This window comes from Urocitellus parryii, chromosome 3 (assembly GCF_045843805.1).
Source record: "Urocitellus parryii isolate mUroPar1 chromosome 3, mUroPar1.hap1, whole genome shotgun sequence".
NCBI lineage: Eukaryota > Metazoa > Chordata > Mammalia > Rodentia > Sciuridae > Urocitellus > Urocitellus parryii.
In genome coordinates this window covers 110,784,643-110,928,821 of record NC_135533.1, presented here as the reverse complement: position 1 = coordinate 110,928,821, position 144,179 = coordinate 110,784,643, and the positions used below count along the sequence as shown (strand labels likewise).

The 144,179-nt window shown below is 39.1% G+C and overlaps 1 protein-coding gene across 1 annotated transcript; it reads left to right on the top strand.

The window, feature by feature from the left end:
• Nucleotides 1-44,887: 44,887 nt before the first annotated feature.
• On the top strand, nt 44,888-141,876 carry Vopp1 (VOPP1 WW domain binding protein). The gene is made up of 5 exons (XM_026412219.2): nt 44,888-45,084; nt 95,090-95,148; nt 116,279-116,356; nt 122,586-122,722; nt 140,073-141,876. The coding sequence occupies exons 1-5, from the start codon at nt 45,031-45,033 to the stop codon at nt 140,261-140,263; spliced, it is 519 nt and encodes a 172-aa protein (XP_026268004.2). The 5' UTR covers nt 44,888-45,030; the 3' UTR covers nt 140,264-141,876.
• Nucleotides 141,877-144,179: the final 2,303 nt, after the last annotated feature.

Below are 144,179 nucleotides of genomic sequence, written 5' to 3'. Positions count from 1 at the left end.
ATATTTATAATTGTTATATCCTTTTGATGAGTGAATCCCTTTATATTACATAACTATATTCTTAGTCTTTTTTTTATATTTTTTGACTTAAAGTTTATTTTTTTCTGAAATAACTATTGTTACTCCTGCTCTTTTTTGGTTTCAATCTCCTTGGATTATATTTTTCCAATCTCTTACTTTCAGTCTATATGTATCCTTACAGGCAAAGAGAGTCTCCTGTGAGCAGCATTTAATTATGTTTTGTTTTCTATCCATTCAGTCATTCTGTTTAATTGGAAGATCTTATCCACTTACATTCAAGATAATTATTTATTTATAAATGTTTTAGTTATTATTTATTATTTCCTACTTGTTTTGTGGACCCCCTCCCCCTCCCTTCTCTCCTTCCCCTCCCCCTCCCCTCTCTCCTTCCCCTTCCCCCTCCTCCTCACTGACCCCCTCCCTCTCCCTCTCCTTCTGGATTCTTTCTTTAGGATTTAGTGTTTTCCTCTGTTAGTAAGTTGGGTTTCTTGATATTTACATCTTGTCTATTACAGGGTTTTTATTTTGTGGTTACCCTGAATCTTACAAAAATTGTAAAATACTGTAAATGGTTCATTTTAAATTCATAATCATACACACAAAACCACACACTTTAACTTCATATTTCCAATTTTAATTTATGATCATAATTTATATAGTTATTTAATTTTTATTTTTATCTTTTTTTAGTTATATATGACAGTAGAATCTATTTTGACATATTTATACAAACATGAAATATATCTTATTCCAATTAAGATCCCAGTCTTGTGGTGCATTCATTTATGTACATAGGAAAGTTGTGTCATATTCATTCTACTATCTTTCCTATTCCTATTCTCCCTCACTTCCCTTCATTCCCCTTTGTCACATTCAATTAACTTCTATTCTACCTCCTTGTTGTGTCTTAGCATCCACATAACAGAAAGACCCTTCGACCTTTGGTTTTCAGGGACTGGCTTATTCACCACCTAACGTGATCGTCTTCAGATCATCTATTTACCAGAAAATGTTATAAAGTAATTCTTCTTTATGGCTCAGTATTATTCCATTGTGTATGTAAACCACATTTTCTTTATGTATTGATAGGCACCTAAGTTGGTTCTGTAGCTTAGCTATTGTGAATTGAGCTGCTAAAACATTGATATGGATATGTTATTGTAGTACGCTGATTTTAACTCCTTGGGATATATACCGAGAAGCTGGGTCAAATGGTGATTTCATTTCTAGTTTTTCGAGGAATCTCCATACTGCTTTCCAGAGTGGTTGTAACAATTTGCAGTCCCATCAACAATGTATGAGTGTAACTTTTCCCCCACATCTTCACCAATATTTATTGTTATTTGTATTCTTGATAATTGTCATTCTGACTGGAAGGAGATGAAATTGCATTGTAGTTTTAATTTGCATTTATCTAATTGTTAGAGGTGTTAAAGATTTTTACATGTATTTGTTGACTCTTCATATTTCTTCTTTTTGACAAATTTCTGTATAGTTCCTTTGCCCATTTGTTGATTGTATTATTTGGGTGTTTGTTTGTTTGTTTTGTTTTGTTTGATGTTAAGTTTTTTGAGATCTTTGAATATCCTGTAGATTAATGCTCTGAGCTGTGGGTGGTGAAGATTTTCTTCCATTCTATAGGCTCTCTCTTCATGCTCTTGATTGTTTTCTTTGCTGTGAAGAAGCTTATTTGATACCATCTCATTTATTGATTTTGATTTTCCTTCTTGAGCTTTAGGTGTCTTGTTGAGGAAGTAAGTTCCTAAGCTGATATTTTGGAGTGTTGATCCTATATTTTCTTCTACTTCGTGCAGGGTTTCTGGTCTAATACTTAGGTCTTTGATCCACTTTGGTTTTAGTGAGAGGTAGAGTGAGAGGTAGGGTTAAATTTCATTCTACTACATATGGATTTCCAGTTTTCCTAGTACCAATAGTTGAAGAGGCTATCTTTTCTTCCATATATGTTTATTGTGCCTTCGTCTAATATGAGATAACTGTATTTATGTGGGGTTATCTCTGTGTTTTCAATTGTATTCCTCTAGTCTTCTTGTCTATTTTGGTGCCAATACCATTCTGGTCTTGTTACCGTAATTTACATTTTTTAAAATTTCCTACAAATTGTTATTGTTTAAAATAATATTGTCTTTAATCTTTAGACTTAAGGGAGAACACATCACAATTATTATAATTATTCTGAATTTGAATGCATACTTACTTTCACCTCAGATGTTTTGTGTTCCTCATGTGCACCTTTATGATCTACCTTTAGCATTTGTGTACAATAGGTCTGGTGACAATAAATTCCCTCAGATTCTGTTTATCTAGGAAAGTATCTCTTCTTATTTTCTGAAGAATACATTTTCTGAGTACACTATTCTTGGTAGGAAGTTTTTTCTGTTTTGTTTTGTGCTACTGGGGATTGCACCAGGGCCTGGCACATGCTGTGCAAACACTCTATCCCTAAGTTACATCTCCAATTCTTTTAACATTTATTTTATTTAAAGACAGGTTCTCACTAAGTTTCTCAAATCAGCCTCACTCTTGTGGTTCTCCTTCCAGTTCTCCTGAGTAGCTGGAATTACAGAAATATGCCACTACAACTAGATACGTTCAACATTTTTAATGAATCATTCTATTGCCTTCACCTATAAGTTTTTTGTTGAGAAATCTACTTGTGAGTGTACTGAAACTCCCTTATATGTTATTTTCTTCTTTTCTCTTGCTGCTTTTAGAATTCTGTCTTTGTATTGATGTTTTCACAATTTGATTTTCATATCTTCAGTTGGATTTATTGGTGCCCTTTACCGTTCCTGTGCCTGGATATTTATACTTTTCCTTCAGTTTGGAAAGTTTTATACAATTATTTTTTTAAATATGCTTTCTACCCCTATGTGGTTTTTTTTCTCCTTCTTAAACTTGAATGATACAAAGATTTGCTCCTTTTATTTTGTCTCATAAGTCCCACTGGTTTTCTTTATATCTTTTCATTCTTTTTCTTTCTTCTCCTTTGTTTATTTTCAAATAGCCTTTTTTTCCCCCTAATTCACTCTCTTTTCTGCTTGATCAGTTCCACTGATCTCGCTCTGCATTTTTTCATTTCATTCATTGTATGTTTCAGTTCAAAGATTTTTGTTTGATCTTTTTATTTTTTTCAATCTTCCATATAAATTTCTGAATTCTATATATTTTCTTAAAATTCATTGAGCTTCTCTTTAAAAGCTGTTTTAATTCTTTTTCAGGCATATCATATTTAAAAGCTGTTTTAATTCTTTTTCAGGCATATCATACATTTCCATTTCATTAGACATTGATACATTGCCTCATTTGCTTGGTGATGTGATGTTCCTAGATAGTGCTTGATCTCTTGTGGTCATGTTGATCTCTGTGCATTAAAGAAGTCTGTGGCAGTTCTTCTACAGTAGGCCTTCTGTCAGTTCTGAGCAGACTGACTATGTGGTCCCTAAGAATACTCACAGGTGTGCTTTCAGTTCTAAAATTCCTCTTCAGGATTTCCTGTGAGAGGAGGCTGGCAACCTGTCAAATAGACTTACAAGGTTGAGTCTCCCAGCTGCTTCTTGCACAGGTGTGATATTTCCCAGACTTTGTAAGAAAGTGACTATAGAGAAAATGGGCCATTTTGCAAAATGGGGCTGTTTCTATATTTAAACAAAGCACCATGATCAGCACTTCTGCCACGTGAGTGCATTCTCAAAACAACCCTCCTATGTCTTCAACTACACCGGTATTTTACAACCTCCTACCTATATTCCAAAGCTCCCACAAAGTCTTTTGCCTGTAAATGAGTGCAGAATTCTTATTGTTTAGGGGCAGTATGAGTGGGTGATAATATCTGACATCTTGCTGACATCAATATTGATGGTATTTAAGTCACAAGATTGTGAACTAGATTTATTCATCAATATAATCAATAGATAACAAAGATAGTCACTACTAAAAGTTCTTTCTTCTGAACTCCAACTTTCTGTAGGTTAAGAAGTCAACTATCTATTGGCCCAGTTGACTATCCTAGTGATGTGATTTAAATTTAATCTCTACATCAAAGTTTGCCTCTAGCTTTCATGAAGTATCTTGCCTTTCAGAGAGAAATGAGCCAGTCATCAGTACTCACCAGCTTATGCTTTCATGAATTCACTTAAATCCACATTTGGACTACAAAATCTCTACTTTATCTAGCTAATAATCAAAAATATTGGTATAAAATCAATTTTTAAATTTTAAAAAATTTGATAATTTATAATTGTCTGTATTTGTAGGGCAAAAATGTTTTTATAATTTATGAATACAGTATTGAATAATTAAATCAAGCTAATTAATTTGCCAGTCATCTTAAATACTTATTATTTTTGTGATCAGAATATTTGAAATTTACTCTCTTGGGAATTTTGAAGTATACTATAACTATCATTAACTGTATTTACCATGAAATGGATCTAAAAAGAACAAGTTACTCTCCTAACTGGGGGTAGTTAAAAAATAACATCAACTGCCATTTTTTCATTACCCTCACCATCAGCCTCTATAACTAGTAATCAGTATTCAACCCTCTATATTTATGGGTTTAATTGTTTTATATACCACATATATGTGAGAACATACAGGATCTTACCAGACTTGATTTATTTCATATAATGTTCTCCAATTCCATCCTTGTAGCAAATGAAAAAATTTCCTTAAATTTTAAGTTTCATGGTTTCCATTGTGTATACATACCATGTTTTCTTTATTCATTTTATTTTATTCTATTGATGAACATTTAGGTTGTTCCATAACTTAGCTATTGTGAATAGTACTGAAATGAACATAAGAGTGCAGACATTTCTTCTACAGAATTATTTCAAATATTTTGGGTACATATTCTGCAGTAACACTACTTTAGTTTTCCATAATAGTTGTAATAATTTATACTCCCACCAATGCACACCCATTTTTTCTTCTACATCCTCACCATACTTTTTACCTTTCATCTTTTTGATAATAGTCATTCTGATAAGTGTGAAGTAATATCTTATTATAGTTTTAATTTTAATTCCAATTAAAGTTGTTGAACTTTTTGTTATCTGTTAACCATTCATATATCTTATTAAGTTCTAAGACTTCTGTTTGGATCTATGTCTTTACTGAATTTCTCATTCATATCATGAATTCTTGTCCCAATTTTCTCAAAATACCTGTATTCTCTTTTATATCACTGAGTTTCTTTGAAATTATTCTTTTGAAATTATTATCCGGCATTTTGCCAGGATCCTTTTCTTTGGGGTCTGTTGTAAGAGTTATTTTTGTCCTTGGGTGGCATCACATTACCTTATTTTTATACTTCGTGTGTTCATATGCCAGTATTTTGTATCTCTGGCAGACAAGTTATCTCTTCTTCTTTTATAGGATGGTTTTTGTAGTGAAATACTTTCTCCTAACAATGTGTCTGAGAGTGTCAGTATGGTAGACTATGTTGGCTTTGATTTAAACTGAGAGCCATAGTGTAGTCTCCCTATACCTTCTTCATCTATATAAAAGATGACAGCAGCAGTGAGGGCAGGGACATGCAGTTCACACCCTCAGGTCCAATGATAGTACACATGTGAACAGTGACCAGCATCAGGGGAAGGAACGTTGAACATGCAAGATTAAACCTAGCATTGGAGATCAGACAATTATGAGGATCTTGGTGTGGAGCACTCCTCTACTCCCCAAAGACCAGTGGTGTCATGCAGTTCAACCACAGCAGTTGCCAGTAGGGAGATTGAGAGATGGGTATTGGTTCCCAGGTGTATGCACTCTAGCTTCGCAGGTCTTCAGGGAAGCAACTCCCCCCATAAACACAAACACACAAATTGTGCTGCAGCAGTCTCATAGCACAGGGCTTGAGTGCTGGGTTGGTGGTCACTCTGTTTGGTCTAGTTGAGTTTGTGAGTCTGTAACCTTTCAGACTAGTGTGATGGAATGTCTGTCAGTCCCTAAAGATGGAAATATGCAGATGATTCTGTCCCCTTGGACAGTATAAAGTCCTAAGTGGTGGCTCCTTTCTCAACTGTCATGCTGCAGAAATCTCTGCTCTGGAATTTGGAGGAACGATAATGCCAATTCCTTCTCTGAAGCCAAGCTGCTATGTGTGCTCTAAGGGACTCCTCTAACTGGGCTCCAGGCCTGTGATTACTTTGTAACTCCTCTGTATGTAGTATTGCCAGCCTGCATAATGGTGGGGTTTGCTGGGACTCTTTCATTTATTCTTTGTTCTTAATGGAGGATTCCTCTGACTGTGAATATGGTGTCACAGCTGGTGGTATACTTTGTACCTCTCTATGCCACCTCAGGTCTCCACATTTTACAGCGTTCCTGAATTCTCCTTGCCAAGTTTCAGTGAACTTCGTTGGCTACTCACTTTAAAATGCAGCAATTCATTTGTTGATATGGTTCTCCCCCTTGGAATAGGAGGTAAGCACCAGGCACTTCTATTCAGTCATCTTGTGTCCTCTAAACCATTTTTCTTAGATTGCTAGTTATACCCTGTTCTGTGAGAAATGTTATTTCCATAAAAACTGGTTATATTAATATTGAAATGTTTGTATATGCATGTTTAGAGTATGTCTCTAAAATTGTTAAATCTACTATGTATTATTAACATGTTATTAAATTTATAGATTGCTTACTACTCTGAAATGCATTGAGAACTGTATAAAGAAACTTCTTTGAAGAATGTTTACTAGAATACTAGTTTTACAGTGTGTGATAAACAGTATTATTTCAGTAAATAGTTGTTATATGTGTAACGAAAGGTTTGTAGAAACATATTTAAAAGGTATCTCAAACAGTTTTACTTATACATAGCTTTGTTAGCTTCTTAAATCCATAAATGGATGTTCTTATCACACTAAAATGCATGTAAATAAGTATCTAAAGAAACTTTTTAAATATATATCTTATAATGCTATCTTCACCTTGTGAACAGTGCCATTTCAGTGACTGGATGTTGAAAAAGTGTAAAGAGTTTGTAGACACATGTTGTAAGAGTTCTAGCAGTGTTCCTTATTCACTGCCTTGTTAACTCTATCAATTCAATAAATCAAAGTGTTGACCATGGTGAAATGAATTTAAAGAAGTGGTTAAATACAATTTTTTAAAGACAATTCTAGCAGTGGGGCACAATGGTGCAAATCTGTAATCCCAGTGACTCAGGAGGCTAAGGCAGAAGGATAGCAAGTTTGAGGCCACCCTGGACAACTTAGCAATATCCTGCCACAAAAAAAAAGACCTGATGATGTAGTTCAATTGTAGATCATCCCCGGGGATCAATCCCTAGTACCACAAAAAAAGATTATTGGAATGGAAGTGACACACTACGTTGTGAATTGTGTTGTTTCAACAAGTGGAATTATGCATATAGTTAAACATTTATAGACATACATTAAAGGAACTTCTAAATATATTAGTTTTATACTGTCTTGTTAAAAGTTTTAATTCTGTATATTAAAGTGTTTGACACTATAATGTCAGTAAAGAAATATCAAAAGGTATTCGCTTAAAAATGTAATCTTCACTTGTAATTACAAACTACCTTGTAAGTAATTTCATTGAATAGATGTTACATCTGTAGTAAAAAAAAAAATATGTAGAAACAAGCTAAAAGACATTTAATTTTACACTACAGTCAATGCTTATCACACTAAAGGGCATGCAAAAAATACTGAAAAGTACTTGTTTAAAAGGTGTTTCTTTGAGGGATCACAACTTCAAATGCTAGTGAGCAAAGTAATTTTAGTGAAAGGATATCATTTGCTTAAAATGTTTGTACACAAATGTTTCTAATACTGTTACTTGTGCAATATCTTCCTAGCTATTTTCTCTACCTATAAAAATGTTTAACACACTGGAATGGATGGATGAAAATATGTATTTAAAATTATGTTTAAAAACACTTTTTTTTAGAGAATAAAAGACAGCAGGTTAGGTGAAGGCTGAACTTTCCAGTTTCCCTGAGGTTCTGGAGTCAAGCAGTGGGAGTACTATTTCTCAGAAAGGTGCATCACAGAGGGAATTCACTAAAATTCAATGTCAGATAGTCAGAGAAGCATAGAGGCTCAGAAATTTCAACACTTTGAACAAAGAACAAGAAAGTACACTGGAGCCAAGCTAATGGAGGCAGTGGTACCAGTCCACTGCACTGGGAAAGTACAACCCAAACATGGTGGACAAATTTGTCATGCAGAACAGAAAAAATAGTCTGATCTTAGCTAAAATAAAGATTGCACATCAAGTTGGTATTTGAATGATGCTCCTTGTTTCTCTACTGGCAAGCAGAGAGCTGACACAGAGAGCAATCTTGAAGAGGCCATACTCCAGCATCTTACCACAGGAGACAAAAAAATCAGAGAATATTGCAATACTATCTTGGCAAGTGCATACTCTGTGTCCTAGGGTGTGCCTATCAAGGTGCAATTGAATTGGAAAAAGGTGCAGAAAGAATTGTACCAGGGTGATTCAGGTTAGGAATTCAGAAAAGAGCATATGGCTCTCTTTTCCATTGAGTCCAGTGGCTGATGGGATCAAATGAAAAGGGTCCAATACCTGGACATGCAGGGTGATTATACTGGGGAATTGAGCCTGGAAAGGCCATATTCCTGGGTGGTGAAGTATATGAAACCTGTGTATGATTGACTATCAACCCCTATGAGTAGAATTCTTGAGAGAGCCCTGAGATCCTAGTGTCCAGAATAGATCAGCATCTGCCCAGCCCTAGGGGTGTGTTGATCTAATCTCTGGAGCAGATACCACCTGACAAGGTCCCAAAGTTCCAATCAAAGCTAAACTCCAGCTGTGGGAACTTTCTATCTAGAATCCTGCATCAGTGCTTCCCTGGTAGTTCATCAATCTAATTTGTCTGGACAAAAACTCCAATTGCCAATACCTCCAGTTTAATCCTAATTTATACTGGTGAAAAGGAAAGTTAAGAGTTATTTCAGCCTTAGTTCCAGGCCACTCCAGCTGGCAGCATGGAGAACAACACACAAAAAAGAAAAGGTTTAACCAGTCAAAGCTCTTATTCTCTGTAAAAGATACATAGCCAGGAAGAAATGGTACATTGGGCAGCCTGGCATCGGCAATGAACAGCCATCCTTGTTGATACCTTTGACCAGCTTAGTAGAAATTTCTTTCATTTGTCTTATTGAAGCTTCCATTTCTTTCATTTTTGCCTTCTTTTTTAAAATTTTTCCCTTTTGTGTTCTTGCTGTACAAATACATATATTTTTATTTTTATAATATTTTCATTCATTTGTTATTTTGATTTCTTTTGTCTCTTGAGAATTTGGGATTTTTGTCTTTGTTTATTTGTGTTTGTTTTTGTTTCTCTTTCTCTATTCTTTCTTTAATAGACAAATTTTCTTGTTCTCTCTCTCCTTCCTTTATTTATTTTTTTCTCTTTCTTTATAGTTCTACTCTGTTCACATTTTGAAGATTCTGAAGATTCTTTTACCCCATTTTCTTTTCTATAAATGAATTGTAAATTTATCATCTTTTTGAACTACTAAGTTTATATACTTCCCACCATTTATGTTGCTATTATTAGTTCTGTGGATGGTGTAGTTGGCACATATTCTTTATTTTAAGGCTAAATCTAGTTCATGGTAGTGTATTGTTACTGTTGTTGCTAATCCCACCATTCCTCTTTTTGTGTTAATTAGTGTTGGAGATGTAATAGCAGACACCAAATATTTACTTTAATGTTGTATATATATATATATTTTTTTTTTGGTGATGAGGTGGCTGTTGTTTGTTTACCCCTTTTCTAAGAAAATCTGGGAATTTATTGGATATTATAAGTTCACAGTGTGCAGAGTGCTCCTAAGCTACACTCACATCCCAGCCAACAGACAGTGTACCTTGTTCCACACATGAACTAATTTAACTTAAACATTAAACTATAGAATAACAGATGGAAACCCCCAAACTGATGATCAGGCCCAATTAGGAATGTATTGGGGAGAATCCTTGAGTCCCATTTGTTTGGAACAAAAGGGCATTTGTTAAAAACAGCAAAAACAAAGGGGCTTAAAGATAGAGACTCGGAGGAATCCACAATATGTTAGCAGCTTTACAATAATTGTTTAAATTGACAGTTCTGCAGTGGTAAACTAAGAGGCTTTGCATGTGGAAATTAACTCTTAGATTACATTAAGTCTGTGTGTTGAAGCTATGTGAAGGCAGCACAGAGCTTAATACATAAGAGAAAATACTTACCAAAGGTCTCCCTCATAGACAAGGAAGAGGAATCTATCTTAACAGATAGGCAAGAGTATCATGTCTGAAAACATGAGGAAAGAGGGGAACATGTCTATACCCACATACAGATTTATAATCCCCCCAAAATCAGAGCCCACAGGCATCGAAGGGTATAAAATTCCAGATAAATATTACTGAAAAATTAATATAAAAGGTATTAATGAAATACAAGAATAAATGAAGAGTACAAATATAGGTTAAAGAACACTTCAATAAAGAGATAGAGACTCTGAAAAGAAACCAATTAAAAATGCTAGAAATGAGAGTCATAATAAATCAAATAACATTTACATAAAATTATCACCAACAGATAGATTATGTAGAAAACAGAAGTTCAGGCCTCAGAGACAGGATATATAAACTTAAAGTCACAGTAGGCAGTTAAGAAAAAAACATACTAAAAGATCATGATGAAAATATACAAGAACTCTGGGACAACAGTAAGAGACCAAATTTAACAGTCATTGGGATTGGCTAGGGTATGGAGATACAGGCTAATAGCATTAAAAACATTTTAGGTGGAATAATAGCAGAAAAAAATTTCAAAACTTAGTCATGAGATGAACATTTGCATACAGGAGGTATATAAAACCCAAACTAGATAATATTCTTTAAAAATCCTTCAAAAAACATCATAATCAAAATTTTTAACATAGAGAAAAAAGGATAGAATATTAAAAGTCACATAATTGGAGATAAACCAATATGTCTTACTTCTGATGTCTCAACTCAGACTCAAAAATTTAGGAGGGTGTAAAATAAAATATCCAAACTCTGAAAGAAAACAATTGCCTCTGAAGATTGCTATATTCAACAAAATTATCATTCAGAATCAAATGATATAATTTTTCAAGATAAGGATAAAGTAAAATAATTCTTGACTATTAAGCCAGTGCTACAGAACAAACTTAAAGGAATGTTATACAAATAAGCCTTCAACAACAAATCCAAAAGCTCACAATGAAGAGCATGGAACTCACTAAAAGAGCAGTTAAGAAAAGGAAATTAATACCAAATGAACTATATAAAGCAAATCAAAATGGGTAGGAAATAATAAACATCTTTTCATGATGGTTCTAAATGTAAATGTTCTCAATTCTCCAATTAAAAGACAGACAGAATAGATTAAAAGACGAGGTCCAACTCTAGGCTCTTTGCAAAAGACTCATTTTATAGACAAAGACATCCATATAAAAATAAAATGATGGAAAAATATATTCCATCTAAATTGAGTCCAAAAACAAGCAGAAGTAGATATTCTTATATCTGACAAAGCAGATTTCAAGGAAAAATTAATCAAAAGAGGCAGGAAGGTTACAATACACAAGTAAAAAGAAAAATCCAACAAGAAGAAAAAACAATAGTAAATATTAATGCGCCAAATATCAGTGAACCTTATTATATAAAACAAACACTTATTGACATTAAGTCTTAGGTAGAACCCAAACCAATTATATTCAGTGATTTCAACACATCCCTTTCACTAAAAGATCATCCACACATAAAATCAATAAAGGCACTCTGACTTAAATAATATTATAAATTAAATGGACCTAACAGACATCTCTAAAATGTTTTATACAACAGCTGAATTTGCTTTCTTCTCAACAATTCAAGAAGCCTTTTCAAAAATAGACCACGTCATAGTTCATAAAGCAGATCTAAACACATTCAAAACATCAATATAATACCTTGATTTTTATCAGAAAATAATGGAATGATATTAGAAATCAACAGCAAGAAACCACACAAACACACAAATATTGAACAATACCCATTGAAGGAGGAAGGTATCATAGAAGAAAGGAGAGGTCAAATTTAAAAATTCCTAAAATGAATAAGAATAGTGATATGATGTACCAAGATATCTGGGACACTATGAAGGCAGTTATAGGAAAGTTTATTACATTAAGTAACTTAAATATGAGAAAGAGACCAAATAAAAATCTAATTCTACATCTCAAGGCCCTAGAAAAACAGAAACAAATTTCAAAACTAGTGGAAGGCAGGAAAAAATTAAAATCAGAATCAAAATTAATGATATAGAGATTTAAAACCAATACAAAGGATCTTTCATGTTCTTCAATAGGCAGAGAGTTGGGTTTTTTGAAAAGATAGACAAGATTGATAAAACCACAGGGCCAAACTAATCAAAGAGAGACAAGACCCAAATCAATAAAATTAGAGATGAAAAAGGAAATATCACCATAGATGTTTCTGAAATCTAGAGTATTGATTATTAGGGATTACTTGAAATTTACATTTAATTAAATTGGAAAATCTAAAAGATACTAACAAATTTCTAGACACATATTTCCCATTCAAACTGAACCAAAAGAATATAGAAAACCTAAACACACCAGTAGCAAGCAATAAAATTAAAGAAGGCATTAAATATCTTCCAACAAAGAAAATCCCAGAACTAGATGGATCCTTAGCTCAGTTCTATGAGACCTTTAAAGAAGAATTAATGCCAATTCTCCTCAAATTATTTCATAAAATAGAAAGGAAAGGATAACTCCCAAAGTCATTCTGTGAAGTCACTTTGATACCAAAACGAGATAAAGATGTATCAAACAATGAAAATTATATCCTAATATCTCTAATGAACACAGATGTAAAAATCCCTAGTAAAGTACTAGCAATCTGCATTTCAAAATACATTAAGAGGATTATACTTGATGATCAAGTTGGATTTATCCCATGGATGCAACAATAATTCAATATGCACAAATCAACAAATGTAACTCATCACACAAAAAGAATTAAGGACAAAAATCACATGATCATCTCAATAATGGCAGAAAAAGCATTCAACAAAATTCAGCATCCATTCATTTTAAAATAATGAACAATCTAGGGTTATAAAAAACTCACCTCAACATCATAAACCGTACATATGACAAAACTAAAGCCAATGTCATACTAAATGGAAAGCATTTCCTCTAAAATCAGGAACAAGAAAAGGATGTCCATTCTCACCACTCCTATTCAATATAGTTCTTCAAACTCTAGCAAGCACAATTAGGCAAGAGAAGAAATTAAAGGAATACAAACAGACAAAAGGAAGAATTCAAACTATCTCTGTTTGCTAATGACATGATCCTATACTTAGAAGACTCAAAAACTCCACCAGAAGAATTCTAGAGCTGATAAACAATTTCAGCAAAGTATCAAGATACAAGATCAACATACAAAAATTAATAACTTTTCTATATCCCAAATATGAATCTGCTGAGAATGAAATTGGGGAAATAATTCCATTAAGTATAACCTTAAAAAAAACTCTGGACTAATAGAACTAAATCTAACTAAGGAGATCAATGACCTCTATAATGAAAATTATAATATACTAAAGAAATGAATTTTAAAAGGCCTTAGAACATGTTCTTCAATAGGCAGAATTAGTAATGTCAAAATGACCATATTATCAAAAGTGATCTACAGATTCAAAGCAATTCCCATCAAAATACCAAGGACATTTTTCACAGAACTAGAAAAACAGTCTTAAAATTCATATGGAGGAATAAAAGACCTAGAATATCCAAAGCAATACTGAGCAAAAAGACAAGTTGCTGGAAGCCTCACAATACCTAATCACAAATTATAGTACAGACCTATATTAACAAATACAAAATAGTATTGGCATCAAAACAGACATAAATACCAACAGAATAGAATAGAAGACACAGACAAACCCACATAGGTACAGTCATCTAATTTTTAACAAAGGTGCCAAAAATATACCTTGAAGAATGTAGCCCTTTTAACAAGTGGTGGTGGGAAAATTGTGTATTATATGTAGAAGAAAGAAACAGGATCACTGTCTTTTACCCTGCGCCCCCCCAAAAAAAATCAACTCAAGACCAAGAAATTAGCCTATAAATGTGAAACTCTAGAACAAAACATAGTGGCAACATCCAATATTGAGTGCACAGGCACTTACTTCCTTAATAAGACTCTTAAAGCTCAAGAAATAAAACCAAAAACAGTAAGTGGAATGGCATCAAATTTAAAGGCTTCCGCACAGGGAAGGAAACAAAAACTACAATAAATCCTGCTTATACATAGAATGATAATGCACTAATCAATTTAATAATAATAATTATAGAAGGTAGACCAGTAGTGTAGAGCAAATGGATAGGGGGAGGGAGGAGGAGAGGGAAATGAAAGGTGCTGGGGTAAGAGATGGAGCAAACTACATTATGTTTATGTACTAACATGGCATAAGGAATCTCATTATTATGTACATTTATAAAACACCAATAAAAATTAATTTTAAAAATATTTTTCTTAGAATACTAGTTTCACATCTGGTTATGAACAGTGTTTTTCCATGAATGGAGGTTATATATGCAATAGTATATTTGTACACATATTTTAAAGGTGCTTCTAAAAATGTTACTCTATATTACCTTGCTAACAATGTCAATTTCATGAATGATTTTTTCCTACTCAGAAAAACATTGAAAACTACATATAAAGACACTTGCTTAAAATATCATTTCTAGAATGCTGGTTATACTCTGTGTTGTGAAAAGTAGTACCTCTGTGACCTACTCTTGTGTATTTAACAAAGAGTTTGTAGAATGGAGGTTATATAAGATGTGATAATCTATAGACCCATTTACAAGATGTTTCTTTTAATCTGTCTTGTTAATAGTGTTGTTTCAATGTATAAAAGTGATTACAACAAAGGAATGCATGTTGAGAGGGATTAAAGATAGTTATTTAAAATGTTTCTTAAATTTCTACTTACACACTATATTTGAAAAAATGTATTTTATTGATTGGATATTACATACATAATGAGAGTTAGTAGACAGAAATTTAAAAGATGCTCTCAAACTGGGCACCATCCCAGCAGCTCAGGAAGCAGAGGCAGGAGGATCGAAAATTCAAAGCCAGCCTCAGCAATTTAGTGCAGCACTAAGCAACTCAGTGAGACCCTGTCTCTAAATAAAATATAAAAATTGTGCTGGGGATGTGGCTCCATGGTTAAGCACCCCTGGGTTCAATCCCTGGTACCAGAAAAATAAATGCTCTCATGATTGTTACTAGTATATTATATTGTTATTAATGTAAATAATAAATAGATATGATTACCACTCAGGATTTTTTATCAAGAAGCATCTAAAAGTTCTTGTTTAAAATATATTTATTGGTTCACAGCAAAGGAAACAATCAAGAACATATACAGAGGTCCTACAGATTGGGAGAAAATCTTCACCACCAGTACCCCCAGATGAGGCATTAATTCCCAGGATATATAAAGAATTCAAAAAAATAACACCAGAAAAGTAAACGACACCAAAAATAAATAACACAATTAATAGTGTTATTTCAATAAATGTGTTTGTTTATATTTATATAATAATTGCTTATGGACATGTTTATGGTTCCTTAGACTATTGTCTACTGTCTTGATAAGAGTTTTAATTTAGTAAATGGGAATGTTTACAATACTATAATTTTGTTGAGAACTGAGTAAAAAATATTTGTTGAAAGATGTTTGCTTAAATGGCTGTTACCTAATCCATAATGAACAGTGCTATTTCAGTAAACAGGTATTATACATGCAGTAAAAGTGGTTTGTAAGCATGTCATTTGTACACTGTTATTTACCATGTTAATAATGCATGGAAGTGCTTACTACTCTGGAATGCATGTAAGTAAGAAATATGAATATATATACACACATAGATGGTATGTCCTACAGTGCTAGATGTTACGTTGTAAACGGTGTTATCACAATGAGTGAATGTAATGAACCGAAGTATTTATAGACACATGTTTAGCTGAGCTTCTAATAATGTTACTTGAAAAGTGCCTAATTAAGCCTTTTAATTCAGTGAATGGAAGTGCTTACAACCCTAGAATACATGTCAATAAGTGTTGAAAGAGAATTGTTTAGGGAGAAGCCATCAGGAAGTAGGCTGAATATATTTTCCTCAGCTCTAGTTTCCTTCATATATATCCATCTAGCAAGTTAGCAACCATCCAGACAAGAATACCTGCATGAATATCCCCAAACACAAGCATGAAGCTGAAAAAGCCCCTTGAATGACAGCCTGAGAATAGCCAAATCAGAAGGGTCAGAAAAGCAATTCCATTGTAACCCTGTTTCCCCTCCCTTAACCCCTGCAGGGCACACCTCTCCATTCTTCACAAAAGAATCCCCAGAATATATTTTTTCACCAGTGAGAGAAGAGAGCCCAGGTGGAATTCAGGTGTCCCATAACACTGAGACATCTTGTAGGAGGCCCACTTCTGTCTCTATTGTTAACAGTGGGATTAACAGCAAGCCTATACCACCTGCAGCTAGTTGGAAATAAAGAAGCGGTTTATGATTCACAGCTTTGCATTCCAGCCCATGAAGGTTAAGCAGCAGCATCACTCTGCAGGAAACATGGTAAATAGATCTTCCAGGCGCTAATCCCTACTCTGCTTCCCACCAAGCTTCAGGGCTCTTCTTAAGGCTTCCTAGGCTGAGAGACAGGGATATGGCTACAAGTATTTGTGGAGGGAACCATCTGGCTCTTCCTGATCCTGGTAACCAAGCCATGATCCCATCAATCCTCAATGCTCTGATTATGGCTTCCCCTCTTGGGGTTGCATGTGATGCCCATGAATATTTGTAGAGGGAAATATCTAGCCCTGATTGATCCAAGTAGAATAGCAGTGAATTCATCCAGATCTTGTGTTCTGCTTAAAATTTCCCCAGGCTAGGAGGCAAATCTGCACATGTCTGTGGAAGAGAGTATTTGTCTTTTTTCCAATTCCAGAATATTAACGTGACCCCACCCAAGTTTGTGGCTCTGCATAAGACTTTCGCAGATCATGAGGAAATTTCCCATCTGCCTATGTCTGCAAAGTAGAGCACATGGCTTATTTGGCCTCAGAGATAAGCAGTGAATCCACCAAGTTTCATTAATCTGCATATTGCTTCTCCAGGTTGAAAAGAAATTCTGCATCACGGATAGATGAGAGCATAGCCTCAAGCCCTGTCCATCTTGAACTGCTGCTCAGTGATCCCAGAGACCTCAACCAGCATCCAGCATGGGAGCTCAGCCTGTGGCCCCTCCACTGTTAAGGCTTCCGGTTTCATGCAGTGATGTTATGAATTCCCACCAAGGGGCAGGGTTCACATATACCAGGCTCTCAAATACAGAGCAAGGAGACATGAGAGAAGGTTTTCGTGCCCAACACTTTCTAGGACAATACAGAGAAGAAGTCTTCAGATAAGAAGGTGCTTCTTGACCTTGGAGCACCCAGCTTTGCTCTTGTGCTCATGGCAACCACCCGAGGGACACACTGTCAAACTTGGCCAAACCCTCCTGCAGCTCTCCATTTAGGCAGCTAACAACATCATGAGGTAGGAAGGCATGCTGCCTATGCATACAGGATGGGTTTTGAGGCTCTCACAAGTGCTAAGAGCCCAGGGGTCAGCAGGGAGCTAGCACCTCCTGGGCCTCAGAATCCCAACCCCCAATTCAAGTCTTCCACCCCTCACTCAAGTCCTGTGCTTACTCACATGCAAATAGTTCTTCATGACAATATCTAACTTCACCAGGTTATCGAGGAGCATGCCCTTGTAGAGGAAATTCAGCTTGATGACACACTATAGCATTGGGTGGAGGTGATAAGCAAGGCCCAGGACCCATTCCCTGGAGACTTTTCAGGCTAACCCTAGCCCCACCTGGACCTTCCATTCTGAGAAGCCTGGAGATACTTAGCTACCTCTGTCCCAAGTTATCTTCCTGCTATTGTTAGCCCCAAACTGGCTCCTTTCACCTAGGAGGCTGGCATTGGCAGATTCCAAAGTTAACGAAACCCCCTGCCGCCATCTCCCCACCAAAGAGTACTGCCATACCTTGATCTGGTGACTATAGCACATCCCCCCCAAAGTGTTAACTGTCAGGGAGTTGCCCTGACAGAGTCCAGAGAAAGCCACAATTTAATGGGTCATTTCAGGCACAGGAACAATAGGATGCGAGGGCCAAGATAACTCCCACCATTCTGGCTCCAGGTACCCCCCATCTTTCCCTGGGCTCAGACTTGGTCATTCACCATCTCTTTCATTCAACTCTTGGCTCTCTTGGGACTCATATGCATGGTAGCAAATTTGGAAGTTCCCTCCTGCTGGGTTGAGGATGGAGACAGTTATATAATTCCATTCACCCCTTGGTGTGTGAGGCTTTTTTATGGGACATGTAAACTGGATTCTCCAGCCAATGGGTGAGACAGTGGAAAGAAATTCCTAAAATCAGCACATTTTGCTGACCATAAACTTTTCCCAAGCATACTCCCTGCTTCAGTCATCAGATGGGCCTCTATCCAAAATAAATAGACTGCTGGATTTGGTGGCACATGCCTATAATCCCAGTAGCTCGAAAGGCTGAGGCAGGAGGATCACAAGTTCAAAGCCAGCCTCAGAAAAAGCAAGGCACTGAGCAACTCAGTGAAACTCTGTCTCTAAGTTGAAAAAGAAACAAACAAACAAACAAAAATACAAAATAAGACTGGGGATGTGGCTCAGTGGTCGAGTGCCCCTGAATTCAATCCCCATGACCTTCCAAAATAAATAAGTACACTAAATTTATCTGCAATCTTGCTTTTTGAATTCATGCCTTTTTTTCCTCTGGATAATTCACTTCTGTTTTGATTCTGCATGCTTAGATTATATATATCTTTATATAGATAGATAGATAGATAGATAGATAGATAGATAGATAGATAGATAGATACAGATATAGATATATATGTGTATGTGTGTATGTGTGGGTGTGTATGAATAATTTTCTTTGTCTCTGAAAAGGAAACTGTCTATTCAAGTTTTGCTAACCTTAGTTTTTAAAGTGTTAATTTCCTACCTGGCCTCAAATTTGAACATACAAATGTAAGACTTAACAAACTCAGGTAAAAGTCTGGCTTTTGAAACTAGGAAATGATAATCTATGCTTTAATTTTTTCTTGTATGCACCTGTATGTTTATATGCTTATATATTGTCTGCATGGTACTAAATGAACTTATAATTAGCCCAAACACCTTTTTATTCACGTTAGTTAATTTATAATAAGTAATTTAATTGTTCATAATAAGAATACCTTTAAATTTTAGTAACTTATTTTTCTAACCTACTAACTAAATGGACTATTTGTCTTTAGATACTTGAGATACAGTGTTCAAAGTTTTCTATATATAGCAAACTCTTAGGACCTTTTTGAAAATAACAAAATGTTACCTATGTTTGATTTCCATGAACAACCTAAAGGTAGCTATTAAAATAAATAAATCAAATAAATATATAGAACAGGCATTTTGATTCTTAGAAATTTTAAATGACAAATGTAGTTTTTTATGACAAATTAATTCAAAGCTAGAAATCATAGGTTTAGGTTTCTGATTTCTGAATAACATCATTTTATGAAGAGCTAAAAATTGTAAGCTTTTGTTGATTTTGTTGTGGTTGCTAATTGATCATAAATGTATCAATATTAAACCTTATTAGTACTTTCAAAAGTTAACTATTAGTCTGTCTACACCTAAATTAAGATTTAGTAACCTAAATGTTGTTAAGATATTAAGTGGATTTTGCACTACATCTGATATAAAAAAAGTTTAGTAATGCTTAAATTTGCCAATGCTTGAATTCTAGAAAAATTAGAAGTGATTTTTAAAATGCATTATTAAGTAGGTTACAACAGTCTGGCAATGATTGAAACTGCTTTTAGCAAAGTTTACAAGAGAACTACCTTAAAGAACAAAGATTTTATGTTTAGATAATTTATGTTGTCTGAAAATTTTATTACATTTTTAATTGCTTAAAAGAAATGAGTTGAAATTTATCCAAATTCTCATTTGTTCTAAAATCTCTTTGTACCTCTAGTTAAATAAACTACTATTTTTACAATAATGTTACATGATTTATTGATAAAATGCTCTAAAACTTCAATTCTGACAGTCTAAATACAGTGGTGTTAATCATGATTGTTGTCTTATACTTTAGAGACAACAAAATTGCTTTGCTAAGATCCTAAGTTCTCTTAGTAATCATAATGTGTTCTTATATTCTCTGAGGCCAAAATGTAAGCTATGTCTCTGTAATATTGGTTATTTTAAAGGGGGATTTTTCGATTGAACTTTTTACATTATGTTGTGACTTGCTTTGCAAAGTATATTTTATTATATATGTTCTTAATTAATGAAATGACTTTTAAAATTTATTCTTATTAGTAATGCATGACATTAGTATTTTGACATATTATACATATGTGGATTATAACTTCCCATTCTTCCGATTGTACATGATGCAGAATTACATTGGTTGTGTATTCATACATGCATATATGAAAGTAATGTCTGATTCATTCTACTATTTTTCATATTTTCATTCTCCCTTCCCTTCATTCCCCTTTGTCTAATCCAAATTACTTCTGTTCTTCCCTATCCACCGCCATTTTGAGTTAGCATCCACATATCAGAGAGAACATTTGGCCTTTTGTTTTGGGGGATTGGCTTGTTTGACTTAGCATATAATCTCCAGTTCCATCAATTTACCTGCAAATGTCATAATTTCATTTTTCTTTATGACTCAGTAGTAGTCCATTGTGTATATATACAACATTTTCTTTATCCATTCATCTGTTGAAGAGCACCCAGGCTGGTTCCATAGTTTAGCTACTGAAAATTGAGTTGCTATAAACATTAATATGGCTGTGTCACTTTAGTATGCTGTTTTTAAGTCCTTTGGGTATAAACTAAGGAGTGGAATAACTGGGTCAAATGGTGGTTCAGTCCCAAGTTTTCTGAGAAATCTCCATACTGCTTTCCAGAGTGATCGTACAAGTTTACAGTCCCACCAGCAATATGTGAGTGTACCTCTTCCCCCACATCCTTGCCAACATTTATTAAGTGGATTTTGCACTATATCTGATATTAAAGTCTAGTAATGTTTAAATTTGCCAATGCTCAAATTCTAGAAAAATTAGAAGTGACTTTCAAAATGCACTTTTATTATTTGTATTCTTTTTTTAAAAAAATATTTAGTTTTTTAGTTGTAGTTGGACACAATATCTTTATTTTATTTATTTATTTTTATGTGGTGCTGAGAATCGAACCCAGGGTCTCGCATGTGTTAGACAAGCACTGAGCCACAACTCCAGGCCTATTACCTGTAGTCTTGATAATTGCCATTCTGACTGGAGTAAGATTAAATCTCAATGTAGTTTTAATTTTTATGAAATGACATTCTTACAACCTGTATTCACAGTTTTTACAGTTCTGGAGATTATACCTCAATTCTAAAGATGCTTTCTACCCATTTGATGTTTAATCTTGATTTAGATAATAAGGACTCTGTAATGCATATCTGGCAGAAGTATTTTCACAGACAAGTTGCTTTCTTTGGGTGTGTTTATTAATTCAAGTCTCATACACAGACTAAATTGATTTGCCCTTATTACTAGTCTGTATATTTCTGGCCTAGCAGCTAAACTTTCCAAAACCTTCTGTTGTTTAAAATTAGCTAAAAAGGGGTCTTATGATGTGTGGGGACAAGTGTATGAAGTAGTGCATACATGACATACATTAAAGGCGTCTGAGTGGCAGGCCACTCCCCTGTGCTAGACATGTGACCAGCAAACCGCTTACACCCTAGGCACAGCCCTGGGTGTGAGGCCGTATGTTGCAGTCCCTGTGTTTGCTTCATGGCCCACTCCTTAAATTGGTCACTGCAGGGACAGTTGGCTAGAAATTGTATTGGTGACTGCCTGTAATCTGCTTAGCTACTGCCTGAGTTTATATACATGGTAATTGTGCAATACAATCAGACCTGCCTCCTGCTTGCTCTCCAGAGGTCTTGATTAGTGACTCCACAGCCACACTCTCCTCTACCCTGTTCCATGGACCTCCTCTCTGAACGAGAGAGGACCCACACAATGATGCTGACTCAAACTGTCTTGTAACTTCCCCTCCAAGATGGGACAACTGAGATGAACAATAAAGGCAAAGTGCCTCTGATGTGGAGGCCAAGATGCGTTGGCAAATTTTCAGCATTTTCAGAGAAAATCATTCAGAGACAGAGAGGAAAATCATGCAGAGTCACTTGTCAAACTCCACCAAAGAGACAAATAGCTGTGAGGTTATAGAAAGAGAGTTCTAATGTTGAAGTCCTTCCCCTAGGCAGAGCTATTAAATAAATATGTCAGAATTTGCCTCCTTCAGGAGTAAGAATCTGACCTCTCATGTTCACACTCGGCACATCAGTTCAACCGTGGACGATCAGTCAGTTGACATGGAAGCCACAACTCCCTCAATATTGAAGATACACACTAAACAGGGGGATTTTGAAACAGACTGAATTTTGGAGCACTTGCCATCTGAAATTGGGAATTATTTCCTCCTACTGAGAGTGAAAGCTAATGGAGATGGGACCACCACCCTGTCAGGCACCAAAGAAGACGGAACCAGAGACTGCCCACTCAGGCCTGTCTAACACAGGATAAAGTAAATCTGCATGTGTATATTTGCTTCCTTTTTGTCTCACCACACTACCTCTTCTTTAAAACTCCTGCTCAACTTCAGGAACTTCAGAGATAAAACCTTTAAAACAACTAAGTTTCTTCTATCTTCCTTGAAAGCTGACTTAGAATAAAACCCATTTTCCTATCAATTTGACTCCAGATATTTCTGGAGCAGAAAGCATTGTGATCTAGCCTCTTCTTTCCCAAGCAAATATTAGAGCAGCTTGGTAACGATGTCATTTATGTAGTGAAACAGTCATAGAAACATGATAAAAACATGACTCGAAGAGTGTTGTTTATACATATGTTGTTAATACTGTTGATTCATTGAGTATAAGTGGTTATGACACTTTAATACATGAAGTGTTTCAGGAGAATTTTCAAGTGAATTTTCTTAGTATATTATTAATCATGTCATATATTGTGTTATTTCAGTGAATAGACATTGTGGATTTAGTGAAGTGTTATTAAAAGACAATTATAAGAATGTTCCTTGGGGATTGAGGCCATAGCTCCTTCATAGAGTGCTTATCTATAATGTGTGAGGCCCTGGATTCAACAACCAGCACTACCAAAAACAAAAAATAAAAAGCTTATACACTGTCCTGTTAACAGTGTTAATCCAATAAATTGAAGTCTTTACCATGCTAGAATACATGTATCTAAGTATTTAAATATACTTGTTCAGATATGGTTCTTAGAATATCGGTTACACTCTTTGTTGTAAATAGTGTTATATTTGTGAATTAATATCATATATAGGGGCTGGGGATGTGGCTCAAGCGGTAGCGTGCTCAGCTGGCATGCGTGTGGCCTGGGTTCGATCCTCAGCACCACATACCAACAAAGATGTTGTGTCTGCCGAGAACTAAAAAATAAATATTAAAAATTCTCTCTCTCTCTCTCTCTCTCTCTCTCTCTCTCTCTCTCTCCTCTCTCACTCTCTCTAAAAAAAAATCATGTATAAATTTAATTCTTTGTAGACACAGATTTTAAAAATGTTTTTAGAATGCTATTGTATAATGCAGTGTTTTCAAAAGTGTTCATTAAAAAAGTGTTATCTACCTAAGAGTATATTTAATAAATGTTTAAATTTACTTAAGAGATGTTTCTTACATTATTAATCATTGTGTTGTTAACAGTGTTGTTTCAAAGACTAGGTGTTATGTAGGTAGTAAAGTACTTGTAGACACATGTTCAGAAGATGTTTATAAGAAAGTTAGCTTTGTTAATATAGTGAGGGAAATGTTTAATATACTAGAATGCATATAAAGTAGTATGTAAAGATGTTAGTTTAAAACACATTTCTAGGGCCAGGTATGGTGGCATATACCTGTAATCCCAGTGGCTAAGGAGGCTAAGGCAGGAGGATAGCAAATTCAAAGCCAGCCTCAGCAATTTAGTGGGATCCTAAGCAGTTCAGCAAGACCCTGTCTCTAAATAAAATATTTTAAAAAGGGTTGGAGATGTGGCTCAGTGGTTAAGCGTCCCTGGGTTCATTCCCTAGTACCAAAAAATAAATTAATTAAATTAAATATGCTTCTAGGGATGGGGATGCAGATCAGTGGTAAAGTGCTTGCCAAGCATGCATGAATGAGGCCCTGGATTTAATAACTAGCACCATAAAAAGGAAAAAATAAAATTGAATTTGTTTCTTAAAATATCATTTAATCACCATGTTGTGAACATGTCATAAATCTTTATTTCATTGAATTGATGTTACTATATTTCACTGCATAGACATCACAAATTATATGCCAAGCATTTTAGCAAAAAAAGTGGGATCTGACCATTATGTGAGCTCTTTAAAAACTTGTGCCAGTATTACCCCCAAATCATTTATTACTAAACAATCTTTAGTGCAAGATTAGCATGCACAGAATAATAATGAAGACGCATTAAAATTAAATAGTACAAGTCGGGGCTGGGGATGTGGCTCAAGCAGTAGCGCGCTTGCCTAGCATGCGTGCGGCGCGGGTTCGATTCTCAGCACCACATACAAACAACGATGTTGTGTCCGCCAAAAACTGAAAAATAAATAATAAAAAAAAAAAATTCTCTAAAAAAAAAAAAAAAAAAGAAGAAGTAAACAACTCCTAAAAATAAATAAATAAATAAATAAATAGTACAAGTCAATGTAATTATTTTCTTGTGACAGATTAGCAAATGTTTTTCTAGTCTGAAACAAAAATGTAATGCATTAGTTGTTTTTATTTGTAATTATAGATGAATATTATATTTGAGAAAATTTATGATAGCATTATGAAGTATAGACTTATAAAATTTAATCTTCTGTATCCAAAGTTTCTCTGCCACCATCATTGGGTTTTTTTATTTGATCCACTGTCCCCAACACCACTGATATATGCTTATTGTTAGTACTGCACCACCTTACACAAAGCATACAAGTCAACATTTGGAAATATACTGACAATGCATGAGTATTGAGTATTATAGGCTTATGGATGTCAATGTGCAAGAAGACAAATGCTCATCTATATGCCACTGGTGAATTAATTGCTACTTTGTTTACCTTTAAAGCAGCATGATGAATAACATACCATGGGATCGGTACATGATGAAAGGTTATAAACCAATTTTTGGACTGAATAAAACATGGTTCAATGATAATGTAGTGGTGGCGATTATGTGGTGATATATGGTAGATATGTAGTAAAGTAATTTCAGACATGTATTAAAAGATCTGGCATACATGTTACTCGTGCATTATAGAGCCAACAATGTTTATTCAATAAATGGAAATATATACCACATGGAATGCATTCAAAGAAGTGTTTAAAGATATTTTTTTCCACAGGATTTTTAAAAATATATTACCTTGTATTTTATAAATAGTGTCATTTCTGTGACTAGATATTATATATCTAGTAATGGATTCGCGTACACATGTAAAAATATGTTTCACTCTTAGTCTGTGCTGACATAATGAAATGCCACAGATCGACATATTATAAATTACCCAAATATAAGAGACCTACATCAAGACATATCAAGACCCACATCAAGACATTTTAAAATTGACAAAATTTTAAGGAAGGGAAAGAAAATTGCCAAACACAAGCAATTATCCCAACATTATCAGTAGATTTCTTAGAAGAAACCTTGTAATTAAGATGATATATTCAACATCCTGAAAGAAAAAAAAAATGTGCCAACTAAAGATCCTATACCCAGAAAGCCTCTTTCAAAAACATAGGGATAGGGGCTGGGATTGTGCCTCAGTGGTAGAGTGCTCGCCTAGCATGCATGAGCCACTGGGTTCAATCCTCAGAACCACATAAATGTAAAATAAAGATTTCATGTCCACCTAAAACTAAAAAATAAATATTTTTTTAAAAAAACATAGGGATAGCCAGCTCTGGTGGCATGTACCTGTAATTCCAGTGATGTGGGAGGCTGAGTCAAGATTACAGCACGTTCAAGGCCTGTGTCAGCAACAAAGCAAGATTCTGTATCAAAACAAAAAAATTTCAAAGGACAGGGATGTAACTCAATGATAAAGCACTCCTTGGGTTCAATCCAAAAGCAAATAAAAAAGTAAGGATGACAAAGATTTTATCAGACAAACAAAAAACTAGGTACCACTAGCTATATCTTAAGAGAAATAGTAAAAGGATTTATTTAGGTTGAATGAAGAGTATGGTACTTAGCAATATGAAAATATTGAAAATGTAAAACTCATATTGTCACATTGAAAACATTCCAATATTATAATAGTGATGAGTAAATCAATTATTTCTCTAATATAAATGGGTAAAAAGCAAAACTATTAAAAATTGAATTGTAACAATTTGGTAAGGGATATAAAGTATAAAAATATATGAGGTAACATAAAAAACCTGAGGAGAAAAGGAGTAAAATTGTACAGATTTTTACAATAATAATTAAGCCATTATTAACCTAAAGTAGCCTCTTAAAACTATAAAATGTTTTATGTATTTCTTTTTTTTAGTTTTCAATGAACATTTATTTATTTATTTATTTATTTATTTATTTATTTGCAGTGCTGAGATTCAAACCCAGTGCCTAACACATGCTATGCAAGTACTCTACCACTGAGCTACAAACCCAGCCCTTATTAATGTATTTCTTAAGGTAACCACCCAGCCACCAACCCACACCCCCACCACCCACACACACACAATATCTACTCAAATTGATTAAAGTTTTAAATTTAAAACCAAAAAATGAAAGTACTAGAAGAAAAATGTTCCATAAATTTGGTCTTACAATACACTGTGGTAAAGCAGCCTACAGGTTGAACAGAAACATTTGCCAACCACATATCTAATAGGGGGATAATATTCAAAATATATAAATAAATCAAACAATATCAACAAAAGAAAGATCAAATTTAAAGGTGGTCAACAGGTATATGAAAAGACATTCAACATCACTAATTGTCAGGAAAATACAAACTGAGTTATCATCTCATACCTGTTAGGATGACTATAATCAAAAAGACACGAAATAATTGTTGGCAAGAATGTGGTAAAAGGGGAAGCCTTATACACTGCTGTGGAATATAAATTGGTGTTGCCATTATGTAAAACATTACAGAAATTCCTGAAAAAAATTAAAAATAGAACTACCATATGACCCAGTGATCTGGGCGTATATCCAAAGCATACGAAATCAGCATCTCATAGAGATGTCTGCACTCTGATGTTCATTTTTACCATTACTCATAACAGCCCAGGTTAATAAACAATTTAAGCATCTGACAACAGATAAATGAATAAAGAAATCATCATCTGTACATATGGCAGAGTGTTATTCATCCTTAAAGAGATCCTGATATTTGTGACACCATGGATGAAGCTTCAGGACAATATTTTAAGTGAAATAAATCAGACACAGAACAAAGCTTCTACATGATCTCTCTTTTATGTGGAATTGAAAAAAATTAAGTTTGATATATAGATAGTAAGACTGTGATTAGTAGAGGATGGGGTGGAAGAGAAATGGATAGATTCAATAAAAAGGTATAAAACTGCAGGTATATGGAATGAATAAGTCTAGCAATCTAAAGTGCAGCACAAGAGCTGTAGTTAATAACATTTTATTATATCTTGGAAAGTTCCTAACAGAGTAGATTTTAGGTGATCTTGTAGTGGCACCCTCTTTCTCCATAGACAAGTCATAGCTGGGCTCCTCCAGAAATCTTCACTATGGCTGACTTTAGGATTGTCATCAAAAGAGTCTCTGCAAAAGAGTTCAATGTAGATAAACTTCCTATTTTTTGCGTTGCCCTGTTTTACTTGGCCACTGGCCCGGAAGATACCAGCACTTCAGGTTCTGAACACCTCCTTACTAGTGTTTCACAAACCTATCCAGTCTAGCAGTTTGTAGAAATGTGCAAACAAGGCCTCTGGCCTTGAGCTGGGCTTCACAGAGATATCTACATTTTTAAGATAAGTGACCAACTGGGCTCCATGGTAACAGCTGGTGAGGGCGGGGGAAGAAAGGAGAGAAGAAACTCTCCCCTTCTCAGGTGTTGTCCTTAAAGGGTTAACTTGCCCAAAATAGTGAAAGAAAAAAGCTGCTTTTGTGTGAACTTCTGCAGACTATGAACTTCTGAGCCCCTTCCCTTATATGCTGGGTATAAAACTCTGAAACTACCTGAACTCGGGGTTCAGGGGATTGGTTGATTACAGCAAAAGCTGTGCCCTCTGAACCTGGCTGCAGTCAAATAAAACTATTTTTCTACTATCTTCGATGCCTTGCCTCATTTATTGGTACAACAATCTAAACCTCAAAAAATTGTAATTGTACTAAGGGAGGGATATGTTAATTAGATTGACTATAGCAATCATAAAGGATATATGTATATCAAAACATTGTACACCCTAATTATATACTATAAAATATATTTTAAAAATAAAAAGACTACCCATCTTTAAGAAAATCTTAAATAAATAATAATAAGTTAGAAGGCTATCCATGTATCTCAGAGGGTAATTAGATGAAGTTGTGAGTGTTGAACATCTCCATTCATTGACATACAACTGATGCATCATGCACACAACTAGCACTCAGGGATATCTCTTTTACATGTTTCTTTTTATTATATTTACAAAATGGACTTAAAAATGGTAAATGATATTGCTGAGAAATGATACTGGCCAAATTATATTGTCATATTGTGTGTATATACAAATACATAACAACAAATCCCACCATTATGTGCAACTATAAAGCACCAATAAAAATGTGGAAAGAGAAAAAAAGAATGGTGAGCACATCTTTTCACTGAGACAATATTGTTCTGATTCACCTGCACACCTTAAATTCTTAGAGACAACTTTTGTACATGAGTTAGCAGAATGCATTATACAGAGATAAGAGTGCTAAAATTTTCCATTTACCAAAATAACACTGTTATGAATCATCTGCACTATTTGTATTCTCTTAAACATCTTTTCATGTATTTATTAGAATCCAACTTCATAGGAGACTGCAAACCAGAACCACTCAGATAAATCATTCCCCAAATCTTAATCCATAGTGTCTTGAAAGAAATTGAGGACTAGAGAAGTTATAGCTATTAGTTGATTTATACAAAGAGAATCTAATTAGAAGGACAAAGGCAAGAAAAAAGTATTAGTGAAGTGAAATCATTCTCCCATCCCTCCCTCCTACTTTTATTAGGAGTAGGGAGAAAATTTAAACAAATTCTGTATCTCCTCCTAACCAGTTCATGAGAAATAAGATCAGTTTTGTCCTGTGAGAGTCCTTCTCCTGCCCTGGAGTGAATCCCAGAAGTTAGGGTAGGAATTGTCTCCATCATGGAAGCTATTATGAAGCTCATTTTGTAAGTTCTTCTTTACTCAGGAACAGATGGCTTTATTCCCACTGGGCCGAGGGTGCAAAAGAACATCTTTTCCTCTAACTCTCAAGGTTATGGGGCCTTCTACTTACCATGTCAATGCTAGGTGCTATGTGGGAATGGGGTTTAAATCCCAATCTCCTCCACTTTTCTTCTATACTCCTTCCATCTCCATTCTCCCCCATATCCAAGTCCATATTGTACCTCCCTTACCACTGAGACCTTATATTGCCAAAGAAAAGATATGTGGGGAACGAGGACTATGAATCCACCTATATGTTGGAAACATGTTTTTCTCTGTAGAAACAAAATCCAATTTTGACCCCCAGAGTTAAGGGGCAGAGACTAGGAAAACAAAGGCTTTGTTTTCTTTTTATTCAATGAATAGCGGTTATCTGTAGACTTCTAAGAAATACAACTAGAAAAACCTGTTGATTCTGCAAAACTAATTTTACTAAACTTATTGCAGTAAGAGAAAACATCACCTTAATAGTCTTAGGAGAGGAAAGTCAAGGGAAAACATTCATAGTGTTTTAGGACCTGAGCTATATTTTGGCAAGGTAAAGCAAAAGGTCATGAAATGAGTCTTAATGAATAAGCTGTCAGCTGTTATAAATAACCTATTTTAGTTGGTTTTCAATATTATCTTCTGGAAGCAGTATTTCCTAAGGTAAATATGTTCTACTTTCACTTGTTTTCAGTATGGTTTAATCCAAGAAAGTACATCTAATCCCATAGACAGAAAATTATTTTGCTTTCTGTTCCCATAACATTAAAAACAGATTCAAACATATCTCAGCAATTGTCCTGCCAGTGAAGAAAAGCATCATTCCCAGTTCATCTAGCCTTTCTCTGAATGATACTGCTACCACTTTCAGCTTCAAATTTCTACAAATGCATTTCTACAAAATAAATTTGCTATTGATGAAATGTACTGGAGTCAGTAAATGATGCCCTAAAATATTGTACTGAGAAGGAGACAAATAGTTCTGAACCAGAAGCCAGACTGTCACTTCACTTCTCTCAGCTGTGGTTTTCTTACTTATATTAATATGATCGCCACCATAAGCATTAAATAGATTATTTGTGTTTGGCAAAATTTGGGGTTACCTCAGTGTATTTTCCACTTTAAGAATTACTAGCCCCAAATTATTCCCACAACTCATAGATAAAGAGAGTGATGGCAGGAAGTGTCTAGTTATTTTGCCTAATGAAGCAAGATCCCCCTTACATTGTGATGGCTCACCAAGAGGCTTTTTGCTTTATGGAAGAAGGAGGAAATGAAGCGGAAGAAGAAAGGGAATCCTATCCTTTTAGAATAAGGGGTTATAGAGGGAGAGACAGGTCGGAATGAGAGCTAAGACATCGGACACTAGGGTTTTTGTTTAGTTCTTACAATTTTTAAAAAATCTACGTGGAAATGGGAGATTTTCAGAGAGAGAAGGAGAGAAGGAGGGAGATCAAGGACAGAAGAAAAGTAAGTGAAAAAAGAAAAAGGAAATAACTATGTGAGATAATTGATGTGTTCACCTGTTGGTCATGATTATTTCACAATGTATATCAAGTCAACAAGTTGTCCACCTTAAATGTATACAATTTTAATTGTCATAATAACACAGTAAGCTGAGAAAGAAACAATTTGGGAGTGGCTTAGCTGGTCCTGAGTTTGGCTCAGGCTTACTTATGAGAATGTAGTCAAGATGCCAACCAAAACTAGTCATCTGAAGACATGATTGGGCTGGAGAATCCAATTCCAAGATGGCTCACTCACATGGCTAGTAAGTGTATTGGCAGGAGGTCTCTGTTCCCTCACTATATGGATTGTTTCATGGAACAACTTGAATGACCTCATGACTTGGCAAATGCTTCCCCCAGAGGAAGTGACCCAATGAAGAAGACAAGGCAGAAATCACAATGTCTTTTATGACCTACACTTTCAAGTCACACTGTGTGTGGGGACAAGGGCATGGAGTACTGCATACATGGCACATGTTATGAGCGTCTGAATGGTGAACCACTCCCCTCTTGCTAGGTGTGTGAGCAGCAAACCACTTACCCTGTAGGCAAATCCCTGGGCATGAGGCCATATGTTGCAATCCCTGCTCTTGCTCGGTAGCCTGCTCCTCAATTGGTCACCAAAAATACAGTTAGCAAGAAACTGTATTGGAGGCTGCCTAAAATCTGCTTAGCTACTGTCTGAGTATATATACATGGTAACTGCACAATAAAATCAGAACTGCTTCCTGTTTGGTCTCCAGAGGTCTTGATTAGCAACTCCATAGCCACACTCTCCTCTACCCTGTTCAATGGACCTTGTCACTGGACGAGAGAGTGCACACACAAACACAATATATTGACAACAGGTAATGAGAATCACTGGGATCTATCCTGAAGACTGGCTACCCTCCTCCTGTACAGTTTCAAAATATGTCCACAAGTCATTTCCAGACCTCTCTTCCAAATGGAGATTAATTCCCTTTCCTTAAAGTTAGTTTGACTTAAGAATCCATGTCCAAACACTAGAATATGGCAAAAGAGATAGTGTGATTGTATGAAAACATTGTTTCCTCCCAACTCTCTCCTTCTTAGATATTTTATTCTGGAAGAAGTCGGCAGACACATTGGGTGGACACTAACTGTTCTCAGATGACATTCACGTGTCAGGTTACTAATTCCTATTGCCAGAAGCTTCCCTGAAAGTGAAGCCTTCAATCAACACCTGTATGAGTGTGTCATCTTTGAGATTGATTCTCCACTCCAGCTAAATCTTCAAGTGACTGTAACTCTAACCAGCAGTTTGTCGGCAACATTTTGAGGGATCCTGGGCAAGAATCACCCAGATACACCACTTCTGTTGCTTACTCACAGAAACTGTGAGATAATAAACATGTGTTGTTTCAAGCCATTTAATTTTAGTGCCATTTTTAATACAGCAATAGAAAAATGTATTTCTAACATACATCAGGATACCATCATATATAGGAATAACATTGAATGGGCATTTGTATGGAGAGATTAATTTACCTAAGGGGACAGGTAAAATTAATAAATCAAGCTAATATTACAATAGTTTAAATTTAAGCTTGCACTCTTCACTGCAAATTCCATCCGGTAGGAACTTACAAAAAAAAAAAAAAACAGTTATAAAGAAGTTAAAAACATTTATTTTCTTTACACAGAGTGCTATGTGAATTAATTTTCTACCTTTCTGCACATTTGAGACACTGTCAGGTAATGAATACTCAGCACAAATAAATACTTTTAATATCCATAAAGATGCATATTCTACATGACCATGGCCTGTATTGGGTTTTGTGGTGTTGCTTGGATACTAACTTGTCCTTTTCAAATACAAAAGGAAATAATGCTTAGTAGGGTTTACTCTGTGTTCGTCCACAAAAACAATATGTTATATTCCTGGAAGTATTTCAGGCACTGGGGACATAGTGATAAGCAAGACTGACAGGGTCATGGCCTTTATGTTGCCTGATGTTCTTCCAGAGGCAATAGTCGATAAATAAGCAAATACATAAAAAGGGTATAAGAGAATTTCAGACAAAAGGAAGTCCTGTGAAGAAAATAAAACCATAGAGTGATACAGAAATCTGGAATTAATGGTGGGCCACATTGTATTAGGTAGAAAAGCAAGGCCTCTCAGAAATGGTAGGTAAGTTACATTTGAACTGAGACCCCAACTGATAAGAGAAGATAATCATGCTAAGATCAACAGTAAACGTTTTTCAGGAAAAGAAAGTAAAGGTCACTGGGTAAATAACAGCTGGGTTTACTGAGCTGGAGAATGGTGAGCAAGATGATTTAAGAGAAAGGTGATTAATGGTACAGAAGGGCTTTCAGAGAAGATCTGGTCCTGTGGATCTCAACCTAGATCTTAAAGATCATTTAGGAGCATTCTGGAAATTCATAGGGGCATATCCGTCATTGAGTAAGTTGAGGATCAGGATGCTAGATATTCCATAGTATTGGGGGACAATATCTGTATTAGTTATCTACTGCTGCATAATATTATTTTAAAATTTAATGGTTTAAAAGACAATAAAAACTGATTATCTTACATTTCTATGGGACAGGAATGTGGGTGGTTCTGACTCAGGATCTATCAACATGTACTCATGTTGGCTGTGCCTAAAAGAAGACTTGACTGGGAACAGAATATCAGCTTCCAAAGACTCATTCACATGGTTGGAAAGTTGTTACTAGCTGTTGACAGGCGACTTTAGTTCCTCATCTTGCAAGACCTTTCTGTGGAGCTTCCTGAATATCCTCACCATCTGATAGCTGGCTTAGACAGATGATTTAAGAGAAGAAAGAGAGAATGGCAATCTTTTAAGATTGAGCTTAGAAATTATACTCCATAGCTTCCACTAATAAATGTGAAAGGATACTTCATGAGCATGGGAATATGAGGAGGTGAAGATCATTTCGGACTGTCTAAGGGGGTTGGATCCAATTATTCCATATAATAAAGAAGTTTTTACTATTACTTTAGGAAAAATTTCTAGGCTTTCCTGGGTTAAAAAACTGTTTATAATTATCTGCATCTACAACCACATAATGTTTGAATACAAAATATTCTTTGAACCATATGTTTTATATATTGAATTTTCTAGGATTTCAACCAACTATACTATAAGCAAAAGTTAAGCATATTTAGTTGGTAAATGTGTTACAAGTTTTTTATCATTTCATATCACCATCAGCAATATCAATTGCCATATCTGAGCCCAAACAGCATACCTCATTCAATCTTCATTTGTGGTCTTCCTGTTTATGATTCTCTGTACATATATGAACATTAAATAATTTCACTGCATCAACCTATACTAAATATTCTATATAAAATACTTATTATTTCACTATAAATAATTTCTATAGGGTTTCTCCTTTATATTGTAATTAGATTGTCATGTTGTTTTATATAGTTTTAAGTTATATTTTGGAGGTAATAGAATTTATGAATAGAATTTCAGGTTAATAAAAGGGTATTACAGAATACACACACACACACACACACACACACACTTGGGAAACAATTTAATAAAAGAGGTGAAAGATCTACACAATTAAAACTATAGAACCCTAAAGAAAGAAATCAAAGAAGGCCTCAGAAGATGGACCAGATGAATACAGAGCTGTGGGAAGCCAACCTTATGGGTGACTGAGTTACATTCCCCAACTGGGTGCTGAGGCCCTCAGTCACAGAAATGGGTGTATCTTCCTACAGCCCCATGGGTGCAGCTATGCTCACCTGTTGCTTTGTAATATAACCCCTTGCCCTGTTTAGGATAGAATCTTCCATGGAAGTGCCTTGTGTGTCCCCTTCTCTTACTGTGCCCTTGGGTGTGGCCTACCCAGGTGTCAGTCAACCTGCTGACAGTGGACATCATGAAGATAGACTCAGCCCCCTGAAACCTGACCCCTTGCCTCATTTGAATAGCTTCTCCTCAATAAAAGGGGTCAGCGCGTGCTCTCGCTCTCTCTCTTTCTGCAGACCCTTAAGGTCAGAGGAGCCGTCACAGCGACCCCAAAGAAAAAGGTATTTGTGTCTCTTGTGTGGTTATTTTGTGGAGCCCAGTTAGCCCAGTTTAACTAGAGTGACCCCTGAGCCTCTTAGTTGCGAGAACAGAAACCCGGCACAGAGCTGCTCTTAGTAGGCAGAATTAATATTATTAAAATGACCAAACATCCAAAAGCACTATACAGATTTAATGCAATTTCGATCAAAATCTCCCGATGACATTCCTCATAGAAATAAAAAAAAAGGAGTCATGAAATTCATCTGGAATAGTGCAAGACCCATAATAGCTAAAGCAATCCTTAGTGGGAAGAGTGAAGCAGGTGGCATAACTATACCAGACCTTCAACTATACTACAGAGCAATAGTAACAAAAAGAACATGGTATTGGCACCAAAACAGACTTGTAGACCAATGGTACAGAATAGAGGACACAGAGACTAACCCACATAATTACAATTATCTTATATTAGACAAAGGTGCCAAAAGCACGCATTAAAGAAAAGATAACCTTTTCAACAAACGGTGCTGGGAAAACTGGAAATCCATATGCAGCAAAATGAACTTAAACTTCTATCTCTCACCATGCACAAAACTCAACTCAAAATGGATCAAGGACCTAGGAATAAAACCAGAGACCCTCCATCTAATAGAAGAAAAAATAGGCCCTAATCTCCATCATGTGGGATTAGGCTGACTTCCTCAATAAGACTCCTGTGGCACAAGAATTAAAATCAAGAATTAATAAATAAAATGGACTCAAACTAAAAAGTTTACTTTCAGAAAAAGAAACAATCTGTGATGTGAATAGAATGCCTACATCTTGGGAGCAAATCTTTACCCCTCACACATCAGATAGAGCACTAATCTCTAGGGTATATAAAGAACTCAAAAAGCTAAGCACCAAAAAAAAAAAAAAAAAACCACACAAAACCCCCCAAATAACCCAATCAATAAGTGGGCCAAGGACCTGAGCAGACACTCTCAGAAGATGATATACAATCAACAAATATATGAAAAAATGTTCAACATCTCTAGCAATTAGATAAATGTAAATCAAAACTACTCTAAGATTTCATCTCACTCCAGTCAGAATGGCAGCTATTATGAAGATAAACAACTATAAGTGTTGGCGACGATGTGGGAAAAAGATATACTCAAACACTGCAAATTGGGATTGCAAATTGGTGTAGCCAATATGGAAAACATTATGGAGCTATCTTGGAAAATTGGGAAAGAAACCTCCATTTGACCCAGGTATCCCTCTCCTTGGTCTATTTCCAAAGGACTTAAAAATAGCATACTACAGGGACTCAGCCACATCAATGTTTATAGCAGCACAATTCACAATAGATGTGGAGCCAACCTAGATGCCCTTCAGTAGATGAATGGATAAAAAAATGTAGCATATATACACAATGGAATATTAGCAATACAAGAGAATAAATTCATGGCATTTGCAGGTAAATGGATGGAGTTAGAGAAGATAATGGTAAGTGAAGTTAGCCAATCCCTCCCCCCCAAATGCCGAATGTTTGGGGTTATATATATATATATATATATATATATATATATATATATAGGCTGATTCATGGTGGGAGCAGGAGCATGGAAGAAATAGACAAACTCTAGATAGGTCAGAGGGGTAGGAGAGGATGGGAGGGGGCAGGGGGTTAGAAATGATGGTGGAACATGAGGATCATCATTATTCAAAGTACATGTATGAAGACACGAATTGATGTAAATATACTTCGTATACAACCAGAGATATGAAAATTATGCTCTATATGTGTAATAAGAATTGCAATGCATTCCGTTGTCATATAGAAATCAAAAAATTTAATTTAAAAAATCTGCCTTTTAGTCAGAGAATTTAATTTCTTAAATTGATGTAAGCATACGTTTGGCTTCAAGAAATGGAGACCATAATGCCAGTGTGGTTTAAATAAGATTGGTGTTTCTCAATTAAGTTACTAGTCACATGTATGTAACAAAGGACTAGAAAGCAGTTCTTCATCCACAAAATGACCAGGGATCCAGGCTCCACAGTTTGCTGCTTCCATCTTTCCTAGAAGGATAAACCTCATGTTTATGGTCCCAGATGTCAGTGTCTACACTCCAGGCTGCTGCTGAATGAAGAAGACACAAAGAAAAAAATAGCCATCTATCTCTGTTTTGTTGTTGTTGTTGTTGGTGGTGTTGGTGGTGGTGGTGGTAGTTTTTGTTGTTGTTGTTCACTTTATTCTATAACTTTTTTTATGTATCCTAACATTGTGCCACATTTTAAGCAACAAAAACAAACCTATGTGTGCATGCCCTCAAAGTGATCACAACTTAGTTTGGAGCTTGTTTGTAATTTTTTATTAAAAAAGACAAATGTGATTATAGTGTGTTAGATCTAAGTTATGAAAGAGAGGAACCCACTAAAAAGCCATGTATTTTGTCCTTTGAAACATCTTAGAGGACCTCATCTGACTAGACTCTACTGTAGCTGGCTATAGAAGCAAGAGTCTGTGACAATGGCACCTCAGTAAAAATGCAATCAGGGAGCACTCATTAGGAACTGAGATGATCTTTACTGGTGCAGAGATACCAGCTTCTATCATTATTAGAAAACACATCTGAGGCCCTTAGAGTCAAACATGAACCCAAGGATATTTATTCAGGAAGCACAACAAAAGTCCTAATGAGCACCTTGGGTCTAGTTTTTACTCAAGAAGAGCTTTGGAGAAAAGTTCCTAGAAGCAAACAAAGCCAGTGAAAAGTATGGCCTTAATTATTCTGTCTAGTTAGTTTTCTGGAGCATACACCTCATAACCTACTTCCTTCATCTAGATTTAAAATCATGACCAACTAAAGAATCACACTGTTATCAACCAGTGTAGTTACTTAGTTTTGCTCAATGAAAACCCATCAGTATTTCAGTGAACTCTGAGAACCTCATTAGTATGGAAACACTTTCCTAGTTACTGCTCATAAGGGAATTTTTTCATTGGCATAAAGAGGATGAATAGGCTTTGGAGACAGATCAAGCCCAGTCTAGTCCCACCTCCCACTAGTTGACAGGTTTTTAAAGATTATTTTTTTCCCCAAGGGGTAATGCCTAATCTGTGAAAAAATGCACCATGATATTTATTTCCAGTTTCTGAATGATTAAGTTCTGTATCATCTTCTAAAGGTACTGGTAGCATAGCGTGTGACCTAATACTGAAAATTTTCTTGCTTGCTACTAGAATTTATTAAATTATGTTGTTTTAATAAAAAAATATAATGGAGAAAGGCACACGTTAGTCAGCTTTCTATCACCATATCGAATACCCGAGAGAAATTAAAGAGAGGAAACTGTTATTTGGCCTCATTGTTTCTGAGGTTTCAGTTCATGGTCAGTTGTCTCTGTCACTTTGGGACATGTGGTAAGAATAAAGAGCATCATGATGGGATGACAGTGGTGGAGAAAACTACTCACATCACGGTGGCCAGGAAGCAGAGAGAGAGGAAGATAGAGGGGTCCCAATATCCCTTGCAAGCGAACGCTCCCAACAATCTAACTTCCTCCAACTAGGCCTCATCTCTTAAAAACTGCTGCCACTTTCCACTAGTTCAGCAGGTTGGTGACCAACCCTTTAACATATAGCTCTTTGAATTATTCAAGCAGTGAGGCTGAATTGAGGATGTGGCTCAGTGGTTAAGTGGCCCTGGATTCAATCCCTGGTACCAAAAGAAAAAGAAAGAAAAAAATTGTAATGTATTTATACCTAGTGAAAGAAAAAAATTAAAAGATCTTACTTAGTAGGGCTACCCTTACAAAGCCAATCTATGCAGTATCCAAACTATCACATTGTTCTAATTATTAAAAGCTTGAAAGCATCATTGACTAAATCAATATCTCCAAACTTCCCCATGCCTTATCCAATCTTGTCATTTTTCATTTTTTTATTCACCATTCACCAATTCCCTTTATCACCCTTGTCAGGAAATAAAATGTTTCCATTGGTGTGACAAAATACATGAGAAAATCAACTTAAAGGAGGAAAGATTTATTGTGGCTCACAGTTTCAGAGGTTTCAGTGTAAGGTCAGCTGGCTCCATTCCTTTGGGCCTGAGGCGAATCAGAACATGGCAGCAAAAGTGGGAGCTTGGGGTGGAAGATGATGCTCACCTCACAGCCAGCCAGGAAGCAAAGAGGAAAGTGAGTTACGAGGGGCTGGGGGACATAATATACTTTTCTGAAGCATCCATCTAGTAACCTGCTTCCTCCAACTAGGCCCTACCTCCCACAGTTTCCACTATCAACCAAAAGTCCATTAAATTATGCATCTATCAATGGATTGGTCCATCAGTGAGATCAGAGTTCTCAGGATCCAATCAGTTTCCCAAAACCCCACCTCTGAACATTGCTGCACTGGGGACCAAACCTTGGGAGACATTTCAGATCCAAACTGTAACATCTCGTATGTTTAACACCTGGGGCTTACAAATTAAACTAATAAATGACAGATTAAAAGGAAAAAGGGTTTATTTATATGAAAGGGACAACTAATGAAAGAATTAGCCAGTTCACAAAATGGTCAAAGTTAGAAGCTTCTATTTCTAACTTGGTAAAAAAAAAGGAGAGGGGGGAAAACTATTTCTGTTCAAAAACAAAACAAAACAAAACAAAACACAGCACAAATAGGTTGCTTTAAGAGAGACAAGTATCCTGGCTGCTCAAGGGGAGCAGTTTCTCACCCAACCCTTCCCTGTGGTACTCTGCCTCACCTTGTGCCTAGAGCTATGGAGTCAACAACCTATGGATGGAGACCTCCAATCCTGAACCAAGATAAACTTTTCCTCCTCTTAAGAAAAAGAAAAGACAATATGGTTGATGTATGTACATTCCATGTATGTATTATATGTCAAATTACATTCTACTGTCATGTATGACTAAAAAAATAAATAAAATTTAAAAAAATAAATTAAAAAAAAAGAAGAAGAAAAAGGAAAAGTAAATGGGATCTGGGGAGAATAAAGAGAAGATCTGAAAACTTTTCATTAATACACATTTATGCCAAAACCATGTGTTCTTTCCAAAACCATGTGTTCTTTCCATCTTATTTATTGCCAAGAAACTACACCTGAGAGGGGAGTTATGATAAATTTATTTTGGGTTTCTTCTTGGGAGTAGACTTGACTGAAAAGAAAATGTATAGCATACTCATTTGCCAGAAGTTGCCGCTTTTAGTCAGATAAGGAGACCTCTGAGAAGGCAACTTCTACATGTGTTCAAATTAGAAATAATGCCTGAATGCTTCTCTTCCTTTCCTCATCCCCCACTACATGACTTTGGAAGGCATTTCAGATGACCCTTACCAATCCTGTTCAGGCAGCATTACTCATTTTTATTATTAAGGTATATTCTGAGTTTATAACTGTAGTTACCTAAATGGATCACCCTTTTCTTGCAGTTCACCTAGAATAGGGCTCCTGAAATATGATTCTTTTTTTTAATATTTATTTTTTAGGTGTATTTGGACACAATGTCTTTATTTAATTTATTTATTTTTATGTGGTACTGAGGCTCAAACCCAGGGCCCTGCATGTGCTAGGTGGGTGTTCTACCATTGAGCTACCACCCCAGCCTCTGAAATCTGATTCTTGATAACAATATCCTGCAGGTATGTTGTACTGGACATCTCACTGAACATTTTGTAGTTTTTTTAAAAATCAAAAATGCCATGTGTCAGCCTTCAGATACAGTATGGATAGAATCTAATCTCTTCTTCCAATCTCTATTATAAGTCCCTTCATCTCTTGTCTGGAGCCTAGATGAAGAGATAGTCACTTAAACCACTATGATACAGAATGCTGAGGGCAGAGACCAGGGAATTTGATGATGACCTCACAATAATCATATCAATCTCCTTACCGCTCTTGCAGTCTCTGCCCTTCACTCAACCTTTTCCAACCCTTCTACATAGTACACAGAATGATCTTTTTAAAGCTTAAGCTAGCTCATATTCCTTTTCAGTTTAAAACACTAAAATTATATTCCATTTTTCTCAGAACTAAATCCTAAGTCTTTATAATGGACTACAAATATAGGCCCCCCACTTCATCCATTTTTGTGGGGGTTGGGTGAGTACCAGGGATTGAACTCAGGGGCACTGGACCACTGAGCCACATCCCCAGCCCTATTTTGTATTTTATTTAGAGACAGGGTCTCACTGAGTTGCTTAGCGCCTTGCTTTTGCTGAGGCTGACTTTGAACTCATGATCCTCCTGCCTCAGCCTCTTGAGCTGCTGGAATTAAGGTGTGTGCCACCAAGCCCTGCCTTACTTCATCTTTGAATTCAGGTCTCACTATCTTTATGAGAGTCTAGGTCTCCAGCCTCTCTGATCCTATCCCAGAGTCTTTGATTGATAATCTTGTTAGGTTTCCTTTCCTACCTGAATGTCTCTGCTCCTGGCAACTTGCCACAGGGATCTGGCTTGACACCCCTATGTTTAGCAACACTCAGTCCTACTTCCCAAATGCTTTATTTAATTTATTTTTCTTCTGGTACTTAATTCCATCTGACATACACTTTATTTACTTATTCTATTATTTGTCATCCCTCCTTAGATTGATGTCTACATGAGGGCAGTCACTCTGCCAGTTTTTCCCCCACTGCATTATCTATCTTGTTCAAGTGTATCAACATCTAGACTAGTGTTCTGATCAAAGTAGATGTAGATAAATCTTTGTTATTTAAAATTCATCACCTGTTCATCACCATTCATATAGACCCCAGAAAGTTTTGCAGGGCAGCTGCAAGTCAAGTTCAGTCTGTTATTCCTTTCCTTTGGTAACACAAATGTCTCAGCTTCTAGGTCCTGTCTTGCTAGCTCTTACCTGAGGTGTGTCCAGTCCTACCCCAAACAACTGATCAGAGAATTTCTTTCTCTGAAAGTTGTTCTGGTAAATACAGTTCTCTTGTCTTGTTACTTTTTCAGTGATACTTGATGCCCTTACAATTTGTGCAACAGGAAACAGCCTGGCTTGCCTCTCACTTACTCCACCAATACCAAGCAATCACCATGTCCTTCAAAACTAGACAGAAAAGACACATGAAGGGTATCAGAATGGGGGAAAGCATAGTTAGCATTCTAAATTCACACTCTGGATATTTTTATTCAAATTATATTAAGTTGAACTCATCAAAACAATCTTCTCAAGGTGGAGATAAAGAGTATTCTTGGTTTGTATCTGGAATACTGCCCCCACCACCCCCACCATCCAAAGTCTCATGTGTTCAGAGGTGGGGCTTCAGGGAAGTGATTGGATTATGAGGCCTCTGACCTCATTCTGGGACTAATCCACTGATGCTCAATGGATTACTGGGAGGTGGCACCTAGTCGGAGGAAGTAGGTCATTGGGGTCATGCCCTGGGAAAGGTTTATCTTCTTTCAGGCTTCTTTCTCCCACTCCTTCTTTACTTCCAGGATGCCTTGGGCTGAGCAGCTTTCATCCTCCATGCCCTGCCACCATGACATTCTGCTCACCTCAGGCTAATGCAGTGAAGCTGCTAATCACAGACTGAGACCTCTGAGATCCATAAGCCAAAATAAATCTTTGCTCCTCAAAGTTGTTCTTGTGAGGTATTTTGGTCACAGTGAGGAAAAACTGACTAACACAGATGTAGGAAGTGGATTGGATCAGGTATTAGTATATTGTTCAAAATGTAATAGAAACATAACATGCATATAAACACATGGTGAACACAGGTCAAAGTTCCATCTTAACCCATTAATGAAGGAACCAGTGTTGCTGAAAGGTCGGGCCTTGTCCTCAATGCTAATCCAATAATGAAGACATGGCCAGCTTTGGGAAAAAAAGAAAAAGAAGATTTATTGCTTTGCTGGCAAAGGAGAAACACGGGGGACTCCTGTCCTAGAGACGGATTCTGCCCATCAGTAGGAACAGGGGCTTTTAAAGAAGTGATTCAAAGGCTACATTCCACATGTTTTGTGTTGGAGTTGTAATAGTCATTTCTGAGATCTTCTGGTACCATACCCAAAGTCTGGATTACTTTATTCTTATGGTGGGTATGTATTCAAGGACAGATAAATCCACCTATAATGAGGAACAAAGGTAATCCTATTTCCCTTGAGATTGGGGAGGGGAGATTAGGGACAAGCAAGGAGAGGAGAAAGAAACATGTCCTTTAAAAAAAATAAGTTTCAGTGGCAAAGCAGCAAGGGCTACAGTCCAAGCATAAAGTGGACCACTGTTAAACCAGTAGGATGGCAAACTCCTTCAAAGAAGAAAACAGGTGATCCCCCCTCTCCTTAGTATATAGCCAGTTGAAAAGTTGGGGAAGGAAATTCTTGGAAAGAGAATGAAACATTAGAAAATTAAAGTTCTAACCCCAGCAAGGCACACTGAATTTTTACAGGACACTGATCATTTACATTGCCATGGGGTAAATGGTAATACTTGGGTCTCTTTCATACAACACACTTTTGGCTATTTTCTGCAAATTAATTTCTGACCTTAATTTTTTTTTAACTGTGGTGCTGGGGAACCAACCCAGAGGTTTGTGCATGCCGAAACTGTGCGCTACCACTGGGGTACATCCTCAGTCCTACTTCTGCCCTAAAAAGAATTGTAATTAAGGCCAAGTCACTACAATACACTGACTGACCCTTGGCAGCCTTGTGGTATAGTTCTTTTCTGCCTCACTTTTAAGTTCTAATAGGTACAGTCTGGTGGTGCACAGAAGACTGGAAAAGTGAGGTAAAGGGTATTTGCCTCAAGTGACATTTATTTCCATGAATCCTCCTCCTTCCATTGCTAGTTATGGGTAGTCCCTGACCTTTATGCTCTTCTATTATCCTGTACTCTACACTCAGCACCCTGATAGTTAAGTGTTTCTCCCTCTAGACTACAGGAGCGTTTTTCTTGTCCACCTCTACACAATCTACCGTAAGCTCAGGATTTAATACATCTTACAAATCTCAACAAATGTTCATTGAATATCTTTACAAATAAATGGCAACTGAATTGTGCTGTGAAAAAATCGAACGGCTTTGAGGGGTACTTCAAGGTGGGGTCAATGGTGTCAGGGCAGGAAGATATGCTGGAAGAAAAATATCAACATCTAAGTGAGAGGTGAGGTGCAGGGAGCCTTTATTCCACAGTCAACCTTCCTCGCCCTTTGTCCTCCCCATCATACTTGGGCGGGGTGCTCGACCCTCCACCCTGCTGTAGGCAGAAAAGGAAGGGAGAGAAGAAGGTAGAAACCAGGGGGCGGAGAGGGGGCGTGCAGAAAGAAAAGGAATGAGAAAAGAAAACCGAAAACCAGGAGGCGAGAATGGGTTCCTCTACAGCCACCTCCGCCCCTCCTCCATCCGCGGAGACTCTGCCACTTTGAAAAACCTTTTCGGTCTATCAGGTGGTGACACTATACCGTATCCCCCGAAAGAGAAGACATGTGGCAGCTCCTCTCACACTGGTAGGTCCGTGGGGTCCCTCAACCCATCCCTGGCTCATGCACTTCAGCATCTCGGGTCCCCGCGCCCGACAGCCGCGCCCCACTCCGGCCTTCGATTCCGGGTACCGGCGGACGCGCGCGCCGTGCGGGCAGGTCGGGAGCGCGCGCCGGCCGGGGGCGGAGCGCTGCGAGATCTGCGCCGCGCGTCCCACCTCCCGGCTAGCTTGCTGCTGGCCCAGCCTGCGCGCGCCGGCTCCCGGCTGGAGTCAGCCCATCTGCCCACCGCTCTGGGGACTTGCCCCTGACCCGCTTGCGAGCCGGCAGCCGGGCGCACCCGGAGAGGACAAGGAGGAGCCATGAGCCGCTTGCCCGTTAGGGTGGCGGCGCTGCTGTTGGGGCTGCTGGTGGAGGTAGGGACCCAGCCGCTCCCGGCGCCTCCCGAAGCGCTGGTGTGGCGCGGACAATGCTAGGACAGAAGGGGGGACGCAGTTATGAGGCTTCTGTACCCCGGGAGACTTCCTGGGGGAGTCGAATTGTCGAGCGGCTGAGAACTACAGCCCCACGGACCTGCATATGTCCGGGTGCGGGAAGGTGTAGGAGCCCCGGTGACAGGGAAGCTCTCCTGGCCCTTACGCTGCTTCTCCCTGTCCTCCCCCTTCTATCCTTGTCCCCTATCCCCAGCCCCCTCTTGGAAAGCTGATTTCTTCCGCTTCTTGCTCCGGTTTGCAGCACTCGGGAGTGACCTTTGTGCCCTGTCTGCCCACCCTCCCTGCTGCGGAGGGCCGGAGATCGGTGGGAGTTGGGGGGGCGGGGGTCCCCGCCAGCAGAGCAGCGCAGGCGCGGAGAGTCCGGGACGCGAAGCGGTTCGGGGTTGTGGTGGGACGACGGGGGCGGGAGAGGGGGCGAGTTGCTAGTAGGCGGAAGGGAAGTGGTGAGAAATGTCACGCGAATGCCAGAGAAAATAGCCGAGATGAGCAGCAGGAAGAAACATCAGTGCTTTTGAAAGTGAAGCGCAAAGTCTTCAGGTGTGAGAAGAAAATTCCACCGAGAGCTCGGGTGGTGGGTGCTGATCAGAAGCCTAGGGAACTTGTTGAACTGCTAGAGGGTGGAAGCGGCGCCCAGTGACCACAACCCTCGTGGGGACTGCGGCTCCTCCTGCCCGAAAAGTTGCATCCTGTGACAGGGGCCACCCCCTTCTAGCTAAAGCGGGTTCTTTAAAATGGGCCCTGGTGGAATTCCAGTGTGGAGGATCTGAATTAGGACTTAACTCCCTACTGAGCCTGTTTATTTGGAAAGAAATTTGTGTTACATTAATGAAGTCAATGTAAATGAGAAATGATTAACATACTTTTTTTTAATGTCCTAGTTTAGACAGTTGTAAAAACTCCCCCTTAATAGTTGAGTGATACTGGAAATGACGACTTTGTTTTTTCCGTGTATTAAAAAGAAATTGTTAGAAAATGTTAGAGGGCAAGTCTTAGTTCTCTGGAAAAGAAGGTTGATGGAAAAGTTTTTCCTTGCTCCAGGCTCTACCATAGCAGACTTCCTGTTTTTGTTTGAAATATCTCTCTCGTTTAGTATTTAATGTTTTTTGTGGAATGCCTCCCTGCTCCAAATCTTTCCGTTTGTTCAGAATTTTAAAACCTTAGGAATCACATCCCCTTGGTGACTCAACATAGAGAACAACAGAGAAATGAATCAGAGACCGCTATTTACATAAAAACAAACAAAACAAACATGTGTGTACCTTAATGCATGGGTGTCTACATTTGTAATCCTTTTTGGTTTTTTCGCTGCTTAATATAATTAACTAGCCTTCCCTTTCCTCTGCATTTGTGCCACCCTTGTCTCCCAGGCCTTTTTTTTTCTCTGTGGTTTTGTGTCTGTGTGTATCCTAAAGAGCCTTGGAGACTTGGTTCTTTCCAAAGCAGCTGTTTTGTTGCGTAGGAATTTATCATCTTAATCGGGAGTTCTAGTCTTTCTGAAAGGTTGAAACATCATTAAAAGCAGAACCATGACATAAAACTAAAACCTAAATGACTAAGAGGATGCTTTCATAGAGAGTAATTTTTTTTGTTTGTGGGATGGTGTGGGGTACCCTATTTGCATGCAATGATTATCCTGGGTACCTAATGTATGGTGGAGGAATTTAGGAGATTTCTTTATAGTTTATCACATGGAATTTTATATGTGAGACTTATATCTGTGATTTTTCATCTTAAATTGATTGCTCTAAATGTGTTTTATTGGCATACTTTTGATGCTTTTGAAGTCCTGAATCACATACATAAATGTGCGATTATGGAGTGTGTGGGGAGCAAAGGGTACTTTTCATGTTGAGTGTTTTAAAATAATTGAGAGAGGTATTTGTTGGCTTCAGGCTTCTTTCTGACTGCTAGCTACAACCTGGGACATTTGTCTTTGTTTCTTTGTTCTATTTGAGCCAATTTCAATGTAGAAATTTAGTGTGTAGTTGATCATAAGGTAATAAGGGAGACCTTGTGGCAGTTAGTGTTCTATTTCCACCCTCTGGAACCCTGTAACCCTGTCGCCAGCTGTCTTCATCCAGGATCAAGCATGGTTTTTTTTTTTTTTTGTTTTGTTTTGTTAATTATTTTTTTAGTGTCAATATACCTTTATTTTATTTATTGATATATGGTGCTGAGAATCGAACCCAGTGCCTCACAGATACTAGGCAAGCACTCTGCCATTGAGCAACAACCCCAGATAAAGCATGGGGTTTTTATGTCAGTGAGGGGTATCTGAATAGGGAGGGGATCTAAAAAGTTTTGAAAAGAGCCTTTCTGCCTTGCATCACCATTTCTTTGTATAAAATTATTTCCCTCTTAGACAAAACTACATACTTATTTTTATTTGGTAAATATTCATAGAATGATTACCTGGTGCCAGGCACTGTTCTAAGCACTTTACAAATGTTAACTTGTTAATCCTTTCTGGCACTTACTTTCATCCTCATCCTTGTTTCAAATGGGAGATGTTAAATAACTAGTCCCAAGTTTCACTGCTTTTAAGTATGAGAGGTTAGAGCTGTAAACCCTGAGAGTCTGTGCCTTCACCATGATATTTGCTTCTTCTTCCATACTCTGTCTACATGGAGACATGCAGGAATTTGCACATTGTGTAACCCCAGGTCAGTAGTGGATTGGGAGAGGTTCGTGACCTAATTTACAGGTAAAGCAGCAAAATCCCTGCTAGAAACTCAGTTACCCTTTCATTGAGGGACCCTATAATTTAAATCATGACACTTTGGAGAGTGAAATTGGATATTGATTGTTTGTAATTGTGCCTGAATAGGAGACATCAACAGTACTGTCTCAGGAAACCTGGGTTGTGTGCTCATCCTGAACATACATCCTGGGCAGAGCTCTAAGCAGGAACAGGCAGCTGACAGCACCATCCCTCCCCCAGGGAGGCTTCTTGGAGCTCATTAATGGAGTGACCTTTTTTCTCTTAACTCAGAATTTACTATGAATTATGCCAACAGCTAGTAAGGGCTTTATTTCTTCTCCTCCCTCCTGCTTCCCCCAGTTTCTCTGCCAGCTGCTTAAGTCCAGGGACTGGGTCACAAATGTAGAAGATTTTTTTTATAGATTGGCCACAAGTTCTGGTTCCCACAAATAGGAAAACCCAAAGCCCTTTTGAATGTTTCTGTTCTGGTGAGGAGATCTCCTGCGAACGTTCTTTTTTTTTTTTATTGGTCGTTCATAACATTACATAGTTCTTAATACATCATATTACACGGTTTGATTCACGTGGATTATGAACTCCCCCTTTTACCCCGTATACAAATTGCTGTATCACATCAGTTTCCCTTCCATTGATTGACATATTGCCTTTCTAGTGTCTGATGTTCTTGTGTGAAGAATGAGGAGACTAAGTTGTCTCCTGCTATTCTTGGTGGAGTAATTCCTAGGGGCCTTCACTGGGCCACAACAGCACCTTAGAAACCAAAAACAAAAAAGAAGAAGAAGAAGAGGGGGGAGGAAAAGGGGGAGGAAGAGGAAGAAGAGGAAAAAGAAGAAAAGAAAGCCCTGATTGTACTTTGGTTGAAACTGGAGAATAATTAGGCCTCAAGCATATGTACCTCCCTGGGGCTTTTCAACAATGTATTGTTTTCTAGACATTGTCATTGCACAGTTTGTCACTGCAGAGTTTCTAGGGCTTAGGTTATTGATACTTTTGAAGTACATATTGCCTTTGCCAGAAATGTATAGTATACTACTTTAATTTGTTTGTTTATTTATTTTGTGTGTGTGTGGGGGGGGGGGTTGCGGTGCTGGGGATCAAACACTCCATCACTGAATTATACCTTACACCCCCCAGTATATTATTTGGTATAACCTTTACCCATGCAAGTGCTATAGGTTCATTATGTTCATTCACAGAGGGGAAGAACTCATTTAAGGGACCAGCCTCAGTATCTTTCTGATATTTCCCTGGAGCCCAAAGCACCTTTTTTTTTTTTTTTTTTTTTTGATACAAAAGAGTGAACTCAGGGGTGCTTTACCACTGAGCCACATCCCCTTTTTAATTTTTTTTTTTTTGATACAGTGTCTTGCTTAATTGTTTAGGGCCTGGCTAAATTGCTTAGGCTGCCTTTGAACTTGTGATCCTTCTATTTCAGCCTCCCAAGCCACTGGGAGTATAGGCATCTGCCACCATGCCCTGCCAAAACTGGACACTCTTAAATGAGGCTGCCTCATGCTTCAAAGTTGTTCTGCAGAAGAACCAACAACCCTTGAAAGGTTGACAGTGAGCACTATCTTTGAAACTAGGAAAAAAGGGATTACTGAGTATTTTTCTACAGTCCTGTGTATTTTGATGCCTAGGAATCTCAAAATTAGAACCAAGTTATGTTTAAGGGTGTTTTTTGTCTCCTGCCAAATGTTTTTTCATGCTCTGGAATTCCAACAAATGTGGCAGCCACTGGCTGCCAATTTTCTGAAATAAACCTTTCAACCCTCCTACTCTTTTTTAGTTTTTAGCATCTAAGCAACATGCAATTTGAGTGAAAAAGAAGACTATAGAGATTTATCTCTGGAAACTTCAGGGGAGCCTGGGTACTTATGGTTGAGAAAGAGGCAGCAATAAATGAACCAGTGAACCAGGTGGCAAAAACTTCACTTCTGAAGTGGAACAAAGATGGGGCCAGGTGTTGGTGGTGGGAGGAGGTCTGGGAGACATCTCCCAGAGCTGGGCTCTACTTAGCCTTTGTTTTCATTTAGCTGTTCAGACCATAAAGTCTAACTCGAGGGAAGAGACTCCAGAAATACATAACAAGGACAGGATCAGGGTAATGGCTCCTTATTTATCTAGTCTCAGGATGCATGTTTTTTTTTTTTTCCTAGAACTCACTTTTGTCATGATTTCTTGATGAAGCCTCTCAGATATTACCTTCTTGATGAGACCTCACTTGACTACCTTACTTAAAATTCCATTCCACTTCCCCTCCCATTCCATCTTACTCCTTCTCTTTCCAGTATCCATCACTTTCAAAATATGATGGAATTTATATTCCACCAGATAAGCAGCTAGGGATGAAAATTGGTTCCCAGCCTGATACTATTGGGAGGTGCTGGAACCTTAAAGAGGGATAGCCTAGTGGAAGGAATATCAGTCTCTTTGAATATCAATCTCTTTCTCTCTTTTTGCTTCCCAGCCACCATGAGATACACAAGTCTTCTCTATTATGTGCTTCTTCCACAAAGTACTATGCTGCCTATAAACAAACAGGGTCAAGTGATCATGTATTGAAACCTCTGAAACCATGAGCCCTAAAAAAAATTCCTGCTTTTAAGTTGATTTGTCTCAGGTGTTTGTGATGGTGACAGAACGCTAACATAATATCTAAACCATAAAATACTGCTAAAAATGCTAACAGTCACATGAACTGTTGAAAAAAAATGGTTGCCATAAAAACACAATATCTATGAAGCACAGTAAGGCAAAGTACCATAAAAACAGGTATGCCTGTACTCCACATCTAATCTGTGTTTGAATACCTCTGTAGGGAAATTCATTCTTTCAAGATAAAGCATCAACTTTTGGAAAAGGCCAGCATTGTTTCTACCTGGTCCTACTTCTGCACTCTTTGCCTTTTCAAAAGTATCACAATAATATCCCTTCAGCCTTTGGGCACAAATGTTATAGTCCCCAATGAGTGTGCTCTTATCCAGGATTCATTTCCTGCTGTCATTTCTCCCAAGATGTGATTTCAAATCATCTCATCACCCTCAAACCTGCGTTTGAAAACTCTGAACTGGGCGGTAAGTGGAGAATCCTCATTGTCTAAAAATAATTGGACCTAGAAAAAGTTGCCTCAAAGTGAATCCACTTGAACCAAATTTCAAAATGCCATGGTGAATAGTGAGTTAAAATGTTTGGTTGGGACTTTATTTTGAAACAAATACAGTGCATGTTATAAAAATAATTTGTTTTATCCTAAGTGATTATTTTAGAATGATGTCTCAATTTGGAGGGCAGAGTGTCATTTTTCTGACAAAATGCCATGATGCATAAAAAGAGAGTTTTCACTTGATTTCTATGGTATTATCATGACATACCTCGCTACTCTGAGTTACTTGCTCTAGTTGCCAATCTCCTACCCACCGCCATCTCCAAATTCTCTTAGTCCTTTTGGTTTGTATCAGTCTGCTTTGGACAACTATTGGGTTATTAATAAATGGCTTATTTGCAGTATTCTTTGTTCCTTTCATTGACTTCATGGTTATACTTTATCTTCATGAGATCAGAAGGTTATTTTTCTGTCCACCTGTGTTATACTCTCCTGTGACCCTATGAGCAGAAATTGATTATACAGTTACTTGGGTTAAGAGGGGTGCTGGTGATCTGTTTTAGAAGAAATGGTAAATGTTCATTGTTGGTAAGTCAATTTTGTCACGAAGACATTGACTCACATTTCTTCCCCACTGACACTTATTTGAACAGTAAGGATGCTCTGTGCTTTAAATGTGGTCTGACTGCATTGTCTTGTTTGTACCTTGTCATCATGCAGTTTATATCTGTGTGTTGTCCCACCCCTCACCCACTGCCCTGCAGCCAAGAGATTCACATTGAGTTTGCCATGAGACTTCCATGTTTTGTTTTGTTTTGTTTTGTTTACATATGTTATTGCTTACAACAATTATGGAGCTATTATTTTTTTAAGAAACTAAATTGACGGTTACACATTCACTCTTGTTTCATACTTCATCCATTCTGTCTTCTTAAGTCTATCACAGTCTCTACATACTATTTTTAAAATCCAGGAACCTTATCTTGTACCCTAAACAGATTTGATTATCAGACCATTATTAGTTTTATTCAATCGATTAATAAAAATGTTGAGCAGAGCAGAATAAAATACATAGACCCCCTTTTGAGGCATTTGAGATTTTAACTTGAACAGCGATGTCCTTAAGGAGTCAGAATTCAATTTTAGATGCTGGTTTTGAGGTGTGTGATTATGTGCCTTTGGTGAGACGAGATCCAACAAGATCTCGAGAGTCAGAGTTTAGTAGTTTTCTAAAATAGGGAGTTGTTTGCATTCAAAAACTGTGAAACAATGGAAAAGGAACCCTCCAGAGGCCCTTGTATTTGGTGATGGGAAATGATGACTTCACTTGTTGGGGTTAAAGAGCCCAGGGCTTAGTGAAGACAAGGAGGCAGTGGGTTTGCATTTCACAGTTTCAGGAAGTACAGCTGTACACTTCAGTTTTTGACAAAAGAAGAATTTCTTCTGAATAGAAGAGAGAGATATCTTATGAAATGAAGTTTGAAATTAATCAATACCTTGCTGAAAGCACAGAGGATATCCAGATGGTAGTTAGGTCTCCTGTTTGTGTGGCAACATGATCAAGTATTACAGAATCTCAGTTCTTTGTGTATTGGCAGGGAGTCTGAGTAAAAATTATGTGCTTATGCTCTCACTGACACAAAAACCAATATGGAGAGTGGGGAGTATGTGTGGGTATGAATATGTGTGTGTGCGTGTGTGCATGTTTTGAAGAGATTACTTTTATAGAAAGTTCTAGTTCCTGGTTCTTCCTTCGTTTAGATGGATTGAAAAGCCAGGTGTGGGTCCTAGTAGCCTAATCTTTCTAAAACCGGTTCATATACCTTTAAAAAGAGAAATACCTCAACATTGATGGAAGCTTTTTCACAAAATCACCTGATTTGAATTTAATTTGTGCCACAGTTTGGATTAAAAGATTATGAGCATTGTCAATCATAAACAATGTTCTGTGACCCTGCAAGGCTGGAGACTGCACATCTACAAAAATGGACAGCTCTAATTACGCTTCTCTTTAAAATTTGTGCTTGCTTATGTTGTTTAATATGTCAGTGGTTAGATTAAGAAACTTGGTCATAAATGTCCTTAACAAGGGAAAAGAAGATCATGATTACCATCATCCCTGGCTCTAATTTCTGCCATGGATTAAGACAATAAAAGGATAGAAACTAGGCTTCTCTTCCCCTAACATGCCGTTGGGATAGCTGAGCAGAAGGCAATAGCATTTTGACATTTAATTAACTGAGAGTAAAGAAGAGTAAAGCTCTTTAGCTGGGCTCAGTCTCTTGGTGTTTTGTGAAGTGTTTAGTGTCATCAAAAGAGTTATAATTTGGCATTATGGAGAGAGCAAGGACAGGCCTTAAACCATTATGAAGAGTAGGGAGTATGCATGGGTATGCGTGTGTGTGTGTGTGTGTGTGTTTAAGAGATTACTTTTGCAGAAAGTTCTAGTTCCTTGTTCTTCTTTCCTTTAGATGGATTGAGAAGTCAGGTATGGGTCCTGATAGCCTAAGGGTTCTTTCTAAAACCACAGCATCTCTTAGATAAAAGAGAAAACCTCTGGCTTTCTCTCTTTCCCTCAAGATAAATTCCAAACACTTCCACAAGCTTTAGAATCTTTTCAGAAACCTATTTTCTCTTTTTCTAGCTTTCTCCCCACCCTCTTCCCCACATTCCTGTCCCTTCCTTTCTTTTTTTAACCTCTTTCCTTTGGAACCATTTTCTTTAGCTCAGAGATAGTTAAAGAGTTTTGTTTGTGTGCTCTCTTAACGAGTTTTCAAAAACGACATTCTGTCTTACATAGTTTAAAGTTGAACATATAATCCTGTTTTTAATCATTGACTTTAAATGGTTGCAATGATTTGGTTCTTCATGTATTGTAAAAAAAAAAAATGTTTAAAATTAAACCATGGCATCACTCTTAAAGTATTCAGTGGAATCTAAATACCATTTGCAATTTGATTCTGTCACCAGAGGAGTTCCCAGAAAAGGGTGCCTTGACTGAGGATAGGTGGGGGTCCTTGAAGTACGTGACAGAAAAACTTCAGCATTTGTCAATAGCAGCACAGATATTTATTTAGGAAAACAAAGAAAACACATCTAAGAGAGAATGTCCATCTACAACTACAAAAAAAAAAATTTTTAAAAAGACTCTTGTGATTATACTTGGGCCTACCTAATGAATCAGGATAATCTCCCCATTTTAGGATCCTTAATCATGTCTGTAGAGTCCCTTTTTACAAGTTCCATGGATTAGGATACAGTCCTCTTTGTGGGGAGGAGAGGCATTAGTCTGCCTACCAGAAGGTTGAAAAAGTTATTGCTTGGAGCAATTACTGTCCCTAAGTTACTGGTTATAAAGGTTTTTACACTCTATTAAAACATTGTGATTTAATTCCAAGGGGCACTGTGCAGTCGGTCCAAAGCCTTACTCAGGTGGACAGTGAGTGAGTGAGTGGATGCTGTCACAGTTCACTTCCCTTGATGCTGGGACAGAAGGCAGGGTGGGGAAAGGTAACTAACATAGTACATAAGTCTGTTCATGCCTTGAATTTCTTCTTTCTTTCTTTTTTTTTTTTTTTTGCAGTGCTGGGGATGAAATTCAGGTCTTCACTCGTACTAGGCAAGGCTTTACCACTGAGCTACAGCCCCAGCTCTATTTCATGCTTTGAGTTCTTAGTAGAAAGTGTAAAAATACCTGGTTCTTTTATTAATGGCTGGTCATAGTAGCGGAAGCTTGAGATTCACCTTTAACTTTCTGAATTACACAAGATACATTGCAGATGTATGCAGAGGCTTTTTCTCATAATGGGAACCTTGGACCAATTGAGACCACAGGTTAATTGATGCACTTGAGGCTTTGAACACTTCCTGGCAGAAAAGAAATGAGTCTTCAAAATCATGACCCTTGGGCTCTGATCACCTGAGCAGGTGTGAGAGTCCATCCACTGTGATGGCTTGTGGGTCTGCCAGTGGCACAGTCAGTACTAGGGGCAGTGGCTGCTCTCCAAGGCTTGCTGATGGACAAGTTATATTCCTCCCATAAGATAAAAAGGACAGGCTCCTCTCTGGTCCCTTTCCAAATGACAGTATGACCGGGTGATGTGTTAAGTGAGGCTGCTGAGAGTGGAGGTGGAATCATTTGGTGATGATTGTCATGACTAGAATCAGTACCATTTTGGGCTGCAGATCTTTTGATTAGAATTCAGTTGTGTGTGTACTTTTTTTTGTTTTTGTTTTTGTAATTTTTTTGGTAGTAGTTCAGGAGCTCATTGAAACTATCATCCCAGAGGAGGAGAGACCCAGATTAAAGAAATACTTTAATATCCACCTGGCAATTATTTACTTAAGTTGTTTATGAAGTTTGAGCACAAATATAATCAATACAGTTATGTCTTCAGAAGAACCTTAAAAGAGCATAACACATTTTTTGAGGCTAGCTGTTCTCTACCTTGAACACTAACTTTTCCTTTGTTTATTGTAGTGAGTCTGCATTATTATTGCTTAAAAGTTCTCAACACTAAAATAGTTCTTTTTTGGCCAGTTGGCTTTTCTAATGATGCCAGGGTTTCATGTCATCCTTTTAGCTGAAGTATATTTTAGGCTGTACTCTGAAGTTCTTACTTTGTCTTTGGGAATCTTTGGCCCCGGGAAGCTGAGACTTGAGTATGGAAAGATAGATGGGTGAATACAAGACATGAGGGGCTCTACAGCACATGACCTATTCATGCAGTCTTGTATGAGGGCCCTTGGGAGGCAGAACACAGGTTGTTAGAAATTGGCATTATCAGAGCATTTCTGGGTGATAGGACCCCCTCATAGATTACCACAGTATCTGTTGTCTGTGCAGTGTTCACATGTAAGTAAGATAGCGGGTGTGAAACATGCATGTTATTTATATGATCTTTCATGTTTGAATGAACTTTAAAGTAAACATAAAACAATTGGAAAGATTTTCTTTTTCTAAAATTTTAACTTTTTTATTCAATTTTTCTATGTATAAAATGTGTATATAATTAACATAACCCACTTGATGAGTTTGGTAATGATTGTACACTCATGAAACCATATATACTCCATAAATCTATTACCTCCAAAAATTTCTACCTTTCCTCTTATTTATTATCATTAGCATTATTATTTTGTGGTAGTGGGGATTGAACCCAAGGCTTCACCCATGGTAAGGAAGTGCTCTACCACTGAGCTACAAACCCAGCCCTGTTTTAAAATTTTTATTTTTAGACAGGGTCTTGCTGGGTTGCCCCCCGCTGCCCTTGAACTTGCAGCTCTCCTGCCTCAGCCTCTCCAAGTAGCTGGGATTACAGGTTTGTACCACCATCATGGCCGTTATTATTACTTTTGTGTTGCTGATAAGAACAGATAACACATGACCTACTTGGAAATTTTTTTTTTTTTTTTAGTTGCTGATGGACTTTATTGTCTTTATTTTTATGTGGTGCTGAGGATTGAACCCAGTGCCTCATGCATGCTAGGCAAGCATGCTACCACTGAGCCACAACCTCAGCCCCATACCTTGGAAATTTTGTAAGTCTACAAAATAATATTGCTAACTATGTAGGCACTTGGCTGCACAACAGATTCTCCATGACTCACTCATCTCACATAACAAATTCTGTGCCTTTTTGACTAAACCTCCCCATAACCCCTGGCAACCACCATTCTAGTCTCTCAAGGATTTTCTTATGTGTCTCTATGTTTTAATACTCCGTGGAGTACTTATTATGCTGTGTGCTAATTAAAATGCTTTTGACCTAGAGTAACTGAAAATTCAATTCAAATGGTGTAATAAAATTTGAGGATGATTATTACCCAGTTTGATAAGAAATCTGGAGTTACTTCAAGCTTGGCTTGTTCAGTAGCTTGGTGCCATCCTGGATCCTTTTGGCCTTTCTGTTCTGTTCTTCTTTGGAGCTTAGTCCTGTCCTTGTGGTTACATAGTGGATTGCAGCAGCTCTTTATGCAATGCAACAAAGTCAACATCCAGAGTGCCTCTCCTAGAGCATGTTTGTGGTTTTGTTTCATTATGGCCTGGCCATATTCCTTGACTCTCATCTTCCCCTCTCCCTATTGTTTCCCAAAGGGACATTTAGGTTGGGTGGGATAGTGTTTGGATGGCTCCTTAAGGATCAATATTTTCAAATTGAAAATGAAACCAATGATTCAGATAGAACCAAACCTAGAAACCTTCTTGTCATCATGTGGAGATTTTTGTTTGTTTGTCTGTTTTTTTAAGTCCAGGCTGGCTTTGATCTTGGCTTAAGAGATCTTCCAGCTTCAGTTTCCTGAGTAACTGGTGCCACAGGCTTGCACCATCACACCTGGTTAATCATAACATTTTCTTCTGTGAGATTTCATCATGGTTTAGACTGGGGAAAAGTTCTGGATGATGTCTTATGTGGTAGGTATTCTGTTCCTTAGGCACTGAGAAATTCTATCATGTTACCCTAAGTGATGTGTCTTTATTGTAAATAGGATATGAATTCAGAAGATGGGAATTTAGGCTCATAAAAACCAGATGTGGATGATTAGGTCTGACAATTGGAAGGTGGCTCAGGAACCAGCATCGCTCATTGTGGCCTAGGGGTGGTCTTTGCAGCCTTTGAAGCCAAATGCAAATTATCATCTCCCACTGGACTGAGTGCCAACTGCCCACTGCCTCTCAGTTTGCTGGTAGCCGGAAGTTAGGGGCCCCCACTGATCACTCAGTCTTTTGTGGGTTTGGTGAAGATCTCAGAAGGAGTTTAGGAAGCCATCTGGGAGAGGACATCTCCAGAAGTAGCTTGCAGAGACAATGGGTGAGCACAGTGGCTTTCTAATTCCTAAACTAAGTACTTGGTACCCTGTATAAGTGTGTAAGTATTCCCGGTATGCAAATCCTGGTATGCAAACCCATGTCCCAACATGAGGAAGGGACAATGTGGTAAACATCTGAGAATGAATGTAAAAGAAAACAAACAAGTGAGTTCTTTTTTTATAGGCTATTTTGTATTATCCATTAATTTATATTTATTTACTCTGGTTTTGGTTTATTAGTAGAGCTCATTGAAGTGAATCCAGTACAAGCAGTCTTTATAATATTTTAGTCCTTGAAAGTCCTTTGCAAACAGAACTTATGTGAGCAAAGTTTGGTTTGCTTTAAAACTTAATCATGGGAATTGTGTTCTCAGCCAGGGGCATGCTGCTTGTATAGAAAATAATTGACCACGACTGTTATGTTTAAAAATAATGAGGCATGGAGCAGGGACATGAGGAAGAGCCCATCCTTCATGGATGCTTTACACTTCATGTTTAGCAAAAGGACCTCTAGAACAACACATTGGACCAAAATGGCACCAATGCTGCTAAGAGCTGGATCTTATCTAGCACTTAAAATATGTGGGACACTGTTCCAGGTGTTCACCTTACCTGTGTTTCTCACAATAACTCTGTAAAATAAATATGGTCACTCATTATGCAGATGGGCAAACTGAGGCTGAGAAGTTACTTGACTTACCAAAGGTCATTTGTGTAGCAAATAGAGGTGGCAAGGGCTGTTCTTACTAGTTGTTTGTTTACTTGTTTGTCTATTTATTTATTTATTTTTGGTTGTCAATGGACCTTTATTTATTTTTATGTGGTGCTGAGAATCGAACCGAGTGCCTCACCATGCTAGGCCAGCAAGATGAGGCACCATGCTAGGCCACTCAGCCACCACTCCAGTCCCTCTTTCCAGATTTTGTGTATTGGGGAAACTGAAGACAATGGAGGTTCATGACTGTCCCAAGTCATCGTCTAAACTTTGATACTGTATCGTTCCAGAGGCCAGAGCTTTTGCTGGGAGGTAGAACATGGAGGCCTGGGACCAGTAGCCTGTTCTCTCTTTCTTATCCCTTCCTGCCTTCCATTCCCTGAATTTTGTTTCTTTACTTCCCTTTCTTTCTGTAACTTCTCCAAAGTCTACAGGCAGTTTGGTAATTTTATTTTAAGACTGTTTCTTTTTCTGAAAATATATTTCTCTATGTAACTTAAGTCTCGGGTGGATTTTTCTTTTGGCTTAGAGGCATGTTGCAGTGAGATGGTTGATTTTAGAAACAGCACCTCTTCAGGAAGATCACCTTTCGCTTGCGTTTCTCCTTTACAAGAGGCGGCAGGATGCCCCCTCTTTAGTGCTTGTTCACTGGGTGCCTTCTTCATTCTGCTCCCAGACCTCATTTGAACCTCAGATATGGCAGTCTCCTATGCTTGGTTGAGAATTTCCTCCTCTTCCAATATGTTAAGGATCCTTGGGCATCTCATCCACATCTAAATCTTAAATGACAGACTTGATTCATTTTTTTATTGATTCTAAAAAAATGACCGCGGAATACAATTCTCATTACGCATGTATACCACAATCATGTTATTTATGCTGATATTTCCCAAATCTATATTTTCTGTCTCAAGAATTCCCTGCTGAGCTCCAGAATGCCCTCACGAGTCTCGGGTATCTCCTCCAGGGAGGCCTAGCAGCCTTCTCAGACACTGTATCTAAAGCAGAGCCCTCCCTTACCCTCAGGGATCCCCCTGGTGGTTTCTATCTCAGCTAAGGTTATTGCCACCCACCCTGGGTGCTACTCCAGGAACCAGGGACATTCCAGCCCCATCATCCCTGCATGTGCTGCAGTTCCTGAGTCCTGCTGACTCTTCCTTATTAAAGTTTCTATCACATGCCTCTTTCAGGCCTTCATTTTTTGCCTCAACCCAGGCTATTCTCCCTCTGGCTCTGTGAACCCTTTCCCAATCCATCATTTGCCTAATCGAAGTCCCTTAAGTGCGATGTTGGCCTACAGAAAACATTCCAATAATGCTTAGTTCACAGTGCTCTTCAGAGCCTGGAAAGCTCCAAGATGTTCCTTCTTGAACCTGTCTGATGCCGCAACCTTGTCCTCAACCTTAGGCAGGGAGGGAGGTAGGGGACATCACATATGTTTTAGAAATATATTTTTACTTTTAACAGACACATAACAATTGTACATGTAAATGGGGTACCATGTGATGTTTCAGTACCTGTATTTTAAGGATCACATCCGGGGAACACCATACCTATCACCTCAAAATTTATCATTTTTTTTGTGTGTTGGTAATATTCAAAATCCTTCCTATTAGATATTTTGAAGTATGCAAGTGATTGTTGTCAACTCTAGTTATCCTGCTGTTCTATAGAACATCATTCCTCCTATCCAGTGCACCCGTTAGTTCTGCTGTCTTTCTGTGCACCCTTCCTAAGCTCTGGTAATTACTGTTTCATTCTTCTGTGAAGTCACTTTTTTAGCATCCACATAAATGTGAAATGACATTGGTCTTTCTCTGTGTGGTATATTTCACTTAACAAAATGTCCTCCAGTTCCATCCATGTTGCTTCAAATTACAAAATTCTGTGTGTGTGTGTGTGTGTGTGTGTGTGTGTGTGTTTATGGCCAAATAATGCTCCACTGTGTATATATACCACATTCTTAATCTATTCATTCATTGATGGACATCTAGATTGATTCCATCTCTTCACTCTTGGAACACTGTTGTGTTAAAACAAGTGAGCATAGATATTTTTTCTACATACTGGTTTCATTTATTTTGGAGATGTACATACCCGGCTGTGGAATTGCTAGATCATATGTCAATTCTATTCTAGTTTTTTGAAGAACCTCTGTATTTTTCTTTACATAAAAGATGTACTAATTAAAATTTCTACTAACAGGGTATGAGATTATGTCTTCACATCTTCTTCAGCATTTGAGATTTCTTGTCTTTTTCAGGACATGCCTGTCAAAGCATAGTCTTTGTAAATGGCACCCCTGAGTTGTGCAGTACACAACCTGTTATACCAAACATGACAAACCTGAGCATATCCCTGCTATTATGCTCCAGGATCTGAAAGAAAATGGTTCCTGATTCTAGGCCTAGGAAGGGTGTGTGTGTGTGTGTGTGTGTGTGTGTGTGTGTGTGTGTGTATGTGTGTGTGTGTTCATAGTAGTAGAGAAAGGAGCACGGCAATACCAGTAGAATGCAGGACTCAGGGTAGGGCTCCTTATGTCATGATGTATGAGGTCAGCAGCTGTGGTGTGTGCAGTCTTAGGTTGTTGGGGTTAAAGACTGAGTGAGAGCTTCTGGTAGAATTAAAAGTATTTACTTTGAATCCCAGTTTGAATCGTTGGTTAATTTCAGGTAAATATTTAAAGCAAAATCAAAAAAGTGAGGCCTAGATCTGTATTCTAAATATAATTTGTTTCATAGTCAGTAAGTTTGAGCTTACCCTGGTCATCTCTGGATCTGTGTCAAAAGAAAACGGCATGGCTCTCCAGAACATTTTTCTTTCTTCCTCATTTTGGGAAGCAGACCTCTTACAAAAATTCTTACTGGCAACTCCTTCTCCCAAGAGCTGCAAAAGTGGAAATGAAAATGTAGCCCCAGTAAAATTCTGTAATAACTCCACTGAAAACTATCCCCCAAATGCTTCAATTTTGAAAAACAAAATCCATGAATCCAAAATTTAAAAATAGCCTCTACAACAGATGAACTGCTGTTTCTTCCCCGAACAATAATACCTCCTGCTAGGGTAACACATACATTGGGAATGAGGTTAGGAGATATAATTAACTCATGTGTCTATACTGTTATTCCCTGCATGTTTCCAAGTGTAATTTATTTTAGGAAGATTGACAGTTGTAATTATGTTGTCAAGCTTTTGTCATTTTTTTTTGCTGTAGGAGCATTGAAACCCAGACACAAAGCAACAACCTGACTTTGATTAGAGTAGTGCAAGTAATAGATTTGGGTTGCCTGCCTTCCTAAAGTGTTTGAGCCTTTGTTAGTAATTTGTAGCCAGCAGAGTGTATAATTTTTTCCTGTGGGTTCAAGAATATAGTCTAGGAAATCCTACCTTGTTTTCATGGTGCTCCATCACCTCTCTGGTTTTAACAGTTGAATGGCTAAGCCACTGAGGTCTCTTGAGAGAACAGTGCCTTATCACTTACTTCTCTGAGTGCTATTTGCCAGAGACCTGGATGGAGATAAGACTCCTTCTGTAGGAAGAAGGTTGGGTAAATGCTTGCCCAGTGTTTGGAGGTGGTGTAATGTGGAAGGAAAAGGACAACTTTGGAGACACACAGACCTAGTTTCAGCGTTTCTTCTTTGGAGACATTAGTCACCTAGCTTTTGCCTGGATTTCATTAGTAACACTGGAAAAATCATGTCTGTCGTGTAGAAGATATATAAGCTTAGAGATCCCGTGAGGGTGTACTTTTGACACATAGTGCATGTGTAGTAAATGGCAATTTAATACGTCCTTCATAGGTGTCATCTGCTTTCTGATAAGAAAGGAAAATAAATATTTGCCACCCCATTCCTAGAGACCTTATGAGAACAGCTTTTTAAGCAATTGAAGATTCTTAGGAGAAGAGACCTTTTGTGCAGAGGTTTTAAAATCAGCCAATTTATCTTCTTTCTCTCATTGCCTTTCAAAATCCAAAAGGTGCTTGCATTGGTCCTTCTCATCTAAACTGTCAGTGGACTAGCTTGCCCCCGTTGCAGTTTGAATGTGAGGTGTTCCTCCAAAGACTCCTGTGTTGAAAGTTTAGGCCCCACTGCAACAGGGTTCAGAGGTGGGACTTTTGGGACGTGATGGTCTCTGACCGCATCAGTTAATGACCTCATCATTAATCCATTGAGGGATTTATAGCTGAATGGACCACTGGGAAGTGGTGGAAACTGTAGGAAGTAGAATCTAGTTGGTGGGAGTGGATCCCAGGGGGAATGCCATAGGTACAGGTATAGAGCCTGTCAGGTCCACCAGGTTCTTTCCAACTGTTTCACTGGTCCTGAACCTCAACCTCAGCACCAATTCTATGTTTATTCTCCTGCTTCAGTTTTAACTTTCTCCTTCAGTGTATCTGTTTGCCCTCACGGTATGCAACAGGCTTTCTTCCACCTCCATCCTAACGGGTCAGCTCTTTGACCCCTTCTCCACTCAGTGTTTCTTTGCTTTAGGAGAAAGGAATAAGGCCTCCCTCTCCCTGAATTTAGGCATTTGCTTCAAATGGGAGAATTAACTTTTGAGATGTGCTTGGGTAGCACTTGTAATCTGATTTAGCACTGAAAGCTGTTTTCATCCAGTGGGCAATTTCCACCTACCTGGGTATACAAAAGGGTGTGCTTACGGTGCAGGGTTAGCCTGGCATTCTATGTCCTGATATCCCAGGGCATTACTCTGACCTAAATGAAAGTGATCAAACTACAACAGGCATGGCAAGTAAATTTCATGTAAAATGCTGTTAATCTTATTGGCAGAGATGGCCTGGAGAGCTTTCTTGGAAAGAAGTCTGGAAGAATGCACTGGATGATAAAGGGAATGGGCTCTGGGTGAAGGGGCTTGCATGCCTTGTGTTTTCCCTGTACTGATTTTTGAACCAAATCAGAGCCTTCTGGGTTTCCATACTATTGCTGCCCCTCTGGGGACATCCTTTCTCCTTGTCTTTCATTTATTATTTCAGATGCAGCCTTCTCCAGGAAGCCTATCCTAGGACCTTTAAGCCAATGCAGTCTCTAACTTTCAATTCGATTATGGTTTAGTTATTATGAAAATAAACCCAAATCATCCTAACTAATAATTTCTAATAATTAGAAAGTAAAGAAATACACAAAGAAACAAAAACATGGTACTTGTAATTCACCACTCTAATATAGAAGCCTTTAGCATTTTATATTTTCTTTCCAGCTGTTTTCTTTGCATTTTCCATGTGGTGATCATAAAGTATATTTGATTTTGCATATTTATGTCAGAAACACTTCCATTAAAAGTTACCCAAAACCTTTCTTTAGTAATATATATATATATATATATATATATATAATGCTTCATGAAGTGGCTCTGGGATGACTCTCCTATGCTTCTGATGTTGAATATTTGGCTTTTTTTTTCACATTTTCCTCTACTATAAGAATCCTTAAGATTAACATCTTTGTGTATTTTGGAGTTTTTTAAAGGATAAGCTTCTAGAGTGGAACAACTAACCAGAACTTATCAGCAGACTAAAAGACATTCAATACATTTTGACAGAGTGACTTTCAGAAAGTTTATATTTGTAACCCAATTTATATTCCATCCTATAGGATATGAGATCACAGGATTGTTAGCTTTCATTACTCTTAAGAAATATTACAGATAAAACGATATATAAAGAAAAAAAGACTTATTTTGATTTTTGTTTTAAAGGTTCTAGTCCAAGACTGATTGGCTTTGTGACTTTGGGCCTGTGGAGAGGCAGCACATGGTGGCAGGAGTGTGTAGTGGAGCAGACCTGCTCACCTCATTGGTCAGGAACTAAAAAGGGGAAGAGGAAGGAACTGGAGTCCCACCATCCCTTTGAGGGCACACCCCAGTGACCTAAGTTACCCTCCACTGGGTTTGACCTTTCAAAAGTTCTATCACCTCCCAGTAGTGCTATGGGTGTGGACCATGCTTTTACACATGGGCTTTTGGGGGATTTTCTACATCAAAACTGTATGAGGGTTAAATATCATCTTTGTTTCTTTGAGCAGAAACAAGAATTTCTGGTGTTAGGAAAGATTTACAATCTTTGCCCTTGTTTTCATGCAGTGGATTTAGTAGCTGGCCAGTACAGCACCTGGCCTGTCCCCACACCTTCTAGACTAGCTCTCTTGGGCTGAAGGTGAAGTTGCATCTTCAGTTCTTAAGGTTGAATTATGTTGCTCCAAGAAATGGATTTTGCTAGGAAGTCTTGAATTGATGTACAAAAGGAAATGCTGTGCTTTCCTCCAAAACAGGCATTTGGGGGCATCCTCCCTCATCATGGGGAGTGGTGACTGTGACATAGTTTTTTGGTCCTCTTAACACAGGTTATGCAACTTCCAGGCCATATGCTCTGGGGAGTGATTCAGCTTTTGATGTACGTGACCCGTGGATTCTTTTCCTAGTCAGGATAGTCAGTCTCTGCAGTGGTGGGAACAAAAACCCTTTTCTGATTTGGGAGCATTGTTCTCTTCAGGGAAGAGGGGAGTACAGCTTTTTAATATGTAAGATATTTTTTTCTTTTCCTTTTTTTTCTGTGCAGGGACTTTCTCTTCTCTCTCTCTCTTTTTAGAATACTTTTATTTATTTGTTTGTTTGTTTGTATGTGGTGCTGAGGATCGAACTCATGGCCTCGCACATGCTAGGCGAGCACTCTACCACTGAGCCACAACCCCAGCCCCTCTATTCAGGAACTTTCTTATAGAACTACACCATGCTCTCTTGACTGGAAAGAAGTATTCTTCATAGAGTTGGATGTGTGTCTGTTTGGAAAGTACTGTTAGGGTGAAGGAAGTAGATAAAAATCTTCTCCTCATCAGCAGACATTTCCTCCTTTTGTTTCTGTTCCCAAGGTAACTGCACAGTGTACCAGGTGCATGGTTGGCCCTGCTGTGAAGTGTTAGACAATGTGTCTTTGCTTCTAACAGTCACCTTGGTGCAGATGCTTTTTCTGAAAGTGGAGAGAAGAGAAAAGGGCTCTTGAGAATATCAAACCCTGAGCAGGTGGCACACACCAGTAATCCCAGTGACTCTAGAGGCTAAGGCAGGAGGATCACAAATTAAAGCCAGCCTCAGCAAGTTAACGAGAACCTAAGCAACTTACCAAGATCCTATCTCAAAATAAAAAAATGAAAAGGACTGAGGATGTGTCTCAGTAGTTAAGCACCCCTGGGTTCAATCCTCAGTACAAAAAAAAAAAAAAGAATATCAAGCTCTGGTTTAGCTACAGCTACAAAGTGATGCTTAGAAGATACCTTCCTTCTTTGGTTTTTGTCTAGACTAGCAACAGATTTGGAATTTTAGTGGAAATTAAGCCATAGGCTACATGCACCTACCTGTTCCAAGGGAGTCTGTGTGCCTGACCTTGGTTGTCAGTTGCCCTGGGGGAAGGGCAAATGATTAAAAGGCTTGGACCTCTTATAGTTTTGTTTTGTGTGGTCCAGTGACTGTGTATAGGAATAGGCCTTTGATTTAAGAGCTTGTATCTTTTTAATGATTTAGAGTGGTTTATGATGATCTGGCACTGTCTCCCTTATCAAATTTTAGTATTTTATAGTCCATTCATAAAACCTGATCTCTAACTGTCTAGAGTATCCATTATCTGTTGGCAGACCTCTTGTATGCAGTATTGTTCCTGATGGATAGGACTGTACCTGCATTTCCCCCAGTGCATAAGTCCACCAACTCCTATACCTCATAGTTGGTCTATTCCAGGATCCTGTGTCTTCAGGTGCCCAGACCCGCTATAGGCACCCCATGTTGTTATAGATTCAAACAGTGATAAAACAACATCCCTTCCCCAAGGTTATAGGTTTTGTTGGTTATATGAAATTCTAGGATTTCATTATTCTGAAATACAAACTGCAAAACCCATAGTATATTCTGGCTTTCCTTCATCTTTTGTATACTTCCCTCTAATATGTGACTATAGAATAATAATGGAATATACTTTCCAGATTTCTGTATATGTGGTCTTGTGCCAAGAGAAAGGTGGCAAACCCTAGCACAAGCTGGTAAAAGTAAAGATGTTTAGAGTCTATTAGAGGTCGTACACAGGAGAGTTACCAAACTTGCCAACCCACATGCTGCACATCTTCTTAGATGGTCTGCAGAGAAGCCACCCTGTTTTAAGAATGTGTAAATCATATGAGTGATAAATATTAGATCTGCACCTGTATGAACTAATTTAGATTCCTCCATGTGATGACAAATATCCATCTTGACATAATGTGAGAAAATGAATAAGGTGGCCAGCCAGGAATTCTCTGTGCAAAAGGTGGCAAGTGCAGGCGCCTATAGGGCTCAGGAAGTGGCATAAACATGCACATCCAGCCAAGCTATATCTTGGGCAGTGAAGGGACATGTAGTAAAATAGAAAAGGTTTCACATGGGAAAGGTGTGGCAGGCAGGTGACAGAGAACCGGGCAGTTAATTGTTGGCAGATTTTTGGATTTTTCACAATGAGTTGGACATCTAGATTTTTGTATAAAGTTTCATATTATTAACTATTATGGGTTAGACAAAATACATTCATGGATGGCCAGTTGAAAATCACCATTCCAGTCCAATTTCCAGTAAGATCTGTCAATATAGTAAGGGATTGCATGACTGACACACTTAGTTTTTGTGTACAAATTTCTCTGCACAAAGACCTTTTCTTTAATTCACATGACATTTTGTAACTTCTCAGAAGTTGGCACAATTGATTGGTATGCAAAGGCTTACTTATTTGTATTATAGATCTCTATATTTAAATGTCAGAGAAGTATAGGACTTCTCTAAAATTAGCCAAAATGTATTTCCTAGTCTCAGTGTCTGTGTGGCTAATCATTTGAACCTCAGCGGCCACCTGGCCTGCTTCTCTTTATATATATATATATATATATTTTTTTTTTGAGGGTACTGGGGAGTGAACTCAGGGGCACTCAACCAGTGAGCCATACCCCCAGCCCTATTTTGTGTTTTACTTAGAGACAGGGTCTCACTGAGTTGCTTAGCACCTCACTTTTGCTGAGGCTGGCTTTGAGCTCTTGATCCTCCTCTCTCAGCCTCCCAAGCCGCTGGGATGACCAGCAGGTGCCACCATTTCCAGCCAAGTATTTTTTTTTTTTTTAGAATTTACCCATTATTTATTTTTTTTGTTTTTATGTGATGTTGAAGATCGAACCCAGTGCCTCACTAGTGCTAGGTAAGCACTCTACCACTGAACTACAACCCCAGCCCTCCTCACATTCATCTTTTCCTCTAGAGGAAAGATCACCTTGTACCTGCCAGGATACTATTATCCCTGGCTTCCCCAGAATCTTGTTAGTCTCTCTTCCTAGCCTCAGAGGTGGGACAGAGTTGGGACTAAATGTGAGCAGGCATTAGGTGAAGACAGTACAATCAGTACCCAACCCACCAGTACCTCCCAGAGCCAGCTTTTCCCAAGACTTCACAGCTCCTGTGGGCTCTTAAAATCCAGGTCAGAGGGTTTATAATGTGCCTGGCCCTCTGCCAGTCAGCAGCTGGCATAATGTGGGCCAAGGGATCTGCTGAGTAATCTCAACTTCTGCTGTTTCATTCATCTGCAAACCGAAGGCTGCCTTTCTCTGTGTCTCCAAGGTTCACTGGACAGAAATGCCTGAAGCTTATGTTTATGGAGGGACTTCTCATAGGATTGAGGATAAAGACTCAAATTCTCTGACAGGATCTTCAAAGCCCTACATGACCTCAGCCCTCAGATCTGCTGCAGCCCCTTCTCCATCATTCCCACCTTGCTTTCTGCATTTCAAAGCCAAAGGCTTTAATTCAATTTCTTGTTGGAGTTTGTTTTTGTGTGGTGGTAGAGGGCACAACGTATTTGTATAGTTTTAAGTCAGATTTAAATTTTGGAACAATTTTAGATTTACTGAAAGGTTGCAAAGCTTATACAGAGTTTCTACATGGCTCTTAATGCCATTGCCACTAATGGAGCATCTCACATTGCCATGCCACATTTATGCAAAAAAGAAACCAATATTGGTTTATTACTTAGTTGAACCAACCCTAGGCTTTTTATACTAATGGCCTTTTTCTCTGTTCTACAAATGGCCCTTTTCTCTGTTCATACAATTCATGATATGATATTGAATTTAAGCTTAATTCAGTGCTTCCTTTCACCTCCTAGTCTATAGGATGAACGCTGAATGCTTTCCTTTTCTTGAACATTCTCTTTGTACAATCATTCCCAACTTAGTGAATTCCCTGGGGGTTAGATCTTGGTTTATGGGTTAGATTCTATATGTGTCTACCTTCGTTGGATACTATGAGCTCCATGATGTAGGTGTTAACTCCTCTCTGCTCACTGCTGTGTCATCAGTTTCTAGGACTAAATAGTACTCAATATCTATGAACCTACTCCAACCGTTGGACTCAGTAAATCCACTTACTATTGATTTATTTGTTTTTAAACTTGAAACACAATTTTATTACACAAAGCTTGTCACACAATAGAATATTTCTCTTTATGTGATTACTCTTCCTTTGCACAGGAAGGCTACTTCTGAGCTTCTCATCTGGTGATGCTAACCCTAAAATCCTCATTTTGACATAATAGTAGTAAAAATGTTTCAGTGACTTATGTTAAAAGCACTACATTGGTATGTGGCTCTTTTGCACCCAGTATTAGGAATGTACAAATGTCTTTTTATTTTAAAACATGCAAAAGAAATTATCTCTGGGCATGGACAGTGATAGCAATAAACCATTACATATTGTCAACTGAAATTAGTAACTGATGATGGCAGTGATTTCCTCAAACATAAGCCAGCCTTCTCTCGGGTCATTTTTCTCCAACTGACTTCTCTATAATTATTGGTGAGGAACTCTGCTTTGAGCTCCCTGTCACAGTTCATTAGTAACCAAAAAGCTCTATTCTAGGAATCAGAAGTTGTTATCCCCATGCCACCAATTCATTCATTCATTTATTCTTTCTTTCTTTCATTCCAGATCCTTCTGTTCTTTAGGGGTTTCTGTGACAATTTCTTCTGCTATACTTAACAAAGAGAATGCCCCAGCAGCATCCAATAAAAGCATCATTGTTGAGGCAATGATTCCTTTTTCAACCACATTTACAAAGTCTCCAAGGACAACATCATCACCAACTTCTGAGGAGCTTTGCAGAATTTTCTCACTTTCAAAGATCCTTCAGCACCTGCATTCTTAGCAGCAGTCATTGCAGGAACTTTGAGTTTTCTTTTAATAATTTCTAGACCATTAAAAAAAATCTTCACGTGCTGGAGTTAATGAGTCTAAGGCTGAAATGCACCAGGATAGGACACAACTGCCTCTCAGCAGCATTCAGAGCATCTGTAACTCTCTCTTTTCATTTATGTCCCACCAACCCTCAGCACAACGACTCTTTTTAAACACAAGAGGTTCAACTCCCCCAATCAATAGTTCTTTTAGCCTTGAAGGTACACCACTGAAGACTAGTGCATATGTGATATTGTCAGAGCAGGAACCTTAGAAACAGTAAGATCAGGTGGTATTTAGGAACAGCTAATGCCCCCTTGAGCTCTGTTAGGTATGTGACTAGTGTGACCTACAAATCCATCTCCAACTTCAGTCACATGTGTTTCATTTTTCCTGTCACATTGGGGTTTAATCACACCTGTGTTTATCTTAAGGCAAATTCAGCTATGCACGCTGAGCCAGAAAGGGGAACAGTATAAAAAAAAAAACCCTCCTCTTTCTCAGCCGGTACTCTTCTGGGTTTCTCAGTTATGACATGTGTCAGATATGTGCTGCTCTATGTTGGGGTCGTGGGACTGTGAAGGAGGCAGGAACTGATTGGCAGCGGCATATGCTCCCACCTCGGAGCACCAGAGGCTGCAGTGGCCAGCAGGATGACCCTCCTGATGAAAGAGTATTTTTCTTCTAACAGGGCTCATCTGGTGTCCTATGAAAGAAATGGTAGTCATGAGTAATGTTCATCATAAATGAATTTTCCTGGCAGGAAAGGCTTGTGTTCAGATTTTGAGTACACGTTGCAGCATTAAGTTCAACATATTGTTCAGTTTAGAAATAGATCCAAATGAGGTATTGAATTTGCTCTTTATTGATTTGCTGTATGTAACAAGTTGATTTACTTTTTTAAGATTACCTTCAGGAAAGTAATACTTGGCATATATGTAGAAGATTTTAAAATTAAAAGTACCAAAGCTTAAAAGTAAAAATAATGGCATACCTTTCATGCTTTGCTATTTGTGTTGTTTCTCAGAGGCAACTACTTTTATTTCTTTTCTCTGGCTCTTTTAATGTTTACCTCCAAATTTTAAAATAGTGTACATTTATTTGTAACTGTTAATTCAACACTATTAGACATTATTTATTTAATCTTTTTTCCTCTGTCCTCTCAGTGTATTCGGTTATATCACAAAATATACAATAAAAAACTCTGTGTATGTGTATAATGTATATATAATATTCTGTTATATCCATACTCAGTATTTAAACTTTGTTGACCATAGAGGTTTATAGAATGCCAACATTTCATTTCTTTTATTGTACAACTTTTTTGTTTTTCCTTGAGTTCAAAGTGGCCTTATGTTTTCATTAGCTTAGTTTATTTCACATGAGTGGCTTAGTTCGCAAGTCTTGTACCAATGGTACAAACCCTTCAACATAATTTTTCAGAGTTAAATGTCAGATTATATCTGCCAGTTTCAGTTCCCCCTCTGGTGAGCTCCTTTCTGAAATCCTCCACTCTTCCATGCCATTTGGGACTGGGTTCTCTTTGGGAAGACCCTAAGAAAAATTTCCATCACATTTCAGTGTCACAAAAACTATTTGCTTCTCATTTTTTCTTTCATGTGATGGATACTGATACTGTGATATTTTGACTGAAGGTGTTTCCTGTTTTGCCTTGGGCCCCAGCAACCTTGGAGCCAAGAATAGGGCCATCCCTTCCTCCACCAGCCCTGTGGGCACAAACCACCAGACTTGCCATTTTATGTATTCAATTTTTTTCACTTTCATAGTATTTCCCTCTCTCTTTTCCCTTTTGGTCAGCAGCCATCTTTTAACAAACATATTTTATCAATTAATAAAAAAGAGTACATGCTGGCTTTTCTTATATTTTTAAAATGCTTTTATTGAGATATAAATCACATGCAATCATCAAACAATTTAAAGTGTACAATTCAATATTTTTTAGTATATTCACATGGCCACACAACCAATTTTAGAATATTTTGTTCCTCACAAAAGGAATCTGTTCCTACTAGTATTCAGTCCTTTGCCCACTTTTGATGATTAGTATTTTTATTATTATGTGATGAAATTTCTTTTTTTTTAATATTTATTTTTTAATTCTCGGCGGACACAACATCTTTGTTGGTATGTGGTGCTGAGGATCCAACCCGGGCCGCACGCATGCCAGGCAAGAGCGCTACCACTTGAGTCACATCCCCAGCCCGTGATGAAATTTCTTTAAACGGTTTCCTTATCAGCTATACGATTGGCAAATACTTTTTTTCTATTCATGGATATCTTTTAAAAATTCGTCTCTTTCCTGGAATCCAGGACCTCACCCATGCTGAGCAGCTATTCTATCACTGAGCCCCATTTTTACTTTCTTGATGTTTTTGTAGCCTGCAAATTTTATATTTTGATATTGTCATTACATCTGTTTTTGTCTTTTGTTACTTTTATATTTGGTGTCATATTTTTTCCTTGCATTTTTAATTGTATTTATTTCTATAAACATCCTCAGTCCCTTTTTGGATTATAAGATGAACTTGCCAATAAAACAAAGCCATATAACAATGGCATCAACTCTGTCCTAATGCTTTGTTCGTAGTGAATTCAGTAGTAAGTTCCATGTGTGGATGTCTCAATAGAGTGAAGATATAAAAATGTTGCAAAGCAGCCTTTAGTCTATTTCAACAACTGCAGGGGACAGCATTCACAGTGTCTGGAGAGATAGGGGGCTACAGGTAGAACCTGTCAGAATGTTAATCCTTAAGAATAATGAAGTACAGAACCTACAAGAAACCCAGGTTTCTTGTGTTGACCAGGTGGCCTTCCAGAAGGCATGGCTATTTCTCTTCTGCGTCAAAGTAGGTAGAGGGAATAGTGTAGACACAAGATCTCCTCAGTAAACAGTTCTGGACCAAAGTGGGAGTTATTTTATAAGCTAAACAGGATCTGTTGACTAACCAGAAATGTACACCATCGTTTCTGTGAGAAAATGAGCACCAAATTTTATATGATCAGAAAGTTGGGAATGTATTTGTGTTAATTCACTAGTGTTCTTTTCAATAGCTATTCCATTTTATGGGGGACATTTGTGTGCATGTGTGTGCATATACATATATGTGTATATATTATATATATAAATGTATTTATCCATCTGTCCCAGTTATTGTCTGTATCGTTGGCTCGGCAGCCATATATGGAACCTGTCTGTGGCTGCTGTTGTTCCAGGTTCATGGCTGGGAGGCAAACTACTCTAGGGCCTTGGTCCTCCCTCAAGACCTCAAGATCTATCAGGGGTGAACATGAGCTTCATCCAAGTCAGGATCTATGTCAGGCTGTCAGCTCACTCATGGACTCATGGCAGAGCTGATTATTCAGTTGTGAATTATTCAGATCCTTTGTTTCTCTTCCTTTCAGCCTCACATTTGGCTGTTTCACAGCCCATTAGTTTTGTTTTAAGGACAGGCAGAGGTGTGTGTCGGGGAGGAATATTGAAATGGCCTTCTTATATCATCTGGTGATTTAATCTGTATTGATCTTATTCCTTATTTTCATAATTGATTTGATGGTTTTGAATTTTTAAACAAGATGACTATATGTAGAAAGGAATAACAAAATCTGTGGACCCTGTTTCCTCCCCAATTCATTATTCTCAAGCCTAAACCCTCTCTGCAGGGGTGGATGCTGTTGAGTTTCCTATGCAGCCCTCTGAATTTTTTAATTTGTGTACTCAAATATTTTGTTTCAAGTACACAGATGGGATCATTTTATGCACAATGTTCTGCATCTTGTTTCTTCTTCTTTTTTTCCCTAAGAGATGTTGCTTGGAGATATTTCCATATTGACAGAACAAACCCACTGGAATGACAAACCCCCCAGAATAATAAAGTGTTTTATTCTATTATATGAATGAGTATCACTCATTTTAATCAGTTCTCTCTTGCTATTATACACAAAGTTTTTGTAAAACTCTTAGGTAAGTATCTATCTTGTGCTTTAACTTACAAGTTTAACTGGTTGATTATTATGTTTGTCTTGAAGTCATGAGGGTTGCAGTTTATTGTGATTGTCAGCCAGGCCATGGGATAATGAGGCTTTGGATGGTCAGGTGCTTCATTGTGTGTGGTTTGAATTCAGCCTGGCAGGAAAGGCTTGTGTTCAGATTTTGAGAACATATTGGAGCATTAAGTTCAACATATTGTTCAGTTTAGAAATAGATCCAAATGAGGTGTTGAATTTGCTCTTTATTGATTTGTAATGCTTTGGAGCTGGAGGGACCTTGGCTAAATCCTTCCTTGGGCTTCAAGAACAATAACAGGTAGTAACTTGAATGGAGAAGAAATGTCCAAGTAGGAAACAAGTAGCTTTCCAAAGTGCAGAGAGCACAAGCTGTACTGTTTGGGAATAGCTGCCCATTTTGGTTTGTTGTGAAATTGACTTTGCAGTATTTATGTTCTGGAAACTTTTTTTCAATGAGATGGGCCTGGGGACATGGTCTCTAGAGTAGATTAGCAGTAAGAGTTCTCTTCATTTCAGCTGGAGAAGAGTCTTTTTTCGGGGGAGGGGAAGGTCTTAAAGCCATAGAAACAGAAGACAGCTTGACATGGCTGAGTAAGGCAGTGTGTTGGGATCTGGCTGTGACAGCAATGCCAGGCACTTCCCTGCTTGGAGCATGAAGCTGCTGTTTTGCCCTGGCTGGTAGAGAGGAATAAGGGATGTGGGTAAAGGATATCAGCTCTGATTCTTTTCAGCCTCCACTCCTCTGGTGTAACATTTGGTACTTATTAGTACTCAGTAAGTGGTAAGGATTTGGGGAGAATGAACTTCTGTGGGTGGTTTGAGATGTGAATTTTTGTTTCAATGGTTTGGAGTAGTTGAAGTGGGAGGAAAAAGTGAGGCTGTCAGAAGGTGATTATTTCTGGGCTGGGAAAGGGAATCAGAGACATGCTTTTATACACATTATCTCCTCAGTAGATGTGGATATTAGCAGGGTCTAAAATTGAAGTCAATCAGAGGTTTTATTATGTTTGTGCTATAATTGTTTTCATTTCCCTAAGTTGACAGGGAACTGGGGCATAATCCACTGATTGTGCTTCTTTGCTTATAATGTTCTTAGCTCAGGTAAAACTGAACTGAACACAGAGGATATTCTCTCATGCTTAGGTGGTTGATTGGCTGATGGTTGAATTTGCTGAAACCTAGCCCAAGGTCTGGGTTTCAGTTCTCAGGTGGAAGAGCCTTGTTAGGAGTGATACGTAGTTATACATAATACTCTAGAAAAGTGTATGTTTTTCTGGAACATAAAGTTATCTGACTTTTTTTTTTTTTTTACCTCTACTGAGTGGCCTAATAGATGTTATTTGTTGCATTTGGTTCAGGTAGATTTTCTCACAAGCTCAAGTGCCCAGGGCACCTGTTACAGAGATACTTCAATGAGATATTCTACTTAATCTTTCATGACGTGGTTGAGTTCTCTGGGTGCTTGGTGTACAAAATATATGTGTTCAGCCCAAGGAAACAAGCAAAAATCACAGAGTGTAGAGGGCAGAGTGTCAGTGCCGACTAAAAGGGAGGAAGCAGAGGCTGAGAATAGAAGTTCACCTGGAGCCTCTGAGGCAAGCTTTCTCTGCCAGTAAACATCAGGAAGGATGTATTAGTCAGCTCCTCATTGCTGTGACAAAATACCAGAGATAGACAATGATAAGAAGAAAAAATTTATTTGACTTATGTTTTTGTTTTTGTATATATATACACACACACACACACACACACACACACACACATATATATATATATAATTGGTTGTTCAAAACATTACAAAGCTCTTGACATATCATATTTCATACATTAGATTCAAGTGGGTCATAACCCACTTGACTTATGTTTTTAAAAGTTTTAGTCCATGTTCTGTTTACCTCATTGCTTTTGGCCTTGATCAAGCAGCACATTATTGCAGGTAGTATGAGGTGGAGTGAACTGCTCACTTCATGGTGGCTGGGAACAGAGACAGACCTCCAAAGACCTAACTTCCACTAGGCCCCATTTGCTACAGGTTCCACCACCTTCTGATGGTGCCACAGGTTGGTAATCAAGCCTTTAGCATGTGGGCTTTGGGAGACAGAATCAAACTATTCCAAAGAGTCAAGATATTACAAAGAGATTTCTTACAGTGTGAGGGAATTAGATGGGGTCAGGTTGAGAGGTTTGGAGTCATATCAACACTACTGCCAGAAAATGGCTGGCCCTTTCCTTCCAGAAGGAAGGAAAATTAGAATTTCTGTGCAATCCTTCAAATTGACATAATAACTTCAAATCCCAGTGTTTGCTTCCAGGCAATATTCGTAGCCCCACATTCTGCTGAAAGAGCTCTGGATTTCATACTGTCTGAACTCCATTCTGTTTACTTTCTGTTATAGTTCAGGGCAATTAACAGTAAGTGAAGCTGGGTGCCTGTCTCAACTGAAATGGGCACGATGCCTTTTCCTGCAGCTGACACTCTACTTGAGCGATGATCAACCTCTCTATCCCAGTCTTTCACCCTGTGCCATGATCAGTGTTCCTCAACATAGCAGCATTGTGTGTCTGTATCTGTTTCATGGCTGAATCCTGTTTCCTGCCACATGCTTTGCCATAATGCTCTCTCTTCCTTTCCTCTGCTCTAAGAAAACATTTGGAGAGACATGGTCATCATTGAAGTGTGTCTGTCATTGTCTGCCTTAGCACATTGTGCTCCTGAATTCTCTGTCCCTTCTATGCTAAATCTTGCCTGGGTTGTAGTCACCCCAAGTAAAGCAGTCAGGGCCAATCTCCAGGTTTCTGGTCAAATCAAAACCACATTTCTGATTAGGCAGAGGAGGAAGGGGGTGCATAAATATTTTAAATTTTTTAAATTTTATTTAATTTGCAATTTTTAATTGTTGAATTATAGTTGTACATATTTATGGGATTTGTTATGTATTCATACATGCAAAATATATGTAACAATATGATTTTGCCATTATCACTCCCCAGCACTTCTCCCCTCCCCCTTGGTCCCTTTCCTCTACTGATCTCCCCTTGACTTTCTTTTTCACCCACCTTTTTTTTTTCTTTTTTCTCCCTAGCTTTTGCATATGAGAGAAAACATCTGACCCTTAACTTTCTGAGTTTGACTTATTTCACTTAACGTGGTAGCCCCTAGTTCCATCCATTTTTCTTCAGATGCTATGATTTTATTTTTATTTATGACTGAATAAAACTCCATTATGTTTATCCATTTCCTACATTTTCTTTATCCATTCATTCATTCGTTGATGAGCACCTAGGCTGGTTCCATAGTTTGGCTATTATGAATTATGCTGCTGCAAGCATGGGTATCATGAGCATTTTTACAGAAATGTTTCTTGCACATGCAGCCTGATTCAGGTACTGGGGTTAAGCAGATAATTGAGGCAGGACCCTCATACTTGAGAGGCTCCTGAAAATGTAGACCTGCAGGAGGAAGCCGGGCCTTGCATGCATGATCATAGCACAGTAGCACAGCACAGGAGATTGTCACCAGGGAAAAAACACAACCTATGGAGGCAGCTGCAGGCCAGCTATGGGATGGAAACTACATGCTGGGCTTCTATACAGAGGAAAGTCCTCCTCCAATTGGTTAGGTACTGAGCACACTTCCTGGCTGATAGTAGGCTCTTTTACACAGTATGGCTAGAAACCAAAGAGTTAATGTAAGTGAAAATTCATTTTAAGGTGAAGTGCTAGTCATTACTATAAAATTCAGAGCCTCAAGAAGAAAGCAAATAGCTGATAGTCTGGAAATTGGGGAAATTTTATCTAAGTGATGCTGATGTTAAATCCCCATGGTGGAAACTATGAGGGAGGGCAATCTGAGTTGGATGGAACCAGACTTTATGGGGCAGGTGGGTAGAGGTGTCGGTGATGCTGATGTTAAATCTTCATGGTGGAAACTGTGAGGGAAGGCAATCTGAATAGAGATGGATGGAACCAGACTTTATGGGACAGGTGGGTAGAGGTGGTCGGGGTAGGGAGAGAGGTGGAGAAGAGACAGAGACAGGAAGTACTCAGTGGAGTGGGTGTACAACTAGGCCATCATAACCCTGCCAATGAGTCTGGAATTTGCCTCTCAGTGAGGCATCAGGGTTCTAAGAGAAAGCTAAGAGCACCCCAGATTCTCTGAAGTTGGTCACAGCCTCCTTTGTTTGTATAATGGAGCCCCAATAAGAAAATGAGAGAGTTTGGTCAATGGTCCAGTATTACAGTCAGATAGGAGGAATAAGATTGGGTATTTGAGGGCATCGAATGGTGACTGTTGTTAACATTAATGTGTTATGTATCTCAGAAAATATGGAATGTACTCACCATAAGGAAATCATAAATGATTAAAGTGATGGATTTGTTAACTACCTGCCCTAAGTTCACCATTACACAATATAAAATATGGATAAGACATTAAATTGTACCTTGTAATATTATGTGTCAAAAAATAAAATAAAATGGTTTTTTAAAAAAGAAGAAAGGGTTTTGTGACCTTAGCAGATGGGAAGCCATAATTAATGGGGAACCCCTGGAGATTTCATAGCTGGGAGATGTTGTGTTATGGTAGATTCTTCCTGGGGTCTTTGACAGAGCCCTACATAGCCCCCTATGCTTTGTAGCATCCTATGAGAAGTTAGGGGGTGGGCTTGGGGTCAACCACCACCCAGACAGGACACCAGGTACTAGAGGTCATGGGCATTGTCTAGGATGCTGGAGTGATTCTGGGATTGGCTTAGCTCTCCCTTCTCCCTTAGTCTTTACCTGTATCTCCTTTTTCTCCCATCAGCAAGCTTACCTCTTGGCCCCTGTTATCAGCAAGGATGGGAGTGGTTTTGATGACAAGATAGGAAAGTGCTGGGGAGAGACAGGGCTTGATGGTCACATGGATGGAGTGGAAGAAGGGGAACTGGGGATGGCATTTGGCCAGTGTGAAGGTGGTGTTCTGTTCCCTGAAATCAAGAGCACTGGGTGGCAGAGGCTTTCAGCATTGGAGATGTCTGGTATCAGGTTCCTGTGGGAAGATTTTCTTACACCTGGTCAAGATTCTATGCAGCAGCTAGACAAATGTCTCCCTGGCTCAGGAGAGAGACCCTTCTAATGCTGTGCAGCATCTTATTCTGGTATTCTTTCATTAGAAGGACACTTGCAAGAAGGCTATAGCTAGAGAAATGTGTGGGCCCAGCCAGAATGGGATCAGAACTGGGCAAATCCTACAGTCAGCTCAAAAGTAAAAACCCAGTTCTGGGAAGATACAGAGATTGGGACTCTGAATTACAGATGCTGAGATAATATCTTTGAGTTTCCTTTGAATCAGAGTGAGGCTTTTAGCAGCCCCAACTTCCTGACACAGCTGCTTACAGCTGACACAGTGAGAGTTGGCCCGAGTCATAGGTGCTATCACCAGGCTATGCACTGTCCAAAACTGAAGAATTTACAAAATTATATGAGAAATGAAGCAACAGATGATTGTCTTTTGACAGTGGAATTTATCAACAGAATCTAGGTATTTGAACTAGAAAATCAGACAATATCTATCGGGTTGTATGTGTTTGTAGAAATTTTTATCAGCTGCTTACATTTGCTATTTCTTTACTTTGGTAGTACGTTATCTTTTCTCCATCTCCTATTCTCCTAAGGAGGGAGGGGAGCACATGAAATAATTTCCAATATACCTTTTAACAAGAATAACGCAAAGGTAGCTATTAGAACTGGTAGCTGACAGAGATGGGAGACAGTCATAAAATGTCTGTTTGATATTATTCCATAAATGAGTTGTTCAAGGCAGAAAAGCCATTGCTTATTTACAGGACTTAAATGAGTTGTTTTGCTTTTAGAACTGATTTCTACCATCTTCCTTCCTGTTATATTTTCATTCACCTCCCTACCACCAACCCACACACCAGTAAGACAAAAAGGAAAAAAATGAGGGTCAGAGGAAACTAGAAATAATCAGAAATAATCATGAGCTGAACCCATGAAATATACTGAATGTCGCTGTAAGTCAGGGGTGGGTAAGAAAGTCCCTCAGATCATGTGTCCAGCATGTTTTGGGTATATATTTCCTTTAATTTTTGAGCACATGGTATGCCCGTTTTTCTTGTTTATGAGAATGAGAGGAAGTGAGTAGAAATTACCTGTATTAGTCAATTTTCTTTTATTGTAACAAAGGACCTGAGGCTGGATACTTTATGAACAAAAGAAGTTTATTTAGCTCATGGTTTTGGGGGATGATCAGTCAGGCAGTTCCATCTCTTTGGCCTTTGATAAGATCCTCTCTGGCTGTTTCACAGCATGATGAAATGTTGCAGAAAGCAACATTGCTGTATGCAGAAGGGACCGTAGAGTAAGACAGGAAGCAAGAGGGAGTCAAGGGCAATGCTTGTTCTTTTTATGACAGCCTCTCCTCTCAGGAACTAACCAGGTCCTGTAAGAACTGTCTCCACCTCTTTCAAGGGTGATAATCCAGTAACTTAATTACCTCCCATCTCTTAAGAGTTCCACCACCTCTCACATCATCAAACTGGAAATCATTGTAATTGTGTAAAGCTACCAAAGAAGAAGTAGAGGGGTATAGAATGAGAGGGTCTGGCTCTCTAGGGGAAGGGAGGTGGCATCAAAGTCCTCATTGATAGATTCATGTTTAGGAACAAATTCATATTTAAATTAAATAGCAGTTAGGTGGTATTGAGATAGGGTGCCATGGATTTGGAATGGGGATGCACTGGTATATTGAAGCCCCAGGAAATAGTCTGGGACTTTGCAGGGCCAGAGAAGGGACTGGAGGTGCTTGACCTGAGAGAGGCATCTGAGCTAGAGACACAGGCCCAGGTTAGGGTATGGCCTTGGATCCTGGGAGCTCTGGGATGGGGGCTGAGGTTTCTGGGTGAGCAGTGTTAAAATGAGGTGTGAGATTTTAAAATAGTATGATCTAGGTTTGTAGTTGATTGTGGTCTAAGGCATTTGAATTAATTTGCATAATAAATGATCATCATCTCCACATTGATAACTGAGAATAGAAGGCCAGGTGGGATTTAAGGACTAAAATGAGCCCCCTTTGATGCATCCACATAGCAAACATATAATCCTGTTTTTGTTTATTCTATATCTAACTCCTCTTTTCCATTCTCCCTTTAAGGGAATTTCTTTGGGTGGACAGTAAGAGGATTTCTGCAGAAGCTGAGAGTTGGGAATTTCCAGGCCTGAGACTGAGTCCGGAAGCTTCCCTAATATCTTACCTCACAATGCTACCACTTCCTCTTTTGTAGCTAGAAGCCCAAGGTAAACAACACATAATCAATAATCCTGATCCCTAAAGCTGACTCGAGGAGTTTTCTTTTGTGTTATGGGAAATTATAAATCAGAGTATTGTAAGGGACAGCTCTCTGGAGATCCTTGGATGGGACCTTCCTGAGGTAAAACTACCTGAGGGGTAGACAGTGGTGACCTTCCTGAGAGGGATGTTGTATTCTGCCTTGTCCCCTTGGGTGCTGCCCCATGGGAACACGTATGTAGAAGGTGCAGATAAATAAGCCTCTCTGTTTGTCCTGGAGGTAGTTGATTGAACCAGCTTTAGTAATTGCCCAGGGGTTACTCCAATTGAACTGGGCTGACTGGGCTGCGCAAAATAACCACACAAGAGACACAAAGACCTTTTCTTTGGGGTCATTGTGACTGCTCTTCTGACCTTAAGGGTCTGCAGGGAGAAAGAGAGAGAGAGAGTGCACACACACACACACACACACACACACACTGACCCCTTTTATTGAGGAGAAGCTATTCAGATGAGGCAAGGGGTCAGGTTTCAGGGGGCTGAGTCTATCTTCATGATGTCCACTGTCAGCAGGTTGACTGACACCTGGGTTGGCCACACCCAAGAGCACAGTAAGAGAAGGGGACACACACAAGGCACTTCCATGGAAGATTCTGTCCTAAACAGGGCAAGGGGTCATATTACAAAGGAACAGGTGAGCATAGCTTCACTCATGGGGCTGTAGCAAGACATACCCACACGAGACACCGACCCTCGAACCCAAGAAGGGTGGGGAAAGCTCTGCCATATTTCTGCGACTGAGCACCTCAGCACCCAGCCGGGGAGTGTGACTCAGTCTTGTGCAAGGTTGGTCTCCCACAAGTAATCATTCTTGTGAGCTGGTGTTAAACAGAAAATGATCAAGTTGATGGTGTTCAGGATTGAGACAGAACTGACACTTAATGTTCTTAGCCCTCAAAATTTTAGCTTATACATGTGCAACATCTGAGTTCAGCCATCCAGTTATCCTCAGTTCCACTTTCCACAGTTTAGTTACATATGGTCAGCCACAGCCTTAAAGTACAAAAAAAATATAGTAAGGTATTTTGAGAGAGCAAGAGAGAAAGTACATTCATATAACTCTTATCACAATTATTGTTATGTTATATTTTATTATTATTATCATGCCTAATTTATAAATTAAAATTTATCATAGATATGTATATATAGGAACTTCATAGTATATATAGGGTTTAGGTACTAGCTGTGGTTTCAAACGTACACTGGGAGTCTAATTCCCCAGATAAGAATCAAGTAAATATACTTTTTTATAATAGTGTATCAGGACAACACAGAACTGCCTTTCTGTTTTCACCCCAAAATTTGTCTATGAAAATTAGCCCCTTAACTTTTAAAAGTAAATCTATTCAAAAGAGAAAACAGTCTTCTAGACCCTTGGAAATAGCTTTTTGACTTTAGTATAGAATCCCAGGCGGGAGGCCTGACTCAGGGGGTCCTATCAAACCAGGTCTAGTTGTAAACTTTTAGTTTGTTCTAATTCACTATGTTTGAGTTCATAGGTTCTGTGTTCCCACTATCCATAGAGACATCATTGAATTTGAACTGCATCTTTGGTTGAGTTTTTTGTGACTATGGTTCTCAAGAGTAAGCCCTCACAGTACTGGATATGACAACTTGCCAGAAGATGCATATAGTAGTTGTACATGTGCAAGGCACTTTGTATGCCTTATTTCATTTAAACTTCAAGACAAGATAGGAATATGTCCTCTCCTTTTTGTAGAAGAACCCAGCTAGATGGCATCTGGTGACCTGACCAAGGCCACTCAAGCACAGAAGCAGGTGTTGGGCCAAGAAGTCATATTGCCTTTAAAATGTGGGTGACACCAACATGGATTCAGCCTGAAAGCATGTTTTAGTCACATCTCAACTTTTTTCAATTTCTAGTACATCTTTAAGTGAGAATGTAGACATTTGGGAATTTATGTCATCGAAGAATCTAACATGCACTCCTTCTAAAATGTAATCCAAGTGGGAGGGAGATACAAAACCTGTTAGAAAATTCTTATCCACTTTTTTTGACATTTTGTTCCTGCCTATAATACTTAATTTTTTAAGGCATTTCTGTCCAAAAAGGGTGAAAAGTTGATATTTATTCCTTAGTCTTGATTATTAAGTTTTGAATTTACTGGCAGAGATTTTGGCCCAACTGGAGAAGAGGGTGTATTTCAGTTGTCCCATTCTGGGGGTACAGTCATTGGAAACAACCAGCGTTTCACTGTTTTCAGCCACCTCCTATGATATCATTCAAAGCAGGTGCCCCAATTACAGGTCAGATGGTTGCAGAGCAGACCTGGAGACTTTTCTGTACCCCAGCTCTTACATTCTTTGTGATTACATTTAAAAGGGTGGGTTTTCTGGATTAGGCCCTTGGGAAGAGCATCCAAAGGTTTGGGCTCTGTTCAGTGCTTTTGTTGGAATAGGGCCCATAATTAAGGTTGATTATATTCATTAGTTGCCAGCAAATAACAGTAGCACTGCTATTTCCATCTGTTATCACTGCTTTCAGACCATTCTCATTAAATCTCCCAGTCATCAATTTTTGAATGAATGCTGTTTTGTGGCATTTGGAAAATTTGTCACATAAACCTTTTTGGCTGAAGCCCACATATCATTTCACATTGTTCTGTGTTCCAAAGTCGTACCTCTAAATATTTTTAGCAGCTAAAAACTCTTTTCTGAGCTTACAAGATATTTTTTTTCATGGGTCATCTCCTGGATGAACTTTGGGCTCCATTCCTTTGTGATTTATTTGTGATATGTTAGCCATTCTGAGCACAGCCTCCTTAGCAAAACTGACCAGAGCTTTGTGCCTTATTTTACGCTGAGGTGAGGAATGATGAAAGATGGTGTTTCTAGTAAGTTATAAAACTTATTTCAGAGGTACAGTAATACAGTAATAGGGTCTTTCATAGGAATTCAGTTGTCATTTTAGTTTTCTTTTAGCTACTAAAATAATGCCTACAATAAATCTTGGGCCATTTTCTTGTGTAAGATATGATGGACATTCCAAAGGACAGGAATTTGGATTTTAGTGACATCTCTCCACCATCAGAGAAAATATGTAGACATTGTAGACCAGCAGACCTTAAGTCAAATCCCAACCTTCCACTTGTTTCTTGTGCTATCTTTGTAAGTTAATTCATATCTGTGAGAGCTTTGTTTGACTATTTGTAAATGGATATGCCTCCTAACTCAGAGGGGTTATGCTTTTAAGTGAGATTTTGTATGAAAAGCAATTGTAGATAATAAGCATTCCACATATATGACAGCTATTGTTTTTACCTTCTAATTGAATTAGCATGAAAAGATGCTCTTCATCATTAGGCATTGGGGAAATGACAGTTTAAAACTACTATGACATGAAATTCATCTGGAAAATAGGAGACCCAGAATAGTCAAAGCAATCCTTAGACAAGAAGAGTGAAGCAGGTGGCACCACTATACCAGATTTTAAACTATACTTCAGAGCAATAGTAACAAAAACAGCATGGCATTGGCACCAAAACAGATTTGTAGACCAATGGTACAGAATAGAGGACATAGAGACTAACCCACATCAATACAGCCATCTCATATTAGACAAAGGTGCCCAAAACTCACTTTGAAGAAAAGATAGCTTCTTCAACAAATGGTGCTGGGAAAACTGGAAATCCATATGTGCAAAATGAAATTAGCCCCTATCTCTCACCATGCACAAAACTCAACTCAAAGTGGATCAAAGACCTAGGAATTAAACCAGAGACCTGTGTCTAATAGAAGAAAAAGTAGGCGTAAATCTCCATTATGTGGGATTAGGCCCCAACTTCCTTAATAAGACGCCTGTAGTGCAAGAAATAAAATCAAGAATCAATAAATGAGATGAATTCAAACTAAAAAACTTCTTCTTGGCAAAAGAAACAATCAGTGGGGTGAATAAAGCCTATAGAATGGGAGCCAATTTTTACTACACACACATCAGATAGAGCACTAATCTGTAGGATATGTAAAGCACTCAAAAATCTTAACACCAAAAAATCCGATCAATAAATGGGCCAGAGAACTGAACAGACACTTCTTAGAGATGATATACAATCGATCAACAAATATATGAAAAAATGTTCAACATCTTTAGCAATCAGAAAATGCAAATCAAAACTACTCTAAGATTTCATCTCACTTCAGTCAGAATGGCAGCTTTTAAGAATACAAACAACAATAAGTGTTGGTGAGAATGTGGGGGGAAAAGTGCACTCATACATTGCTGGTGGGACTGCAAATTGGTGCAGCCAATCTGGAAAGCAGTATGGAGTTTCCTTGAAAAACTTCTACTGGAACCACCATTTGACCCAGCTGTGCCACTCCTTGGTTTATAAGCAAAAAACTTAAAATCAGCATACTTTAATAGCACAGCCACATCAATGTTTAGAGTAGCACAATTCACAATAGCTAAATTGTGGAATTAACCTAGATGCCCTTCAGTAGATGAATGAATAAAAAAACTATGGTATATATACATGATGGAATATTATTCAGCAATAAAAGAGAATTAAATTGTGGCTTTTGTAGGTGAATGGATGGATGCCAAATGTTTTCTCTGATGTGAAGATGCTGATCCATATGGGGATGGGGTAGAGGGTAGCATGGGGGGAAACTTTAGATAGGAGGGGATGGAAGTGGGCAGGGGGGTAGGAAAGACAGTGGAATGAGATGGACATCATTATCCTAAGTACATGTATGAAGACACAAATGGTATGACTCTACTTTGTGTACATCCAGACATGGAAAATTGTTCTCTGTATGTGTACTATGAATTCAAATGCATTCTGCTGTCCTATATAACAAATTAGGATAAATAAATTTAAAAAAAACTACTATGAGATACTAATGTAGTACCAAATGGTTATTTTCTAAGAGACAGATGAAAAGTATTGGCAAGGTTATGGAGAAACCAGAGCCTTTTTTGTTGTTGTTGGGAATATAAAGTAGTGTAGCTGCTTTGGAAATCTTTGACAGTTTCTCAAAAAGTTATATGTGAGCTGGGCATGGTGGTGCACAGCTGTTATCCCAGCTGCTTGTAAGGCTGAAGCAGGAGGATCACAAGTTTGAGGCTAGCCTACATACCTTAACAAGATCCTGCCACAAAATAAAAAATAAAATAGAAAGGGCTAGGGATGTAGATCAGTGGTAAAGCTCCCCTGAAGTCAATCCCCAGTACCAAAACAAGAACCACAAAACAATAATAACAACAACAACAAATGCAAGCCAGGTGCAATGGTGTGTGCCTATAATCTCAACTACTCTGGAGGCTAAGGCAGGAAGATCACTTGAGCACAGGAATTGAAGGCCAGCGTGGACAACATAGCCAAACCCTGCCTTAGAAACAAAAAAGAGAAAGAAGGAAAGGAAAGGGAGAGGGAGAGGGAGAGGGAGAGGGAGAGGGAGAGGGAGAGGGAGAGGGGGGAGGAAGGAAGGAAGGAAGGAAGGAAGGAAGGAAGGAAGGAAGGAAGGAAGGAAGGAAGGAAGGAAGGAAGGAAAAGTTATGTGAGGAGTTATCATGAGGGCTGGCAGTTTGGGACATGCATGCAGTGTTTAATCAGGATTATTCACAATAATCAAAACATAGAAACAACCCATATGTCTATCAGCTGGTGAGTGGATAAATAAACATGTAGTATATCCATTCAATGGAATACTGCAAAGAAGTGCTGATATGTGCAACAGGATAGATGGATTGAATGCAGACATAAAAGACTATAACTTGCATAATTTCATTTAATTGAACCTTGTAGAAAAGGCACAACTATAAAGATAGAAAGCAGGAAAGTACTGCCATGGTTTGGAATAGCAGATGGAGTTCACTACAGAATGGCATGAGGGAACTGTTTGGGGAAAAGGAAATATTCTAAGACTGGATTGGGGTGATGAAAGTATGACTGTATACATTTCATAAAGTTTACCAAACTGTACTTTGAAAATGAATGACTTTTATAGTATATAAATTAAGCCTCAGTAAACTGAGCTTGAAGTCACCTATCTCATGAATTATACTTTAAATGGATAATTGTTTAAAAAGATGTCATGGTTTTCAGACCTGTTATGCTACATGAGAATGAGTAAGACTTCTGAATGTCTGAGTGTTTATGGGGTTTTCCGGTGGAACTCACCTTTTGCATTAATCTAAGACTCTTATATTCCCCTTGCTTTGGCCACAACAATTTCTAGCTATTGTTAGAAGAATTTAAGGCTTAAACTAAGAGATATTTTTACATAATTTTCCCTATAAATTTAGCTTAAACGATTACATTCTTTTTCATATTAATATGTGTGTGTGTGTGTGTGTGTGTGTGTGTGTGTGTGTGTATTATTGCATCAGTGAAATTAAACATGCATTTTGGTGCAGTGGGGGCGGGGAGAACCAGGGAATCACATCCCCAGACATTTTGAATTTTTTCTTATCTTTCTTTATTTCTTTTCTTTTCTTACTCCTCTGTTACTTTTTACTTAATCCCTAGTTGGATAATATTCTTTTTGTTTGTAACCACTTATATTTCTGTATGCTAAATATCTCTTTATATCAACTTTCCATTTCCATCTTGGATACTAGGTGGTCTGCTTTTTAAAGTAAAATTTATTTGAGATTTAAAATAAAATTCTATGAGTTCTATACAGAAAATTTGAAGACTACTTAAATCTACAATGGAAAGAAATCATCTCTACTATAACTGAAAAGATAATTAACTATCAGTATTTTGGTACTTACCTATTTTAATTTCTTCCTCCTACAATTTATAACAAAAATCCCTAATTCTAGGTATACTGTTTTACTGGCTTTTAAAGGCAGTTTATTTTCATTTTAGCATATATTAGTATCTCTATTTCAAATGCTGACTAATACATCTTTTGATTGTAATATTTTGTTAACCAAAATTAAACTTTAAGTGTAATTTGAAATTTTATATCTTAAAATATAAATTTCAAATTTTTATTTTTGGTTATTTCTAGTTTTAAATTTTTTTAGTAATGCTTATTCAATTATTAATACTGTTTCTGTGGGTAAATGTCATAACCTCACTGAAATTATATATATTTCTGGATTTTTTTTGATACGTGTTGAAAAATCTTCCTCCTGAGACATTACATTTATTTTTCCAGTAGTATTATGTGATATGGCTTTTGCCTCATACCTTTGTCAACAGTGGATGCTTAATAAAATTAAAAAATAAAAATAAAACCACATTATGATTTATACTTATTTGATTATTAATGAATACTGTGTCTTAATTTTTATTATTTGGGAATGAGATTTTTACCTGCTTGAGTTGGAGACCTTGAAAAAACCTGCTCCCCTACTTAAAAACTGAAGCAGAAAAATCAAAGAAAATTTATTCAGAGTAAGTCATGAGAGTTCACAGAATTTTCCCAGGGATATGTGGCTGGGACTAATTTATGTCTTACACTAAAAAATTTCCACAGAATCTTCAAAAGTAGGCAGTACCAGAACTCTGATCATTACTTGTGGCAGTATCTGAATTGCTGATGTGTTTTCTTCTATAAGTGGAGGATGTTAAAAGTTTCTCTGTGTTCTTTCCTTTAATAAGTGATGCTTGTGAGAAGCCTCATACTCTTATCTGTAAAAAAAATAATCAAGAGGTATTTCTTTTCATAAACCCAGGGATTAAGTAATTAGCACATAGGGAATTGATGAAAATTCCAGCATGGGAATTTAAAGTATGATCATTCCTATTTATTAATTGAAATTCAGAGACCTTTAGATAATTACCCTCAAGGGGTATGTCATCCTCTGCATAAATTCCTGTCCTGACTTGAATGGGCCTCTCACAGCTGCCCTCTGCCTCTGTCTCAGGTCCTGAGTACCAGAGCGGCCAGCATCCAAGAGGCTTCCTTTGTTCTCAGTCTCTACAGAGTGTAAAGTGCCCACTCTAATTGGGTTGGAACTGTGAACAGCCAGGATCTCATTGCCTGTGTGTCAAGTTCAGCTTTTGATGAATGTGAAAGCAGCACTATGGCTTAGCAGGGGCCTCTCACCTTTGACAAAGACAGACTCCTGGGGCTGATCCTGCTGGGCTGTCCCACCATTTCAAAGCAAATCAGGAACTTACTGGCTCAGGACAGACTGTTTGGCTAAAACTATGGACATGATAAGTAAAATAAAGGCCTATTCTTTCAGGTGTGTGTGTGGGGGGGCTATTTCTGTTAGTGAATCACTAGTTTGCTAGTTTGTCTGCAATTCACCTGAAGATCTCACCTTGACTTCTACATTGAACAAAGGGGAAAGGTAGAATTTAAACAAAATTCACATTGATCTGAATCTCTTAGACCCTGCTATTTATTTCTGGGTGTCCCAAAGTCACAGCTTCAAATTCTCACAAATTCAACCATGTCTTAGTGTGGTACAACTATTCCTTTAACTTGGGATTGAAAAAAGTGTTTATTATTTAATTTGGAAATTGTGTCCTGGGTCCTCCCATATTCTGTACAGGTAGATGTGGAAGAGTTTGTGTCAATTGAGGATTACTCTTGGAGATTAGCAAGGATTTGTTCTTCTGGTCTTATTTGGATCCTGACTAAATATGGATAACTATTTTTAGGATAGCTTAACTATCTCTGTAGGTATCCTGATCCTTGAATTCTTTTTTGAGTACAGATGTATTACAGACCTTTCCAGTTGAAATCATAGATTCCCTCAGTTGAGTTGTTCCTGATGTTAGCATTTTCTCATGATCCTGGATACTTTGTTAATAGTCTATACATTGTATATTACTACTCTTTATGATCTCTTAAAGAAGAGATTTGTTGTTTCTGTTGTACTTATGAAAGAAATATTACACAATAAGTTCATGGAGGGCCTGTGTTTGCCCAGAACTTAGTACAATGTCCTGACTACTGAGGATGCAAGATAACAGCTGGCCTCTTCTGACAGATATTAAAGATTTATGTTCTGTTTTGGTAGATTGTCAGTCTTTAGGGAACCATGGTGGTATCTTGCAAAACAGGTAGAATTTAGGAGTGGGTAAGAACCCCTAAAATTGACTTTTTTTTTTTTTAAGAGGGATTTTTTCTTTTTAGGAGATTTTGGAAACCAAATCTTGCATAAATATAATGTATTCCATATTTAGAATCTTTGTCCTCAAGAATTTTGAAAGCATTGGTTTTTGCTTAGGGGATAAATGATTATAATAAAACAAGCCTTGGATTCATTATCATTTATCCCAGACAAATAAGAAAGCTTGCTTTAAGATACACATTTAAGGACAGAGATGCTATCTGGCTGTGGCATTCATTGAACTAGGTAGGTCTCAATATGATATATTTAATTTCATTTTCTTCATAAAGGGATTTGAGAGATTAAGCAGGGAAAAGTATATTCTTTTTTAGAAATAAGGAATTTCAGACACAGACTAAAAGGCAATGTGGTTGGTAAGTGTCAGTGAGAACCAGAATCTATTTGTCTAGTTCTTTGGTTCATGTTCCTCTGTGGGTTCTTCTTTGTCCCTCTACCTGGGTGCTTCTTGCAGTAATACTGAACACAGTACCTTCCTTTTCACTTTCCCCAGTCCACGCACCCTGCGTGCTGTTGGAAGCCACCTCTGAGAGTCCACTAGTGTTTGGGAATGCTCAGGAAACCCCCCTTCCTCATTCTTCACAAACTTCCCTTTAGACCACAGCTCCACAGTTCCCGCTGGCTGGCTTTGGCCTGCATACTGGAGCTTATCCTAGATTTGGACCTGGTAGGTGAAGCGGTCCTTCTCAGTGAACTTCAAGTTAATGTTATCTGCTCCTCAACCCTGTGTTGTTTTCTGTAGGAATTTCCCTCTCTACCTCCTGTCCCTAAGAAACTACTCTGCATTCTAACCACAAGGGTGTGTTCTCTTGCATCATTCTGCAGACTGGCTGACATCTAGTATTCAGTTGGCAAGCATTTATTAAAGGAAAGGCTCAACGATACAAATAATCCAGACTTCTGAGGCCTCATCCAGCCTCATTAATTAATTGAAATTTCAACTAATTAATGAGACTTTATAAATTTGTGGTCTTCATATTACTTAACTGTCAAGTGGAATAATGCCACATATTAACTTTAGTGCGATATTATATGTACACCTAATTATAATCTTACCACTCCTTAGAAGAAATCTGTTGCAAAAATTCAGCTACCAAACCAGTGAAGATATTTCCTATATATTAGCAAATTTCAAAAGCTTACACTATTTTCAGTAGCGACAAAAGCAAGCTGTATTTTAATGCTAGGTAGCTCAGTAGAAAAGGTGTTTTCTGCTTTAGGAAATGTAGCTATCCATTTTCTTTTTATTTGTCTGTGGTATTGGGGATCAAACAAACCCAGGAAGAACTTCATGCATGCTGGGCAGACACTCTACCACTGAGCCACATCCCTAGCCCAACAATCATCCATTTTCTTAAAAGTGGCTTTTAAAAAGGGATGATGTGGGGTTTATACTTAGGTAAGAAAAAGTCATCAACAAATAACTGTGAATGAGAATGAGCAACGAGTAGGCACCAGTGAAGTTACAGAATATCCCAGCAAAAGTGCCAGAAAGAGGGCTGGGGACATAGCTCAGTTGGTAGAGTGCTTGCCTTACCTGTACAAGGCCCTGGATTCAATCCTCAGCACCCGCCCTCCAAAAAAAAAAAAAGCCAGAAAGAAATTTTGGGAGGTATGAGGAAGAGTGGAATAGAAATGATGCCCTCACAAGGGAGGGTCCCAGGAATAGAGTGTGTGTGATTTTCTTGTGAGCACTAAATTTACAGTGTCTGTGCTACTTGGTTGCTTCTGGCTAAGAAGTGATATGTGCATACATGTCACGATAGCCCTTAGTAAGTGTTTTCAGTCTCAGAACAGTGGGTTTTATTGTTTTATGTATTTATTTGGGGGTGCTAGGGATCAAACCCAGGGCTTTGTGCATGCTAAGCATGTATTCCATCACTGAGCAACACCTCCTGCCCTCAAGACTGTTTTTTTAATCCTTTCAACTTTACTTTTTGTTTTAAGGTGAAAAATACTCAATCCAAAAGTCAAACTATATAAAATACATCCTCAGAGAAATCTCATCCCTCCTTCCACCCCACTCAGACTCCAGAGTAAGCATGTTCATTAGTTTTTATTGTTCACTCCCTGATATTTTTTTCTGTAAAAAGCCAAATGTACCATTTTCCTTTTTCATAGAGGATTGCACAAGGTGTGCACCCTTTTGCATAATGTGGATTCACTTGGAAATATCTTGGAAATATCTGGGGTCTCTGAGAACTGCATTCTTTTGGGCTTCATAGTACTCTGGAATGTGAGTGAGCTGTCGTTTATTATTCAGCCTTCTCTGAACAGGCATTTGCCTCATTCCTAGGATTTTGACATTAGAAATAATGCCACAATAAGTAATCCTGTGCATTTGGTATTTCATATTTGTGAAGAAGGATCATAAGCAATTAAAGAGAAATACATCAATAGTTTTCCTGACATTTTTGTAAATGTCTTTACCAATAGCCATGTCTGAGAATACCTAGGAGTTGTGCTGCATATATATAACAGTTCAGTGCATTTATTGAACACCCACATACATAAATTCAAATACACACTCTACACACACACACCAGAAGTGCAGCTGAAGGTCAAAAAGGTGGAGGCTGGAAGAATGTACTTTCCTTAAATTTCTTAACCTACCAACGACAGAGCTGGGAGTACCATAAGTTCTGAATGTCTTCCTGTGCCTGTCTTTCTGCTATCTTGTAGTCTTAGAACAGTGCTAGGAAGCTGGAGCCAAACAAAATAGGCTTCTCAGGGTAATGTTGGTTAGGCCAGGAGAAACAATGCCAAAGGGGTGTTTATTTCATTATTATATAAAAAAAAAACTTTGAGCAAAATACCCACCCTTTTCTGAGCAGGACACTCACTAAGGGTTTAAATTTGTGACATGGTATTCCTAACATTCACACATCTAGAGAAAATGTAAATTCAGAAATGCAAAAGTACTTTGAAAGAAAAAATCCTTTCTAAAGTTCAGTACATCAGTTCTACGTTTTTGGCATCTGAAGAACAGGGGGACCTGGGGCTGGTCAATCAAATTAGTGACCACTTTAGATTAGGGAACTCTTGAAAGGGAAATTCCAAAGCAGGCAACGCTGGAGGCAGGAGTCTTTATTTCTCTACATAGGTTTTGGCACCACTGACCCTTGTTCTTTGGCCTGTGGACTGAGTCTCTGCTGAGCTTTCCACAGGAGCAGCCAGCGCTACAGGAAGGGAGGATTTCAACTAGAGTTCTGATGTTCCCTGACCTTTGGGGCCAGCAGCCATTAGGAGAACCTGTTTCCTGACTATGGCAAGCTTGAGCATCAAGTTCCAAGAAAGTTTGCTTCTGATGGAAAATAAAGTAGACCCATTTAAAGTGACACATGGAAGAAACACCCCATCTCCCAGTTTATCACAGAAGACTCTGGTGAAATGAATTGTAATTTGGGGGCAGAGACCTGAAATTGCTCTTCCCTGCCAAAATAAATTGATTTCTTCGGCTGTCTAAACTTCATTTCTTGAACTGGACAGGAGCTCACCTCAGCTAAATTAAACTCATTTTCCATTAATAAAAACTGGGTCACTCTGGACTGCTTGAGTATGCTTCTGAGTGTCTTAAAGCACATTCCAGAAAGCCTAGTGTTTCAATGCTATTTTCAAAACTCACCTAATTTAGCTAGCATAACCCATAACGTTTGCACACACCTCTCCCTTGGTGTGCTGCTATAGATTTGGGGTCTGTTTCTAACTTCGTTATATCTGTCAGTCAGGTCGTAGCAGGAGGGCATCCTTACACACCTAGTGGGGCTGGAGAAAGGCCAAAGGGATGGACCGGCTGCCTGCCTACCTTGGGCCCCTGCCTTGCCCAAAGAAAGCTTGGTTTTCTCTGTGCCTGTTTTCTCTGTGCCTTTGTTTTCTCTGTGCTATTGGTAGTGTTGCTCTGCAGTATTCTGGAAGTTTTATTTATACCTAGGGGCCAAGAGACTGGATCTTAAAGGTAGAAGTTGTACAGTATAAAATAGATGCCATACGTGGAGCCATCTTAGAAAAGGTTTATTCAGGGAGGTCAAAGCATTTCTGATTTGAGATCTCCCTGAGCAGTTGGTGACATTGGCTTGTTCTTAATCATTGGAGGTGGGTGTGAGCCACTAGGGTGACATCTGGTCTCCTACTCCAAGGCTTGTGCATATTCAGCTGCCCTACCTTTTTGTTTAGAAACCCATCTCTATAATGTCAGGAGTTGGACTTATTAGGAAAGCCCATTGTTCCCTCCCCCACCTTGCTCTTCCTGCAACTGAGAGAGGGCCTAGGGTGGGCCTCATGCGGGCTGCCCATGAATCCTGACTTACACCATCTGGAAGATATAAATCCCAACTGTGGGGTGAATAGTTTAAATAAGGCATTTGGGATATTGTGAAATATAAAGATCTAGAAATATTAAAATAGTGGGAGATGTCTTTCAAATTAAAAAAATGAGAGGGGGATAAAAATCTTTGTAATACTTTATTTCATGCATTCTTTACTAATCTGAAGAATCATACCATGTAACTTTTTAAAAATGGGACTGGAGGTATAGCTTAGTAGAGTGCTTGCTAGCATCTGAGGCCCTGGGTTCAATTACCAGCACCACAAAACAACAACAAAATTTACCTTTCTACCGAAATAGTCACAGTATTTAGAAATGTGGAAAGCCAGATAAATAATAGGAAAACAAATGCTTACCCTGTTTTCCTTCCTTTTTTAAAAATTTAAATGAATAGTCATGAGAAACAAGGGTGGGTCTCTCTTTAACTTTTGGCCTGCCCTGATTGATCACTCCAGATTTTCATGCTTTTAAGCTATATTCTCCTCCTTCCTTGTGTGTTTGAGATCTTCTCAACAATATGCAAGTTACTCACCACTGACAAAGTTTCTCTTGCTTCTGTTTCTAGTGCACAGAGGCCAAAAAACATTGCTGGTATTTTGAAGGACTCTATCCAACATATTATATGTAAGTATTTGCCTCTCTGTTGATTTGAATCTGGGGGCATCTCTTTTTTCTGGGAATTATTTCTTTAATATGTAGTTGCCTGGGTTATGGGATGGGGAAAGCCCAGGCATGGCCCAACCTCCACCCCAGGATTTAGCCCTGCCTGTGCTCAAGTAGAGCAGGTGGCCTCCCTGAGGGCATTCAACCTGCTCAGACCAGTCACTCTGAGCACATGAAATAATACTACATGCTCTGTGAGGTATCTGAGCTCCTCCTAAATGAATGGTAAAAAGGTGCAAGGTGTTTTTGGAAGGCAAAACTTATGTTGGTTTATATTTTCCTAAGCCAAGGGAGAAGAACAATTGGAATAGATTTATGTCTTGAGCAAGACAAGAAACAGTTTTCAGCTGAGCTCATGTAGTATGTGCACTTGTATGGGGAGGAGGGGTGAAAGAGAGAGAAGAGAAAGAGAGCCAGAGAGAGAGAGAAAGAGACAGAGAGAGAGTGTGTGTGTATGTGTGAAAGAGAAATCACAACTTCATCTCCCTCAAGCCACGCCCTAGACAGGTGCAGCTGTAGCTCTGCTCTGCATAGCTCTCCACTCAGGTGGCAGGGACTGTTCCTTCCCGTGCCCTCCTCAGTGTCTGTCAGGCTTGCTCTTATGAAAGTGTGCTGGGCTTTCTCCCTACTACTATTATTAATATCTGCTGGGTTAGTCACAAACTCAACACAGCCACCTGCCTAGGTAACTGGATTACCTCTCCAGGATATCAATTACTGTTTTTGTTTGTTTTTTGAAGTTCCATAGGTTTTGTGTGGACTGTTCCAAATCAATTTTTGCCAAAAGCTCTGATATCTTAATTTAATTCTGTAAAACATCAGATTTTTCAATAATATACATAAACTATATTATAGCAGAAGCACAGTACACTCCAGTATATAGACTAATTAGACAGGAAATGCATACTACAGCCAGCCAGACACAGGTTATCCCCAAATTGCGTCTATTCTAAATGTATAGACTTTTTCCCTTGTCATTTTCCCCTAAACAATAGAGTGTAACTACTATTTACATAGAATTTGCATCATATTTGGTATTATAAGTAATCCAGAGATGATTCAGAGAGATATGCATGAGCTCTGTACAAATTCTAGGGTATTTTTTACGAGGGAGTTGAGTATCCTTGGATTTTGGTATCTGCAGGGGTACTGGAACCAATCCCCTTAGGTTTCCGGAGACAACTGTAATAACTAAAAGTGTTGTTTCTTAATTTGTCCAGGTTGTACATTGTTTTCTGTTATTCTTACCTGTCTAGGGAGACCAATCTGAAAGGAGGAAGGCTTCTGCATATATGAAGCACAAGGAAATTGGCAATGTCTTGTCTTGGTTTCATACTGAAAAGCAGGAGTCCTTAACACCCCACGTTGCAGGGGTCCTGGCAGAAAGCCTTTGCAATTGTAGAAAGACAAAACCCACTTGTAAAATAAAGTAGCAGCATAAGGACTTTGATTCTAATTACAGAGCTATCAGGTTGAAGAAAAATTGTTATGAGATAACAGGGAGATCAAATATTTTGTTTCTTCTTTGTTTAATGAATATCCATTAGTCAGCCTTCTTTCCTTGATTCAGCTTCTTGCATCAAGGTGCATTACCTGCTTCTTCAAATGTGTTCTTCCTTGAAAGCAGATATTTCTCCAGTTGTTTTGTAGATCAATTTGTGAGAGTCAGCAGCTATTCTTATACTCATTCATTTGTTTCTTTCTTTATTTTTACTACATATTTTGAGAGTATTTTTGCATTAAGAGAGAACACAAAGTCCTGCTTTCATTATTCAGACCTGCTGCTTTGGTTTCCTTTCCTCTTCTCCAGTGGTGAGAAGGATCCAGATGTACTATCTCAAAAGATGAAAAGTCAAGTCACTTTAATGATTTAAGATACTGACATTAAAATACTGACACTCAACATAGAAATAATAACAAGTAATACTTATTGCACCTAATATAAGCTAGACATACCCTAGACTTGAATTAATGCCATTAATCTCATAGCCATTGGAAAACCCAAGCCACAACCACTCGTCCTCTTGATTCTACCTCTGATCTTCCTGTATTTATAGTGCCCTCATTTGAACCCAGTCCTCTCTAAATGCTCATGTGAACCAAACAGAAAGTTTTGAATGCATCTTCTCTCCTCCAGATCTCATATCTTCTAAATTTTCATGTTCCTTGTATGAATACATACATTACGGACAAAGTTTAGCTTGATCTTTCTTTCTTTCTTTTTAAAATATCTTCTTTCTTTATTTTGAATTCCATCAGAGCTATGACTTACACTTTTTGGAATTTCCCGTGCCTAGAATAGTGCCTGGCACATTCCTAAATGTTGAGGCAATGCCTGTCCCTCCAGTCCCCACTATGCACTCAGCAGGTGACTTTTTATTGAAGTCTTCCATGATTCAGTTTCCCTTCCCTTAAGTCAGAACTTCTTCCTCCTTCCCCATTTGGCTCTGATATAGCACCCTGAATAGTCCTCACTAACACTCGTCGAACACATGGTGTGTCCCCTGAGGGCTCCCAGGAAGTGGCAGTGAAATGTAAACATTTTACATACATAACTTTGTCCAATGCCTGACACAAGTCAATGTTTGTCCTCTGATTTGTGCAGCTTTCTATCCCTGTTATTATTTCTTATATTCTGGTATCCTTTCCCTAAGCATAGATTTTAAGTAGGTAAAAAAGATCCGAACTCAAATTATTTGCTCAATTTTTTTATTTGAGGTGAAACTCAGCAAAATTAACCCTTTTAAGGTGAACTATGTAGTAGCACAGAGGAATATCCTCTGTACTACTGTTCACCACCTCTATCCAGTTCTAAATAGCTTCATTACTTCATCCTAGTATTTACCAGCTCTTTGACCTCATCAATTTCCTCCTCTCTAAAACGTGAAGACAAGTTCTCACCTTCTGGATCATGGTCAAAATTGAAATCACATGTGAATAGCTACATACTTAATGCTAACATACATTTCTACTGTGTAGGTTCATGTGATTAATTCTTCCACAGACTAAATTTGCTACTTCTGTGCACATTTAAGGAATGTCAGAGTCCTGATATAACCTTGAGCCCATCATGATGCCAAGAAGAAGAGCTACTTAACTTCAGGCAACCAGAACTTGGGATAGTTAACACTCAAAAGCTGTTCTCCCTGATCTCTAACAAGTTGGATAATAAAATGTTTTTTATCCAAAGGAAGTAAGGAGAAATTGCTTCCATATCAAAGCTGGTCTTGCCCAAGGATAAATTTGCTGCAGGTCATGTGGTCGCCACCGAAGGCTCACAACGCATACTAGAAGTGCTTGGGACTGCAGAAGACATGGCTGTCCAATTAAGCCAATTCTGGGGATTCTGTGGAGTTGAACCAGACATGGGTGCAGGTAATGGAAGACTCCTAGCCAGCCTGCGCTCACCGTGTTGCTCAGCACCAGGACAGGATCAAGCCTCTCTCTGGACTAGCGATCTGTTTTCTTTACACTGCCCCTGACCTGGCCTCTCTACACATTTATGTGTAAGGTGCTCTCCTGAAGCAATGACAGCTGCTCTTCATTCTCTCAATCCCAAGTATTTGTTGAGTGTCTACCACATGTCATTTGTGTATTGCTGTGCTATACAGGACAGGGAAGGTACTTGGGCCTCAGGGTTATGGTGTAATACTGTGAGACTGACTAGTTATTTCTGAAGCAACTCAAACATTACATTTAAAAACCTACAAGTTATAGCAGATCTCATTTTAAAAATACATTTCCAATGTATTATTCCTTTCATTTCTTCTGGGTAAAGTGCTTTATATAAGATTCTCCAAAATGGATAATTCCTTAAAGATATGTTGATTCAAGTTGGCATCCTTCCATGCTGTTATAGATTAATTTTTTTCCCATGCAGGAAATATATTTCAAATAACACTGCTGTTTTGTGACTGTAACTTACCATGTAGAATTCATTGGGGGAAAGAACATCTAGGTTGCAAACTTGTCTTGGAAACTTTGCTTTTATATTTGAAAATCTAATTTCTTTTTGTCTCACCAGAAATCCCATCTGACATTCCTCCTTCTTGCCTCTCTGCATGTCTCTGAATTTCATTTCACTGTTCTAAGCTCATAGAGGCTAATTTTTTTTTATGATACTTAAGTTTCCATTGGAGATACCTAGACATATATCACTCTCACCTGTTCAGATTTTGTTATGTTAAATTTATCACTCTGTCTGCCCTCTCCTTAGCAAGTTTTATTTCCATTTGATATTTTAAAAGAGTTGAGCTGAGAGACTACATATGTATATGTACCAAAAAAAATCTTATTTTTAAAGAAAAAATTTGTCCTTTGGGATCCATAGAGAAACACATATTTCAAGCCTCTCTCCTCTTTTTTTTTTCTTTCCCTACTTTTCACTTCATAACCTTTCTTTACTGTTGCAGCTGCCCTTTTGAAAGCTCTTAATTAAAATGGAGTCTTTTTTTTTTTTTTTTTTTTTGTACTTTGGTTCAGGGCTTACTAGATGTCTCCTCTTAGCAACAGTATGGTTTAAAAATAGCAACTGGTCATGTGGCCTCCCCAAATCCAGTTCCTTTGCTCAAGTTCTGTACTTGAGTTTTCCTTCCACCCAGGATTCCCTCACTCAACCCCTTGTGTGCAAGGCTTAGAACACAGTGTGAGCTGCCTAGAGGCAGGAGATGAGAAGATAAGGAAAGGCCCTGCCAAGGAGCACAGCCAAGGGCCCTGCAGGCATGGATCCAAAGGAGTACTCTTTCCTCCCCATCCAGAAAGTACAGCAGACAAAAGTGGCATTTATCAGAGAAGAGGCTCAATACAGTTTCATATCCGGGAGCTCACTTCCACACCCAGGTAGCTGCAGGAAGCACTGTGACCTTCTCTCTCATCATGCAATAGGGAGCTCCCACCCCTTGCAGGTTCTGCATCTGGTGCTTCTGCATGTGCAGAGCAGAAGCCACTATAAGGTACTATGCGTTCATATTACCTACCATCTTGGGTCGTTGCACAGTTTATCATCAAGTTTGTGACATATAGAGGAAGGACTCAGTAACAATGTGTAATATCAGTACTGTGGGTAACACTTGTGATTTCATTATAGCAGATTCTCACACACTGAAGCTTGGAGAGGCAGGGTTTGTAGCTGAAGAGGAAAGGATGGAACTCTGACTGTTAAGAATCGGGGACTACCGCCCTGAGGACAGACCTGCATCATTGTAGGGCACTGATAATTCTGAGAGAGCCCTGCCATTTGTAGCATCTGCCAGAGGTTATTTGGAAGTCCCCTTGGTGCCTGAATTGATACCACATGGCAGTAACTGACCCCTTCCCGACAGTGGAGTCACCTTTTAGATAAAGAGCAGTGTCTCTTGTCTACAAGAAATACATTTTTTAAAAGCTGAATTTGTGGTCTCAGCTCTCCAGAGGCTGTCTTGTCCATAGTCATATCCAGGGAAAGGTCTGGTGTCTGGAAGATGGCTTGGAAAAAGCAGCAGGCAGAGGTGATCTGGTCCATGTCAGTATGTCAGGCATATGATGACACAAAGCCCAGGAATAAGAAGAGGTGATGTTTACAGAGCGCCAACTCTGTGCAATGTACCTTCCTACTGATGATAAATATGTAATGCCCTTTTGAAATCCTTTGACAAGGGTCTTTCTCTCTTCCTTTCTTCCTGTTCTAGCTGAGGATTGTGTGTGTCTAAGAAGACCTCAGACCATGTTCCTTCACATGACTCACTGTTGGTGAAATGAAAGTCTGTTGTCTCCTTCCTAGACTGGGAGTTCATCAAGGGCACAGGTTCAGTCTTGCTGAGTTGCCTATCTTCTGCACTAACACAGGACCTGGCCCATAGAAAATATTCAATATATATTTAATAACTCAGGCGAATGGTAGCCTAGAGGAAGGATGGAAAATGGAAACACGATTCAGGCAGCAGTCTTGGGTGTTAGAGAATGTTTTAGGGGCTGGAAGTCAAGAGACTTTTGTGGATCGGCTCTGCCATCAGATTGCTTTGTGGTATTGGGCAAATCTCCTAACCTTTCCGGGCCCCAGTTCCCTATGCTGCATAGTCCTCAAGGATTCATTGTGCTTGTTCCATGACACTCTAGCTGGCTGCTCACAATAATTTATAGCCTAGAGATTAAAAGACAAATGATAAAAATGGTGCATGTGTTATAGCTGAAACAAGCAGCAAATGTGAGATGGATTTTAGCTCATTAAGGGTCCAACCTACTTGCCAAATACAAATCTAGCACCTCATATTTTCCTTTCAAAGCAGTGAGTCTTCTGTAGGTCTGCATACTGACACAACAGTAGGAAAGGGTGTGAATCCCACAATTGGGTAGTTGGGTGGATCTGTGAGCCTGTGCCCACTCATTGGTCCAGATGTTGAAGTTCCTTAAACATCATATTCGATCTGAATTGGAGCTTTCAAACTATCAGGTACATAAATATTAATTTGAACAATGACTTTTCTTCATGCCAGAGAATGCTGATGATCTAGATGTGCAAGTTTCTTGTTCTCTTAATGAAATAGAAGAGACTCTGTCATCACCCAGACAATCAAGGGTAGATTAGAAATGGTTGAGCTTTCTGGACTGGACATCAGTGATTTAAAAGAGTGAATAAACCCTAATGCCTTCTAAGGAGCTGGCAGGTAGAAAAGATTTTACCCCAAAGATGATGCCTAACTTACCTTTATTCTCAGAATGCTGGGGATACCTTAAGACCATTACAATCTAATTTTACTAACAAATGACACCAAGATAAGCTCATCATTTCCCTGGGCTTGAAGTATGATCAGCAGTCTTACATGACTGGACCACATCTCTGGTTGCCACGTGGATGGAGCAGAGGTACAGGGCTCAAATGAATTCTTGGTGTTCTGTTGGCTCGCATATCTTAGTTGTTGGTTCAGCTATAAGTGCCCTGAAAAAAAAGAATGTGGTGAATCATTTTTTAAGTTAGCCTCATCTAGACTATAGGGAATCTGCATGCTCTGTTGTTGAAGGGAGAGAACGGAAGGGAACAAACAGATGGACGGCGTTTTAGTAAAGATAACAGAAAGATAGGGTACATGAAGCAAATAAGGAATAGGTCCATCAAGGTCCTGCATTTCTGAGGACCTGTTATTTCCAGATTACCATTAAAAGGGAGAGAGCCAGCAGAGATGGTGTGGAGTCAAAGACCAGGAAGGCAGGGCCTGCCCTTTGGGCACTCCTGGTCCCTGGCTTATTCAGCAGTGGACAGAGGCTCTTCTTTCTAGTATTACTCTTCTCCGCTTATTAATTTCAACCAAACCATTCTCAGACCATATTTCTAAATCCCTTGTTGGAGTGTGAAACTTCTTTTAAAGGACTTATATTACCCTATGTGGTTGTCTTTCTCTGGATTCATTTCTCTGCTGTGAATAAATAATGTCATGAATGGCTGAAGTGATGTTCACAGGTATCAAATTAGGTTCCCCAAACAAGCTTTGCAGAGCCAGTACCCAGCTGGGTCACTTTACCTAGAATAGGAGGTGCCAGGATCAGATCTAGTGTCCCCAGATACAAGGCCACCTTTGACCAGTAGGAAACATAGGTGTGAGCTTCCCTCAGGGTCCCATAGTCAGACAGTGGGGCCTGATGGGTGCCATCTAGCATGGAGAACTTTGGGGATGTACAGGGTGGAAAAGGTGGGTGGGGAAGGGGAGTAGTGCTTGCTTCACTCTGCATTCTTCCACATGTCCCTTTCCAAACCTCTGCTGTTCTGTTCTAAGTGATGAAAGGGTTAAGCACTGCCTTTAGTTAGCAGCTTGGAGAGGCAGGCTGGGAAACAGATATTCTAAAGCAGGAATTCATTTCTCACTTTCAAGTTCTTGTTGAGCTTATCAATGAAGATTCTTGGTATAAGAGATATTTTCTGGTTCATAACAGAGAGGAATATTTCACTTGTAATCTTCCACTCAAGAGCGCTATCCTGACCCCTAAAATGTGACCATTTATATATATATATATATATATATATATATATAGATATAGATATAGATATAGATATAGATATAGATATAGATATAGATATATATATCTTGATTTTTTAAATTAATGATGCATAATAAAATTCTTCTAATTCTGTATGCAAAGCAACCTCATCTTTTTTGGTATTGATAGTGATAAACCATAATTTATTTTCACATTACCCTATGATTATTGTCAGTTCAGGAAGAAACAGCTTTGGGGGTTGTTGTTTGCTTGTTTGTTTTCTACTGTTAGAGGTTCACAGTTCCTTAACTGTATTCCTGAAATTTAAAGCAGTGCTCATAAGTGAATTTTCAGTATTCACTTGGCAGCAAGAACAGATTCGAACAGACATGAAGCTTTTCAAAATTCTATTTAGAATGATGTTTTCTATATTTCAAGGAAGATCCTGCTGGTGGTATTATATAACACATGGTGTTTCATCTCTTATCGTTTGTGAATCAGTTCTGAGTCCAAGAAGTTGGAAAAGGATTACAGTATGCCCCAGTACTTAATAAAGGCATCTTCCTACATACTGTCTTTATGCACTAGAACTTATTTTTTGTCATGGGTTAGGTTGGCAGAAAAAGAATTGCTGAATCAAAGATTATGCTTATTTTATCTCTGAATAAATACTGCCAGATTATTCTCCCTGAAGATTGCCATGAGGTAATGACCCATCCTTGTGTGAAAGCACCTGTTTCAATCCATCCTCACCAGCTTTGTGTATTAACATTGTAATCACAGTGTGCTTTATACTCTTTGAGTTCATGTAAATTAATGAAGTGTTTCCATCTGTGGTGATTCTCTTTTCTGCTACAATATCACTTGTGCTTAAGGCAAAGCAGTTATGATGTGCCAGGAACCATGGTAGGCCCCTGACTAGACAGAGAGGAGTGAGACGAGCTAGCTCTTCAGCTTGTGTCTGATGTGGATGACGGATGCCTTTAACAATTCACGACAAAATCGTGCATGGTGAAAATAATAAATTAGAATCCTGAAAAGGAAAAAAAAAAACATAATGGGGGAGGACATGGGGCTTGTATTGAGAAAGACTTCACAGAGCTGATTTAAATATATATATATATATATTTTTTTTTTCAGTGCTGGGCAAGTTTAGGCATACTCTACCACTGAGCTAAACTCCCAGGCCACATGCTAACCTTTGAAGCATGAGGGGAAGTTTCAGAGCATGTAAGAAGCATGGAAGGCATCAAAGTATGGAGACTATGGTATTTTGGGGGAATCATAGGCTAGAATGATTTCAGGGTGCCTGGAAGATGACTGATGGCAGGAGAAAGGAAGGTGACGCTTAACCAGAAGGGTCTTGAGTGGCCTTCTGAGGAAACAGTACTTCCTTTTGCACTGAGCAAGGCAATACTGTCAGCTTGGTCTTTGAGAAGGGTGTTTGGAAACAGGGTGGTACTTAGATGGAAGGAGGACAAAATATGAATTGTCTGATCTTTCATTGGAAGGGAGCTGAGGAAGAGGGCTATGGATTTGAAAAGCATTTCTCAAGATAACTGATATGAAGATACAGGGAGTCAAGTAATTCAGAGGTCTCTGGTTGGGCAGACGAGAGAGAAATCTTGAAAAAAGCAGGTTGAAGGAAGGCTTTAGCAGAAGAGTGAGTGGAGAATATCATTTGTGTTTATGGTGTAGAAGTTCTTGCAGAATATCTAGAAAGTAGAGCCATTGGAGAATTTGCTTTTGTAGCTCAGGAGGGAGTCAAAGCTAGGATGTGGATTTAAGAGTTCTGGGCAGGTAAATAATAGCTAACCAACTGCTATGCTCTGAGTGTATGTCCCTCTAAATTTGCACTTTGGAACCTAGTATTTAGTATAATACATCAAGAGTTGGGGCCTTTGGGAAGTGATTAGTGCCTTCATAAAAGTTGGAGAGAGTTACCTTGTCTTCTACCTTGTGAAGTCACAACAATAAGACATCATCTATGAAGACCTCACCAGACAGAAATTTGTTAATACCTCATCTTAGGCTTTTCAGACTCCAGAAGTGTCAGCAATAAATTTCTGTTATTTGCACAACGTCCAGCCTGTGCTGTTGGTTAAAACAGCCTGAAAGGACTAAGATATTAACTCAAGCAGAAGTAGAGTTAAGAAAGTAAGCCAGATGTCAATCTGATTCCAAATTCCCAGATTTGAGGGTACTAGAATCTGTCTCCCTTCCAGATCTCATTGCTAAACTCATATTATTCTGTTCATGTTTATCATGCCTTTATGATTTCAAATATAGGAACATTATTGTCAAATTAAATATTGTAAGATCATAGAATGGCTGTTTTGTTGTTGTTGTTTGTTTGTTTTTTGTCATTGTTGTTTTTTTACTATATTACCTTACTATTCTGGCCAGGGTTTATTTTTTAATCTTATATGTAATCAGCCGAAAAATAGAAGGATTTGTTTTTCAGAATAGAATTAGATAGAACTGATTTTTACATGAAACCAACAATTTACTGAAACAACAACAACAAAAATCTGTACCCCAAAAACGCTAGGGTAGAATTTCAAAAACTGGAGTTAGCAAAGTACAGCTATAGTTTAAAAACACATCAGTCCATCTTGTCTCGTCTCCTCACCTTGACTCTGGCTGTAGCTGGGCTATTCAATGGGTTAAAATGGCAAGAAAATGAGCACTTTCTAATCCACTTGGTTTGTTAATTATAGGGTTTCTAATAAGCATTTATAGTACTTTCTTCCATGGTAGAAATAAAAATAAAATTTCCCTAGATAAATCCAATATGCCACCCTAAATACAGGCAGTTTGGGTTTATATTAGTTTGAGAAAGTGTCTTCTGTAATAAATATGTCTTCAAAGGAAGGACTGGCAGGGAAGCCTTATCTCCCCTCAAAGTTACCGACAGGCCTCATCAGAGCCACTGTTGTCCCCTCCTAGAGCTCAGAGGTGTTTGACTTTTCTGTGGGACATGTTGACCAAATGAAAATTAAAGGATCATCAAAATATGCCTGAATGTCTAAATAAACAAGCACACTTCTGCCTGTCAGTGAAACCACATCAAATTAGGAAGGAAGATTCTAATGTATGCATTGTCAGAGTTGAGAGAGAAAAAAAAAAGTGTCAGTTCATCCTTAGTCTGCAAAGCTTTCGACTAATAGATAAAAAGTCTAAAACTTTGTGTCTGCCAATGTCTTTTTAAAATGTACCCGTTAGCTGGGTGCAGTGGTGCACACATGTAATCCCAGCAGCTGGAGAGGCTGAGGCAGGAGGATGATGAGTTCAAAGCCAGCCCCAGCAAAAGCAAGGCACTAAGCAACTCAATGAGACCCTGCCTCTAAATAAAATACAAAAATAGATCTGGGGATGAGGTTCAGTAATCGAGTGCCCTTGAATTTAATCCTCCCATACCAAAAAATAAAATTAAATTAAATTAAAAAGTACACATTAAATATGCACAAATGCTATGGTATCATGGCATTTGCATATATTCAAGCTCTTAGTATACTAATTATATCTCAATAAAGCTTAAAAAATTGATCATAAAAGAGAAACAACATTCCCCATTCCAGACCCCACATATACCTGCTGGGTGCCCTGAGAAGAAGAATGGGCAAAAAGCCTCCAAATTTAGGTAATTGATTTTCAGCCCTGATTGTGTACTAGAATTGAGGAATGATTACCAATCAACAGGCACCAGTTTTATTTTATTTTATTTTATTTTTTTCACTGTGGAATTAGGATTGAACAAAGGCCTCACATATGCTGGGCAATTGCTGTATCACTAAGCAACATCCTCAGCCCTTTTTATGTTTTATTTTGAGTCAGAAGTTTACTGAGTTTCCCAAGTTGGCCTTGAACTTATGGTCATCCTCCCTCAGCCTCCCAAGTAACTGGGATGACAGGCATATGCCACTCAGCCAGCCTAGGCAGAGGTATTTTTTAAAGTTACCTGGTGATTCTAATGTGTCTTCTGGTAATAAATGTGTCTTCAATGCTGAGAACACCACTTGCCAGAGTGCTCATCACGGAGTAAGAACATCTGAAGCTGCTGAGGTCCCCCCTGACCTCCTTCTCCCTATCTGAGTTATGCCCACATATAAAGGGTTTTGCAGGGGTGGGATTCGCTGCTGCCTGGTTCAAATGGAGAGAACCTTCCCATGGTAGATTGGAGTCCTAAAAGAAACACTGGAGATGTACTGTACAAGTGATGCCCTAATAAGACTAGAAATAATTACATTTTTTGTGTAATGAAAAAGCTTGAAATAGGAAGTCAGAATTGATAGTGAGTGGTAGATTTTTGAGTAATAGACTCAGCATTAGGGAAGATTTGGGTGTGTGTACACCTGAAAGGAAAGTGCTTAAGCTAGTTAGTGGGAAAATGTCACAATGCTGACAAATAACCTTTCTGTCGGATGGAAAAGACAGGAATACCCAGGACACCAGTATGCTCAGGAAGCAAGCGGCACACCATGCTGACATTTCAGAAGTATATGTGTGAAAGATGGAATTCAAGCTCTTTGCTGTGGGAAGTCACAGGAGTGGTGGGGACCACTATAAAAGGGATGCTTTGTGATCATTTGGAACTAATTGGTGTTTGTCCCTCTAGTCTTACATCAAGTTGGTCTTTTTTTTTTTTTCCCACCCCAGTGGGACCAGGAGACTGGGACTTCTCTGACAGGGCATGGAGTTATTTGATATTGTCTTACTCAAATCTCAGCTGATAGATAGAAAATTCTAGTTTAAACAACTAGGCTAGTTAGGTGGGTTGGTAACAGCAAATGACAACAAGTAAAATCCCAACATGGCAGGAAGGTCTCTAATGTAATTCACCATCACTGACATTTTATCATTGATTTTGATACTGCGGGTTATCGATGATGAGTCCCACTTCCCCACACGTTGAGGCTTGAACATTAGAGAAGCATGCCGAGGCAAGCATATAGAGCAGGGTTTATTTAAAAGGGATAACATAGACTTCTCCCAGGAGGGAGAAGCGGGCCATAGCTGGTATCCTGATATCCCAAGAAATGAGGTGTTCTGCCCTTTTTATATGTCCTAGGCTTCCTTTGTTCTCCTGCCTTTCTCCCCTTATCTTTCTCCTTCCTACATATGTGACTAGGCCCTGTACTAGACCCAGGAATGCTTGCTGGGTTGGCCCAAAGGTGGGAAACTGGTGGGCTGAAGGAGGAAGGGCAGGATGGAGTAGCAATGAACACTTAAGAACCTTATAGCTCCCTGTAGGGAGGGGCAATTCCTGGGACTGGTTACCTTGGCAACAGGTTGGAGCTGGGGCAGGTTCTTGATAAGGATGGAGGAAGGGCTCAGAAGGAATTAACATATCAATCTCTCAGGGGACAATCTCCAACTTCCCAGACTTAGTCAAAATTGGCCTCCTTAAGCCGACCTGATTCTATTTACCTATTTATACTGACTGCCTTTCTAATTCTGGCTTCAATTTGAATGAAAATATGGAAGGCATACTATGGCAGTCATCAGGAAAAGAGGTGGTGTCCATTCTTCCTTCCCCGTCCCTCCGTCCCTCCGTCCCTCCTTCCCTCTCTCTTTTCCTTCCTTCCTTCCTAAATTGAGATATCATTCACATATCAGAGAGTTTATTTCCCCATTCATTTTATCAAGGTGAAACTGGTTTGCTCCATTTACAGAGAAGACATCTAGCTGTGGGCTAGGCCATGTTTGTGAACTCATCTTCCTCTTCTTGCCTCACCCTCCCTTGCCATCTACACTCCTGGTGTCTTCCTCTCTGATATTCCGTACAGCTAAGTGGACTCGCTCTGTTATGTGGCATCTTTCTTTCTTTGATTTTCTTACTACAGGTAACCTACTTTGACTTTAGGAAGCTCTCCTGTTTTATACCCCAGCTTTAGATCAGGGAAAGATTCTACTTCATTTTCAGGCCCAAGTCTCATCTCCATCTGACTAGACTCTGGAGTCTTCAGACATTGTGCTAAGGCATCTGCCACAGAATCACTGCTGAAGGAGGAACAGGCATTTGGAATTCCTGGCTCCCAACAAAACCTTAACTCTTATCCTTAAATGACAGAAATTGTAAGAAACAGTGAATGTTTGAGTAATAGAGTAGGATCCAAAAACTGTTGACAGGTGAAAATAATTGGTTACATTTAATGCATTAAAAAAATATGGACAAATGTAAGATACTAAAACTCACTGGATCAGTACAGGATGGGAGATAGAACTTATGGAGAAAATCTTGGATGTTTTAGTGATAGAAGGCTCATTACAATTCACCTATGTCATGGTTGCTTAAAAAAAAAAAAAAGGTTAATACTGTCTGAGGCTGCAGTAAGTGTGGAAATGGGAGCAAACTGGTATTCTTCCTAATGATGGGAAACCAACATTGTACCCAAACTTGACAGTTTCTTGGGGGAGAAAAGACTGAGGAACTCATGAGAGTCCCTTCAGACACTAAGAGGAATGGCTTTGTCTGTTGAGAATCAGACTAATTGTGGGCCAGTCTTGGATTCTGAACAAGAGGAAGGCCCATTGACACAAGGCCTTGGGGATTCTCTGTCTGGCAGTGGACAGTCTCTGTGTGGGTAAGTTGAAAGTTCCTTCACTGAATGTAGTTGGAATGGATTCCTTGTTCCAGGGATGGTGCAGAGTTCTTTAGGGTCTCATTATTTTTCCCAGGCTGAAGAGATTTTCCTAGTATGTTAGATGAGCTAAGGATCAACCTTTCTCCAAACTGTGGCTTTGCGTTTGGAATTTTCTACTGAAACGTCACAGAGCTCTGTGTTTCATTTTTTCCAGAACACTCAGTGTCTTACAGGTACTTAATTGATAAGCCTATGGTAAACCTCATTGTATTTCCTGATCCTAACTCAGGAAGCATGGAAACATCTGATGTAGGCCTAGTTCTGTGGGAAATTCAGATGTTAATAAGAATAATGTAGATGGTAGGCCCAGATAACAAACTAAAAAAAAAATCTTGATATTAGACAGGAAAAAGAAAGTATTGTCCTGGCAGGAACATAGCATTCTATTTAGACTTAATCCTGCAGACAGGGGAAAGGATTGGAGTCTTGCTGTTGTTTGTTTGTTTAAACTGGGTCTCAGTATTTTGCCCAGGCTGTCCTGGAACTGGGCTTAAATGAATCTCCTGCCTCATCCTCCTAAGAAACTGAGACTACAGGTACATGCCACCATCCTGGCTCAGGATTAGATAGTAAATGGAATGATGTTGAAAGGAATTCACTTGAAATTCTGAGTTTTTCCTTTTAGCCATACCCTCTTATTTAACACCAATAATATTAATGATTATAATCATAATTATTATTATAATTATTTACAACTCCCACACACTCTATCGCTAGATATGTACCTTAAATACTTACATTATAGTTGTTCCATCAGATGCAGAGAAAATTTTTTACTGATCAGTTTAAATATGACTAATTACTATTTAACATTGTCTTGTTCTGGACTACTATAGGAATACCAAAGGATAAATGGCTTAAACAACACTCATTTATTTCTCACCATTCTGGAGTTTGAAAGCCCACAATCCAGGTGCTGGCAGATTGGGGTCCTAGGTTGGAGATACTGTAATTTCATAAGGTAGAGAACAGAGAGATAAGGAAGCCCTTTTCTGCCTATTGTTATAAAGCACTCCACCCTCATGACCTAATCATCTCCCAAGGCTCTTCCTCTTTATACCATTCCATTGGGGATTAGTGTTTCAACAAGTGAATCTGGCAGAAGGTGAGGCTACAGAAACATTCAGTCCACAATGATATCGCATGAAAATGTTTACATGTCAACATTTGACTGTTATTAAAATAGAAATATTTTGTGACTTTATTAACATTGAAATTTCCTGACCTAATCTGTTTTTCTTTTCTTTTCTATGTTTGTTTTTCTTTTCTACTCTTGAGATACACATGACCTAGAGGCTAAGAATAAATGTGTCTGGTAGCCAGACACTCTTCACTCCTGGGCAGTACTAAGAATGACGTACTTATTTCTCAGGCTCCAAAATTTCCCAAAGGACCATCCAGTTATGTTTGCATCTAATCACTGCTGTGACATATTTCTCACTTGTAGCCCATATGCTTCCAGACATGTGCTTCCTTGTACATTGTGCATCTTAAGGATTGCCTAACATTTAGGAGAAAGGGGCTAGACACTTCTGATTTTATCTTTGTAATATACTGAGTTACAAATTAACACCTATTCACAGTGGACCTGACCCATTCTCTGACCTTATCCGAAATCTACATTTGGATCCTGGCATACAGTCAGGAGTACTTGGTTAACAGAAAGCAGTTCCAGAGACTGTTTCCACTGAAGTACGTACTCTTTCCACTCTTTTTAAGGATCATATGCATTTCAGAGTCCCAGACCTATAATTAGATGTGCTGAAGGGCGGATTTGGTTATGAGTGATGTTTGTTCTTTTCTATTGTGAGCCTGAGAATTTTTACATCTGGCACATAGTAGAACAAGAAGGAAAATCCCAGTCTGTTGTCTCCATCCTCATTTGTTCTGCATCCAGCTTAGTTTTGCAGAAGTCCATTGAAATTACAAGTGCCTTTTGGAGGCTTACAGCACTAGGAGCACTGGACTTGAAGTGTTGAATGATGGGCTTATTTAGTGTGCTAGACTGCCTGTAAATGTTTACTACTTTTAATTAAACTCAATGTTACAGTTAACGTTTTGTTTATAATTTCAGCTGGTTACAATGTCAGTAGGTGTGTGCTTTGGGCCCCAATTTACCAGCAGCTTCATTGGAAGAAAGCAGCCAAGGGAAAAGGGGTAAGAATGTCACCCCGTGAGTAATTGTGTGGTCCCTCGAGTGCCTGGCACTTGCCAACATCCACACTGGGAGCTGGGCCAGAACTACAGATGAGCCTCAAGGATGCTTATAGTAAACGGGTCTTCAGCTGAACAAGGGAGCATAAAGCATGCTCTGTGTTTTGAGAGAAGAGAGCAGATAATCAGTTGACAATATGTATTTGCTGCTGGTGTTTCAAAATTGGATCCTGAAAAGTGAGCTCAAGCACTTAGGTGTTGAATCTTGCCAACAAGGAGGAGTTTCAGTTAGGAACTCACAATCCGTTATACTTGTAGTGTAGAGTACTTTCAGGCTGAAGGGTGAGTATATGTGTGTGTGCGTATACATATGCATCCTAGAATCCAAGACGAGGGGCTCTAAATGTGTCTAAAAGCTTTGACAGTTTTTGGCCTGCTTCTTCTCATATGGGAAATAGGATGCTGCAGAGCTTAGGTCTCAAAGCAGCAAATGCTTCTATATAAGGGTAACCGTGAAAGTGAAGTATTTTAGCAAATTCAGCCCTGGAAAGATGATTTAGTTACTAAATTTAGTACTGTATACCTGCTGTCCTTTTTTATACCAGGTTATGGTTATCAGTATTGGATGTACTCCAAGCCCTGAAATTTTAAAGTTTCCTGAAATGCTAGCCAAGTCCATTCTTGGTATCTGGGGGCAGTGACCTGGATTGAGGGGTACAACATTCCCAGTGTCTTGTTTTCTAAACTTATTTAAAACACAGCACTAATAATATTTACCTTGCATATGAATCTCAGACATTTGTGATGCACTTAACCTGATGCCTGTTATATAAGAAGACTCATAACTTGGAATCGTTGTTTTTATTTATTCAGTTGCTGTCTAATAAATTACTAAAAGATTAGCAGATTGAAATAACATTCATAATTATTATCTCACAGATTCTGTAAGTCACAAACGTGGACACAGCATAGATGGATTCTCTGCTCAGGATCTCATAAGGTAGAAATCAAGGGTTGGCTCAGTTGTGTTCTCATCTGGCCCATGGAGTCCTCCTTCAAGTTACTTCACTTCCTTCAGTTTGTTGGCAGGGTTCAGTTCCTTATGGTTTCAGGACAGCTGGGATTATTCACAGCTACTAGAAATCACATTCAGTTCTAGCCACATGGCTCTCCTATAACATGGCAGCTACTCCTCAAACCAACAGGATAATTCTCCCATCTATACTGTATCAGGTATATATATATATATATATGCTTATTTACCATTCCATAATCATGGAAGGGGCCCAATGTGTGCACGGGATGGGAGATTTAAGGGGAGGGGATTATGCAGGGCATATACAATAAGGAGGGAGAATCTTGGGGCCATCTTTGAATTCTGCCTATCATGCTATCATATCATCGAGAACACTCACCCTGCAAACCCGTGATAGGGAACAGTCTCTTAGTTTACAGTGAAATATCTGAATACCACTGACCCTAACAGCAAGAAATCCTATATCTCCCTTGAATGTTCCCCCTCTTCCTCCACACATATATGCGCACGTGCACACACACACACACACACACACACACACAAATACACACACAGAGACAGACACATACCCTTTTTACCAAAGAGCAAGAAGATTTTGAGAAAAAAGAACACCAAGCAATTACAGGTTGCTGTTTGTATGGTTCTGGGCCCTTTGCCTAGTCCTAGTTCAGTACCCCCCACTCCACTGGGCATTTCATTCTCTCACATTCTGTGTTTAAACACCCTTCTCCATAGTGCATCTGCGGGGCCTATGGACCAATGACTGGAGGGTCCCCCTGCTCCCAAACACAGCCCCTTCTGCTAGCACAGGTCATCTTGAGACTAGATTTTAATGTGGTTTCTGCTCAGATGTCACCTTCTCAGAGTCATCCCTGAACACCCTATTTAAAATCATGTTACCCATCACCCTGATTCTCTCAACCTGCCCTGCTGGCACCTGCTTTATTTTTCACTGCAGTAGAATTTATTACCATCTAAAACAGGTCCTGCTTTTCTTGTTTATTGTTTGTCTCCCTCCTTTAGAAAGAAAGTTCCTTCACAGGCATTCCCATTTAGGTTTGATTTCTCCACCCCAGGACTCAGCAGGGAGCTGAGTGGCTGCTCATCTGATGCGCACTCCTTAGGGTTAGTTGATGCAAGTCACTGCCTTACGGGAGCATCTCATTGAAATCATGACAATTTGGGTACTAGGTAGAGAAGTACCTGGGAAAACTAGTTGTAAAAAAAATCCATATTGTTTGTGTTTTTTTTTTTTTTTGTGTGTGTGTGTGTATGTGTATGTATGTGTGTATGGAGGGTGTGGTAGTTGTTGAGGGTGCCTCTCAGCTTAGTTGATCCTTGAAGAATATAAGATTTAGCTTCAGTCCATGCTGTGTGTTTACAAAGAGGCAGAACAAAGCTAAAAATTCCTACCTATACTGCTTTGATTTTCGGCATACATGTGTTGAAATGTCACACAGCTTCTAGAAATTAACCCTATTTAATATGTACAATTAATACATGTTAAGAAAAAATACATAAAACCTGCTAATAAATACAAGAAATTTGAACTGTATTTAAAAAAAAGAAAGAAAAGAAAAAGCAGAACAAACATAACCTTAGAGAATTAGCTTTAGAGATCTGGTCTGCTGACTTCCAGGCCACTATCCTTCTTAACTAATATTTTCTACATTTTTTTTTTTTAACTTAAAACAAGCCTGTCTGTATTGCACATTCAGTGCCAAAAATCTTCATGGAATTGTATGTCTCTTCCAACTACTTTTTTAAAGAAAAAAAATTTTTTCACAATTAGGTTATCATTTTACATTATTGAGAAGTAATCAACCACCATTCCCACCTGGACACAGATTGCTCTAACAAAAGCTTCTCTTTGGCAGAAGCTTCTCACAAAGGGTTTGAACTTTCCTAACATTTTCCCTTTCAAAAAAAAAAAAAAAAAAAAAAAAAAAAAAAAAAACTAACAAAGGAAATGGGGAAGGGTAGAAATAGAAGGAACTGAATGACTCATCAGAGGCCTGCAGTGGGTCCCATTCTCAACCAGGGCCTTTCCCAGGTGGCTTTTCTGAGTGAGGACAGCTCCTGAACACATGCTCTCTCAGAGATTCCAAGGCCTCAGGTATGGTTAGGTATGTGGGGGAAGGAGGCAGCATGAATAATCCTAACCCTCATCAGCCCTTTATGTGTGGATCATGTCCTAGAAACTTAAATTATCACTCTGGTGTTATGGGCCAGGCTATATGGGTAATGACCAAACAGATTCCATTTTGCCCTGAGACTCCTTGTCATATAAGAAATGCTTCTCCCAGGGAAAGCCCCACCTCTGTACCCATCAACAGTTGTTTAGCATAGCATGTTTGACAACACAAAATGGCAATTCTTATACAATGTAAAGGTGTTCTCTCTTTGGTTCCTGATTTCTTGGACAATACACCCTGTCAGAGTTTTATTGTCCAGATGTTAGTAACCATTCTTTAACTTGTACACAACTAGGGATGTTTTAGCCCACTCTCTTTTCTATTATGATTTTGGATCTCATGACATTTTTTTGTGGTTTTGAATCATAGCAACAGCCATGTATGGTTTTGGACTATAAAAGGGGTACTCAAACCCTGGAAGGGGGTCAAAGGGTGTAGACTTACAACCTACCCCTTGGCCTGCCAGCTGGGGGATCCAAACTGCCTGGTGAATAAAGTTTCTGTCTCTTGCTTTAAGATTCACTTGGTGATTTATTGCAATCTCACCTTAACAAAGGGCCCCAACCATTCCACTCATTTTGCAAATGAAGAAACTGAGCCTCATGAGGTTAACTTGCTAGCAGTCCCACCACTAGGAAGTGGCAAGATCAGGACTAAGCCTTCTAACTTTTTGGCTCCATTATCTCTGCTTTAGGCATTAGTGAACTTAGTGGGGGTAGTTCCACCTTTTCCCCATGATCAGGATTGTAAACTGATCAGAGATCAGTGCATATTGCTAACAGTCTGTGGTGGAGCTTCCTTCTGGGTGAAAATGTGGCAGGTTTTGAGTCATGATGCCTTCCCAGAGGATCCCATTGTGAGTTGGCACATGAAATACATAATAAACACAGAACTTTGAATTACGTGGGCTGCAGCCACCAGACCAACAATAGGCAGCTCTGCTAGTTGTATGAAATGCAGTGGTGGCAGCAATGTCCTTTCACCCATCTGTTTTTTCCTTGTAATAATGCTTACATTGAAACCTGGCCAGGACCATGTGACTGATTTGGCTCTTCCTTCTGACCCAGAACGGTGACCAACCAGTCTGTGCTTTCTCTCTCTCTCTCTTGCAGATGCCGCTCCTATGAGGACTGCTGTGGCTCCAGGTGCTGTGTGCGGGCCCTCTCCATACAGAGGCTGTGGTATTTTTGGTAGGTCGTGATTCTTTCTTGTTCCCAAGTGCTGGTCTCTACCATTGCCCCCAATCCTCAAGAGCTCTGCCTACTGTCAGTATTGTTACTACCTCAGTTCTGTCACCTTCACCTTGGATTATGGCATTTGGGATGGCCTAGGCCAACGAAACCAGTACATAGGTTGGCTTCCTGAGAGTTGGTTATGCTCACAGAGTTTGCAGAAAGCTCATTCCACTTCCACAGGCTCCTGGCTGGGGAGGAAGAGTTATGCTTTTGGAGAGGGGGCTGGACAATAGCCTCTCCCTTCATCAGCTGAGGAATGAATGGAGCTTTTTTTGGGAAATGGAGCTAAGGCTGATTATCTTGAGGAATTAGAATCAGCAGATTGAGACTTGTGATAAAGTTTCTGCTGTCTGGAAGGAAATTCTCTCCATTCACCCTATGTCAGCTGAATCTTAGCTTTCAAGATAGGCAGCCTGCATCCTTATCCCTCCTCCACCTCGTTGGAGGGGAAGTTTGAAGAGCCATGTGAAGTCTATCAAATTGGACTTAGGAGGATGGGATGCTGAGCTTCTACTACAGAGAGAAGCCTCAATTTGGCTAACAATCCCCAGAGGATGCCCCTTTGGGGATTTCTGAGAATCCACTTGACACTATTGATAATAGGTATGTTAGTCAGCTCTTCATAGCTGTGACCAAAATACCTGACAAAAATTTATTTAGAGCTTATGGTTTCAGAGCTTCAGCCCATGGTTGGCTGACTTCATTGCTCTGGGTCTGAGATGAGGAAGAACATAATGGTGGAAGGGTGTGGGGGAGGAAAGCTGCTCAGCTCATGGCACCAGGAAGCGGGATGGGGGTGGGGCAGGAGCCAGGGACAAAATAGAATCCCCAAGGGCACATCCCCTATGACCTGCTTCCTCCAGCCATGCCCCACCTGCCTACAGTTACCACCCAGTAATCTATTGAAATTACAAATCCATCAAATGGATCAATCCACTGATTCAGTTATAACTCTCTTAATCTAATCTTTTCACCTCTCAACATTCCTGCATTACCTAAATTAGCTTTCCAGCAGCCACCTCCTATCCAAACCACAGTAGTTTTTGCTTACGATGATGTCAGATATGGCAGAGCACCATGGGGAGGAATTTCTTTAAAACCAAAAGAGCATTTCTTAGACCCACCCATTTCTCTGTTCCCATGTGATGGTGATATCCTCAGGTGAACTCCACTAAGGGTTAAGACTTCATGCTCTTCCTGACTTAAGCTCCTTTATGACTTTAAGATTCTGACCTTATTGACACTCTAAAGATTTTAAAACCTTACTGAGAACATTATAGCAGCCACTTGAATTTTTGTGAGGTTTTCTTTAACAATTCTTCCCAATGTGTGGTCAGATAAGCCAACAGGGAATGGGGGCTGCACTTGTCACATGAGCCTTTTCTTTAACAGCAACAGCTCCTTGATTGGACTTTAGACGTTTGGGAACTGAATCTCACCTGTACCCTTAGCACCTGGCCAGGCCTCCCTTAGGATCACCATAGGCAGCCTTGACTGAATGGCTGCACCCTACTTAATGAGGGAGTGTTGACGCCCTGCTTCCCCCACCTCACAGTTGCAAGTGTCTAAAACTATAGGGGAAGTTGGATTGTTTTAGCCCAAGACTTTACAAATGTAAACAACTTTATGTAAATTTCTAAGTGGAGAGGACTAGAACCAAAGTAGGAGTGGACAGGTGGGAAGTGGCATTTCAGAGAGTGACCTAGCTTGAGGACATGCTCTTACCCAGGATTATCTTTGTGGGACCTCATGGCAGATGGAGGCAGGACTGTCAACAGCATGAAATCCTGATCCCTGAAAGGATTTGGAAGTATTCAAGTTGTCTGAAGCACAAGATGAAAGATGATGAGTTTGTGGGAATGCTCTGGAAACAGACAAAACAAATGTCAAAGATTGTTATGTGATTAAAAAAGAAAAAACAAAAATGCGCGTCCACAAGAATTGCTAAGGCTTGGCAGCTTCCGTTGGTCTTCCTGGGAAATTTTACCTGAACTGGCAACCAGGTGCTCTAGAGCTGTTGGCTGGGGTCACTCACCTGTCAGAAGCAGGATCCCTTGACATGATGGCACATGGTTACTTACCAGGATCCCATACACACAGAAGCTATGTGAGTCCTGTTGAGGTCAGGCACTTGCAAGGTCAGATCAGAGTGCCAGCTGCCAGAAGGTTTCATCAAGTTGCTAGAACTGAGGTTCTGACATAAGGTTCAATTTGAGGTAGAGCCAGAGAACACCTTGCTATGTGAGTTTGAGGTGCCCCAGCTAAAATGCAAAGGATATTAAAGTATCCTTTCTGCCTCATGTCTTCCTTCTCTCAGTAAATATCAGATGCCTAATGCACACCACGTGTTCTGCTGTGTGTCCTGGGGGAGAGGCCCTTATGGCAATCAGGCTTCTGAAAAAGACAGATGACTAAGTAGATAAGTACAGGTAGATAATTTTAAGCCAGTGTTCTGCAAATAGCTCACAGATCCTCTGATGAAGGTTGAGAAAAGCTAGAAGACTTTTGAGTAGGTAGATCTTCAGAGAGGGTGTCCCCATCAAAGAGACAGCACAGTGCAGGGACAGGAGCATAAGAAGAGTACACACAGGAAGAGAGTGATGGGAGGCTTCCAGCAGGGGATAGACATTTGGTGAAGAGGATAAAGCTGACCAACTCTAAAATCTTGAATGATCTTTAGCCAAGTAGATGTGAAAGAAATTGTCAGGGTTAGGAATGGGTGGGCTGGTGACACCCTTAATTACAATTGGAAAGCACACAGGTCTACCACGCGGCCTGCGCAGTGGTTTCATTAATGAGGTTCTAGGCATAAAGTTAGTTAGACGAGATCGAAATAAAAACACAAGACTCAATTACCTTAATTCTATTGCTAGGTCCGAGACGGCTCCCCTCTCTGGTTCGCTCCTCTAGCCGCCCAGCAGGGCAGCAAGGATTACTCAGGGCTAGCAGGAGAGAGAGAGCGAGCACGCCGGGGAGTAGCCTTTTATTAGGGAACCAGAGATTCAGGGGAGAATTCCATCCAATGAAGGTTGAGGGGGGGCCGCACTCCAAGGTCAGGGTCAGCGATTGGGTCCCCGGGGTCAGTGGTCAGGCACACCCCCACACGGATGGGCTCTCTCATCAGGAGAGGGACGGGAAAAACTTCGACATTTGCCAAAGTGCCTCAGACCCTCAACGGGAGGCACCCGATCACGTGTGAGAATGGCGTCCCACACACAGGGTCCGAGCCTGGCAGGTCCAGCTTTATGGGTGAGCCTGCTGCTGGGGCTTCCCGTGCTGGGTTCTGGAGTGGGTTTCAGGCAACAGAGTTTGCATAATAGCTGCTCCCTGGCCACCGTGGCTCTCAGAGTTGAGAATGGCTATACTAAGGCCTACGGGGAACACTGAAGAGTTGCAAAAACAAACTAAAATTAAGAAACTAAATTGCTTCTAATGATAGAAAAGGAACAAGACTTCCTCTCTTAATCCTTGGAAAGTTTCCAAACCCTACCAAGCAACAAAAGATTATATAGTGAATCAACTTGTAGCTCTTAATTCTTTAAGAACTACTTTTCTTTATCTATCATACCTTTATCTCTTAACTGACCTGTTGTGGCCTCCCTTTCCTCCCTCATATCATTCTTCTGCCCTTTTATCAGTTCATCTCTTCTAAAATAAGTTCTCAGACTAATTAATTTCTACAAGGAAAGAGTCAGGTGGTGATTGATACCTCAACTAGGAGTTGGTCTCCTGCCATGTGACTCTGTGCTATACGTTTGCCTCATACTTGTTATCTGTCACTCTACAGTATGAGGTACAAGGTCATTTTTCTTCAAGGAAAATTGTTTTTTAAAAAAAGATCCACTTGGGAATGGAATCAACATTTTGGCTTTATTCATGGAAGAGACCGATATCTCAGATGACGTCTGTATTTTGCAATCCTGGGAATTGTTCTCTTAGCAGTCATAGTATTTGGGAAAGTAAACCCTTGCATACACTCACTCAGCCTCTCTATGGTTTATATAGTACCACTTAAGATATTTTCAGTTGCATTCAGTGTTGAAGGTCTGACTCCACCCAAGGGAAATTAGTTTTCTTTCTTTCTTTTGTGTTTTGGATTGGGGATTGAACCCAAGGGTACTTAACCCACTAATCCACATCCCTAGCCTTTTCTTTCTTTCTTTCTTTCTTTCTTTCTTTCTTTCTTTCTTTCTTTCTTTCTTTCTTTCTTTCTTTCTTTCTTTCTTTTCTTTTCTTTTCTTTTCTTTTCTTTTCTTTTCTTTTTTTTTTTTGAAACAGGCTCTCACTAAGTTGCTAAGTGATTCTGTCTTTGAACTTGTAATCCTCCTGCCTCAGATCAGCCTCAGGAGCCACTATAATTACAGGTGTGCTCCATTGCACCAGCAGGAAATTAGTTTTAAGAAACAAATTTGTTTTTCTCTGCAATCTCAGCATTCTTATTGCCGACAGCTGCCTTACTCATCAACACCACCTTGCAATTTGGATCTTTGACTACCAGGTCTGTACCCACTGTCCACACCTCCAGCCACAGAGCCTTTCTTTCTGGGTCTCTCCCCTGAACTTTTCCTGCCATGGCACCCTTACCTGCACTGTTCTTTCCACCCAGAATGCTCCTTCCCCCCTCTCCAGCTTGTCTCTTCTTATTTCGTAGGCTCCAGTTCAAATGTCACTGAAGGGCAGGATACTTTCTTGATCTTCCTCAGTACAACAGCTACCTTTCTGTAAACCTTGTGGTGCACTGAATTGGACATTGAAAAACGTTGAAAATGGTGAATTCTGTGTGATGTATATTTTATCACACACACACAAACACCTGCAAAACCCATTCTTTCATCCCTCATTTTTCTTTCTTTGTACGTATCAGAGTTATAAATAAGTAATTGTGTGTATTTTTTGTTTACTGTCTCCCTTCCCCGTTAGAAATTAAGTTGTGTAGGGGAACCCCACCTGCTTTTCCTCACTGTCATTCTCAGCATGGTGCCAGGGGCATTCAGGAACTTAACAATTGCTTGTAGAATGAATAATGAATTAGAAGGCAACACAAAGGCAACACATGCAGTTCCTCCCTCAATCATTTTCTGTCCCCTACCTCTGATTGTTCTCCCTGCTCAATGTTCCAAAGTTATCCAGTAGGTTCTTGTTATTTGACCTTGTAATTAGCATCATATTAAGTGAAAGGTCTTATCATCAGCTCCTCTCTCCCTCCCCCCACCCCCCCTTTCTCTCTCTCTCTCTCTCTCTCTCTCTCTCTCTCTCTCTCTATATATATATATATATATATATATATATATATATATATAATGGTGCCATTGACCATGAGCAGCTCACCCTGTGCAAAAGTATCATTAATAGGCTTTCCTCCAACAATGTGGTATGTTGTGTGAGGTTCTGGTAGATTCTATGGGTTCCATCACAATTTAAGTTATGAAATGGGCAAGAGTTTCTCAATTTTGTCTGTTAAACACAAGGTCTATGGGAAGAAGTCATTCATTCAGTCATCCTGTAATCAGTTGCTGAATGCTGATAATGTGAGTCAATGAGAATTTTTACATGAAATGCACAAAGGCTATGCTTAAGGCACTTGGCACCACAGTCAATTGGGTATTAGGGTCAAATGTTTATCCATATTTAGAACCTCAAGTTTTCTAAATTGTCAGCTTTTCTGTTAATTATATTTTCTCCATTCTTGTAGTGTATCTATAATTAAGGTATGCTCTAGGAAGCATAGTTTTGTTTCATTATAGATGTGCATATAGCAATGGAGACAGCTGTTGGAAAGATTAAACATGTTCACTCTCATGGCTGTGACAGTGAAGAATGGAAAATGGGGGAAACAGGCAAAGTCTGTATCTGGTGTGATTTTGAGACAGAATTAAGACAGCATCTTCTGTTCAGACTTCTGTTCAGAAAGTAGTTGCATCAGTGCTTTGAACCCAGCTAACCATTTGGAGCTGTTTGAGACAGACTTCTCACAGAGCACCTCAGTATCAATGGCTTCCATCCAAGGACCTCCCAGGAGTCTACAGGCCAAGAATCCATGTGGCCCCATCTCACTCTGCCCTCTGACCCATCCCTGGATCCCCAGGGAGACCATGAAGCCTGCAAGTCACAGGCCTGAGCCCTGGGGCCTCCTCTCAACCTCCTGCCTGCTCTGAGCTCCAGCCTCATATCTGGCTCTCCTCAGGTTCCTCCTGATGATGGGTGTGCTCTTCTGCTGTGGAGCTGGCTTCTTCATCCGGAGGCGCATGTATCCCCCACCGCTGATCGAGGAGCCTGCTTTCAACGTGTCCTACACCAGGCAGCCCCCCAACTCCGCTCCAGGTCAGCCAGCCCCCTGTCCTTGTCTCTCCTCCCTATAGTTTTTCCTGTCTTCTGTAAACATTTATAAAGGGTACTGCCACAGAGTATGCCTTGAGAGAGAAAATTCAGGCCATTTTATTCATTTAAATGTTGATGACCAAGATTATATATTCATTACCTGATATTCTTACGTCATTATTGGTACGACTTGTATACAGTTCATATATGCATATTATTTTGCTCTATTCCTTTTTCCTTAAAAATTATTTCATGTATAAGTTTCTGGGTAGGAACAGTAATTTCCCTGCCATTCTTAATGCCACTGGATTTACTGTTGTGTTACTAAATAGAACTTGCTTAACTCCTCTATGATTGCTGATAATTTTTGGTTTTACCTTTTATTTATACATCTATTCAATGCATTTATTGTGCACTTACTAGTATTATAAGTGCCGCTGTAAACATTTTTCTTCAAGTTATATTTGGTCTTTTTAGAGCATATCACCTAAAGCAATGTGTCAGGGTCCAAGAGAATGAGCTATTTCTTAGTTATTTTAAAACATTTTGCCTTAACTTTGAATCTCCTATCTACTGTGGTGGGCAGCATTGGCTTTAGACATTGGCTGGTGCACTGGTTTTGACCTTGTATGTGAGGTCCTGCTTCCTTAGAAGGAGCTTTCTGAGAATACAAGAGAGCCCAGAGCCTCAGAGGACTGGTAAGGGTCTGTTCATTAGAGCTCTGGGCTTGTGAACAGGTGTGCAGTGAGGATAAGGGGTAGGTTTGTGGCTTGTGTTCATGCTGCTCTGCTCCCAGAGAGACGGGGGTGGGGGTGGGGGGAGGGGTGATGACTAGTTGATTGCATACTGCAAGTGGATTATCAGAATTCCTGGAGCAGTTCTTGCCTTGCTTTTACAAAGTTCTGGTTAAACAAAATGAATTAGTCTTAGAGCATCCAGGCTAGGATGAATAAACTGTGATGTAATAATTAAAAATTTGTTAAGAGGGTAGGTCTTAATAATAAGTGTTCTTATCACTCACAAAAAAATACTAATAGTAAATAAGAGGCTAGAGAAAACTTTGGAGGAGATAGATATGCTTGTGCTATACCTTATACTAATGATTTCATGGATATTTAGTCATTGGCAAACCCATGTTTTATACATTGCATATAGCTTTTTGCATATCAGTCACACCTCAAGAGAGTAGTTAAAATAAAAGAGAGAATTAGGGGGATTGAATGTAAAAAGGACAGACTGTCCTCAAGATGCAAAAAGAACAGAGATGGTCATTTACACATTGCTTTTTCATGGTTTTCTTCTACCAGATATTTTGCAGGATTTTCCTTTAAAAAAGAATTTTCTGGGTTGGGCGTGGTGGTTTGAGACCAGCCTTGGCAATTTAGTGTGACCCTGTCTCAAAACTAAAAAATAAAAAGGACTGGGGATATAGCTCAGTATTAATCTTCCCCTGGGTTCAATCCCCAGTTCAACTCTACTCCCCCCCCAAAAATTATATTTTTATTGATTTTTTTTTTAAATGTTACCCAGAAAGATATGAATATAGAAATACATTAAACTGTCACTCAAGGCTAGTACCATTTTGTAAGTACACATGAATTTTATTCTTTCATGTTTTTTGTTTGTTTGTTTTGGGGTTGGGTTATTTGTTTGTTGGCAATGCTGGAAATTGAATCCTAGGCCTAAGGAACCGCTTTACCCAGTGGAGGTACATTGAGCTACACCCCAGCCCTTATTAGTGTTGAATTCATATTTGATTACAGTGTGAAATCCAAATTTTCAGCTAAACTGGAAAGCCAAAGCCATCATTCATTGAATTTCATCTGGATTAATTAGAGAATGTTTGGTACAGGGGAAGCAGCCCAGGCCCTCATTGGCACACATGGTCACACTGGCCCCACAGACACAAGGACACAGTTGCATGTGTCCTTGGTTCTTTGTGCTAGCTGAGTGTCAGGATATGTTGCTCCTCCATTCATCTGCACTGGAACAAACATAAACAGGTGAAGTTATTAGATCCACATTTTAGCTGTTTCCCTTGAATGTCCCATGGCATCTGGGTATTAGCAGAAGAGAACGCATCCCTGTTTGCTCTTATTCCTCATGATGGTCTCTGTTTTCTGTGTAGCCATGCACCATTTCTCTTGGTGGAATCATTTGTCTCCCTTGCCAACTGTATCCAACAAATAAGTCATTCGATTTTACCGAATTTTACTTCAGACCCTTATCTCACACTGAGCAGCTCCTATTACAAGTTTTCCTAGTCATGGGTCTCCACTAGCTCTTCTCTGTCTTCCACATATCCATCAGAAAGTTCTAAGAAAAAGAATAATGTAATTAGTGTTATTCTTCTGCCTCAAACTCTTTGTTGGCTTACTTTGCTCATAGCTGCAAGTCCAGTCTCCATAGCCAAGGACCCAGGCCACTTCATACCTCACCCGACTTCTCCCTACACCTCTACATCTGATCCTCTGTGCCCAGGCTGAGTGACCTCCTCCATCTAGTCCTGCCATCCCATGGGTCCCACACCTGCCTGAAAACACTCACTCTTCCTCCAAGATGTTGCTCTGTATTGCCCCCAGGGTGAGATCACTACTGGCCATTCTCTCTCCTTCACTTTCTTCCCTGGGTGTTCTGCCTCCTGCTTTAACAGCTTTTACTATGGTGGGCTTTGGTCTTGGTCTGTTCTGTGCTGCTATAACAGAATACCAGAGTCCAGATATTCATAAAAAACAAATTTATTTCCCATGGTTTTGGAGGCTGGGAAGTCCAAGATTGAGGGGCCAGTATCTAATTGGGGCCTCCTTGCAATTTCACAATGTGGCATAAGCTCTCACATGAGTGAGAACTAATAAGAGATTGAACTCATGGTCCCAAGCCCATTTGTAATTGGCATGTAATTCATTCTTGAAAGAGGAGACCTCAGTGACCTAAATGTCTCCAATTAGGCTCACCTCCAAACATTACTGCTTTGCAGATTAAGTTTCCAGCTTGCTTTTACAGGGGACACATTCAAATCATAGCATTGTTAGTCCTTCATGTATACAATAGACTCCCCAATTCAGCTGTGTGCAGTACTCAGGTCTCAGGTACCAAGAAGATGCCCAGTCCATGTCTGTGGTCCAAGTGAACTGCAGTTCCTCCTGGGTTTACAGCCTGGTAAAGTTGGGCTTAGAATACAGGGCAGCCATATTTGGAGCCTAGAGAAGCCCAGACCTGTAAGAATTATTCTTTTGGCACATATTTACTCTAAACCCACTAAGGTACCTGCAGGTGTGTGGGATACCAGTGCACAGCCTGAATTCCAGCCCTGTGTGCATTGCATAGCTTTCTCACTGGTGTGATAGCCCATAGCACAAAGATAACTAGTCTGCCCTCCATATCTGAATGTTCCACATCTGCAGATTTCAACCAAGTATTTATTATATTTGAAAAAAAAAAGCATCAGTACTAAATATGTAGAGACTTCTTTCCTTGTCATTATTCCCTAAACAATAGAGTATAACAAATATTTATATATTGTTTGCATCATATTAGGTGTTATTAATGATCTAGTAATAATGTACTGTATATGGGAGGATGTTTGTAGGTTATATACAAATACTGTGCCATTTTGTGTAAGGACTTGAATATCTACAGATTTGAGTATTCAAGAGGGGTCTTAGAACCCAAGGATAACTACATATAGTTACTGACCATAATGACCATACTGACCATAATATATATAGTTACTGCACAAAGTTGAGGAAAAATGGAAAACTCCATCTGGTGCTCAGATCCAGGATGATTCCCATGGAAAGGTCATTTGGACTGAAGAGTAAGTAGCAGCATTTAACCAAGACTGAAGTAGGGGAAGGGGTGGGAAACTGAGAACTGGAAGGTGAGGTCCTATCCTGTCTCATCAGCCTTTTTAAAAATGCTCACAGAGTCTCCTAAGCTACAGAGCTTCAAACAGCTGCTGTCAGTCCTAGCAGCCACAGTGATAATTGTAGTATTCTTTTTTTTTTTTAAGAGAGAGGGAGAGAATTTTTTTTTAATATTATTTTTTAGTTTTCGGCGGACACAACATCTTTGTTTGTATGGTGCTGAGGATCGAACCCAGGCTGCACGCATGCCAGGCGAGCGCGCTACCGCTTGAGCCACATCCCCAGCCCTGTAGGATTCTTTAGAAGGGATAAATTTAACAATCTAAGCCAGGAGCCAGGAGTACATGCCTGTAATCCCAGTGGCTCAGGAGGCTGAGGCAGAAGAATGGCAATTTCATACCAGGCTCAGCAACTTAGTAAGGCTCTAACCAACCTAGCGCAATTCTGTCTCAAAAAGGGCTGGAGATCTGGCTTATTGCTTAAGCACCCTGGGTTTAATTCCCACTATTAAAAAAAAGGGAAAAAAATCTAAGCAAAGAGAAATAACAAAAAAATCTCAACTACCTCTGTTGAGTACCTCTGAAAGCATTTCACTCTTTTTTTTAAGTTTATGTGTGTAATGGTGACCAAAATGTAGCAAGAGAAAGTCAGAGATTCCTGAATGCTACAAATCCCACATCCTTTCCCATCATGCTGCTGAGAGGGCCTCATCCATGTGCCCTCCATGTTAAAGAGAAAAAATAGATTTCATTCATCCTTTCTTTCAATAATTCACTCAGGAAGCATTAGCTAACTAACACCAGGGGCCAGGATTTGAGTGAAATATGCTCACTACCCTGTAGGAACACAAACAGTGGAGAAATCAAGGCAGAGCCATGACCTATAGGAGGGATTGGATTTCAGGAAAACCTGAGAGGTGGCCTCCACTCAACTCAGTGCTTTTGTGGTTGAATGAGAGGAGGGGGTAGTTCTGGAGCTACAAAGGAAAAGAAAATTAAATTATAGTCTGTCTTCTGTACGTAATATTACATAGCTACTGAAGCTGATAGTCAAGGTCAAGGCTACATAACTGTTTGGCAAGAAAATCAAAAGAAACACTTAGCACAGAGAGAGGTAAGTAATATCTTCAGATGAATGGCTACCCAATTACCAGTGTGATCACACAAGTGTACGTAGAGAGATTGGGCTTAATGTTAATGAAATCTTTGGTGTTGTTTTTATTTAAGTTTTTTAAAAAATTATTTATTTTGATATTTTGTTTGTTTGTTTTAATAAAGTAATTAGAAATAAATGGAGGACACCTCAGTTGGTTCTGTAACTTAGCTATTGTGAATTGTGCTGCTGTAAACTATAGTATGCTGATTTTAAATCCAGATTGTGCAGTCATGTACAACTAAAAAGAAGCAGTAGGGGGGAAAAAGTATATGGAACATGCTCATTGGGAGATAGTCTCATTTCTTTCCAGCTGCACATTTGTAACGATTTCATTGATGGTTTGCTGACTGTTCCAGTGTCTCAATCCTATAATAAATCTGTCAGCTCGCAGTGATGGTGGCCACCTAACTAAAGGACACCAACTGTAAGAAAATGGAAATGGGGGAGGGTGTTTTGACAGTTTAATTGCTTTCCAAATCATAGCTGAAATACAAACAGGGCTGCTTCCACAGTGAACAGTCATCTCATGGTACCCATGGGAGCTTGATTCCAGAACACCGCCCACTCCTGTGGATCCAAGGATGCTCAAGTCCCTAATTTAAAATGGTGTAGTATTTGCACATAACCTGTTCATAGCCTTCCATATACTTTAAATCATCTCCAGATGATCTATAAATACCATGCAAATGTCATGTAAATAATTATCCTATATTATTTAGGGGATAATTTCCAGGGGAAAGAAGTCTGTTCTATGTTCAATACAGTCTGTTCTATGTTCAATATAGATGTGGTGTTCTCATGAATATTTCAACCTGTAATTAGTTGAATCTGAAGATGCAGAACCCAAGTATACAATGAGGGCCTACAATAATCATTTTTCTACATGATGGTACTTTAGCTTTGCAGAGATGGTTGTGGAGGAGTCTCTCCCCATCTCTAACCCCTGTAGCTCTTAAATTCCCATTCTTGTTTTTTGGAGTTTTTTTCCCCCTGAGAGGAACAGTGGGTTGCGGGGATATGGGTGGGTTTTTGGAGTCCTGTGCTTCATGGGGTCTCACTTTCATGTTTTTTCCACTTAAATGGATCCCAATGGCCTTCTTCAGAGTGGCATTATTTTAGATTTTATGGTTTTAGTGAAAGAAATTAAGTGGAAGTATTTGAAGTTATTTGTTGAAAAAGCATAGGTGGCTATCTCCTTGTAACACTTTCATGGTTACCAGATTATTTCTTACCAGTTACCCCTGATGGCAAAAGGTGACTGATTGGCAATGGAATAGAATGTTCTGCTGTACAAAAGTGAGAGGGCTTTTTGTTGGTTTTTGTTAAGAGGGACAGATATCACATTTCAAAAACAGTCTGTTTCATACAAGAAGGGATTTTGTTGTTGTTTTGATTTTCTGAGACAGGGTCTTGCCATGTTGCCCAGGCTGACCTTCAACTCCAGGGCTCGAAAGATTCTTCTGCCTTAGCTTCCTAAATAGCTGGGATTACAGATGTGTGCCACAAATCACAAAGAGCTTTTATTATAATAAATGTAAGTCCCCTGATAATTGTTCTCTGTTTTGCCAATGATAGAGCAAAACAGTCTGAGCCCCATTTAGAATGACTGTTATTGGTCCTTCCACAGGTGGAGAAAGGGGAAACTTGGGCCAGACAGTACTGACTGCTCATGTATTATAGTGAGGCCTATGGCTCCTCCATGTGTATACAACCTTCAGTCATTCACCAAATGACAAATGCTTTTTGAGCAGGTGTCCTGTGAGTTGGCACTGTGCTTAGCCACTGGGCATGCAGTAGTGTTAAAGAGCAGCAGCCCCTGCCCCCAGATTCTAACCTTTGCTTCTAATAAAAACTTCTAACCCCTTTTCTCTAATAGAAAAACGTAGATGCTAATAAAGCCCAAAATAAAAACTGAATTTTGAAATCCTTTTCATTTCATTTATATGTTCAGATTATCTGTGAAACTTTAACAAGAATATGTGTTTTCCATTTTATCTTCCTTTTATCTTCTTAGTTGATAAGCAATAGTTTCTTGTGCTGTAATTTTCTCTTTTTAAAAAGACTTTTAGTGACTTCAAAAATATAGGAAGTCCTGTTTTCTTGTCTGCTATTTGTTGTGTATTAATATTTTAGACCTTGCTTCTCTATGGAGGAAAAGCTGTCCAGTAGGAAACTGGCCTGGCTACACATATGAGACCTGTAAAGATTATCATTATTTTTTAAAACAAAGAGGAAGAGCCGGGAATGTAGCTGACAGAGATGTTTTATTAATTCCCTTTGATCTGTTATAGACAGAAGGAGAGGGGAAAAAATTATAAAATCATTTAGGACTGGTCCTAAACAAAAAGAAGCCGTACAAATTGTTTAAATTATTAACTAAATTTTTGTTAGCATTATTGGTATTTTGATAGTGCTACCTGTGCATGTTGTAGGCTAGGAAAGCTTGTGTTATAGGTAGTTGGGGAAGAAATACATGTTGTATTAATTTCCTTAGATTCCTCAAACAAATTACTATAAACATGGTGGCTTAGAACAACAGAAGTATATTTTCTCACAGTTCTAGAGCCAGAAGTCCAAAACCAGGGTGTCAGTTGGGTTGGTTCTATTTGGAGAAAATTAACATGTACTTGTCTATACTATTCTGTAAGTCTTTTAAAGAAACAGTTACCTTTTTAGATATTTCTCCCTTTTCTTTTTGCTTTAAGGTACCTTTTTTCCTCCCTTTTTCTTAGTTTTGTTGCATGTTTATCTTGTTAAATATTTCAAAGAAAAAATTTTAAAAGAATCTCAGGGCTGGATGGGATTCTGAAGGAACCAGTAGGACTTACTAAAGCATTGGAGTGAAAGGGAGGTACCTGATCTTCTTATGATCAGATATCTCTTTTGTAAGGAGTAATGCTAATAATTATGTCATGAGGATCGGTAGGCACTTATGAAGTTTCTTTCTCTTGCTACTCAAAGTGTGGGCCACAGACATACATGGTCCCTGGGAGCTTGTTATACAGGAAGATTCTCTTGCAAAACCCCCAGCCCTGCCCAGACCTGCTGAATCAGAATCTATGTTTTAACACAATCCCCCCATAATGCAGAATAGTGTCTGCACAGGTAAGGTTTTTGATAAAGAACAAAAAAGAAAAGAAGAAGGACAGGCCTTGTTGACAATAGTAACATATCCTGCAGGTTAAGCATTAAAAATAAAATGAGAACCTTTGAAAACCCACAGGATCAATGTGGAATTTAGTCTTTGTATCTGTTGGAATAACATTACTGCTATAGTTTTAACTCGTGGCATATACTTCCAGATCTGTTCCATGGAATTATTTTTATTAGCCTAGTTATTTTTGCTTCTGTTTTGACACATCATTGGTAGTGAATAAAACGAAAGCTGTTTTTTTATTCAACTCCTGATTTATAAAACCAGGAATGAAAAAGTGGAAACTCCTCTTGGGGGGATTTCATGGGATATTAGAATGACCTTGGATTCTTAAGACAATGTCCATGTGTGTCTCAGCAGTATTTCAAATGTGTAACATCTACAAACATTGACGAGCCCGCCATACAGGCCTGCAACCTAACACAGATATGCTGTTTCACTCTCTTCCTCTTCTCTTCCCCAAAAAGCAATGGAAGAAGGTCTTTTTCTCTAGTGGATAATCCATGCACCTTTAGAGCAAACACACAAAGTCTCTTTTTCCCAGTCCCCTTCCTCAGAAGTCTACCCTTTCTGCACTCAGTCTCCCCATCTCACTAAATGCACCTCTGCTCTTCCTAACTGGTCCTGTCTTTTTGTGCTCACCTTTCCCTGCTTCCATCTATTTCCTACAAAGCAGCCAGAGTCAAAAACTAAGTCAGAGTTTCTGCTTCCAGGTGTCCAGAGGTTACCCAGAGCATCGACATCAAAAGTACTTTGCATGGCCAACATCCTTCTCAGCTTCATGCCCTCCCAATCTGCCTGGCAGGCTTGGACCTCTCCCACTGCTCCCCACCTGGCCCATTCCACTCCTTCCACACATTGGCCTCTTGTTTTCCTCAGATCCCCAGGCTGGCATTTTGGTGTCTTATGCACTGAGGTTCTTCTACCGGAAAGGCTCTTTCTCCATCCACACACACCCCTGTGCTCAAGACAGCCTCCTCCATTACCCTCTCACTAGATACACATTTTCATTTTTACTGCTTATCACCAACTAACATACTTTTCTTATTTATCTTGATTCTTGTCTCTCTAAACTGCAAGAGCCATAAAAACTAAAGATTTTGTGTATTTTTTATGGCTACATTCTTAGTGCATTCAGCAAGAATTCAGTATCTTTTGAATATGAAAATGAATAAAGGAGTCAACAATATGTGACTACAAACACAGATGCAGTGCATGTGAAGCTGACTTTTAGAAGTATATTTGTAATCTAATTCTTCATTAAATTTAAAATATGAAAGCAAATGAGCTGGGCTGTCCTCAAGAGTTTTAGAAACTAATCAAATAGATTTATAGAAAGTAGAAAACATAAAATGAAAATAGAAATTAATTGTATAAAACAGAAAGATAAAATATCTGAAAGTGCTAGTGTTTGGCAAAAAAAAAATTTAATAAAATAAATAATATTGTATATCCCACCCCTGAAACTCCAATCAATAAAAGAGAAAAAAGCAAAAATATAACTATAAATTAAAAGACTACAGATCCAAAGGAGTTTAAAAATTAAGAAACATTCATGAATTGGAAAAGCTTGGTAGGATGAGAAATTGTATGTTACTAAAGATGAATCGAAGTACTGAAAGTTTCAGTAAATGGAAAAGGAAGCAAAAACTTGAAGAAGTTTCTTCCTGTAATTATCTGCTTGAATGACTACATTCATGTGGGTTTTTTTAAAAACTTGTAAGAAAAAGTTCATGAATATATGGATTACTATAGAGCATGCAAAACTATGGAACTCTACTTAATGTTGTAAAGCTATTATAACTTGGAAAAAACCTCAAAATAAAATAATATTGAATTATATTTAGTAAGTACAGATCAAAATCAGGAAACAGCATTAAATAATATTTTAAAAGGATAAACCATCGTTACTACACATGATCTAAGAAAGAAAAGATAATTTAATATTAGGCAGGCTAGGGCTGGGGTTGTGGCTCAGCGGTAGAGCGCTCACCTAGCATGTGTGAGGTGCTGGGTTCAGTCCTCAGCACAACATAAATAAAATAAAGGTATTTTGTCCATCTACTTCTAAAAAAAATTTAAAAAATATTAGGCAGGCTATTAACGTTGTAAGCTATTAAAATAATTATTTTAATAGGTGCTGAAAACTGTCAATAAAATTCAATAAAAATGTACCTTATCAAAACTTATAAATGTAGTAACAAGGCTTTTTCTTTTTTATTTATTTTTAATTAATACATAATTGTACCTAGCTATGAGATAGAGTAAGAAAATTCAATACATGTATATAATATGCAGTGATCAAATCAAGCTAATTAATACTTCCAACTTCTTAAACAATGATCATTATCTCATATTTGAAGTCTCCCAACTCTTCTAGTTGTTTATTACATAGGTGTTATGAACATAGTCATTAGAACTTACTCTTCCTGTATAACTGTATTTGATACCCATCATTCAGTCTCCTTTTTACCTGATCCCCTACCTTTTCTAGACTCCAGTAACTGCTTTTCTACTCGCTACTTCTATGAAATCAACTTTTGGCTTCCACATATAAGTAAGAAAATGTGGTATTTGTCTTTTCATGGCTGGCTTATTTCACTCAACATAATGTCTTCCAGTTTCATTCATGTTGTTGCAGATGACAGGATTTCTGTTCTTTTTATGGGTGAATAGTATTCCATTGTGTATATATACCACATTTCCTTTATCCATTCAGCCACTGATGGACATCTGTTCGTACCTTTTGAATAGAAATGTTCAGTAAATTTTTTTTTATAAATAATTTTTGAACCAACTACATATGTTGATCCATTGACAACATTACATTTAAAGAAACCATAAGAATTCCCCTGAAAATTAGGATGTTTAATATCAGTAATATTTAACATTTTTGCAGAATTTCTGACCTAAGTATTAACATGAAAAAAAATTGAATCATTAGGAAGGAAAAATAAAACTATCCATGTTTGGAAACAGTATTTCAGTACAGGTAAAAAAGATCTGAGATTTCAATGAAATGAAAAACATTATTAATAGCTGAGACAGTATTGTAAAAATTAACAGATATAACATAAAACCAGATCAAACTACAAGGCTTAGAGGAAAGAGAGGGACCAGTCAGAAAGGGGGAAATTTATCAACTGATGATGAAGATATTCTCTGAGAGAATTAGTTCAGATGCTTTGGGCTACAAGTAACAGATACCCCAATTCAGCTAGTATGAGAAATAAGGAAGACTTATTTCTTGTGATCAAAAGTCAAAAAGAATAAGGCTCCTGATCTAACTCCATGGCTTAACAGCATCTTCAGGGCCCCCAGTTCCCTCCATCTGTCCATGCTGACTGCCCCAGCTCTTCACTCACTAGGCCCCTCCCTGGCTGAAGGACAGCTGCTTGGTTCTTACAGATACAGCAATGCCCAGTGGAAGAAGACTGCCTTGAGCAAGTTGTGAAATTTATTTGTGCTTCAACTTTGGCTCTGTGAGATGGGAATAAGTAATTGGAATCTCACATTACTATAGGTCTTGAATGACATGATACCTGTGAGACACTTGTATTTGTCAAGAAACTCTCCTTAGCAGTACTGGTGCTTGTCCTTCCTTCTTGCTCTGAGAAGCACTTTGTCAGAGTTAAGGCAATCTGAATGCTCTCCCGCAAACCAATCAGTTCTTAGTTGGGTGAGTCTTTTATTTTTCCTCACCCATTTTCTTTCCTTCAATTTTCAAACTATTCTTCTCTTTAGCAAAAAAAATAAGATTCGAGGCCCTTCTCTTTGCCATTTATCTTACTTTCCACGCAAACAATAGGGCCCTGTTTTTGTCTAGTCTTTCTCCATGCTTCAGATCCCTGGGACTTAATTTTCATGACAGATGTATTTGTTTCTAGCATTAACCTCACTATACAATTTTGTCCTTTGGAATCAATATATGGGCTTCATTTGGAATTGTTCAAGCTTTTGTTCTTACCATCCTTTTCTTGTGATATGGAGTTGACTAAAGGTGATTTTTAAGGTGCTGTTGGTTCCAGAGTTATGTGCCACAGAATCATTTCTATTTGGGGGAATGTCTTTTAAATGTACTCTCTGAAGCCTGGAGGCCTCACTTGTCCTATCTCCATGGGTTTTACACATGCAACGAAGGTTTCCTGCCTTTACTTCTAAATGAGTCTCTCTGCATAAGCAAGAACTGGGTCCATCTTCTCTCTGTGGGACCTGAATGGTAAACTTGGCCAGTGTCTTATCCAGAGTTCGACTTTTAGTCAAATGAGAAGAAATCTGGTGAATCCCTGGATCATGAACATCTTCTTGAAGAGTCCCTGCCTCTGTCTGAGCTGATTATCTTCTTGCCTTATTGCCCACCTCTGGCTGGGGATCCCTCAGCTGCTCACCCCAGGGGGACAGCATCTGTCTCTGCTGCCCTCTATCTTCAATCACAGGTTTTCCAGCATTTCAGCATGTTCCATCCCTATGGTTGCTGAGTTTTTTCACTAAAGGGTTCATGTTCTTGACAAATACATAATTTATCCACCTCCTATCCGTTCTGTTTCTTTTGTATTCCAAGTGTTTCTCCATGTTCAAATATTTAATCCCATCTTGCCACTCCTGCAAAATCCATGAGTCATGACTCCAGTATGAGTGAGTGGCTGTACTGCAGGGATACTACAGACACAGTCCAAGCGACATCTCTGGTACAATGACCACGGTCTTCCCCACCCTTATCCATGATGGGGAGATGGGGTGACTCCTCGAACTCCTCTGGTCCTTGGGAGCAACAGGCTTGGTATAGATGGGAGCCGTTTCCTCCTGTCATAGCAGCAGTGTGTCTCAAGAACTTCCAAGTGTGGCCAGCACAATACAACAGAGACAAAGCCCAAATCCAAATCACTTTTCATCCCCTTTTCAATCATTCATCCTCTATATTTGTGGAACATCTACCATTGCCAGGTGCTATTCTGGCTCTGAGGGAACCAGGATATATCCTGTCCTATTCTCATGTGTTGAAAGCTCAGAAGATCATACCGGACTGCGGTGGTATGACATAAATAGGTTGTTCCAGATGTGTTGGGTTCCTGCTGCAGCCAAGAAGCAGGTCATAGACAGTACGAGGTTGCTTCTTGGAGTTGGTGATTCCGAGCTGGGACTTAAAAGGTAAATGAGAAATAGCTTGATGGGAAGTTGGGGAAAAGGAATGTGCAGGGGAGGACTGGCATTCCAGGAGGGAGGAGTGCTTGGATGTTGAGCCCTCATGAGGTGCTTTCTATGAGACCTGGAGGGCAAACAAGCTACAGGCAATTTGGGTAGTGTTCGGATATAAAGAATAAAGCAGGACCATGAAAAGTAAGACTCAACTCTGAAGTGGACAGGAACTTGACTGTGGAAGGTCTTTATCCCTCAAGTAACCCCATGAGTAACTGGGTAAATATGGTGTCACCACCCCAGAATGGGGCTGGGCATAGGAAGATGAGCTGGCCAAATGATGGGGGAAGAGATGCATTCAAGTGTCTCCTGTGATGTGTTGAGTACCTGCCTCAATCTTCAGGTGCAGCCTGGGCAACAGGAGACAGATGCAGAAAGTCAGGAGGTGGACCCTGATTCAAACTAAGAACATGGGCAGTTTGGAGAGTGAAAAATCACACACTAACTCAGAGCGGGGCTAGTTGTAAAGACAGGTGAAACCTAAGGGAATAGGAGCTCCATTGAGAATTGGTGCAGCTTCGGGCTGGTACCTCTCCCTCGCTCACATGCCCCATGCCCTCTCAGGCTGCCTCTTCCTCTTCCTGTTTTCATCCATTCCTCTGCTGCCATTCAGATTCTTCACATCCTGGGAGCAGATTAACCCACTTTCTCTTCCCTGGTGTCTGGGCAGTCAACTGTGGTCAAAAGTAGCAGTCATTTCCAGGAAGGAGGGTTGCCTGGCTGTCCCTTTGGCAAGGCCAGTGGTGGAAGAGTCCCACTTAGGAAGGCCATTGTCCATTAACTTCCTTAACATATTCTTATCAGTCCTTGTGAACCTGGAGTTCCCTCCCAAATCATGCAAATCTCAAAATGAGGAAACAGATGACAGCACTGAAGAAAAAAAAAATACAACTTGAGCATCTTCTGGGGACATTATGGGCCCGGGCCACACAGCCCTAATCCTTGAATGGTCTGCAGTCTTCTCTGGTTCTTCACCCCTCTCTCCCTCTCTGGCCTGGGCCGCTTCTCCCACTTCACCCTCCTTTTATGAGAAATCCATTTGACAGTGGAAGAATCTGGTTTCATCCACTGCTGGATTCCAATACTGGTGTGTGTGACCTTGGATGTCACTAAGCCTCACCCCCATCATCTCCCACAATCTGTATCCTGTCCCTGCAGTACTAATGCAAAACAGGTTAAGGTTATGGACACTTACTCTGTGAGGAACAGTTGGGGGGCAGCATGCTCTGCCCTTGGCTCACACGCCTTTCCCAATCCTTTCCCCTTTGTCTCCCAGAGAAACAGTCTTCTGTAACTCCAACTTCTTCACACAATGCTCTATATATTTTCTATAACCAAACTATCTGCCACAGACTTTAAAAACTGAAGTGCTAATTCTTTTCTCTCAGAATATGTGACCTATAGGGAAGATGGTGGTGTCCCTTGGCTCCTGGGTATGTATCACCCCCATGTAGAATGTCCCTTTCGTGTGGAATCTCATTCCTGTTGGCTGTTGCTCCTGATCACTTTTTTTTTTTTTTTGTAAACATTTGTGACCATTATGTACTCCTCCCTTCTTCTGTGAGGACTGCACAAATCTGTTTGTTCTTTGCCCTCTCATGGTCAACAAATGAATAATCTGGCACCTGCTTCCACTCCAGATAGAGGCTGGCTGCTCTGAGTACACTGTTCTTCCTCCTGCACACTGTGGGCTCTCCTGGGCTCAACCTGTTCTTCTTCAGACCATACCCTATGCAGATTCTCTACCCATTTGAAATGTATTCAGCATCTTCCAGTACAGCAGGGTCTGGGGCTCAGCAATGGGGTCCAAGAGCTTTGTGCAGATGGATTCCAATGCTGCACTCATGAGCTTATATTCTTCCCCAAAATGCTTTTTGTCTCTCCTATATATCTGCCCTACACCCTGTATACATACTCACAGATTTCCCATCCTAACAATGCATCTTCCTTGTTTAACTACCACCTATCTTATCTACTCATAACCCCTTAACCCTGAAATTGCTTTTCTTCTACTGTCATTTCTATCTTAAAAATTCCCCTTTCCTTGTGCTTCCATGACACAATGCCTAGTTTCCTACTTTTTACCATTTCTTCTCGGTTGCTTTTACATCCTTCTCATGAACCTTAAATATTTTATGTTCTTTTCCTGTCTTGAATGTTAATCTTTCCCACAACTTTCACCTCAGCTGTCATCTTTTATCCCTCCTACACACTTCTGTAGTGCTTTTAATCCATACCCGTGTTTTTGTTTGCACATTTATACCAAAAGCTCCAGTGCTGCCTTGACCTTGACAGAACCAGTGTGGAATTTTTCATCTGTCCTGCCCTTCTCGTGTATTGGTGAACTGCCTCTTTGAGGCCAGAAATCAAGGCCCTTTCTTTTTAGATCATGTCTCCATCCTGGCTTTCCACATTGAGTTAGCCCCAGGTTAAGTCCTTGGTTAGCTCTTCCCATTATCTTTCTTGCCCTCTCTTCTCTATTTCTTCTGAAAAGTATTCAAAGGTCTACATTTGAACTGGCTTGTCCAAAGTATTACAATGGCCTCTTTTTTTTCAAATCATTAACTTTTTAATGATACAACATATAAAAGTATCCAGATATAAATAAATTATAATCTCTGCCCTTGAGAAACTCATGGTCATGGCTAGTAACACATCCAAAGGCAGCTGATGAGATATACCAGTGGGAGCATGTGCCATCCGTAGGGTCATACCAGTGCAGGATGAGGCAGTCCTTGATAAAGGTGGCCTCTGGTTGCCTGCCATTCTTGATGACACCCTAGATACATGTTTGGCCTGTGTTTCTGTTCCACATTCTCTATTTCAGCACATTTGTAGAAGTCTAAGATCTACAGAATTCCAGCTTGGGAGGTTTGGGACATCTTACATACTTTGATGGGCATCTTTGTAGAAATCTCTTTTATTCAATTAAATGATCAGAGGGATATTTGCCCTTTAAAAAAAAAAAACCTACACAATATTTACACAGGGACAGCTTCTCTGATACTTGGAAATCTCCCTTTACTTAAGTAAAGGCTCATTCAAAGAGACCAGACTGCACCCACAAACTTTTATTTTCATTTCTTAATTCTGTAATTATATCTATATTTTTATCCACATGATCAAAGTAATCAACACTAAAACCAGCTCTCTGAGTTAGGGCCAGTTTGGGGCAGGGTGACCAGCCTATTTGCTGCTCTTACCTTCTCTAGATAGCCATATATCATACCCAGGTTGGGGTGTCAACCAGCATTTTAGATCCTCAGGCTTGGAGAAGAAAATCTGTGGCAGCATCCAGGGGAAATAGAGATTCCATAGATTCAACAACCCCTGTGCTGCCATCGGCATGTGCCCTGTAGGTTTTCTCCTGACTGTGAACTTGGGCTCTTCTAGATAACAGGTAGGTAGTCCCTGCTCCCATAAAATGCGAACTGAGGCAGGGAAAAATGGAGATCTTACATCAGAAATAGTCACTAGCAAACTGTGTGTTCACAGGGTTGATGGGGCTGCCTGTGTTAATCCTGTGCTAGGAGTTGGGAAACCGATGTTCCAGTTCTTCTTGCAATGAGGGAACATGTCCTATACCTTACTGTGACCCGTTTACCTCCTAAGGTGTACAACAGCCCTCTCAATTCCTGATCTTTTAGCACATGCTTCACTAGCTCTTCGCAGATCAGCATTTAGTTTCCTGTTAGAGAAACCTGAGCCTCCACCAATATCGCCTCCTTCCGTCATGCTTCCTTATAACTTACCCATGCTGTCACAGTTTATGTGTCACTTGTCAATGTCCCCCTCCAGTGGAGTTGAGGCCCATGAGGAGGGGGCCCCATGTGTTGCTCTTGTTTATTACCATATACCAGATGCCCCCTCTCTCTGAGCATATAGAGTACTAGATGTACGTCAGTTGAGTAAATGATATTGAGCTATACCCCTAGCCAAGAATTTTCTCTTTTGTGCTCACATATGATTGTCTGTCTTTCAGGAGCCCAGCAGCCGGGGCCGCCATATTACACCGACCCTGGAGGACTAGGAGTGAATCCTGTCGGGAATACCATGGCAATGGCTTTCCAGGTCCAACCCAATTCACCCCAGGGAGGCACAGCCTACCCACCCCCTCCTTCCTACTGCAACACACCCCCACCCCCCTATGAACAGGTGGTGAAGGACAAGTAGCAAGAGAATGCTCGTTGGAGGTGGAGAGGTGGGACGGGGCTCTTCACCAGGCCCTTCCCATCCCCATGGATGTTCCCATCCCCATTGAAGTTCACTTCCAGGGACGGTCCAAGGGCAAACTCCTCTTTGATATCTTCAAAGCAAGCACAGCTCCCTTTCAAGTTTTCCATGGAGGACAATATTTGAATTCACACTGTGTCTCCTCTGTTGCTTCTGTTTCTAATGTAATCTGTGCTCTCTAGCAGTGTGGCAACAACCCCAAGGGTTAACATTCTTGGGTGGTGTGGCCAGATCTTCAGGAGAGACTAAAAGGAAGAGGAAGGCAGAGCCAGCCTGTGAGAGGGACCGATGGAGGAGCCAGCCCAGGCGAGCCCTGCAGGCAGCAGGCAGCACAGCCCATGAAGCCAGATGAGGTTGGGCAGGGTGGCTGCCAGCCATCAAAGCCCATTTTTCCTCTTCCAGAAGCTGTTGGAGAAATATGCAAGGGGGAAAAGACTCTTGACACTTTTTTTTAATCTCTCACATCCTGAAGATAGGCTTCCTTCTGCCTAAACAAGGAACAGCCGAGTGCTGCCGCTTCCACCTCCAGATGGATCTGAATCAGGCTCACGTTGGATGTCTGCGGTTATCTGAAGATCAATAAAGTTATTTAAATTTATGGGAAATTGATCCCTACTCCAAACTGGGACATTTCATTTTATAAGCCCTTGTTCTGACTTGGGGAGAAAAATATATCCCCGTTTTTAGTGCATTCTTGGAAGTACATGTGTAGTGTCCTGTCCTTTGAGATCAGATAGGGAGTGTGTCCTCCCTGGATGCCAGTGCCCAGAGGGCTCTTGCATCCTTCCCCAAGGCAGCTGTGGGTGGATTTGATGGGCACTTTCAAAGCAGAAGGACACATCTGGCTGGGAAATCACATCAACCTTCAGAGGGAGAAAAAACAGCCAACATGCCCAGCAAGGCACAGCCAGCCTTGTTGAACCAGAGAGGGAGGCAGTTGTGTCTGATCTGAGCAGTAGTGTGCTGGGCTCTGAAGATAGGGAGCTTACTGAGAAAGATGGAAAAAGTACTGATTTCATTTACTGACTATGTGATCAAAAATAGAATAAAGAAGATGTTAGAAATGCAAATCCCCAGAGGAGAATCCTATCTTGCCCCAGGGTCTTATAGTAGTTGCAGGTTTTGTTGACAGATAGCAGGGAGTTCTGTTCCTCTGCGTAGTTAGCAGTGTTGACATGTATTTAAACCCAGATTGAGACCTGCCCGTGTCGTGTGTACTAAGAGCAAAGCAGCGTAGCAAAGATACCTAGATTACTCTGTGTGTAGTATCATGGGGAGTGGGGCTGGTGGGGGGTGTTGCTTATTTTTTAATTGACCTAGTCAAAGCCTCTTAAGAAATTGCTACTCATTGAACTTTGTGCATCAAGATGTCTCTCAGGAGCAGATGTGGGATGGTTTTCATTCCCCCAGATCAAGAAGCACAGTGTCTTTGCTCTGCTGGGGTATTTATGTGAGATGAAGGGGTGAGGAAAAGCAGTGGGGCTCAAGTAACTGTGCGGACTTACTCTAAGGACAGAGAATGTGGGGACCTCCAGGGAATTCCACGGGAAGTGCCCGGGACCAAAAACCAACACCCTGGGGACCAATCTATGGACACAGATGATGCTGCCTGTGTCTTTGACCCTTGCCACCCTGTGTGACCTCTGACCTCCTGTCCTTGACTGCAGTACCTCCCCATGCTCCAGTCCTCGATTTCAATGAAGCAACAAAGCACAATGTCTGCTGTTTACAACTGAGACAACTACATGGGTCCAAACAATTCCTCTTCCTCCAGGTCATTTGTTTTACATTTTTAATTTCTCCCATTACTTTTTTTTAAAAAATAAAAAAGCACTCAGCACTGTCCCTGGAATTGGATCAGAGTGCAGCTGAGTGAGGCACCCAGTGCCCACAACTAAATTTTGTTTATCTTTTTCAACAACTGGTAGGGCTCAACAATTTTATATTCCCATGTTCATGTAAGATTTGTTTCCCATTGAACTTGGGTTAGACTCCTGTGCATTGAGCACTGACACTGTCCATGGAAGTTCCACTTCTGCTGACATTTCCTGGCCACCCTCATTTCCTTTGTGCTGCTGGTGGTTGGTGACCACTTCTTAGACTGATTCCAGCTCCTGGTGCGTTGAAGTCCTGTAGAGTGGGTGGTTAGGAGTAAACTTTAGGCAGACCTGTGCATGCTTTTCCTCTGCAACACTTGGCTCACATCTTTTTTTGTTGTTGTTCTCTTTTGATAGGGTCCTATTTCCTATGTATGCACAATAAAAAATAAATTTGGGCATGTACTGTGATTCTTTTGCTGGGGAGTAGGAAAGAGTGTAGAAATGAAGTTTCTAATGAGAAAGGATGTGTGGCGGGTCATGAGTTCAGCCATGTGTGGTAGGGGTGAGGGTGGATGATGCGCCTATTAAAGGAAGAACCGGAAATTAGGTATTATTATCAAGGAATATATTCTTCTTAGGTAGGTCTGCCTTTACTTTAAAATTCCACTCTACATGGTTAAAAATTGTACTTCTCTCATAGATACTACCTAAGGATATAACTTGTATAGTTAAGCTGCAATGGCACCATATAGCAATTTTAAAGGTCTCCATAGTTTTTCCTTATATTATTATACTGGTGTATTTATCTTTAAAGGGTGATGTAAAATGACCCATTTCATGATAAATCTAACTTGGGATATAGGGGCAGCCCAAAAGTAATGTATGGATATAAAATGACCTTAAGACTATACAGGTGCTGGACTCAGTGACACATGCCTATAATCCCAGCCACTTGGGAGGCTGAAGAAGGAAGACTGCAAGTTCAAGACCAGCCTCAGCAACTCACCAAGGCCCAAGTAACTTAACTTTTAAAATTTAAAAAAAAAAAAAAAAGAGCTGGGGATATGACTGAGTGGTTAAACACCCCTGGATTAAATCCTTAGTATTCACCCCCACCCCCACCCCAAAAAATACACAAACATAACTAGGCACAGCAGCATTCAACTCAGTAAACTGAGGCAAGAGGATCGATTGAGCCCAGGAGTTCGAGCTCAGGCTCAGCAACATATTGAGACCTCATTCTCAAAAAACGAAAAAGAATGTCTAAACGAAACATGTTAGCCCCAGAGCATGTGGGCTTAGTCTGAGAAGCCTGACGGTGGCACCAGGGGTTCCTCAAAATAAAATGTATTTTCCCACTTCTAGACATTTTGCCATGAAAATTTTAAAACATACAGAAAAACTAGAAAAAGAAAGTATACTGAAGAACCCTAAGCTTACTACCTAGATTCTATAGCAATATTTATGATTAAAAATCATTTTTAACAACTAATGTGCTTTCTCTGTATTTTAAAGCATGATAATCATTTTGACCTTAGAATAAGGAAATAGTCCCAATTTGAGCTTAAAAATTAGTCCTCAATGGCTGAGTTTCACCTCTCCCTTTTCATTAGTCCTGGAGAAAATACCAGTCTGCTTTTTCCAAACACTGCCTTAGTTACTCAACTGTCACTGTGACAAAATACCTGAGACAATCAACTTTAACAAAGCAAAGATTTATTTTGCCTCACAGTTTCTAAGGATTCATTTTATAGTCACTTGGTCTTGTTGCTTTGGGCCTGTGGTGGCACAGTACATTATGGCAGGAGCATGTGACAGAAGAGGTCTGTTCACCTCAAGGCAGCTGGGAATCAAAAAAGAAAAAGGAGCCGAAGTCTTAAAATTCCCTTAAGGGCATATAGCCAGTGACCTAAGTTCCTTCAACTAGGCCCCACCTCCTAAAGGTTCCACCATGTCCCAATAATGTCATGGGCTGGGGACCAATCCTTCAATGTGCCATCCTTTAGGGGACAATGCAGATCCAATAGCACTGCCTG

What these genes read in the sequence shown, in the direction of transcription:
- Vopp1 (XM_026412219.2), top strand. Translation starts at nt 45,031, where the DNA reads ATGAGCCGCTTGCCCGTTAGGGTGGCGGCGCTGCTGTTGGGGCTGCTG. An exon ending in TGTTGGGGCTGCTGGTGGAG is followed by an intron (nt 45,085 to 95,089) that starts GTAGGGACCCAG and finishes TTCTGTTTCTAG; the next exon opens with TGCACAGAGGCCAAAAAACA. An exon ending in CAGAGGCTGTGGTATTTTTG is followed by an intron (nt 116,357 to 122,585) that starts GTAGGTCGTGAT and finishes GGCTCTCCTCAG; the next exon opens with GTTCCTCCTGATGATGGGTG.